Source organism: Simochromis diagramma, unplaced genomic scaffold, assembly GCF_900408965.1.
Source record: "Simochromis diagramma unplaced genomic scaffold, fSimDia1.1 OVJJ01000585.1, whole genome shotgun sequence".
Classification (NCBI taxonomy): domain Eukaryota; kingdom Metazoa; phylum Chordata; class Actinopteri; order Cichliformes; family Cichlidae; genus Simochromis; species Simochromis diagramma.
In genome coordinates, this window is record NW_024387398.1 from 7,282,120 (window position 1) to 7,426,298 (window position 144,179).

Here is a 144,179-nt window from a genome sequence, read left to right on the forward strand (position 1 = left end):
TCTGATGTGGCAAACAGATTACTATGTTTACCGTGTGGCTCAGTGTTACCCTATGCTGAACTTTTCATGAAATAGTGACTTAAAATTATGTGTACATAGACATAAATCGTCATTTTTTGTTAGTCAATGAGATTTTGAAACCAACATTTATGATATTTTACATTTCATTAAATTTTTTCAACGTGGAAGATATGTTCAAGTTTTATGCTGTTTTAACAGGTCTATGAAGAAGCACTTCTGCTCACTAACATGACCAAACTTCTACACAAGAATTAAAATGTTACTTCTCATAACGATGAGACTGTGTTGGCATCAGAAAACCAGAAAAGCTACACTCTACATATAAACATCTATAAGATGTTTAAAAAAAAAAGCTTTATAGCAGTTATAGATTGAAAATCTCAAATCTTAGCAAGAAGCACAAATAGATACTAATTATTACTTCACATTATTGTAGATTTGAGGATTTTAATCCTGGAACTTTCAAACTGGGAAAAAACTGTTTCTGCAGAAATTAGAAATGTCTACTTAAATGATTAAACAAAGCAGGGTTTGGTTTTACAGATACCAGTGGAGAGTTTTGATGGAGGAAAAAACGTAGTTTGCTAAATGTATACATGACAATTTTATCCTTTATCTGTATCTTTATTCAGTTCATTTATATTACAAGAAATTAAATGATAAAAAAGAAAACAAATGACGAACTGAAAGGGTGTAGGTTGAAGCTATAGCTTATGCAACATTCAGTTCAATTCAATTTTATCTATTTAGCTTTGGCGACAGTTGGAAGGAAAAACTCCCTTTTAACAGGAAGAAGCCTCCGGCAGAACCCGGCTCAGGGAGCGGCGGCCATCTGCTGCGACCGGTTGGTGTGAGACACAGAAGACAGAATAAAAGACATGCTGTGGGAGAAAGCCAGAGATTAATAACAAGTATGATTCAGTGCAGAGAGGTCTATTAACACATAGTGAGTGAGAAAACTGACTGAAGAAGAAATACTCAATGCATCATGGGAATCCCCCAGCAGCCTAGACCTATTGCAGCATAACTGAGGGAGGATTCGGGGTCATCTACATTGATATAAAAAAAAAACCACACAGAAAACATTAAATCAACTGTCTTCACACCCAACATTTACCACAATCCTGAGTAGTTATGTCAGTATCTTGGTTAGGTCTTGTTTGCAGATTAGCATTAGCTAGTTTTCCCATCCAGGAGGTGTAGCTTTCCATTGAACAGTGTTTCATAACCATTGACAGGAGCTTCTTTTTAATCTCCTAGTAAAGTATGTTGGATAAGTCAACCTGTAAGACTCTGCCAATGATGTGCTTTAAGTGCCAGCTATCCTATACAGCATCATCGTTAATCCTTCACACTTACATTTAATAATATTAAGTGAAGCACACGGACAGATCTTAAACTCTTAACCAAAAAAAGGGAGCAGCACATTTAAATCTTTGTCATGTTTAAAGTTGTCCTTCAACCATGTTCAGGGCAAATGCAAAATCTCTAACCCAGCACTTCTAAAGGACGTCCAAAAAAACAGGGCCCAGTGCGAGTGTGAAATGGAATAAGGGGTCTAATGAACAGCAGCACACTCCACTCGCTGTGATTTGTCACTGTCCGCCTCACTCCTCTGCAGCCTCAGTCAGTGTACAGTTTCATATCAGTTTCAAAGGAATCCAGAAGCAGTCGTCTTCATTTTTCTTATCTCCACTCAGGATCATCTGCACAGCAAAGCAATTTGCAGTGTTTGTATAGGAAAGCCACCTCACTGCATGATCCCCATCTGAACCTATCAAAGGTCAGATTGTTATTTAAATGACTTCAGTTAATTTAAATTGGTTGCTTTTTGTAACCTCCATCTGCTCCCTGGAAATACTGCATAATAACAGGCACAGCCAAGGTGGCAAGGTATTTGAAGTTTTAAATAAATCACACAGATTTTAGCTACAGACTACAGAAGTCAACTAAAATGCATTTGAATTGGTACTTCTCATGGCTTTGTGTTGGTTTCAGCATTTTCTCAAAACCAGTCAAATATCAGTGACCCCTCTAGTGCAAAAAAATATGTGATAGTTCATTAAGCATATAAATGTCTGATTATCTTGCCATTTTTTGCATTATACACACACATGCAATCCCTTTGTTGTCTTACAAATAACCGAAGCAATTAATGAATGAAATTTATGGCTTCTGTGCCAGTGCTGTGTTATTTTGGCATTCCTATTTGCGGTTTGTGAGATGAAAAGGCAGAGAACTGGCCAATTCCCCTCTGGACTCCCATAAAAATATTCTGGTTTTTCCATATTTCCATTAACATAACTCGGCTATAAACAGGCCTGTGTCCTGAGGAATAAACAGTTTTTAGTTTCCCTGCTTATTTCTTGATGGGGGTGGGGGTTAAAAACTTGCACTGTCTCACTGGAGCTCGGGGGTACTGATCAAAGACTTTTTAATGATGCAGCATTGACCCCTGTAGGTCAGCTGTGGTATTGCATGTAGGATGGTAGATATTCCCTGCAATATTTATTGTCTTTAAGTGGTCTTGCTTTATTTGGCTGAGAGGTATCGGCTGTGTAGATTTGTGGCAGATTTTAATTGTCACCTGAACGTCTGTATGTTGCTGTTTTTACTAAGAATCAAAAACAGAATGCAAAAAGACTCTTATGGTGCTATCCTGGACATTTGTCTATAATTGTGTAAAAGCATCATTGTACATATACTAGCAATCTTGCATCATGGTAATTATAGTTTAAAGCAGTGCGGATCTCTAAATGAGAAAGGAATGAAGTGACACTGTCCTGTTTGTTTGTGGTGTGTTCAAATACAAACCAATACAAAAACATTAGGCCCAAAAAATGACAGTTGACATTTTCATTTTACAGTTAGGGACATGAGGTTGTGGACACTGGTTACATTTTTTGCCTCTGTATGCTACCATGGTGCATTTTAAATCGGGCAGTTAGGATTGGCGTGCAGACTTTCAGCTTTATTTCACGGTGTTGGACAAACGTACTCTATCAACTGTCTAGGTATTGCAGCCATTTTTTACACAGTCTCCCATTTTCAGTGCCCCATATGTAATTGGGCTATTGACCAATAAGCAGTTTCTTGGCCAGTTGAGGTCATACTCAATAAAAATTTAACAAATGAAAGATGTGGAGTGGATTCCAACTGCTGTTGAGTGAAAAATTCATTACGAGGTCCAAAGTTACACTAATATGCAAAAACTTTAAGAGTGATGGTGTACAGATGCTAAATTTTAAATGTACATATACAGTGGCTTGCAAAAGTATTCGGCCCCCTTGAACTTTTCCACATTTTGTCACATTACAGCCAGATCTGGACTTTGACTGGGCCATTCTAACACATGGATATGTTTTGTTTTGAACCGTTCCATTGTTGCCCTGGCTTTATGTTTAGGGTCGTTGTCCTGCTGGAAGGTGAACCTCCGCCCCAGTCTCAAGTCTTTTGCAGACTCCAAGAGGTTTTCTTCCAAGATTGCCCTGTATTTGGCTCCATCCATCTTCCCATCAACTCTGACCAGCTTCCCTGCTGAAGAGAAGCACCCCCAGAGCATGATGCTGCCACCACCATATTTGACAGTGGGGATGGTGTGTTCAGAGTGATGTGCAGTGTTAGTTTTCTGCCACACATAGTGTTTTGCATTTTGGCCAAAAAGTTCCATTTTGGTCTCATCTGACCAGAGCACCTTCTTCCACATGTTTGCTGTGTTCCCCACATGGCTTGTGGCAAACGTACAAACGGGACTTTTTATGGTTTTCTGTTAACAATGGCTTTCTTCTTGCCACTCTTCCATAAAGGCCAACTTTGTGCAGTGCATGACTAATAGTTGTCCTATGGACAGATTCCCTCATCTGAGCTGTAGATCTCTGCAGCTCGTCCAGAGTCACCATGGGCCTCTTGGCTACATTTCTGATCAGCGCTCTCCTTGTTTGGCCTGTGAGTTTAGGTGGACGGCCTTGTCTTGGTAGGTTTACAGTTGTGCCAAATGTTTGGAATCATGTATGATTTTCATTCCACTTCTCACGTGTACACCACTTTGTGTTCGTCTTTCATGTGGAATTCCAATAAAATTGATTCGTGTTTGTGGCTGTAATGTGACAAAATGTGGAAAAGTTCAAGGGGGCCGAATACTTTTGCAAGCCACTGTAAAAAGCTAAAATCCACTAGAGGTAACACTATATAAAAAGCTTATGTAAACCCCAATAATGTTTCATCTGTCTAACACTAATGATATGAAGAGGAAGTCCAAGTAGTAACCCAAAGTTACTATTCCTATAGCAGAATTCAAATACAGATGTAGAATTTAGAATAGGTTCATTATTTTTTATTCATTTTTACCTAACTCATATCGCTGTAAACATATACTTATCCGTGCCTAATGGCTGGGTCCCACTAGAGTAAAAATAGGATGGCAACCTCCTTGCAACTAGGAAAAAATCATGGTTGTTTGGTGATTGTATGACATTTTTTTCATTCTGCAACCAATTGCAAGTATTTGCGATGGCAATTTTCAAGTTATATATAAGTAAAGGGTAAATGGACTGGCTCTTATATAACCCTTTTCTACTCTACCGGACCACTCAAAGTACTCTATACAACTTGCCTCACTCATCTGTTCACACCCCTTCATACAAGCGCTTTTTCTCTATATAGGTGCTTTCCATCTAGCATTCGCATTCACTCGTACTGTGATGGATACAAAAGAAAGCAAAAGCAAGGTTGCCAAGCACCTAAATCTAGTTAAATCATTTTCCCACAGCAACAACATTTAGAGTTGTCGTTTCACATAATTTAGGTTCTGGTTGGAGTCTGAACGTAAGCAATTAATATGAATTTTGATTGTGTCACAGGCACCAGCTACTGTTTTTCTAGTATTACCCGAGCTTCAACCACCCCCATGCATTTCCACCAGAAAGATTGGTGCCTTTCCCAAAAACCTGGCACCAGCTTGAAATTAGGTTGCAGCCTTTGACGTCAATGGCTACTGCATGACATTCACAGATTTCATCCTGAGATGCAGTCATTAGATTCTGTCTGCTATGGTTTTCTTCCCACAGAACTTATCCAAACTTCTGTTATTAGATTGGTCCTCAAGAAGCACTAAAGCAGATCTGCATCAGTCAAGTACCGACAAAGTGGTTCTATCTTAGCAGCTAAAGATCTAGTTGATAGAGGGCAAAAACAGAGCTAAAAGAGTGTGGATGTTAGACTTGCATTCACCAGTTTGCCAGAAACGTAACTAAAACTGAGCCAATATATTGCTCCATAACAACTAGATGCATGAATAAGCTACTGTTTGCCAAGTTTTGTTCAGAGTTTTGATTTTTATGACCCCCAAGTGGCAAATTTTTTTTCTCTTATAGGTTAAAAAGACAAAATAAGGATATGTAGTTGGTTTCCAGCATAAGGTGCAACCTAAGAGTATGAGTGAAGAACAAGAGGTAAGTGGAGTAGTGGTAGCTTCTTTTGTTTCATGAAAAGACTAACAAAAAGGTGCATTACTGAGGTCTGCCACTGATGTTATGTGATAAAGTTTAGCTCTTAGGTAGGCTGACCATATTTTCATTTCAAAAAAAGAGAACACTTGGCCCAGTCATGAAGAACTTTAATAATACTGTTTGCTTAAAGAAAATTTTAACATATTTGAACGATGCCTTCTATGTGCGGATAATGAATGGTAAAATAAAAAATGTCATATAGGCTTTTACAAGTCAACAATTGCAAAAAAGAGGACAGCTGGTCACTCTATCTTAGGTAAATTTCCTATAGTTATTTAGCACGGTGAAAACCACACATGCAATATAAATATAAATTTTCTTAAACTCCAGCATATATCATTAACCCACGCTTTCCCCATCTGACTAAATCTGGTATGAAAATATTGAAAAAACCTCCTGCATACTTCATCGGTGAGGTACACTGCAGTTTACAGTCCTTCACCCCACAACGAGACATTTTGGTTTATTTGGCAAATGCTGGTGAAAATGACATCTCATTTCTCACTACCCATTTATTTCCTCTTCCTGATATTTCTTCTTGACAAGCAAATGAGGGAGATGGAAAATGGGATGAAGTGAGCATGTGAGGAAACAGCAGGCCCTCACATTAGACTCAGCAACAAGGAGTTACTGGGAAAACTAGCAGAAAACCAGGACGACAATTTAAAACCCAGAAGCAAGTTAAACAACTATAGACATGCAATAGATTGGCTGTCAGCATTAATGCTTGGCCGTTTCACACACTTGTTATTAGAAAAGAAGGCAGTGTTGTTTTGCTGGCTCTGGCTTCCCCGAGGCATACAATAACCTTTTTGTAGCTTGCTTTTTAAAAGCCTATTCAACTCCAGCCCCTGTTGCCTGCAACCGAAAGCAATGATTTGCTTGTTTAAAAAAAAAAGTACTATTCTACTTCCCTCTTCAACCTGGTTTCTCTACATTTTAGCAAGGATGAGACACGACTGACCCTAAGGACTGCAATCAAGTGTCGGTGAATGAAAAGATGATGATTAGCATTCCATTATCTGTCCTAATTTTTAATTTAACTCATGTTCAAACTCGATTGCGCTTTTTGCGTCAGTTCATCCAGGTCACATCCCGTTTCTGTACCCTTCAAGGGAGACATGACGCAGTGCGTGAATGGCTGCTTTGGATTACAGCAGCCCTTCATCTTCTCACTGATGCCTGCGTTTGATCTTTATGACCGGGCTTTGACTTTACAATATGTTGATAGATTTTATGAGAGTAGGCACTGTAGTTGCACTGAGCTTTTTTAAGAGTGAAGGAAACAGCCTTTGAACGTCTGAAGTAATCTTATTGAGGGGATTTCACTTTTCTGACATCTGCCTGCCTGAGCTAAATGTTTGGCTAACAACAGCGCCAAGTATAATTTCATTTCACTTTTATTTTATCTTTCTCCCAGACTTATTTTGCATGCAGCTATCTACAAGGCATCAGAAAAAAAATTAAACACTCCATAAGCGCTCACCATTTTATGTCTAATTATGATCACAAAAGTGCAGATGCCAGATTTTTGTATTAATGAACTAGTAGAACTGGTGGTTAGATCCCTGCATGGCTTAACTTGCCCCGCGCATGTGGTGATTTCCCCAAGCAGAGCATTGGCCCTCAAATAGTTTATAAGGCTCTACTTTATGTTGGAAAACATTCAGGAGAGAACTGCTTACTAAACAGTATAGCTGGATTTCATTAAGATATGACGAAGAGCGACCTGTATTCATGTGTTGTGTCTTGTCTATTTCTTTCCTTTAATGTCACCATAGTACAAATGTTGAGCACAAAGACACAATTTGCTGTTTGACTGAGGGAGCTAAAGGAGATCCTGAAGATTTTTATTTTTTGGAATGCCAATATTTTTCCAAGTCTGATCAATTGTTTGATTTAGCTTTGTCTTAATCGTTTCTCTTTGGATTCAGTACATTCAGAAAAAAATCTACTTAATCCATGTAGACCTTACCACAGAGTTCATTAAATTGGAAAAAAAAAAAAATCTGGATAAGCCATATGGAATAATCATCACCTTTCAAATCAATTATGCCTAACCAGTTTTGTTATTTATGGTTTACTTTACTCAAACATAATTAACATTTCAAATATCATTGACTAAAAATTCCAATATTGGAAGAGGGATAGATTTATCTCATATAAGGTAATATATACTCATTGCCTTTAATATTCCAGTTGGCCCATTGTAAGCATTGGAAAAACCCTAGGTGGCGTACCCCAGATGTTGGATTCAAACCCAGGACTTTCTTGCTTTAAACTGGACGGATGGATCAATGGATGGATAGATGAAAAATGGTCAGATTTATTAAAACTAGGCACATGTATGTGTTGGTTTTGGATAAAAAAAAAAGTATGTAATTAATTTCTGCTGCCCTTTTTTTCCCCCTTATGGTGCCACCACATCAGATTAATCTGCATATTAGAGCCCAATGCTCTTCCTGACACAACTGTCCCCATTTATGATGACTTGAGACTGACACTTGAGAAGACTAGCTCACTTGTTTTGGTTAAAATATTAATACATACTGCAGTTTAACCATGTCTGACAAATTCATGCAAATGGATCTTTCATTTGACCAAAGCAGCCGACAGCCACAAGGCAAAAACCTTAAGATAAATAACATAAGCAGATGAGTGTGCTGCCATAAAGAAAATTCGGAGAATATCTTCAAAAGAACCCAGTCATATCTTCTTTTTAATCTTAATATGATATGATGGCAGGATACAAAGTTAAGCAGCCAGCTTTAGAGAATGTTGAACAGGCCGCTACAGAAGTCACCTCAGCTTTCACTTTGCTACTGTATTTGCATGTGGTTCACTTTAACTTCAAAATTAGGCCTCGGATCAGTGACGGCGCATAAGAAACCCATCAGTCAGTATAAGGGAATTAGCTCAAACATAACAACAACTTGATATTTCTATCAAAAGCATCCTGCAAGCTCCTGGCTTAGCTGGTGTAATCAGGTTAGCTAAACATCTCCCGTGAGGAAGTAATCTACTTTGATGCTGCCCGTCTGCTACCGAAACATTAAATTTCTGTCAGGCTATACAGTCTGAGCAGCAACCGCCAGTCCAGCCCACTCTATAATTCAATTACATATGTTGACTCATGTCCTACTTAGCGTCCAGGCAGTCAACGGCCTGATTACGGAAGCCACAAATTGTCAAATACCAAACCTGAATAAACATTTATGTCTCTCAAAACCAGGAGGGTTGTAATTATGCTCTGTAACGTTATTTCAGAGGACATATGAAGTGTGGTGCAAGAGTTCAGCAACAAACTTCATTTCTCAGATCATCTGCATGGAAATTTGAACAGCTGATGCAGTTCCAATTCTCAGTGAACTCATTGGACCCTGAACTCTTCCCAGAAGCTATAAACATTTAGGAAATAGAACAACATCAATCCCTGCAAACACAGTGTTTGTTTGTAGGATTGGTTACAAAAATTATTTTGTATTTTTTTTTAAAGTATCTGGAATAAGCTGGATTTTTTTTTTCAATTTCAACTGACATTTTCTACCATCTATGTCATGCAGTTACTGAATGTACAGTGTGAACACTGATAGATATCCGAAGTGACCATAAAACTTTTATATACAGCACAGCACATGTGATGTATGCAAGTTAGCCACAATATTAGAACCACTAACTGAAGTATAGGAAATCATTTAATTGCAGTTTATCTGCGCAATCCCACCAAAGCTGGAGCGACCAAATCCCAACAAACTAAATATAGAGCAGAGTATCTTTTTCTGGAAGAATATGGGAAATTCCTTATGATGACAGGTAAACACACACAAACTATTTAGACAGATCAATCATGCTTTATTCCATCAGAATTTTTTTTTTTCTTAATTGTTCCCTAAATAACTGCAATTAGTATTAGTGGAGGTTAGACTTTTTTTGATTGTCTTAAGCAATAGTCTTTGTACACGTGTGTACTCCCTTTTTCTATAACAGTAATTGTTAAACTGCTAACTGTTACTACTAATGTTAAAGGATTCACTCGGCTTCAACATCACTCTGGGTTCTTGGCTAGCTGTCGGTGCAGATGCTTGCAAAGAATTGAAGTTGCGTTAGCAGCATAATGCAATTGTTTCTATCCAGGATGCAGTTTGCACTTCACAATCGGGCTCTCATCTTTTTGTGCAATAAAAATAAAGTAACACTAGCGTCTATGTCCCCGCTGTAGACTGTTACACTATTTCCTCCTCTGGCACAGGGACTGGACAAGCTGATTGCAGAGCAAAGGCAAGCAGACTAACTATTCCAAGAGAACTTAATCAGTTCCCGATTCCCATCCGTAGGCCCCACCCCACAACCCACGGCAAAGTCCCCACTTACACAGGTGCTGTTTCCATGCTTGTGAGCCATTTTGGTAGCAACTGGTGTACGTGTTCACAGTAATGGTTGCTTTTAATGTCGAGATTGCTCAGTGTATATACATTGGTGGCAATCTTCTTCTCTTAAACTATGCATACGGGCCACATAAATTGACTGATTTTTATATAGTGCTTTTCTACTTTAACTGAGCACTCAAAAGGCTTTAAATGACATGTCTCATTCATCCAGTCATACAAACACTAAGTGCTTTCTAACATCGGAGAACAACTAGGGGTTCAGGATCTTCCCCAGGGATGCTTTACAATGCAGACTGGAGCAGCCAGGAATCAAACCACCAGCCTTCCAATTAATAGATGATCTGCTCTGACTCCTGAGCTACAGCCAGTCCCAGTACAGGGAGACATACATGCGAGTTTGGTCTGAAGGGAAATAGACCATAAAAATAAGAAATAAAAATAAGAAATGCAATTTCAATATTTTGCCTCACTGTTTCTCCATTCAGTCTGTCAACTCTGCTCCCTCTAACCAGGAAAACACAAGGGCTTGTCTCCTTGGTGTAACCATGTTACTTTTGTGTGCTGACATTAATGGTTTGGAAAACCACTCTCATGACACAATTCATTCTTAAAAACTTCAAAAATTGTGCTCTCCTTCTCTGCAGTTTTCACACTTTGAAAAGCAAACCACTGAGCCAGACAGGATGGCTCACTGGCGCCTTTGGCGAGCTGGTTCTGACCCGTGGGCCGTATGTTTGACACCCACCAGACTGATGGAGCAATTATGGCGTGACTGAATGTAATGTAACATAAACTTACACAGCAAAAACTCTATTTGTGCAGTTTTTATACAAACAGCAACAGCCTGCCTCCTGAATGACCACATTTCCAGTCACATATCTGCCAGTAATTACAAAATAAGTATTAATGTTCTGGTTCATGAATGTAAAATAATATGCTGTTCATGTTGTCATTAATTTACTTATTTGTAACCTTTAATTTATCCAAATGCTGTTTAACCATTCTATAATTATTACCAGTCTATAATATCTGAATTATATTTCTCTAAACAGAGTCATTGAAGATGGAAAATTTTGCTTTAATATTCTTATTTTTGGAGCATTTTTGATGTATTGGTTTCCACAGTGAATTAATTCAAGTGTTGCAACCCTCTTTCTTAAATATTAAAATCAATTTGTGTACTTATTTTATATATTTTTCAGGAGTGGCTTTGTCCCGTATTCACTATAGTGTTACAGTTTGTTCGGAAGTACCATAATCTGGCCACTAGATGGAGCGACTCACCTATGACTTGGACGCTTGCTGTACCTTACATTATATGCAAATATCTGACTTGATCGTATGATTCAGTGAAGAAAAAAACTTACTAATAAAGCTCTAATAAACTCTTAATTATAACATCTTTCGAAAGAATGTGGCCTTAATATATATAATATAAATAAGAATTATTTTTTGTATGTTAATAGTTCTTCTGCAGTTCAAACGCAATATGTTATTTAATAATGATTCATCTGAATTGTCATTTTAATTCAAGCAGCTACTTCCAAAGCAGCTTGTGAAATTTCGACATTTCTTTAAGTTCGTGCAGACTTTATTGTGTTTTGTGCACCATCTTTATATTTGAAATCGTTTATACATTCTGAAAATGTTGTCTGGCATGTCAAAGAGGACTTTACAGCGCCCTGAATGGTTTTAAAATGATTACTTGGAAGAATTTCACCTCGTTTTATGCAAAGAATTTGTTAAACTATGCCTTTACTGTATACATTTATATTCTATATAAATAGTTTCTGTGGTGATCACTGTCTCCTTTTTTCTGCAGAAAAGATAATATGTCTCATATTATTTGACAATTAAGATCTCTTGGGGCATCCTTACCTGTCGTGTTTGATTGACGTCCTCTTCCACGAGCGGGGACAGCGAGCTGTACTGCACAATAGAGGAGGAAAGGCTGTGGGCGGGCAGGCAGGAGCACCGCTATCCAATGGGACTGGGGATGGGAGGGAGTTTGGCGAACTCCGGCTTTGTTCTAACTTACTGGGACTCCAGCACAATATGACTGAAGCGTCTGCACCGTTATTCCACGGGACGGTGCGTAGGCTCGCTCGCCTGCATACACTTAACACCGCTGACTTGCGCTCCAACTTTGGATAAACTTTTTTTTACGCATCTCCAAGGAGTCGGGAACTTTTATTTTCTTTTGTCTTTCATGGGATTGTCTGATTTCTTCTTGAAAATGCTATTTAAAGAGTTGAAATGAGACTTTCCTGAGCTGCAGAAATCATTCTCTCCGTTTAGAGGATCTTGTTGCAATTAAACGGCGCGGTGCGCAGGATAAAATAACACTTCTGGAGCACTTTGGTACACTGACTAAGCGTGGAAAGAGTTTCTCGTTGAGTTTTGTCTGCACATTTTCTGGAATACAATGATTTGGTGACTCGTCCAAACTCAGTAAAGTTGATGCATCATAGGCATGAACTCTGTCTGAGAAAGGTGGACTGGCTAACTGACCATGGCGCTCACAGGTATGGGCTCAGGCCGGCTTCATTTGATTCTACTGATGTTATGGACTCTGTCGCGGTACTCAGCATCCAGCCAAGTCCGTCAAGAGTTTCAAGTCCTAGAGGAACAGCCCATTGGCACCTATGTGGGCACGATAGGGACCAAGCCCAGCTTCACGTACCGCTTCAGCGAAAATCACAAACTTTTTGCTATTAACGCCACCACGGGAGTCATTTCCACTTCATCTGTGATTGACAGAGAGGTTTTGCAAAGTGATGTCATCAACGTTGTGGTGCTGTCCAGCCATCCCACCTACCCTACTGAGGTCAGGATAGTAGTTTTGGATATTAACGATAACTCCCCGGTGTTTCCAGACGCGTCAATTGTCGTGTCTTTTAAGGAGGACGCCAGCAGCGGCAGGCAAGTGATCCTGGACACTGCTACAGATTCCGACATAGGAAGTAACGGAGTCGATCACACCACGTACAGAATAGTGAAAGGCAACGAGCAGAGGAAATTCCGCTTGGATATTACAGTCAATCCTAGTGGAGAGGGGGCATTCTTGCACCTTGTTTCAACCGGAGGCTTGGACAGGGAAGTTACTCCCTTCTACCAGCTCCTGATTGAAGTCGAGGACAAAGGAGAGCCGAAAAAGTTTGGCTACATGCAAGTAAACGTCACTATTCAAGACATAAATGACAACCCCCCGATTTTTGAGCAGGACCAGTATCAAACCAGTGTTTTTGAGGATGCAGCTGTAGGTTCAAGCATCCTGCAGATTACAGCATCAGATCAGGATGAGGGAGCAAATGCCGAGATCAGGTACTTTTTAGATGATGGGACACCTTTCCAAATTGACCCCAAAGCAGGTACTATTATAATAAAAGAAGGTTTGGATTATGAGAGTAAAAAAGAATATTCTCTTACTATTCATGCTGTAGATAATGGGGTGCCCTCTCTGTCAGGCAGAACAGAAGCCACTATCAAACTTTTGGATGTGAATGATAATGACCCTGTCGTGAAATTCCGTTATTTTCCCACTACTTCTAAATTTGCCTCTGTAGATGAAAACGCACAGATTGGCACAGTTGTGGCTTTGCTTACCGTTTCAGATGCAGACTCCTCTACAGCTAATGGTAACATATCTGTTTCAATCTTAGGAGGCAACGAGCAGAGGCACTTTGAAGTGCACAAATCTCCTGTGCCCAATTTAAGTCTGATCAAAGTGGCCAGTGTGTTAGACAGAGAGAGAATTTCCTCATACAACTTGACTGTGTCTGTGTCAGACAACGGTAAACCTATGGCTAGGTCTTCTTTTGCTAGTCTGGTTATTTTTGTGAATGATATCAATGATCACCCACCCATATTTCAGGAGACGGTGTACAGAGTAGATATCAGTGAAGATATACCAAAAGGCAGCTACATTAAAGGGGTTTCTGCAACAGATGGTGACTCTGGGCAGAATGCCAACCTGCGCTACTCCCTTGTGTCTGGAAATGCTTTGGGCTGGTTCTCCATCAGTGAAAACAGTGGTCTGGTAACCAGTGCTGCTTTGCTGGATAGAGAAATAGCATCTGAAATTGTGCTCAATATTAGTGCCAAAGACCAGGGGCTGCAGCCCAAAATGTCTTACACTAAACTGATAGTCAACATCACAGATGTGAATGACCAAGTGCCTACATTTACACAGAGCACCTATCATGTTTCACTGGTGGAGCACGCTCCGGCCGGCACAGAACTGGTGGTGCTGTCTGCCTCAGATGACGACCTTGGGGCCAATGGAACTATCCGGTTTTCATTTGATGCAGAGACGCCAGCCAGCGTCCAGGAGCTGTTTCGCCTGGATGTCGTGTCAGGGCGATTAAGCACAGGCGTGGAGCTTGACAGGGAGGATCAGGCCTCCTACTTACTCCACATCCAGGCAGCAGATGCAGGCAGCCCCCCTTTGCACTCTGTAGGAAAAGTCAATATCACCCTTTGGGATATCAATGACAATAGGCCAGTTTTCTATCCTGTACAGTATTTTGCAAATGTGAAAGAGAACGAGCCCTCTGGTTCTTATGTAACCACGGTTTCAGCCACAGACCCCGATTTGGGTAGGAACGGCACAGTCAAATATATAATTACAGCTGGAGACTCTTCCAAATTCCGCATTAATAGCAATACAGGCAAAATTACCACACTGGTGCCCCTGGATAGAGAGGAGAAAACTGCTTACCAGTTGCAGGTGACAGCAGCAGATGGTAGTGGCCTGCGCTCACACACACCGGCCATTGTGACTGTAACTGTAATAGACACACAGGATAATCCACCAGTGTTCAGCCAGAAAGTGTACAGCTTTGTCATGTTTGAAAATGTAGGTGTTGGGACAGTTATAGGGACAGTGTCAGCAACCACAGTTGATTTAAATACAAACATTTCATATCTGATCACCTCAGGAGACCAGAGAGGGCTTTTTGCTGTCAACAGTGCAGGTCAGATCACAGCATCGAGCCAGATAGACAGAGAGGAGCAGGGCTTTTATCAACTCAAAGTTGTAGCCAGAGCTGGGGAGATCACAGGAGAGGCCTTTGTTAACATAACTGTAAAGGACTTAAATGATAATGCTCCTCATTTTATTCACGCTGTGGAGCATGTGAGCGCAGTGGAAAACTGGAGCACAGGTCATGTAATATTCCAGGCCAAAGCTTCAGATCCTGATGAAGGTGCAAATGGCATGGTGGTCTACAGCCTCAAACAAAACCCCAAAGGACTGTTTCATATTCATGAGAAGCATGGCCTCATCACGCTGACCGGGCCGCTGGAGATCACGACAAGTTCCTATGAGATTGAAGTCATTGCATCAGACATGGGAGTCCCTCAGCACACCTCCAGCCTCATCCTCATCGTCAGCGTATACGACGTCAACGACAACTCACCTGTATTTGACCAGCTCTCATACGAGGTCATCATCCTGGAATCTGAGCCTGTCAACAGCCGTTTTTTTAAAGTGGAGGCCACTGACAAAGACTCTGGTCTCAATGGCGAGATTATGTATGACATCGCTGGTGGGAACACAGGTGATGTGTTTGGCATTTTTCCAGACGGGCAGTTGTACATCAAAGCGGAGCTGGACAGAGAAATCCAGGACAGATATAACTTGGTGGTTACAGCCAAAGACAGGGCTGTGGAGCCGCTGAGTGCCACTGTAAATGTAACCGTGATTCTAGATGACGTAAATGATAATCGTCCTCTCTTTAACAGCACCAATTATGTGTTTCATTTTGAGGAAGAACAGAAGAGAGGGTCGCTTGTTGGGCAGGTTTTTGCTGAGGATAAGGACTTTGGCCCAAACAGTGAGGTCAGATACACATTTGAGACTCCACAGCCCAACTTTGAGCTGAATGCCATCACAGGGGAGTTGACGAGCACTTTGCAGTTGGACCGGGAGTCACTCATGAGACAAAGAGGCGCCGCTGTGTTCAGTTTTGTGGTTGTCTCGTCAGACCAGGGTCTCCCCAAACCCCTTAGAGACCAGGCCAAAGTGCAAGTTTACATACAAGACATCAACGACAACCCGCCTAAGTTCACCAAAGACATATTCCAGGCCTCCATCTCTGAATCAGCTCAAAACATGACACAGCTGCTACGGGTCTCTGCCTCAGATGTGGATGAGAACAAAAATGGACTGGTCCGCTATCACATCGCTGAAGGCAACGAGGAAGGCCAGTTCACAATCGATAGTAGCTCTGGACAGGTGACTTTGGTTGGAAAGCTTGACTATGAATCCACATCTTCATATTCACTAAAAATCATAGCTGTCGATGCTGGGGCTGTGCCCTTATCCTCCTCTTGTATGCTTAGCATTAGCATCTTGGATGAAAATGATAACTCCCCCATCTTCCCTAAATCCTCACTGTCGGTTGACGTCCTGGAGAACATGAGACTAGGGGAACTGGTGGCCTCTGTGACCGGCACCGATGCAGATTCGGGTCAGAATGCAGACATAACGTACAGCATCACAGCCACAAACAACCATGGCACTTTCAGCATCAGCCCTAACACTGGCAGCATTTTTTTGGTTAAAAAGCTGGATTTTGAAACGCAGTCATTTTACAAACTCAACATCACTGCAAAGGACAATGGCAGACCTCCCCGCTCCTCATCCATTCCTGTGGTTATTCGTGTCAGGGACTTTAATGACAACCCTCCCGTATTTACCCCTGGAGACATTTTCAAATCCATCCCTGAAAATCTTCCTATCTCTGCCTCAGTTATGACCATTACAGCTCAGGACACAGATGCAGACATAAACGGCCAGCTGCAGTACTCGATTATTCAGCAGATTCCACGGGGAAACCACTTCAGCATTGACCCAAGCACTGGGCTTATATACACCAGCAAGGAAATTGACAGAGAGTTCTCAAATCTCTTTGAGTTGACAATCAAAGCCACTGACCAAGCAGTTCCAGTTGAATTTCGTCGCTATGCCCTGAAAAATGTAACAATATGGGTCACGGACCTTAATGATAATGTTCCCACTTTTGTGTCCCAGAATGCACTTGTGGCTGAGCCTAACATAGTCATCGGCTCCATCTTGACCACAGTGGTGGCCTTTGACCCGGACGATGGTGCGAATGGGGAGGTGGAGTATGAGCTTGTGGAAGGTGACTCGGACACTTTCATCATGGACAGGTACAGTGGGGATATTCGCCTGGCGTCCCAGCTGGTTCCATCCCGACTCATGTACACCCTCACAGTGTCAGCCACGGACCACGGCACTGACCGCAAGACCTCCAGAACTGAGCTGACCATCATCCTTCAAGGAGTGGATGGACCTGTTTTCTCCCAGCCCAAATACATCACCATCCTCAAAGAGGGCCAGCCACCGGGCACCAACGTCATCTCCCTGGATGCCTCGAGTCCTAGAGGCTCTGCAACCAAAGTGGAGTATTTCATTGTGGCGGTGCGCAGCGGCGGAAAAGCTGTGGGTCGCCTTTTCACCATCGGCCGACACACAGGAGTGATACAGACAGCTGCAGAGCTGGATCGAGAACAGGGGTCTGACCTCTACCTGGTGGATGTGTACGCCATTGAGGCAGACGCCAGCCAGCCGAGAACACAGCGTGCTGAGGTAAGGATACTGCTGACTTTTCTATTCTCTGCAGGTACTGGAAAGCCACCTTATATTTTGCACTATTGGTCTACTTGATCTGTTTGGCAGGAAAAGGGCATGAACTCACCCACTGGCACTTGTTAGAGACATTTGGATTAAATAAATGTAATAAGCAAAGTTGGAGGGTGGGTGACTGTCCAAGTCACACATAAAACAGAGCCACCAATTGCATTTGGGTGTGCATTCATTTTTTCTTTGCATTATATTAAATCATAATTTTGTTGGACACGACTAAGAAAACCTTGTTCTTTGGCATGATAACTTTATTGTTCTCGTTTCCAAAGCATTCTAGCCATAACAATTCATCTTGAGTGTGGCTCCTCTAATATTTGAGTCTCGGAAAGGAAATGAGCATTGCATGTCTTCTGCGCAAGCTCCTCTAGCGCTTTCCTGAACTGAAATATTCTTATCAGCAGGTTATGAACTGCACAAATCAAAGAAAGACCACTTTTTAATTTCCCCACAGTTGACATAATTCATTCAAGGCTGCTCAATTTCAAGACCCACAATGGTTTCTTTTGTGTGTGAAGCAGAAATGAAAAGGAGAGCCATTCATACGGTGTTCCAGTACAGGTATGCATCATCAGCGCTGGTATTACTTTGAGCCTTTGGGCCTAAGGCTGTTTTGGCACTGGGGTGGTCTTTGGGTGCCTTTATACCACCAGGAACTGCTCCACAGGCAATAAGTGACCATTAAAATTAGTTGACCTCTTAAGACTTTGTAAAAGGATCAGGACAGAGAGAATGAAACTTAAGCTGTCCATTGAGTTTCTTTGCATTATGCGATGCACTGTTTTTAGGTTTTCTCTGAAGGAGATGGAGTTTATTCTCTCAAGTGTCATGTGGAAACCCTAAGGCCAGTTTCGGTGACTAATACCTAGCCGCTAGTCAAATTAAAAGCAAATGTGATTCTATATATGTTTTTGAAATTTTAGCCAGGGCTTAAAATACCATGTTGTTACAGACTCGATGACACACATACCTCATATATTTAAAAAAAAAAAGTGTTTCGTGTTAGTGTATTTCTGAGGATGCCTGATGCAAAATGATTTAGGAGTTTAGGATTAGCAGTTCAAGATTGATGCCTTTTCAACCAAGATGCATATTGAAACTGAAATCCAATACAGCAATCTGTTATTTGGAGACAAACTCACATATTATTGAAATCAAGGATTACTTGGCAAAATCGTGTTAGCAGAGTTAACTTAAAAGTTTGCCCAGGCCAAATGGGAATATCAAATGTTCTCTCACTTTGCCTGCAGCAAAGATGGCAATCTACTTTCCTGCAGACTCTGCTGTCGGGCTAATGAGAGAATATAGTGCTTCACTGCTTCATTCCCAAACGTTAAACTCTAGATTGGTTTCATGCTAAGTTTGAACTTTCTCACCCCTTGGAGAGATGACTTTACCATACCACCTGGCCGAGTAGTCAATCTCTCCCGTTTGAGAAGCGTGAGATCTAATAACGTAGTGGAATTCAAATGACCGTCCACATTTGGATACACGGGCTGGTTTTTGTGCTGCAAGGCAATAAGCAGTCGGTTTTATGACCACATTTTTTTAACAGCACAGATGAACAGGTTCTGTTCAGACTGTTTGGGTCTCCTCTGTCAATGGGACCTCAATGCACAGTGTGGTACAACAGTGTAAACCTTCTGACTTAGACTAATGTTTTTCCAGTGCAGTGTTTATACACCAGATACCCGGTAGCAACTTGGGGAGTATTTCCATCCAAGAGGTTATGACCCTTTCACATTCTCCATTTCCCATTTTCCCCATTGATTGGATGCATGAGAGAAAGCTGGCATTTTCTCCTGCACTGTGCACCACGTGTGATGTTTTGGAAACACTTAAACACAGAGAATCTAGTTGGACATGCTTTATCAGTGGCTGCAATCTCAAACAGCTCGGGATGTTTGTCAGTAATTGTTGGTTGGTGCCTTCTGGCAAACATCTGGGTCATATGTAATATCCAGTGAGGTCTTCATTTAACCAAACAGCGATTCTACTTAAAGTTTGTTAATCGTATTTTTGCTGTTGTCATTTTGCATTTGAAAATGTTTTTCCTATGACTTCATTACCCAGAGATCTGAGTTTCTTTCTCCTGTTTCCTACTTTGGGTAAATATGCTGGGGAAAACATGTCTTGGCGGCAGCTTTATCTATTGTTGATGAATTCATTGAGTGTTTAGAAGGATGTTTTTCATTTGAGTCAAAGTTTTGATTCATCACATCCTGGAATGTACGTGTTTACAGGCGAAGAAATATGTTGGTTCCACTTTGGGCCATCGGCAACATGACAGGAGGTGTTTATAAGCTAGACGAAACACCTGCGATCAGGGTTTATATGTTAACCGCCAAAAGTAAAATGGTCATTACATGCAAATGTCACCTGCCATGTGACAGTGGGGCTGCAGCAGACTATTGTTTATTATTGTTCTTTAGAATGGCAAAAGCATCCATCAAAATGACCCAGAAACTGTGTCTTGTATATTAAAATCATATTTCGGCATTACTCAGAGTCATAGCCTTTGATCAGTAAACGCTAAGTGACTGAACAGTTTGCTGGTTCTTAGAGGAGAAATGAAACTGTAGTTGCAAAAGCAACTCTGTCTATCTCCACTGTCTGTATTGCACTTTCTGGGTAAAATATGTCTTTGTACCCTTTAAATGAACTTAAGCATCCTAGACATGTCACACAGCTTCCATTTGTGTTGGCAGTTTTTGCAGACTTTTCATTGCCACCTTTCAAAATCTATTTTTTCTTCTTTTTCAAGTTGCATATTTGGTTGGAGCATTCCTTTGCATAAAGGAGTGAATGCTGTTGTAGAAACCAGAGGTCTTACTGGTCTCTGTTTCTTATCCTCTCTGCACACTCTCCCTTCATCAGCCTCCTCCTCACATTCAGATGCATCAGCCCCTATACAATGTAGTGCTACAACTGTTTTCTTAACTCACTGTGAATCAAAATGAAGTGCTGGTTTTTGGACAGACCCTCAAGTGCCACGTCAGGCCTTGCCCCCTCCTCCTAAAGGCATTGTTCCCCCCTTAAAAGTAAACACAGTCGCAGTGTTGAACAGGCCTTCCTTTGTTTTACTTTCGCGGATAAAGTGTTGCGCTGCCCCGGCCGCGATTCGAGAGGCTTTTATTATTTTTTTGTCTGTGCCAGCGTCTTTCCTTGGCAGATTTAGGCATGTGTATGGATGCCCCTGTCAGCCAGCTTTCCTCCCCTGTCTGCACCACTGAGCGACGCACAGTCAATCTGTTTGGGCTCATGAAACTGAGGAAAGAAAAGAGTGTTTTGGGAGGGTTGTGGACATGTCAGACGGTATTATTGGGAGTTGTGGGAATAAAGGAAGAGGTGGGGTGACGGGAAGCGTTATTAGGAGGGTGTTCGAAGTGCCAGACACAGGGACCCTTGCAAGGACATGGGAAGTGAGAGGCACAGTTGTGGTCCAGGATCATGTTCCAAGCAGGTTCAAGAAAGAGGGATCAGTCTGCTAGCAGGTTTTGGACATCATAGTCGGGGAATGCAGTCAGATACTAGGCTCAAATTAGTGTTGGTCTATTGTTATGGATAGTTTGAACTCCATTACTGTAGATTCATCATCCCTCCTCGTTAAAGCTGTATATCTTCATGTCTTTACATCTCATTTGTATCTGCGTGCCTGTTTTGTGTCTCTGAGAAACTGCTTGTAGTCTCACTGTCAGATTCATAAATCTCAATGGTAGCAAAATGTCAAAGTCCTTTCGCTTTCTCCATATTTCATGATGCTGAAGCTCCTCTAATGTGAATTCTGAGGGAAATGTGATCAGAGGCATCGTTGGGGTTGTAGAGAAGACAAAAAAAGCCTCCCTGAAATACAAAACCTGTAAAGCCATCCAGGTCAGCGAGGCAGGAGAACAAGGTCACGTACATGATGATGTGATATGCATGCTGGTTCTTCTTTGTGCATTCGTGTCGTTTTGTGAGCGTAATAAAGGCTGAAATATTGATGACTACAGTTTCCACAGAAAAGAGGGAATATTATTACCGATAACTCCAGCTGTGCATTTAAATTTCCTGCATCAAAAAAAATAGGAAAAAATGCTTTCATTAGATTTGAGTCATATGCAAGTTTAGTATGAAAATTTCATGTTTCTCAGAAGGCACATTTTACAAGAACTGGATGAAAAATGATGCAGAACAAACTGCATCCTTGTGTATTGTAATTCATGCTTTAATTGCGATATTTTGCTTGTGCACATGTGCTTGAGAGAGGGTGGTAATACACTATTCTAGCCATTACCCGGGTTGTAATTCACCCCGTAATCTGGCTGGACAAGCGATTTAAAATGGTGACCGAAGAGGTGACGCATCTGCTCAGCTCTCCTGGTAGGTGGTCTCTTCGGGTTTTGGGTGAACCTGTGAGTGAACTGGTGTTGGGGAGTGCCGGTTGTCTCAGAGCGTCTATTCGTTTTAACGAGACGCAATCGCTATAAAAGCTGAATAAACATTCACTCATGCGTAGACGCCTGCAAGCAAATGCTGCCAGAAACACACACACACACACACACACACACACACACACACACACACACACACACACACACACACACACACACTGACCACAATCTCACACAGACTCATGAGCAGAAATATGAAATGGTAGCAACAGTCAAAATAATTGTTTCATTTTAATTAGTATGATTATGTTACTGTCAAATAAGATCATTGAGAGCTCTTTTCTGCGGATTCAAAGTCAAACTCATGTCGGCCTTTTATTGTATTGAACTGTCTGTTTGCGTTTGCCTTTTATTTTGTGCTTTGCTGAAATTTTGCTTGTTTTACGTTCTTACAGATGCTTGTATTAGTGATGAAGATCAAAAATACTGTGCTATACGTTTTTTTCTGAAGAGCTCTTGTACGCTAGAGTAGTTGCTACAGCAGGCCTCCTCAACATATGACTTTTTTCTCATAACACAGCTCATAACACACACTTATGAAACTCGGGCCTGAAAGGTCAAGACCTGGATCATATTGTTCTGCTGTGCCATGTTCTATAAAGTTAAGCCAACCATCGCATTAGTAATGAAACGGCTAAAGTAACCCTTTTTTTGGCACAGAAACTGGTAAATCCCACAACTCACTTTCAGTTTTTCACCTGTTAAAATGAATAAGGAGTCAGATTCTTTAATCGTGGTATAATCATAAATGAATCTCCATGTGTTGTGTAGCAGTTAGGCTTGAAACTTTCCTTTATGATATAGTTGAATAGTTAGAGTTAGAGCTGGATCAGGTAACTCTGAACCATCCATTAGAAAGGCGGCTGTGGGTTCAGGCTCCTGGGGGACGTCCCATGATGCACTGAGCATTTATTCTCCACTTTGTCTTTTCACTCACGTTGTGTATGTATGCCACTACTGCAGCTGTCCCCAACCCCCGGGCCTCGGACCGGTACCGGTCTGTGAGTTGTTTGGTACCGGGCCGCGAGAGTTGAGGCTCAGGTGTGAAATGTGTGGTTTTCAGGGTTTTTATCGGTTTTTAGCGTTATTTTGTTATCGTTTTTATCGTTAACTCGGTTTTCCTGGGTCTTTTCATGTGTGTTATGAATAACTCTTCTTTTTTTCAGTACCGGTACTAGTTTTATTTTGTTGTATTTTTCCGCGACACCTTAAAGGCCGGTCCGTGAAAAATATTGTCGGGCATAAACCGGTCCGTGGCGCAAAAAAGGTTGGGGACCGCTGCACTACTGCATGTCATTACCTTTTTTTAAAAAATTAATAGTTGTGTTTTGTCCTTGTCTCTCTACGCTTGTTTTTTTTTTTTTCACTTTGTCCTTCCCCTCACCTTCCAACCATTAAGAGGAGATGGCTGCCACTCCCTGAACAGGGTTGTGATCTCTTCCTGTTAAAAGGGAGTTTTTCGTCCCTACCATGCCAAGTGCTTTCACATAGGGGAATGTTTGATTGTCTCTAATACTTTAAGGTTTTCCTTGGAATATAAAGTGCTTTTCCTAGTTCATAAAAGTTCTTAAATGTTAAATATTGTGCAAAAACAGATAATTAAAATAAAGTTCAATCAAGAAGTCAGGAACAGAGTCATATTATGTATCTGACCTGCAGTTCAACTCAGTCTTTTGGTATTTGGGAATTTGCAATGGTGCTTTGGACACATGTCGAATCCAGTAAAATAAACTGACATCCAAGTAAACGACATCACTGTTAAGATTTCACTGGCATTGTCTGAACTTTCTAACACTCATTGTATTGTCTTCTGCGGGAAACTGAATTGTGCTGGTGTGGTAACCCTGCCCTGTTCTACTCTAAACAGGTTAAAACAAAAATTATTTACATATTCTATTTAAAAGAAAAAATGGCTAACCGCTAAATTATGTTCGTGAAAGGAATGTACGTGTGTATTAAAAGAAAAATCTTTAACTCTGCAGTTAACTGTCCGCAACTTTAAAAAAAACAACCAAAATAAGTTTTTCCCCCTGCTCTGCCTCATGAAAAGTCAATGCAGGACCTTCGGTTAGAATAATAAATGAATGCGGCCAGAGCTGTGCATGCTCTGCAGAGTTTTGCATCATTGCGTTTATTTTCACTTCAGAGATTCATTTCTCTTGTTGTGTGACTTTGATTGTCATGCCTCATTTGGGAGGGGGTCATTCCTCTGTCTTAAGCACACATGCTCGGACCAAATGTGCGACTGAAATAGTATTAATCTCCGCTGAGAATGCCTTTCTCCTTTGGTCTGCAGGATCTGGCGTGATCAAAAGGGAGACCTTTATTGTTTGGTACTGTAGCAGGTGGGATTTCTTCAAGTGCAATCAGAAAGGTCGATGTGAAGCTGTGATCTAAAGTTTCCAACCTTTCCAGTCACTCAACCGCAAAAAAGTTTGATTGGGAGTAGCTGAAGTGGGAATGATCAGGTAGAGCTATGATTTGGTTTGTACATTTTGCCTGAGCAAGTGCTACATAAGGATATAAATCTTTGAGAGTATGACTACATCCCTGTGATTTCTTCATCACTCCTCTCTGCTCTGCTCTGACTGTGAAGGGACCATAAAATATACCCAAGTCTCTCCAGCTGAAAAAAAAATGTTCCACTACTTTCACTTGTAAAACGAATGGAGTTTGAGAGAGAGAGAGAGAGAGAGAGAGGCAGAGTGGTGGGTTGATTTTGGCACATATTCTCAGTGGTAATAATGGATCCCAGCTACAGAATGATTTGTTCTTCCACGTGACTTACCGAGCTCTCTAGCATCAACAAACACTCCACATGCAGAAATACACACAGCAAATTTCCATTGTTTTCAGAGCTCAGACTTGACTGTGGTGCCTGGTTGACCTGTTCGTCTGCTTTGTGTCCCAGAAAAAACAAAAAAGAGCTACTTGCTGCTCTTTTTGCTCATCTCACTTCCCTCTCCCTCACGTCCATCAGTGGCACCCCTTGAGTGACATTTGGTGCTTTTGGCTCACTCACAGATCCTCACATCTTCAGGGACATCAAACAAAAAGGACACAGAGAAGACTTCTGCTGTGCATGCAGAGTTCTCACGTGCACAGCAGAAATGCATAGCCCTCATCTCCCCTGCTTGCGGTAAGATGAGTGACCCGCAGGCAGGAAGGGGTATCTACCACAGCCTGGGCAGATAATTTAGGATCTAGAGATGGAGGGAGGTGAAAGGAGGAGGGGTAAGGGGAGTTAAGGTTGGAGCTGGGAGAAAGGGAGGGAGGAGTGGAGTAGGACTTTAGTGTCAGGAGAAGGAGACAAGCAAAAGATAGACTGGCACCAGAGAGCAAGAGCTTGTGTTATTGTTATCTCCCATCTTATTTTACGAGTTTTCCATCAAGAGAGTAACTGTAGCTCATGCTCTGCGTGCGCCACACTTTTAACTTTATTAAGAGGTTAACCATACCGTGATTTAGAGTCTAAGCAGAACTTATTTTTTTATGTTTTGTAGCTGTGTTGTTGTGATAATATTACTTTTCAAGCTTGCAAAATCTTTGCAAGCTTTGTCTTGCTCAGTCTGCTGTGCAGGTCTTAACTCAAAAAATAAGCCAAGCTGCGGTTGATTTGCAGCTGTTTTCAATTTTAGAATTGAAATATTTCAGCTCTCAAAATGTCCCTGCATGACTTTTCCGGCACTCAATTTCTGTGCAAGTTGTTAGATTTTTAGAATCATGCAATGGAGTGTTAGTCGTAATTCTGTTCGTGCTCTTCATTTGACAGCTTTTTGGACGTTTCTTGGACTTTGAAAATCCGCTGACCTATCTAATGTGATCTAATGGGTTTTTCCCCCATATTATAGCTGATTTTAATGTTTTGTTTCTTTTTGTTTTCTAATCCTTTCTTTTTCTCCTCTTAGAATTGTGTACTGTGAATATTATGGAGTGCTATTGAGGTCATTACAGACTCACGCTGTGCAGCCAGACATTGTTTAAAACCACATCATAAATCAATATATCAGCCTTAATTTGATAGTGTATTTTTTTTAATAGCTTCAGCTGAGGAACCGAAAGAAAAGCCTACGGCTGAGTGTTTAAAGGGTTGGTTCACCTAAAAAACAGAAATGTTATCGTTATTTGATGAACAAGTTAAAAATAAGCCTAGAGAGAGATTAAAAAGATATTTATGTTTAAGGTTCTACTTAACTGACAGGTGCCTCTTATCGGGTGTTTCTGGGCAGATTGATTGCTTCTGAACCACCTTACAAACAATCAGAAAACTCAAGCTGCTTAAATTCCCCGTATACATCCTCCTCCCTTGGGTTGTTTTGCTCAAACGCTGTGGTTGTTTGAGCACGTAGTCGAGTGCAACGTCCCGGGAAAATTGCTCGTGGTCACCAGGACAATAACTGGAGAGTATGAGCTTCACTTTGTAGGATTATTATCTCATTGAAGGAGATTCTTGGATCCGAGTTGTCTCCGTGCTGGCGCTGGTGCGCTGTATTTCCAAAGCAATAATCTTAAAGCATCTTTGATGGTGAAATCTCACAGAGTATGCTGGGTGCACGCTTCGCCTTCAAACGTTTCCGTCTTGCACGGCATACTGTGTGGCTCTGCATGGCAGCTAGCAAATGCTGGCCCTCGATAGCAAACAAAACACAGTGTTTACACAAATTTCGAACAACTGATCTGCTGTCAGAAACAGAGCAGCAAGAACTCCTGGCTTGAAATAGCTAACCATTTTGGTGAGCGCGGCCCTGCTCTCCCCTCCTTGGTTGGTCAGTTTAATTGAAACCAGCTGGTGAGGGTTCTGGGTAGCGATGCGCGGGGGTCGACTCAGCGTGACTCAGGCTTTTACCTGAGCTGCCCCCCTTTTGCTTTGTTGTCAGAAAAAAGTTATGTTTTAAGTTTGTGATATCTCATGCAGCAGACTAAAGGAAAGTCTGACTGTTTTCAGCTCCTAAACGAGAGGGAAAAAGCTGTGGTTCTGGTTTCGATTACATTCGTTGACATTGTGCTATTTTCGCTTTTTTTTTTCTTTTCTTTTTTTTGCCCACTCTGTGATTTTCCTATGCAAATGGATGAAGTGGCCTAATTTCAGCAGGTTCTTTTGTGTCGAGGTGTAATTTAACAAACTGCTGCTCTCAAAGTTGACTTTATGGTCTTTCCTTTCAAACACTGTTGTTGACTTTGTATACATTTCTTAGTTATATGTGTGTTAAAGTGCAGATACGTGCCTGATTGCTCACATGCACGCCTCCGTATGCATGCCTTTAACCTACTGTTCTTGCGTACTTTTTACCAAATTTTTCTGAAGTTATCCTGCTCGCTGTCTCTGGCACTGACACGTAGTTCACTGAGATGGGAAAAAAACCCTAAACAGCCCACTGAACAATGAATCATCCGAAACATCGTCTAAACTTGGCTGGCCGGCTGTTGACAGACAGATCGTAATGAAGTTTCCCTCCCACGACACTAAGATCTAACGGTATTACATAGAGGTTGATCAGATATTACATTATGTTTCTATCTGCTCCAGGGGGCTTCTGCTATTGAGGGCTTCACTTACAGTGAGGCGTGCAGACTGAGCGCAGATGCCTGTGGGTGTATGAGAGCAAAATAGCAACAACTCAACACTTACAATTCAAGTCAATCGAAATCTGCTCACGTTCTTCTTAAATAGCCAAAAAGATCTATTATTCTTCTCATTGAGTCTTTTTTTTTTTAACATTTGAGTCTCTTTGTAATCATTGTAAATGCCATACTGAGGTAATCAAAACAAATATTTATTCTAGGAAAATGTGAAGCAACTGAAGTGAGCTGGAAACAGTGCCAGCTTGCTCTCTGCGTTGTCAGTTTCGTTTCACTAGATGAAGGACTTTAAAAAGAACTGCACCCTTTTTGCACGTTAGCATTTTGGCGCACGTTTTCATGCATCTAACTGATGAATTATCAAATTATCAAGGCTATGAATAAGCTTGGACTTGACTCCTGGAGTGTTTGTTTAATGATCAGTCATACTGGAGTACCAGCGTCTCACCTGGAAATACCATCAACGACCTGCCCAGCACCCTGCTTCACACCCAGTGTCAGCTGACATTGGCTCCGGGGCCCTGGTTGGATAAGCTGTTAATGTATGGATGTATGTAATGTAATGGAATTAATGTAAAAGTATAATTGAATCAAGGAAACTGACATTTCTGAGAGCATCAATATATCCAGTGTGTACCTGACAGCTTACTTAATGGACTCTGAAATCACATAACTAAGCTGTTCAAAGGTGCAGTGCTTTTTTAGAGATATCTACTATTAAAGACACTTACATTAGTTTTCATTTTATTGAAATATGTCTCTTGTCAGATATTAAAGTTTATTGAAATGCAATATACAAGTGATGTCTGCATTCTTCAGGCGCGCCAGCTAGCTCAGTGCGAATCTGTCCTCCTGCAGATTTACACATGATCCTGCACAGGTTTCGTGCCATTCGATGCAGCTATTTGATAAAGACTCAGTGATCCGATGAAATGCGACACTCTCAGGATCCTTCCCAGTCACTCTTGTGACCTTTGACCTCACTTGGCAGAACTGAAACGGAAGCACAGCAACATCTCTTGGCAGCTAAACAGCCAGCTATGTGTCTGTCACAGTGTCTGTGTGAGTGGATATACTCTTATAGAACGTGCGATTGTGTTTCATCAGGCCGAAAAAACACTTGTGCGTATGTGTGTGAGAGCATGTTAACATGTGACAGAGTCCTGCAGCGTGGTAGACTGGCAGCCTGAGCGTGAACTCTGCATGCTTTCTTTATGTCTCTGACGTCTGACAAGGCTGAGGCGCTGTTGGTAATGATGTGGTTATTACTTCCCATCATGCATCACTGCAGGCCGGGCCGTAAAACAGTGCGGTATATTCACTGTGTCCCTCACCGACTGCCTACTGTGGCCAGCACTTTGTGGCTGTTTTATGAAGCGTTTTCCACTTAGGGATACACTCATGGGACCTCGTTCACCAAACTGCTCTTCAATGTGATATCATCATGTTGTGTAAAAGATACAATTATAATTTTATTTGCTTTTGTCATGTCTTTGAGACAGTATTTTTAAAATTTGATAGCTGGGAGATATTCTACATTAATAATAAAAAAGATACATTTCACATATGAAAAGTTTGAATATTTTGTTGATGTGTTGTCTAAAGTCAAATGGCAATGCAGTCTTCAAAGGCTATTTGCTAACACTATAAATGGTTGCTTATAATAGGGAACAGACACCCGACAAAGAACTGTCAACTGATTTTGCATTTTTCCTCACTTATGTCCCTCAATTTTATAAATCCATAATCAATAATGAGAAAGAGAAGTATCACAGGAAAAGTCTAATTTTCAGGGCTTCCGTTACCTTTTTTCCACCTGCGTAGTGCTCCTGCCCAATCTTGAAACTTTTCCACAGGTTTTGACAAAAAACAAAAGACTGGTGCCAGTGCCAGAAAACTAGCACTCGGCATGCCACCACAGCAATTACTGGGCCCAAAGTTGTAACCACTTACATTAGTGGCTCTGGGAGGAGCTACTGCAAGAATTTAAACAGTAATTCATAGATGTAGACTCCAGATATCCATCTTCTGTGATTTTATTCCCACAAAAACTACTCCAATTTCTCCCGTATAACACTACATAACATTAGGTGCTTAAATCGGACAAAATGTGGGCTTGTCGAAGGTAGAGCTGGCACCACCACTGGTGGAAATTAGGCGTATTGTTAAATTGACTTACATGTAGTCATATCAAGGGATACACTATGGAGGACAGCTTCAAGAGCTGAGTGCAACTAGAGCAACTTATTCACTGAAGCTAGGATTATCTTGTTATTCTTATGACAACATATTCATGCCTTAAGAAATGTTCAAAGAAGATTGTAATGACACATTTTTTTATATTTAATGGCTTTATAGTTTTTACAGTGTTTTCTTTGTCTCGCTTGAATTCGGGGTATTCTCTTTTGGGAATTATACTCTCGCCGTGGAATGCAATCAGTAAAAGGGGATGGGCATCGGATTTCAAATTGTCTTTGAAACTCAAGATTTATTCACAGGCTGCATACATAACCCCCGCTGCTGAGTTGCACGAGCTCTCTACTTAGGCTGTGAGGAAACCGTGGTTGCCCCGGGCCTGGAGAAATGCCAGCTGTGGTCATATGGAACCAGTTTGATTCTCTAACTGTCAAATTCTCTGCGTTTCCCCCAGCGTATAACTTCATATAGAGGATGCATGGACATGGTGCTGTTTGGCATTAACAAAACAGCGACGTCAGTTTCTCACGAGAGTTAAGATTGTATCCAGCTTACCTTAATGACCAAGTATGGGGTGCATTTGAGAGTGATAACATGATCATTTTAATTTTTTTAAACCTTAAACTCACTGCACATTGCTCGGGATAATCTTTGGAAGGAAATAAATTTTAGAGTTCACAGTGGTGAAATCCGTTAAATTTGCACAATCTTGAGTGCAGTATCCTAAATTTATGCTAAAAAAAAAGGCAAAAGAAGGACCAGCATCCCTTCTGCGCCATTTAAAATCTTCTTCAAAAAAGTATTTGTGTCTCCCTCATTAATCTTCCTCGTCTCGCAAAATTAAATTCATATCATTATGACACAAATTAGCCCCCTACAATGATTACCCTATTGTTGTGTTGTTTACATTGTTATTTTTCCGCTGCTCTGCATACATCAGTTCGCTCTGGTTTTAATTAATTCTTGCACAGAAATGAACATGGGAGCAGTCCCGGGGTGATTCATTTAGGGTGTATATGATTAGGACCGACCTCGAAGATCAGAGGTTCTTTTTATTCTGTGGCATTGATGCTAATTCATTTACCAAAACCCCCACAAGTCTCCTCCTTCTCGCAATCCTTTCCTGTTGTGTTGAGGTTTTATTCTTTCCGATCATAAGAGCCCCAATTCCACTGCGCTGTTTGTGTTGGATGGAAATGAGGTCTGTCCATTTCTTTAGGGATGGGTAGATCAATGGATGGATGGATGGGGGTGGAGGGTAGAGAAGCTAGTGTGCAAGCTGTCTCTCCAGGTCTCCATTGAGATGAGATTACATCGTTGGTTGGTGGCTGCAAAATGCAGCACTCTGCTGGCAGACACCAAGCAGGACTCACAGGAGTCTTTTCAAATCTCACCATTGTTAGCGAGGGATTATTCTTTGGGTTGTTATCCCATTATGCTGTAATGGTAGCAATTTTCTGCTTAGGAATTTGGCTTTTTCTAGGGGGAAATACATGCCAGAATGTTTTTAAATCAAGCATTTATCATGTGCAATTTGTAAAACCTGTTAAATTGTATTTCCACAAAGAGTGACATTTTAAACAACTCTGAGTTCTCTGCTGGATTTATTGGGGAAATATTTGTTTACACTGATATCTTGCATTTCAGCATTTTCTTTTAGTTTAGCTGAAACCTTATATTGTCTTACAGAAATACTGTAAAACGGGACAACGGTCAGGTTGTTTTTAAAGTTCCTCTCTGCACAATGCTGAAGTCAAATTCTTGAAATATTTTGGGTATTAATTTTTTTCCCGACATTAGGGAATTGTCCTTTCTTTAATATGGGATGGGACATCAACAAGGCTTTTCAAAGTAATGCTCTTAACAGGTCATTAAGCTTTTTTTGAGTTTTTCTGTAAGTTTGCCCAAACACTAAAACCTTGTGTCTTTCACGTCTGATTAGTGACACTTTAATAAAGTCGTTTAAAGTTCAGCGGACTGAATTTTCCACCTTTTCTAGTGTTTCTATGGTCACAGGGAAACGACCTGCATTCAGGCCTGTACGCAATCTTTTAAATGCAAATCCTTTAAAAGTAACTGTGTAATTCTGTCTATGGGGACTCTCCCAACTTGGCTGTGAGAGAAAGTGTTCTTTTTATATAAGGCAACCACGGCTGTTTTTCTTTCTGTCTTCTTGATCTGACAGCAATTGACTAAGCCAGTCCTTAAGGCGTGACAAAAGCTTGGCAAAATCTTTACATTTCTTTTCCTCCTCTCTCCCCCCTCTCTCCCTCGCTCTCTCTTTTCTAACTTTTCGTGGATGGGCCAAGGTAGACAAAGCCTGTCTTCTCTTCCACTTGATTGGGTCAGAAGGCTGAGGTTAAATGTTTGGTTCAAAATTGTCTTAGCATTCCCAGCGTCATGTTTTTTCTTTCCTCTTTTTTTAATGGCGCTCGGGGAAGCTCGGAATACTATGTCGAATCGGCCACAATCAAATCATTTACGGTGAGCTCACAACGAAGGAATTAATGCATTTTATATGAGGATGCCGAGTCTGAGGTGAAGTCCCCTCAGCAACATGTGAGAAAACGCTCTCTCTCTCTCTCTCTCTCTCTGTTTTACTTATTGAAATTATAGCTGTCACCCATTTCACAAGGAGGAGAGCTAAGGGGAAGCAGGTCATTGACTTGATTTTCATGGGAAGGCTGATTCGGCCATTCAGGGTCTGATAGGTCCAGTATTGACAGCCCTTTGCGCGAGGGGAGGGGAGCATGCCGCCTTCATTGTACCCACGGTTTGCTGAGGAAAAACAAGAGAACGCCTGGGAGACAAAGACCTCAATGGGAACAGTAGCCCCTGTGTCCCCTTGCTTCTGACTGCTGCTGCTGGGAGGCTTGTGTCTTCCATTCTGGCCTCAAGTGCTACTCCCACCCTCTCTCAAACACCCCGCCACCCACTTCTCCCGCTCTTTTTTCATCCTGTCAAGTGGCTGCAGAGGTGTTGCCGTTTTATCCTCTGACCCTTGACACCCTCCCTCTGAGTCGTATCGTCTCTGGGTGCAGAGGTTGTTTGTCATCTTCATTGGACGAAGAGTACTCTTCAGATCTATTTGTTGCCGACCGTGCTAGGAGCATTACTAGGGTTCTCAAGTGGGGCTTTTGCTGTAACTGGTCACAGGTGTAGGCCCAAAAAAACGAGACCATATCTCACCCTTATTACTTAAAATGTTGTACTGCACTTTCTCAGATCCTCAGTGCTGCACCAAGTTTGTGGTGCACCAGAGGAATGATTGTCGATATAGCAAAGAACACAAATACATGCAGAGGTTTTGTGTCACTCCTTCTTGCTTCTTACCTTTCATTAACCTATTTCTTTTCTAAATAATGTATGCAGTCAGTGGGTGTTGGCAGCAGTTGTCCAGCTGTTGTCATTTGTATTCACTTCAAATCCTGCTCTCAAGCCCTTGCTCTTGTATTAACAAGTTTGTGTCAACCAGAGAGCCTTGGCCAGCCATCAGAGTGTAGTACATTGGTCTAGGTTTAAGGTTATCGGGTCAGTCTTATCGAGCCCTCTCTTTGAAGTAATCCCTGGCTCTGCTTCCCTTCTGATAAATACTGTATGTGGGCTTTGTCTGGGCAGGCGTCCAGCATGTGTGAAGGATGGAATATTTGCTGGTAGTGCTTACTTAGAAGTGTTCCAAAGCCCCAGCTAATATATTACCAAGGTTTGCCAGATATAATTTTAAACCTGACTTGGAGCTTAAGAACGCAGTTGTTGGGTGAAAACACATTTGAGCTCCTCTGAATTGTTTCTACAGATGCAGAACTCAAGCTAATCAAAACAGTTTTTATTTTCCATCAGTCTGATATAATCCTAGGTTTCGTCATTGTCACTCATACTTACTTATCTCATGCTTTTTCACAGCTAAATCTATAATCTCTCACACCAATTAAAAGAACACACTCAACAGAAGGAGTTATGCGATTACAGAAAAAGATGTGGGTCAGAAGCTAGCTTTTACCAGGGTTTCATGAGCAGGGAAATGAAATACGATTGCACTTTAACCCTTCCCGACTTGGCATCCAACCTTTAGAGCACTTTCTGACCTCTAACCTTTGGGCTAACCCAGGAAATTGTCCCGACTCCCTTTGACAGCGAGTAAGTACCATCTTTCCGACGTTTGTTGAAAAGAGTATAATGGGAACACAATGGAGAGTAAAATCATGCTGTGGTGACAGTTGGAGATCACAGCCCATGAATTTTTGGTTTAAGACATCAAAATGATGATAAGCCAACTGGTAACCATTAGGCCTGTATCCTTCAATGAATTTCGAGAACACACACATCTTGGCTCCCTTCAGATTTTTCCTTTCTTTTGGTTACCGCAGTGGATCGGCATGGTAGACTTTGTAGGGGGACTCTATCTTCCACACATCCCACACACCCTCCTGCTCCCTTTCCCCCTCAATCTAATACTGGCTTCTTTTGAAGTGAGGATTTTCTGGAGAAGTGCTTCAAAGCCCCTCCCCGCCACCCCACACCCAAATCTGTCTATTGAAGTATGAGGGCCCCAGCTTTCATATGGGGATATGGTCCTTCGATTTTGGGTCGTGAGCTCTTTATCGTAATTTACTGTATCAGGGAGTGCTTCTCTCCTGGTATGTGGAGATTGAAAGGAATGGTCATGTGCTGAACTGATTAAGAAGTTAGCAGTGACCCGAGGTTAAACCCTTTGAGTGGAAGGGGGGCTGGGGGTGAGAATACAAAAGACGAGTTGGAGTGGGCATAGTGGGTGGAAAGAGGTGGTAAAAGATGGAAAAATTATCCCAGTTCCAACTATACCACTCAAGAAGTGAAACTTTGCAGGAACTAAGGTCAAGGATTCTTTTCACTCGCTACTCCCAGTGCCTACACCCTTAAAGAATTTGAGATAATGCCATTAAAACTAACCTTTCTATTGTCACAGTGACTTGTTTTGGTAAGGACACATTTTCCTTATCATGTTCCATTAACTTGACATTACCTCACTCTTGTCTCTCCCCTCTCTGTAGCCTCACTCCTTTTCACGATTCAAGGCACCACCAGACTGTTTTTGTAGCTGGCTTGTCTCTTTGGAGGACCGGAGTAAACTGAATGGTGACAGCTTTGCCTGCCAGGCGAGTTGTGTGGCGCAGTGTCTGTATTGAGTCTAGGCTTGAGTTTTTTTTCTTCTCCCTCTGCCTCTCCCCTTTCTGTGTTTGATGAGAATCAGACAGATTTAGCCGAGGTTTGAGCAAGCACAGAGGCCGGCCGGCTCTCCGCGCACCACTGCTGCCATGCTAATAGTGGCACAGCCTGGGACCGCAGAGATTATCTGTTACCAGGCAGAGATGTCACAAACCCAGGGGGTATTTGTTGCCTTCAAAGAGACGCCTGGTCAATCTTTCCCCTCGTTAGTTATCACACTGATTCAAATGAAAACAAAAAAGGGCAAAAACAGGGGAAAGAAGTCGTGAACTGTGACACATCTCATCAGCCAGCATTTCTAGTCTTTCTTTTTCCATCCCATTATACAGTCTATTGACTATCCTAGAAGTTTTTATTGCAGGATTTCCGCTTTTCACTTTGACAAATAATTGAGGGCTGATGTCCTTCCTGGCAACGGATTTACATTAAAATGCTCTGACCCGTTTTGATGGTTAACTTAACCCAGCTGAGCAAAGCTCGCTCCAGCAATCAGATGTAACGGCATATTGCGTTTAATTTGGAAAAAGTGTGTTAAGGAATCTTTTCTTTGAGCCTAAGTTGCCTTAAAGGGAGGGCGGATCGGAAACTTTCTATGCCAAATCGGTGGTCAAAGTCACAGTTTCTCTGCTTCAGCAGCGTGACAGTAGCCTTATCGAACTTTAACAGCTCTCCCACAGAAGTGAAGATGTCTCAATGCTGTCTTTGTAGCAAACTCTGTCAGTCAGTGCTCAGTGAAGACCGTGCAAAATTGAGCTAAGTGGAATTAATGAGCGAATTTTACCCTGGAGACCTGAGCTGTCGTTGTCTTTGTTTGTTAAAATGAACGTTTTCATTGCAGTCATCTCACCCTTGCATTGGACTTGCCAGGATTGCTTGGGTCCAACAGGTAATTCCCAGACATTTCCCCTTGTTTGGCTAAGGGAAAAAAAGGAGCATCCACCCGTACTACCCATCCATGTATGTAAAAGTCATTAGCCATCGGGAGAGGGAAAAAATAGAGAAGAATTGAGGTTGATGTGTGCAAGAGTGTCCTTAATGCTCATTACTTCATTCAGAAAAGATTTGTCACATCTTGGGAAATGTTTTAAAAATGGAGACGTTAAGAAAAAAGGAGAGAAGTGGCTTGTCAAGTTAGGGTACATTTTCTACATTTGTCTCAATGCATTTAGCTTTCAGTAATGGAACAAAGTTTACTCAAATATTAGATGTCAGTTGCCAGGATTTCCATTTAACTCTGCATATGTCTGAAAAAGAAGCAGTACTTTTAATTCTGCTAAAACGTGAACTTCCTTAAATGAAGCCGTCTTGAAGTTTGGTTTACATAAAGCTTTGACAGTTTGGCATAATGGAAAGTTCAGTATGTCTCATTGGGTTCATGTCCATGATACTCATATCTCATATCTCTATTCTTTTTTTTTTCAGCATGCACTATACATACTCATTTTTGATGATGCAACGTGTGTGTGGCAGTTTCAAAGCAAACAAATTGAGCTATCGGGACAACAAAAGTGACAAAGAAGGACAAAAAAGCCTGATTTCCAAAGATTTGTTCTGGCCAGATCTTCCTGTAGTAGTAAATCACATCCTCGTTTTCTTCTGGGTTGCATTATGGTGTGTAATTTAATTAATTCTTACAGTATTTGATCATTTCTGGGTCTATAAGGAGATAGCCATGTCATGCATCACTACTACAAAGCATTTTCTCTACAAGAAGAAATTAAAAATCCAAAGATATCTACTTTATTTTCATCTAACATAAAGAAAAGCAATAAACTGTAACAATTTCAAAGCTGTAAGTAAAAGACATTTGGAAATTTTGCAGTAAAATTGGTGATTAATTGGTAATAATTGAATTTCTATGAATGTGTAAGTGTTTGTGAATGTGTATTGGCGTGGGGCTTTGTGGGTCTTAGTGGGGATCCTCTCGGGCCCCATGGGAAAATGATAAAAGCCTTGTGGGCACTGAATCACCGGCCTTTGAGGATTTCCACAGGCCTGAAAGGCAACTGTGATAATTCAGGGACAATCCTATCCCGGTGGTCTTCCCACTGGCATCCCTTAATAACTATATTAGCAATTAAGAGAGGACGCTGAGCCGCACTCGGAGCCTATAGATTGTCCCGTTTTCCCTCATCTCGGTCGGCTGTGGCAAGGCTTAATGGGCTGTGAGAAGACATCATCCATGTACTCTTTAACCCTCATCCATTATGGTCTCACCATAATAGATAACAGACTTAAGATAATGTCACTTGACGATATAACACTATATGCGGTGTTTATTTTCAGTTGCCGTCCCTCGACGGTTGCTCAACATTATAAATGAGCAGATTGTAGAGCAGCTGAGGGTGACTTAAATTTAGAGTTTGAGGTTACAGATATGGGAATTTCTCCCCTGATTTCAACACCTTCAAGGAGGGTGAGTGATGTGGGGCCCAGGCAGGATCTCATGATGGATTCTGGGTAGCATTCTTCTAGACAGGCATTAATGTAATGTAATTTTACCTAATTCACCAAGAGGATAACCCAGCTTTCATTCCATAATCGTAGTAAACCTCACATGTGCACATTTCTCGGGGATGATTTGCAAACCTCCCCTCACAGCCCAGTGATCTGTCAGCTTACCTCTTTATGAATCTCCCCTGAGGGTTCATAGCATGTTTGCATAGAGCTGTTGTTGGATGAAGCCCACATGTAAGATACATAACTGGGTGCTATCATATTCAGTGCATACTTAAAATTTGAGCAAGCCTTAAAATGTTACAAATGTTTCCTAATAAATCTGTATTATATGTCTTGTGTGAGAGACCAGTGATTTATGCCCCACTATTACCTTACTGGTTTGTGTCATTTAGCTAATTTTTTAGTCTTTGGTTTAGTTTCCAAAATTGTGCTTGTCACTACCGTTTATTTTTGGGTCGATGTACATATGTAGGTAATATTTTGGTACTTCATTATGTTACCCACCCACCACAGAAATGAGGCTTTAAATATTGTTACATACTTTGTTTTTTTTTACATTTAGGTTCATTTTGATGGTAGTGTCTTTTCTTGCAGGTTTTGTTAATCTAAGGGAAACTACAAGACAAGCTCAAGCATTTTTCTGTCCAAACTACTGACTCAAGTTCATAATTGTGGCAAACTATAAATAATCCATAAACTGCAGTACTTACCAGTATATACATTGCCTCATACAGAATTGTTGTACTGTATTTGAAAAAGAGTTATCTAGTAAAACAACAAAGGAAAAACTCAAAAAATACAAACATAATTTTATCTAACGAGAAGTTATTCTACATTTTGCATGCTCTGAGATTTACTGATCGGGTCCAGACCCTAAGGCTTGGAAACAGTTTTGAGTTGATTATTTACGGCATTTTATCGTATTAAATTTCTTTCCTTCCTTTATCTTTCAGTCCATCTAGATAAAATATGTGTTTTTTATATTCCTAAATCAATACTATGACTTTAATTTTAATTGCAAAATGGCCAAGAATAATAAGTAAGCACATTTCTCAGCTGATGGATCCGTGTGAGTCACAACCATTTCTGTGTGAAGAACTAAAGAGCTTGTGTGTAGAGCTCAGGTTGTATCATAGCGCCTGGAAGAGAATAGATGCTGTGAATTATTTGCTAACAAAAAAAGCTAAATTTGCCATCAAAGTTTAAATAAGTTTCTCTGTAAGCAATTCTTTTTTGGTTTTTATTAATTCTTTTTTCTGGCATTTGCTACCTCGATTTGCCTCCTCTTACCGCACAGCGTTTCTGAAACCCTGTGGTCAGCGAACGTTAAGAAGTTATGGATAAGCATACTGATTCTGCTGATGAGCAACACTACCCCCCCAGCCCCCCATCCTTCCTCTATTCTGTCCTAATAGGAAACAGGGGAGATTCATCCTCCAATCTGCTGTCCACCCTCGGAGGCCCATGATTGGGGATGTGTATGGTGGGGAGAAACCAGGGATGACAAATAAAGGCTGAACTCTTGAATGGCAAGGTTCTGCTTCCCGTGGCTCTGTTTGCAGCGTGGACCCCGGAGGCCATAGCCCCTCCGCCCGGGGGGTTGTCAGTTACTGATGGCACTGTTGTTGGTTCCAGTGTGAAGGGGGCCGAAGAAGCCCCACCACAATCCCACTTGTTAAATAGCATGAATTAATGAAGTGGCAGAGCTGGGAACTTCCTACCCCTGAGCGACTTGGGGAAAAAAAGAGGGCCACTTCCTTAGCATTTCTATGGGCCCCCAACTTCTTTTCATCCTGTCGGCTTTTTTCCTCCCCAAAACCCTCACCCCCACCCCACCCTTCTACACCCTCAAAAAGTTTGTTTTTTTTTTGAAGTCCTTTAATCCTCGGGATTTATTCCGGGTTGGTAACAGCAACTGATAAGCGGCTTCAATAAGCAAAAAATAAAATGGCTTTTGCAGAGTCGTATATGTAAATGCAAATGTGAACAGTGGTCATGGCTAACGGCACGGAAAGTCGAGATGAAAGAAAGTTGCAGATGTGAATGTTTGTGTTTCTGCTTCTTCTTTTTTTTTAACTCCCTCACTGAAACGCATCCTGCAACTATTTTTTTCTTGTAGCTCATTTTACATTTCATGTTCCAACTTTGTCTCAAACTTTGTCTCTTCTCACACCAACTGCGCTTCTTTAAATATCCTTTCATAAGACTGCAAAGAATAGAAATTGCCTCAGCAGCAGGACACCATTCCCATGGAGCACCGGTCTCTATTTTTATTGCCAGCCTGCCTTCTTAATATATGTAATTTATGAAAGTTTCTCAGACTTAGTTTCTGGTTTATTAGCCTTGTGTTACTTGTGATGTCAGTTTCTACACACCTGATTTACAGACAGGCAAAGACAGAGTAACACTTTTATAGAACTGTAAACTGCTCTGGTGATGCTGATGAATAGCAGTACTACAGTGCCTTTAGTGTTGTGCATGACCACAGGGGCAAAATCCCCTACAATTACAGATTCAGAACAATATTTATCAACTCTTAAGTAGAAAACTCCAAAGAAAAATCCCACCTTTTTAGATATGCGTCAGGCTGTTCTAGATGAGACTGCTATTCTTAATGGTCCGTGAGGCTCATACTTGTTGATTTAATGCACACTTGAAATGTAAAGGTTCACACAGAGCAAGTGTAGGATTGCTTTGAGAGGCGACACACATGGATCCAAACACGCGGACATCTCTTGTTCTTTCATTTTGAGAGTCAATTTTATGGAGATAGATTGGCCTTTAGGCCACGGCTGCACTGAGACCTGGCTCGTCTCAAAGTTCTCTCCGGCAGTCCCCAGTGAATCACTCGGACTCAGGCCGAGGCTGCTTTGCAGATAACACAGATCACTTTGAGGTAAAGGTTGGTTGGCCGCCAGTTCCCTAATGGGAGCATGTTTATACTTTGAGTTTTTATCTGGTGTTAAGAGTGCTCTGCCATACAAAGGCTGGAATTCCTCTCATAAATGCTTGGTACCACAGCGCAAATCATGTGAATAAAAAAATGAAAGGGCTCATTCGTCAAGGTGGGTGGAAAGGTAGATGGATGCCTATTGTTCACATATTGAAGGGGCTTCGATGTGCGATGATATCTCCTCCTCTGCCCAGACATTTACGGAGGGTCCACAGCCTCAGAGCCTTGGTTTGTTTCCTTTTTTAGGGGCAAAATACTTTAAAAACTGTGATCCTGAGCTTTGATAGGGAGTTTTCCACAATACCTTTCTTCCAAGTGAGCACCACTTTGGGACGGCAGCTGCTGCAGGCAGAGTAACTGATGTAGACATGTCTGGCTGCACCAATTTCGAAGGCGGCCATTTAGTGTTGTTATTATTGAGTGATTATAGTTGGCTGTTTTGGTAATACACAATTATTGTTAATTCATTGAATGTTATTTCAAGCGTATTCAGTCTATTTTCAGCTTCATGTAGAAGAAACAACTTCCATGGTTGGCAAATAAACATTAACACTCTTGTGCACAAAGCCAAATGACTCTCTTGTGTGAACAAAATGCAGTTCGGCCAAAATTAGAATCTGAGTCACTTCACTTACTAAATGAAATAAGCACAAGAGAAATTTGTTCTGGCAACACTGGTGCATGAACACATAGCCATGAATATAATTCCCTGGACTGGACTCCACTACTTATTTATAAGTCCAAAGTTTTAGGATATGAAGGAGCTTTAGTACTAGTGCTAGTTAGCTTTACCGGCTAGTTTAGGTAGCTTTTAAATGTAGCCATTAAAATTCAGAATAGACTTAAAAAAGAGCTGGCAGTGTATTCAGTTTAACTACTTGGATTGTTTTATACACAGAAGAAATAGTTTTTAGTTGTACTTGGTAGATATGTAGTGCTAAAATATCAGATTTAAGTGAGCCTAGTAGTAGTTAGCCTATATTTATTAGCATAAATATATTAGCATCTCTTTTTGAAAGTTTCTCTTACTGTAGCAGTCATGTGTCAAGCTAACATTAGCGTGTTAGTTAAGCTTCTTTAACTATGTAAGGTGACAAGTACTGGGTGTGACTATTTTCCAATAATTTATCTCAAAAACTTTCTCTACAACCAATTTAAATGTAACATTTGAGTTAAGTAGTTTTGAAGCACTAATGCACCAGGCTTCCTAAATTCTATTCCTATAAAACAAAACGCAGGCAGTGTTCTGTTCAAATAAACCTTGCCAGGCACGACACCAAATGTGCTCAATTCCCTGACCGGCTTGTTAGCTATGATATCACGACAGCACCCCAGGTTGAAATAATGAGCAGGTCATAGACTTTTTACCATTGACAAAACACTGAGAAGTGACCAGCTTCGCTCTGGGCTCAAAGGTCTCCCCGTCTGGTCCGCGCAACGTGCCCATTATCTCCGTGCTGTAGTTCCCTGTGAAGGAACCCCCTGCAGTCGCTGTCTGACTCTCATCCCCCACCGCCACAAAGACGCGAGGATCTGCAGGTAGCGATGCTGAACTGGCTCCTGTTTTTTCAATTAGGGCCTCTGTGTGCACCCCTTTGAGAAGTTTATGAAATTAACCAATTAGGACCTGCAGGGTAGTGAGATAGAGACAAGAAAAGAGAAAGAAAGAACCTTCTCTTTTGCTCCCTCTCTCTTTTCTCACACACACTGCCCACTCTCCCAAAGCCCAGCATGGATTAATCACTCTGTCTGGGCGAATGAATGGCCGTTCACATCGCCGAGGCCTGTTATTTACAATTAAGTAGTTAGACAATAAAAATTACGCCACAGAGTCTGCTCAGTCCTCAATGGCTTGCTGTGAAGTACTTTGTCATTTTATTTTTTTACCCTTTCTCATAGTTTTCTCAACTGTTCACACCCCCTTTATCATCTCTGATTGGTTCTGTTTTTCTGCTACTTTCTTTTTTACTCTTTCCTCTCTCCATCTACATTTAGCTATTTTTAATTCTTTTTCTTTGTTCTCTCCTATTTTTCTGAGAAGAAGCAGAACCAGATAATGAGGCGAGGAAGGGTCCCGGCCCATTAGTTTCCGATGGAGGATGGCATCAGATTTGTATGCCTCTCATGTTTTTATGGAGTCGAATCACTTGAGTCAAATCGCTCAGAAGTAAACATATTGATATGCTGACTCATGTAACCGTAGACACGTCAGAACATATCTGCACCGCAAATACTCGGCATGTGTTTACTTCTCTGTACCCCTGTGTATATATTACCAGCAATTGTGCAGTGCTGGCTGCATATTTTTAAACAAAGTTTCAAGTAATTTCTTTCACTGAGAAATAAATACAGATAAATTGCTACTTCTGAGTGTAAAGGAAACAAGAAAGAAAAGCAAGGATGTTGGGAGCTTCAGATGAGTGGAAACAAATTCAAAGCGCTGCACTTATCCACAAATTCTTCAGAATGGGTTCAATACCGCAGAAAATGTGAATTTTTTTGGATATTTTAATGTCTATTATACGACGGATTTTGTTAGTGTTTGAATTTCTGAAAGGCAAAAAAGAGAGATTAATGAGAGATTTTATTGTTCATCCTGGCTGCTGTGCCATCATTACTTCTATTGTATGCATGTGTTTTTGGTAGATCTGCATCCGTTTGCAGCACTGCTCTTCACTAAAATTTTCTGAATTCCATACAAGCAAATGACCATATAAAAGTCATTAATAATGCATATGCAAGTTGACATTCATTGAAAAATGTGAAGCAAAAACAATAAGCTGACTCAGAAACAGCGAGTCACGGCACATTCAATTCTACCCGTGCATTCACATACATACGACCATATGTCCACTCACACGGAGTTATGCAGACAACAGTGGCGGTCAGAAGACAAACGGCGACTTGTGTCCAGCATTACGGTCACTCATATCCCCCCAGAGAGTCAGCGTTTACTACAAAACAAATAACAGGAAGCGGCGCTGGCAGTGCTCCGAGAATTCCAACAATCCCCACCCTTGTGTTTCGTTCCTTCCCTTCTGCTGCTGACTTAACTTTATGACCTCCTTCAGCCTCGTGTCACCTCGGTCAAATCTGGCCCAGAGTGGTTTGACACTAGGCAGTGGCACTGGGTATTGTTTCAGTCACATTGTGACTCAGAGGCCGTTTGTTTGTCCAGTCACAGTATAATTTAGAAGCAATGACCAAAAATGGAAAAGAAGTGGACGGAGTGTGTTTACGTGTACATACATTGTTCTTCATAGAAATGGCGCTTAAAAAAAAACAAAGCAAAACAAAAGAGAGAAACTATCTGAACTCTGGCTTGTTGCAAGCTTTGTGTGTTTCGGGCTCAGCTGCTCTTCGTCAGGGTATCGTTTTCCTCTACTATGCTGTATTTATTCTAACTGCAGAAGTAGAGTTTAACTTGGATATGCTCACTTCCATCTTAGATCTCGCTCACTTGAGGCAACTTTTTTTCCCCCCATGTAGTGTTCCTCCAAGTAATTTGTAAAAGTAGTCCACTAAAAGCTTTTCTGCCTTTGAAGCTCATGTTCTGAAATGGATAAAGACGCCATTTGAAAACTGTCACATTTCCTCTGATTAAATTACTCCTGAGATCACAGTAAATGGATGAGTTAGTGGTTACTCTGTCTACTATAAACAGCCCTGTGATTGATAACTGAGCCAGCTGTTGTCCCAAAACTTTCAAATAATATTTTCTTAGAAAGCAAGTGCAGCATTTAAGCTGTTATTCTGCGCTGTTAATCTTCACACGTATAGTATGTCGTATTTGAGCATATAGCTTCCAGTGGCGAATACAGTGGGCTAGGTTGTAAATCCCACATACTTGTAGTCAAGCTGATTAAGAGACATAGGAGCCACAGTTGGTTACATTTTGAATTAAATCTGGCTCAGCCCTGTTTATCTTCTAAATCTGGATGCTGGAGAACCTTTAATTACTGTCAATAGTGGTTTAATTATTCCATTTGTTCTCATGTCTTATGTCATGGGCAGCATATATACATTTGTGTCACTCTTGTGGAACACATGAAAAATGATCTTGATGTAGTACCCATAAATTTGACATCCCCCCTTACTCACCAAATAGAGCCTGATCATCCTCAGAAAAGCTAATCATTATTTACTCCGTATTTATCCTGCTTTGTATTTCATTTGAACAAAAAACAGGCCTTTCCTGCCAGAGTTTTTAATCATAATGTAAGAGTATGGGTTTGAGAGTCTTGATGTTTCATCTTTAAGCATGAACCAACTTTGGACAATGTCATCAAGATAGAAATAAACAGCCTGGCCGAGTGAAGGCGGGAGGTTTGGAAAACTGATTACAGGCCTTCGATTTCTAACCCACATTTGCCCAAAGAATCAACATATTTACTGTATAGCATTTCAGGAATAGATGAGAAGAGAGAGCAAACACACACACACACACAATAAAAATAAAACGAAAGAGTGTTTAACAGAAAATAGCATCACTCGATAGGATTGCCAGCTACAGAGCATTTGCCAATAACAACATTGAGGGGAGTCTGTTGCAAAAAGGAGTGCACTCCTTTTGGGATAGATTACATTTACAACCTCTGTTGTAAGAAAGAAGAAAGGAAAAATATAACCACTGTCAGTCTTTTGGAAGCTATGGCAGCATGTTGCAAACACTCTGCTTTTATCTGCTCCTGAAAGCAGCGATACCACATTTAGAGTGTTTGGGGGTACGTTTTACCCTCTGTGCATTCGCTTTACTTTTGCCTTGGTTTGACTTATTGGGGATATATGACGTCTGTAATCGCTGTTTGTTTTCATGCGTGTGTGTGCGTGCCTGCTGGTGTGTGAGTGTAGGTGAGATAATGCGGCATACATCAGCTGGGGCTTAGATTAAGTTTAGAGCATGTTGAATGATTCACTTCTGGGTTATCTTAATTCTTTAAGATAATGTGGACAGTTCTCAGACTCCCACACTCTCGCTGCTCCACTGTCCTCGCTGCCTTGGATCCTACCTGTAATGCAAATTAATGGGAGCAATGGGAATTTGCCATTTATGCAGATAATTGGGCTCAGAAAGCAGCAACATTTGGACAGCAACTTGATCCGTTCAATCAATTAAATTTTCCAGATTGAGCCAGAAAGCTCACATATTACGCAGCACTCATCAGGCAAGAATTACGTTCACATTTGGGTTTGATTCCCATGCATATGCTACATTGGCCTCAAATGGCTCCTAGTCAGGGCTCCAGCCAATGATCTATTCTCCAAAGACAAATGGCAAAACTGTATACCACTTATTTTCTTAACCCTAGCCAAAGTATAATGAACATCTGCAAAAATTACACATCTTAATAAGATTTTCCAAACAGTTCTCCATGGTTTGTTTGACGTCACTTCACCTCGTTTTCATCCCGTTTTTACCTCGAAATTCACAGTTCCTTTAAGAAGCAGGCGTTCCCACTCTCAGTGACAGACACCATTCATTAGTCGCCCATATTTGTCCATGCTGTTCAGCCTTCTCTAAACAAAGGAATTGAAGCAAACACCCAGGAGTGTCTAATGGTCTCTCCAGCTGTTGATACACTAATTGCGGAGGCCTCAGCTCTCAGCGTATCTATCTTAGAGGCTGTGATGGATCTTTGAGAACAGTTGCAGATCAAATTGGTCGCCAATGAGACGACACATGCGGGGTTAGCATATATCGCTCCCCATTTTTGATAAATCATTTCCTTTCAAAAACACAGCTGCCTAGTCAAATTTGGGCCCGTTTTTTCCCCTTTTGCGCTGACGCCCCAAGAATAATGAAGAGGTTTTTATAAATGTTACTGTCCAGCACACCTGAAATTGCTCACAAGCGCTGTATGGGATGGATTATCCATGTGTGCCTCTGCAACACCGTTTGACCATTCTCAACCATAACTCATCAAGAAGTTGACATGCCCTGAAACCCTAAAATTATTTTGTAATAGAGATGTGAAAATGTGCAGAAATGTGTCAGAAAATGACTTGTTTTGTTGTTGTTTTTTTAATTATTGAACACTACACTTACAAAAGATGAGAAAATACAGGATAGCAAGTATAAGTATGTTGAAAAATCATACATTTGGGGATCTTTGACTCTTTGTTTCTTTGTCCTCGTACTTGAATTCCCACATACTTGGTCCCCTCTGGTATGCAGTAATAGCCACAGAGTGTAAAGCACAGCACTTGATGCCATTCGTCATTGTTTGAGAGGTTAATCCCAAGCACCTCACAGTGCCACGAGACCTTTATAAACTTGGCAGTGTGCATGATATACTCTAATCTCACAGTTATGTCTGACCACAGTTACAGAGTGATACAGTGAGGCTGGAACCCATGCTTATTCATCAACACTGGCAGGCATCAGGCATTCCACACTGAAATATTGTGTAGTGGGCAAAATAGGAACCAAAGCAGAAAATAATCCAGAAGGGTGGAGCAAGAAGATGTAATGATATTCCATGACTGTGGTCCCAGCTTCGACAACCAGCCTCTGCAATACTGGATGGCAAGAAGCAACCTTTTAAAAGCAACCATGCTACATCACTGGTGGTAGAGTAAGTCACAAGTTTGTCAACCAGCAGAAAGTGGTTTGTGGCTTCTTTGTAAGCTTTCTCACCACGTTGTTTTCATTCGCTGTTTTGTTTCTTTTTCATTGTACTTTTTCGCTGCTTGGTTTGGTTTAGGCACCCAAAAGTTCTTCATTAGATTAAGGCAATACAATCCATTGGTTGTGTTTGGAAAAAGATTCTGATTTGGGTTAAATCATGCCACCCTACACCATAAACATGTTGAAAAATGATGCTCGCAAGTGCTTTTGAGTCTAATGCAAAGGGGTCCTTTATATTCGGAGCGAGACCCATCTCACTATCTCCAAAAACTTAGTGCTTCGTGTCACTGACACCAAAGGACATCTTGTGTGCATCTGTTTAGTCCCAAATGCCCTGGGGTTAGGAACAGGCTGGTTTTACACATGAGTGGGTATCCTACTGAGTGTATAGAATAGTCCAGCTATATTATAGCTTTCACTCTTCTATACTTTCACACATTCAGAATTCAGTGAGGGGTGGATGAATCTCCCACTGTTTCATTGATGTGAAAAAAAGACAAAAACATTCAATATATTCTGTAGGTGGTGCTGTTGCTGGAGTAACAGAAAACTATTTAGGATTTTGCCTGTCAACAGTACACTCACGAAGAGATGTTGTGGCTCTTACATTTATCTATTGAGTGAAGATGGGATGGATGGTGAAATGCAGATAAAACTGGGAGAAATGTGTCTGTAAAAGAAACGTACTGAGTGAGAAAGTCTGTTTGTCTACGGTCAGCAGATAAGTAGAGGGTGAATTAGACACAGTTTTGCTATGAAACCGATAGGCGTGCACTTCGCATCTGCTAATGCTATCAAATAACCCTTCGTCTGCTCGCTGCTCACACCTAACAATTCTCTCGTTAAATTTCCATTCCTGGATCAGTCCAAACAGACATTTCTCACATTGATCTTTGTCCGGTTTGGAGCCTTAGTTTAGCAGAAAACAAACAAACCAGTAAGTTGCTGGTGTGAGATTATGTCAAAATCTTCTCACGGTGCGACAAAACCCTGAGTCCATTTGGTGTTTGTTTCACGTGAGCATGTTTGGCTTTCAAGTAATGAGCCCGATCTTTAAAGGTACTCAGCAGGCCGGGGAGTGCCTTTGACAATTCCATTCCCCGCCTGGCTGACCTTAATCTGGATTAGTTGATTTTCTTTCCTTGGATTAACAGCTTGTGGTTCAATTAAACATCACGCAGCCCAATGAGTTTGAATCATGGCTTTACACAGTGCTGCAGGGAGCTTTAAGCGTAACTGAAAAAGCTCCAAGCTCAGTGTTTCCTCCGTGGGAATCCAGACCTCCACTGTCCGGCCAAACCATCTGGCTTGGAGAGGTTTTTTTGGTCTACCAAGTCTAAGGGATGCAGTGCTATGTAAAGGCATTCCTAGACGACGTGGAGACATACAGAGCAGCAGTAGCTAAAGAGTTAGAAGGACTAGTTAGAAAGGGAGTTAATGAGAACATACCTTAGAAGTATTCTTGCTTGAGTTGAACCATTATGGACAAAGACTTCTTTTTTTTAGCAAGCTTTAGGTTCAACCAAACCATGTTAGCCTACAGAACACTGTGTAGAGTTTGCATGTTCTTCCTGTGGTTGTGTAGGTTTTCTAACTTCCTCCCACAGCTAGGACATTTATGGTAAGGCTTGAATAAGAAACACTTGCTCAATGTCAAGCTTTTAAGTGTCCTTGAGAAATCAACTCATTCAAGCTACATCAGCTTCAATAAAACTTCCTAGGTACCAACAGTAGATGGCTGTGTTAGCACTGAGCAGCTGAATGTGTGTAGATTTATGAGCGTGAAGCAGACTGTACTTCAACGTCTGCACAGCAAAGCCTCCCTGGGTAGAAAGATGAGAATTCAATGGTCCACTGATGAACCAAGCTTGGTGTCAGATGGAAATTATATCACGCTAATAGAAAATAAACCTCTCGCTGTGTGACAGTCTGGTGTGCTGAATTTCACACAGTGAAGCCATACAGTAGTGTTTATTGTCTTAGAAGTATTCTTAGAAGTATTGTTCTCAACTTTTGAGCTATTGTTCTGTCAGGTAGGAATAAACAGTTGGGGTCCAGAGCTGGATTTACTTGAAACCTTAGCTGCGTGTCAGAGGAACCTCAAATGCAAGAGGAGCTCTCGTGTGCTGTGAAAAAATAGAAAGTGGAATCAAGAATAGAGTGATGTGCATGTGAGCATAGTGGATGGTTTGGAGATACACAGTAAGACTTAGTTTGACTGATAGTGGACGTGGTTAATATATCTTCTGGCATTTTCACAATAGCTTACAACAGCTGAGATTTTCTGCCTTACTTTGGATGTCAGATCCTATTTATGGTTTAGTTTACAATTAAATTATTTTTCAAATGCCAAAATCATCAGCTTAAGAATTATTTGCACATCTGTAACAGGACATGTACTAAAAAATTAACTTTTATTAGGGAAACTTGGCTTAAAGTCTACGTTGTTTAGGAAAAGACTCCTCCAATAAATTAAGCATATATAGTTTAGAGGTGCTGATTTACCCTTAATGTCTTTATAAATGCTGTTGTTTGCATACACCCACTCTTGTATACAAATGGATGTTTCTGTTATTGAGCCTACCCTAATTAGATGGACAAAATAATCAAGATTAGCCAATTTAAAGGTCGCATGAGAAGGTATTACTTCCTCAATTTGGTCTTTTTCCTGTTCAAACAGGATGCGCAGGCAGGATATAGCACAATGAAGGATCAATCTTGAGTCCAAAACAGTCTAAAATGGGAGGTTATGATGTTTTAGCGTATGTCTAGAAGTGGAGGATGAGATCACCGCTATAGAGTAAGTGGTTACTTTTATTCGAGGCGCCGAAAGGTCATAGCAGTGTTATTGCAGAACGGTTTGTACTCTAATAATGTCTGCAACTTTTTTTGAGGAAGAACATCCCCCATATCCGCATCGGATATTTAGTGCATCGCCTCAGCTTATTGGTATAACACTACGCTGTAGAACAAACCCTGCAGGACAGCTGAGAGACAGACTGAAATAAAGTGTGTGTGTGTGTGTGTGTGTGTGTGTGTGTGTGAAGAAGAGGCTAAGAGGAGGGGAGCGTAAAGGGAAAAAAGGCGCAGAGAGGGGAAACAAGAGGCCCGATTGACTTTAGGGCCTCACTTGTCTTTTTCTGCCTTCTCAATTGCTGCCCTCATTCTCTTTTTCCACTTTCTAAGCCCCCCCTTTTCTCTCAGTCCCGTCAAGCCAAGTGGCTGATTTCATCCATGCATGCCATGCCACGGCTATGGAGGGGGTTGGATGGGTGGAGGTGGAGGTGGTGACTGCAACTGTCGGTGACTAGATCATATGTGACACGGTAAGCCTTTTTACCCCGCCTCGGCCCTTCTTAAATCCTCTTCTCTGCACTGAGTGACAACAACCAGACGTTCTCCGGCTTAGACGTTGGGAGCTCTTTTCCCTTCTGCGTTTCATGACGTGCAACTGTCAGTCCGGCATTTCGACTTTTTGACATGCACCGCCTGTTGCATGGTAGTGATACTGGCGCAGTTTCCGATCACACGCTTTGCCCAAATCCGCAATGAAGTCATGAAAGGGGTACTGACAGTTTGTGGGTAAACTCTGGCTTCGTTATGGGCTCATCTGTGACATCCTGTTCGAGTTTCCCAAACAAAAAAAACCCCATATCTGATGTATAACATTGTACATGCCCAGGATCAAATCTTGCCCACTGTGTATTTGTGTTTTCCAAAGCCACTCAGTCTAAACATATCTCATAAAGATTATGGTTCCGAGGGCAATCCGCCTTTCCCTTTGTTTAAAATGTTGTATAAATGTTGAATTAATATGCCACTTCTCAGGCTCTGTTTGTGTGCTTGCCTGGGTGAGGAGTGAGTTCTGGACACGCTGTATATGTTATGTTTCATCTCCACATTGCTTGCCACAGATATTGATAATGACATTTGAATTTTGTTGTTGCTGTCTTTGCTAGACTAAACAATTTCCCCACTAGTAAACATCAACGTTTTTTTTCTTGTTCACCGTTGTATGAAGTCCTTTGTTTGAATGCTTGCTGATTGCTGGTTTCACTTCCCAAGTAAAAAGAAGAGAAGAACAGCATTGCTCTTTTGTTGTCTGAGTATTTATTTCTGTCAAATTCCCAAATACCCACAAGTCCTGTTGTCTGGGCAGTCTGTCTCTTTTTTGAGGTAAAAGTCTGGAGGATTTATTTAAAGCAGCAAGTGATAGAAATGAACAACAGAAGTCATGCGCTCTCCCTATCCTTTTTGTCTTTCCCCCGATCGACAAAATGCTTGTCAGAGCCGCAAGAAAGGTCAACTAACAAATGACACCCTTGTACTAAACTGAGCTTTTGACCCCAGAGTAACCAAGAGCTCCCACAATGCAACTTCTCAGAGGAATTAATAATAACCTCCTGACCTCGTGCTCTGACCCTCTAAACCCTAGAGAAAACCTAAAGGTGTTATGGATAATAGTAGAGACAGCTAAAACTGACGAGGAGAGTGAGAAAAAGAGTCCCAGAGTATGAGGTGCTTCCTCTCACATGGGGCGTGTATGGGGCCTTTATGAGTTGACAATTAATAGCCTCTGTAGGCGTCCTGAAAGCAGAATTGAGACGAATTGTCTCTTGGCTATTCAGCTGCGTTCAAGCGTGCCGCCAGACAAAGAAAAAGAAAGAAAAAGAAAAGAAGAAAGCAATGGCTGTGAAGGCAGATTACCCATAAGGCTGTTTTTGAGACATTTCCTTTTTGTTTTCCAGACATAGGCCCTATGGGAAGACCCCATGCACTCAGACGCACACACCACCCAGAAAAGTGACCATTTCGAAAGCCAGGCATCTGCTAAAAAGGCGCCACTTTAACATAGTGATCTTTCAGCGGCTCTTCTTATTGTGAGCCGTAGCTTCAGAACTGGTGAGAGAAAACAGATCATATCGAGGCTGACGTTTGTTTGTTCGTGCCTGGCGTCTAAAGGCAGAAATTATATTCACTCGTTTCGGTAGCCGCAGAGCGACATGCTATACGTCAGTTGCTTTAACTTTACAGACGGCGAAGGCAGTGATGTTAAGGCCGGGCTGTAAATCAAGAGGAGAGTGCCTCAAATTATGTTGAACTTTAAAGGAATGAGAAGCAAGGCTCTCGCTGCATGGAGAAAGTTTTGGAGCTCATTGGTTAAAAAAGCCCCAAAAACCCAGAGGATGAAACTGGGAATTGCCACAAACAGTGGGAGATAATGAAATATGCAGGCAACATGGGAAGGCCGTTAAAGGCTTTCTTTTTTTTTTGTTTTTTAATCCACTAATGATGTCTTAGAGCTCTAGAATTCGTCTTTGGCCACAGGATTTCTTCCCATGCTGCTTTGTCGTGGGGGCTGAAGCGCATACAAATGGCTTGTTAATTAAGATGGATGGTACTTCTAAAAGGCCCATCTTCATCATAATAATAGGGAGTTAAACATGTGAGGCCTTGTAAGACCTCTATGTAGTGTGGAAGCGGAGGTATGTGTCCGGAATAAAGGGGGGAAGGGTGGCCATCACGCATGTATGAATGAGCATGTCACGGCCTCCTGTGTGATCGGTGCAGAGTCTGCATTTTCATCCGTGTTTGTATCTGTGAGTGAGAAGAAGAAAAGAGAGCCAGAGCTGTCTCCAGGCCCTCCAGCCCGTTTCCATGAATGGCTTCAGCAGGGGGAAACTGTCCCTCATTGTCAAGTTATTTGGCAGAAGACTTTTTTTACACCACCTCATGTTAAATTCATCAACATTTCTCCGTCAATTTTTTTTCCTTTTACCCCTCAGAATGTCTTCAGATCAGGTTTTCTTGCCAAGCTGTTTCCTGCTGAGGCCTAAATGACCGAGGCAGATGTATAATACACCAAAATTACATTTCATGGCAGTGAAGCAGGAATAGGAATAAGGTATTTATAGGATCAGGAATAACACGGTCGAATATGTGACGTGGAGCTGTGATTTTAAGAGCTTTATTAGTGTGGTCACTGGGCAACTGGTGGTCACTATTTTTTTAATGTTATTACATGATCTGGTCAGTAGAATCAGAATAGAGGGCAAAGGGGCCACTGTTATGGCTTTTAGCAGTCGATTTTACAGTGAGGCTGAGGCTTAAGTGGGATGAGTTACTGTGTGATATTTTTGTGTTGAAATTGTGCCTTTTTTACAATAATCGACAGGACATGATACATTTAGCTTAATTTGGTATACAGATGACTTTTCCAGGAATTTGCATACTTTAGCTTTAAGACCGAGAGCAGGTGGAAACACTGATATAATCAACGTATATACATTAAGAAAGGTGTTTGTTTTTTTTAGGTCGTTTCCCGTTTTTTGGTCTTTTTTGATAGAATGCAGATGTTATGCAGCTAACAGAAGTCCTAGGTGGATGGATAAACTTGCTTGTAGTTACAATACGTAACTCCCCATAAAACCACAAATTGCCGTTTTTACATTTCAGTTTGTGTTTCCATTTTATGGTCAGCTCAGCTAACCGCTGCCCGGTTCAGGCTCCATGCGTAACACACAGACGTGAGAGCAGTGTGTATCTTATCCAATGCTCGGTAAGAAGGAAAATCAGATTTCCCAGAGTGTTATACACTGAAAATTCCCCATATTTATCTTCAACTTACTAAATGGCGTTACATTTAAGCATCACACAAGAATAGAAACATCTAAGACCATCAAAATGTGAAACCTAAACGTCCGCCCATTGTTCCAAATTATCACTTAAGCTACCATGTTATTTTTCATTTAATCAGCAGGACCTTGGGTGGCAGTCAGGCTTCCTCCTGGAGCACAGGTCAGCCACAAGTTGACTACTAGAGCTCCCCCACATTCACACACACACAAATATATCCACTCTACCTACCCCCACTCTGCTGCTCCTCTGCACTAATGTTTTCAGGGCTTTTTCACATAAACAGGGGCTGCAGGGGGTGCCTGCAGCTTTTCACACAACAATCCAAGTCCTGTTTTGGATTAAAGCCGGTTTCTACACCACCGCTCACATAAACACGCACAAAACCATATGTGTACTTATGTTCCTGACCCTTCCACTCATGTACTTTTTTGTGTTTCGTTCAGTTGATTTTTTTTTTAATCTTTTGTAACTTTACTTGCAAAACAGTTATAATACTATTAAATATAGACCCTCTAAGTCAGTGGAGGGATACATCTCAAAATGCTCTGTTACTAACAAACAGGTAGATGAAACGTCTGGGAGGGAAATTTCCTTTCATCTTCTTCCAACACGTCACCATGATGGAAATCAGATCTAATGGACAGATAATCTGATCAGTCCTAAACATCATTAGCGTAGGCTAATTGTTTAATTATCCTCAGAAGTAGCAGACTGCATTGGGGATGAAGGGGGAGAGTGTCATCGCAGATTTGATTTATTAATAATTAGGTCAAATCCAAACAGAGATCCTTCGTTAATGTGTTTTTTCATTCTCTCAGCTCCTGTAAATCTTATGCATTTATCAGTGGGTGACAGTAACGATGAAACTGATGCCATAATGGTCTTTAAAGCCTCGCACAGACCTTCCAGAAGTCTTGGAAACCAACGCTGGCTTTAGAGAAAGATGCCTGATATCTACTGTATGTCACTCAGATTGAGCATTTATCTGTAAAAATCCCACTACTGCGAGGTCTGTGATTACGTGCATTACTTGGAACAATTTTCCAACGGCTCCAGACATATTGAAGCAAATTTGCGTTATTAGAGAAAAATATTACTTGGTCCTTTTTTTGAGCACCGCATTGAAATAATAGTTTGTTCATCTAAAGTAAAAAATGTACAAGAGCCTTTACTGAAGAACCTTCCCATTAGGTGTGTTAAGTAGTTTATGTAGTAGTTTGTAGGCCCTGTTTTTGATGTTCTAAGTGATCCATTTGGCACAGACTCTGACTTCATTACTGTTAAAGAATTTAATCTGTGGCAAAGCATCTGACTTTACTGCAGCTACAGTACGGGATGAAACATGAAGCTTTGTTTTTCCATTATTTTAAATCAGTTTATGGATTACAAGCTCATCCACAGGCTGGGAAATATTCTCAAATCTCTTACCCTTTGCAAAAATGTGCTGTCATTAGCATTTTTAAACAAAGCAGTATGTTAACCCTTAAGAAGTAAACAGTAGGACTAGATGCATTATTTTGCTCTGAAACATAGTGCAAAGTATCCAGAAATGATACTGAGGCTGATGAAAAAGTCACTGGTCACAAGTCCTTTTCTATTAAGCTTTAGGCATGTTGAGCCATTTCTACAATAATTAATGGCTTTTTTACAGAAATCAGTCCCAGAAATGGTTAAAAATCTGAACATAGTTGTGTTTTTGATCTATTTTAGGGGTAACAAAGTGCTGTGTTTCTCATTTGCTCTGCTTTCCATGGTCTGCACGGTTTGAATGCCGTGATTGGAAGTAATTGTAGCGAGAGCGAGTGAGAGTGATAAGGCCATAGACTCACGCAGAGTCAGTGGCACCAACACCGAGACAGGCGGCCATTATGGTCTCCTTCCATTTTTAAGAACTCCTTCAAAAAGACAGACAACTGATAAAAACAAAATACATTTCTTCTCTTATATCTTCAAAGCATACTTCTCACAAATAGGCTAATTATTTTGTTTTTTAACTTTCATCTCACCAGAAGGAGAAAATGCTTGTTTTGATGTTCTTCTAACCTTTTAATCCATGGATACAGAACGCGCTGCAGTTAATAGGCTATGGTAATTTCAGCGATGGCTTTGAATTGTACTCCAGCTTCAAGGAGAGCGAAATCTTGTCTCTACTCTGATCTTGCGCAAGGTCTAATTAAACTTTCCATCTAACTCTCCCAGGTAGGAATAATGGAGAAAGAGTTATGGCTGTTTATAGTGAAGAAGAACCCCTGTATGCGCTGCTCGCAGCCGGATACAAGACCATTAAAAATAGCAATCCATCACAATTTTTTTTCACTCTGCTGTGTGCAAAGATGGCCCAGAGCCTGGGTGAAACAATACGCTGGCCCACATGACCTGGAAGGTTATTTGTTCTGTTGGATTATACAGTATATTCCGCTCGAAACACTTGGAGGGAACCTCATTTGGCAAGAGTTCGCAGGGGGCTTGAAGAGGCCTGCTGTAGACAAACAATCTTTTAACAGTTGGTGAAGTGGTCCACCGAGAGCAGAGTGATCCCTTTTATTAAAACCACTTGTCCAACATCGTCTCTCCCCTTGTTGGTTGCTTATGGCCGAGGTGCTCTCTGATCATTTGCAGACTCTCCTGGGTTTTTTTGTGTTGTTTTGTCTCTCATTTTATTCCTTAGTGTTGCTCTTTTTTCTTTTTTTCATGGGACTGCAGAAAATTTTAGGGGGGACTTGAGGGGGATATGATCGTATCCTGACTTTTCCCTTACACTGTGCGTTGAGGTTTGGCTGACATCCAGCTTTGTCTGCTTTTTCCCGGGCACGTTCCCATCTCCAGCAAATTCCTGTCTCCAGGGCGCGCATGCACTTTGCCGAGCTTGATGACTGCGGTTGGAAGATGAATTACTCTGCAGGCCTTTGTTTGACAGATGGAGCCAGTTGTGATTGTACACGTGTTAAAGAAGCCGTACAGAAGAGCTCCATTTGACCTTGTCTTAATTATTTAGTTGTGTTTCCTTTTGTTGTTAGAAGACTGAACCACTTTTACCAATATCCTTGACCCACAGAACTCATGACTTCTTTAGCTCCATAAATCTGGAGCCAAGAGTCTACGATGTTCTGTCTAAACAGCTGAAATAACCACAAGAAGAGCTAGAGGAGGAAGTGAAGATGAAGTGAAATAATGATGGTCTTTGTCTGTGTGTCTCTAGAGCTGCGGGAAATGTATCATGTTGAATGTGGCCTTCTATCATTCAGGTCCTCTTTACAGTTTCTCTTTATACATAGCAGGGAATTCATCAGATGCACATGGATCATGCCATACGGTTTTCAGATTAAGTAAGGCAAACACAGACACGGGCCTGGGCTTTTTCTAGATGGTCGGTAATCCATTTCAGTTCAGAGATGACAGATTCCTTCATACAATACAGTGCCCCTTATATAGTGCAGGAAGTGTGGAGACTCCATGATTTTCCAGTATGTTGCGAGTTAGTTCGAAGTTCCTGGAAGTTTGATGCTTTGTCGAATCAGTTGTGGGAATTGTTTCAGATGTCCTTACTGACCTGCCTGGGTGTGGTTCCTCAAAGGTTTCCCAGTTAGTGGTTGGAAGGGATGTAACCTCTCAGAATATGAGAAGGCTCACTGATGACTCTTCTGCTCCTTTTTGGAAACGCAACACTTGAAGTATTTTTCAGCTTCTGTTGAAATACTCAGCTAACCGCCACGAGCTGTACCAACCTTCAACTCTTTATAGTTCTTGCATTACACCAGCTAAAGTGTTAGATAAACAGAACCTCAGATGTCCATCACGTCGCTCTAAAGAGACAAACATCGATGGAATTCATTTTGGTTATTTATTTCTTACACGTCATCATAATCAAAGGCTTTTAGTGTCAACTCTTTTATGGCTTTGCAAAAATCTCTTTGTCCAATTTAACAGTTTCGACTCTGCCAAAAAAGCCTGAATAACTTTAACAGCGTATGATTCTGGCTCAGACTCTGTGATGAAGTGGAGTATTTTGGATTGCTTTGTGATCCCAGTTTTTAACACATTAGGCCCAAGTTGATCTTCGTGCACATCAGTGAAAAGCGGATGATGCAAAGTGGAATCGTTCAATCTCAGAGGCCGAGTATAATGAGCACGGGAAGTCGGTGCTTCCCCCAACCCTTGACCCCAAGTCGTCAACAGCATCTAATGAGACATTTAATCATTTTGAAATGATTATTTCCAGCAGGAGGCGCACCCAGCTCCAGCAATTTTTTCTACTTTTTTTAACGATCAGATGATCTCAACATTTACAGGCCAACTGTTGCATCAGTTGCACTCAGAGGTCACATTTTTTTCAGCGAGGTTGGAAGAAACGTTTGTGCTAATGATGTGAAGTTCACCCTTTTCACTCAGAGGTTCGTGGCGTTCAGTGGAGCAAGCATGCACTGCATTACTCATTTTTAATGCACACCATTGCTCACTTAATTATCAGACTCTCTACTAGTTATTAAAAACAACTGAGTCGCTAACTGACAAAATGTGTGTGCAGTGTACATGGGACCGGACTCAAATAATACATCTTTTGCTTCCACATTAAATCTCCCCCCTGCCTGTGTCTGACTGTCTGCAGTGGACCTGGCAAGAGAGCAAGTATGAGATTTTTTAAGTGGGAAACATATGAAAACCTGTGCAACTTCCACTTTTTAGATGTGGTGAAAATGGCATTCAAGGACGCAGGTGATAGATATATTTTTTTTTCCAGCTGTAACCACAACTGGTTCCTTCTCATTGTGGAAAATAAAATGTGGTGGAATCGAAGACGTGTTCTGGTATATGCTGTTACGCTTGAACTGAATTCCTTTACTTTGATATTGCTTTTAATCTACGAGCAAGTATTTCTAAAGATGGATAAATGTGGAGTGTTGGTACCTGGAGGCAGCCTCTCGTGTTGAGAAACTGAAGCAATATGGAAATGCCAGAAGCTGCAGTTCCTTGTATTTCCACTTTATGTCACACTCCAAAAGTCAATCGACCCCCACTATGTTAAAATTCCCAAATGTACAGCAGAAATAAGCATGTCTACAACCTTATGCCAAAAGCAGTTTGGGTTTCTATGGCTGTTTTATCTCTTTATAGTAACTGTATAGGGGTTGAAGTTTTTTCTTATAAATGACTGATTAGAATTTATTAAGACCCAAAGTTAGGGCCTTTTTAGCTGCTGGGTGTTTGTTAGGCTTCACCTATTAGGCAGCTATATGGTAAGATTCATTTACAAGCCATCCAAGTTGTTGATTTTATGCATTTTTGATATATTGCTTTGCAATAGTTTTTAGATTTAGTGTAAAGTGGTCATGAGCAATAGTTTTCTAGACTTTTCTGAAAGAAAACACTTGCAGTGGAACACTGCCAGTCATGGATTTGCCTCGCCACAGTGCGGACCTCAACATTATTGAAACAGTGTGCTATCATGTTGACAGAGAACAGGACAAAAAACACCCAAAAAAAGGCTTTGAATATCCTACTTAAGGACTACTTAAAGAAATTACAAGAAAGTTTAGGCTGTGTTGAAGAATAAAGGTGGTCACTCCAAATATTGACTTTAAAGCTCATCAGAATTGTACAAACTCTGTTTCCATGTATGTACCCACATGCTTCAATAAATCTCTGCACCTTTTTCCCATTTTCGTAGCAAAATGTGAAGAAATGAGGTGTGGCTCAAGATTTTTGCACAATACTGTGCAGATTTTATTTGTGATGATTTTTAAAGTTTCAGTTCATCATCTTTAATCGTCCCCAGTGTTCTGTATTGGTAGAAAGAGTAATGTTATATTGTAACAGGGACATTTGTACTAGAAATACACATTGCTTTTGAAATACTGAAATATATCATTTTAAAGCTCTAAGAAAAGCAAATTTGACAGTTCATTCACTCGATCTGTGTTGGACTCGCAATCAAAACAGAGGTCGGTGAGAAAAACGTCTCTTGTGGTTTAAGGTGAACTTACTCTTTAAATTTGAACTTTATGCGCAAGAAAAGAGATTTGATTACATAACATGAGCTCAGACATCTAAATTTTTCCACCTGTCATTTCTGCATGCATCATACAAGCTCTGGGAATTTTAGATGAATTTATCACTCCTGAGCTCTGGTCTCAGGCTCTCGGACAAATACTTTCCATCACTTACGGTCTTATAATCGACAGCGCTCAGGAACCGCTTGACACCTGAATCATTCATACCTCCCCATAAATAATAAAACTCTGGCAGCCAGTTAGCAGCACCTGCAACTTGAAACAGTAGTTCGTGAAACACAATCTTTGCCTTGTAAACTAATGTGTTTCACCTGCCTGGGCCACGGCGTCTGGGTTAACCGCCTGCTCGCCATGAGCAGCAGACAGGTAGAGGGAACAAAACCTCTCTTCCTGCCTCTCTCAGCCTCCCTCTCCTGACCTCGCTTCCTCTTCCTCCGATGAATTTTTCACCAGAGCGCTTTGATATGTTGCTGTCCCGTGGGAGCCCGGGTAATGCAAACTGGAAGCAAAAGGCGTAATTATTTCTCAAAACTGCACTTCTACCCTAATTAGTTCACTCCTCAGAAGTGGGCCTTGCATTATTTACACATCAAGGGGACACACAGGGTTGGAGATAAATATTCATTGTTTGTTGACTTTGCCCCGGTCCCTCGGCTCGGGCGCAAGTTGAGTCGAGAGCCGCTGTCATTGTGGTTGTTTATGAGACTTCTGTATTGCCGGTGCCCGGGACATAATCTGTCTTGTTCTTCTGTAATTATCTCCACTCATGCAGACAGACAGACACCAACTCAGAGTGGGTTTAATAAGTGGACAGCATCCTGGCATCCAGGCAGTGTTAAGCGACTGGAATCATTCTAATTGTGACCTTGCTCAGACTTGCCCTCGCGGTGTCACATTAGTGAACAGCAGAAGAGTATTTTATTCAGTCAGGCTGTGACACTATTTCAGCCATATCCCCCATCAGGCTTTTTGTTCTGGGTCAACTTTAATTAAACTTTTCCCAAAAGGCGTCAGTGGCAGCTGTTATGAAGCGCTTCCTGTTTCTGTTGGTTGCAAAGCAGATTTGTGGGACATGTGAAGGCCGCTTTTCCTGTAAATAGCCCAGTATGAATAGACCGCTGTGTTTAAGCCCCCCACCTCTGTGGTCATACGGCCTTGAGGCCTGTTGTCTGCTCTATAAATGCCCACTGGGAAACTCTTGTTACCTCAAAAAAAAAAAAAAAATGCTGCACCCACTGTAGACTTTTAACAACTGTTCTTTTCCCACTTCTTTATATCATCTCAGTAATGCCTCGCTGCGTGCGCGTGTGTGTTACAGTGATGCCTGGCACAAGAATTACCATAATCACTGTCAACATTAATGGAGATCCTATCACTGGAGAATTTAAACACGGCTTTTCCATATTTATAGAAGCAATAAACAGAGAATGCGCAGCAAAATGTCTGTTATGATTCAAAAGCGAGCCATGTTTACTGGCTTTGAAATGCATATTTGGGTTAGTAGATGAGGTGGAAGGGATGGCAATTTAAGTTGTGGGATGCGAGTGGAAATGTAATATCACCACGCTAGACGCAGAACATCTGAAGCCATAAATGTGTCACTCTCACTGTCTCCAGGGTTTCCACTTTCCCCCTCAGACGGACAAACGGGGTCATGTGACTGCTCATACTGTGCTCCTATACCATAGATGGTTGAAAGCAAAGCAGTAAACTTATTTAGATGCACAAACCACTGAAAATCCATAATGTGCATGTCTGTTGCTTCTACCTTGTTGGATTTCATTCAGTTTTTTTTGTAAGAAGACCTGGCTCACGGTTAGCATTCTGAATTATCGATGGAGTACCGATTGCTTCTTTATCATCTGCGTTAAGCTTTATCAGTGCGCGTGCTGGCTAAGTTGAGCATAAAAGATCATCAATTCAAGAGTTCCTTTACTATGAACAAACAACTTGTCCAATCAAAAGCACAACAACAAACATTCTTGAAAGGGACGTCCACACATGGAGTATTAGCTGCAAGCCGGGATGGTGGCAGAGGGTTCTCCACGTGTGGTCACAGAACGTTTGTGCTCCACATGGTCTTGAGTGAATGAGCAAAAGGCAAAGGACGCTTTGATTCACTTGAAATCGTATAATTTCTATAAACAACTGATCTAATCATAGGTTTCACTCTTCCCACTGTCGCATCTGTATTAGATTTAATTTATTAGAACAAGTATTTCAGTGTGGGGGGGCAACGTTTTTCCACATGGGGGGTCCGTGGTCTACTGTAATGTGTGTTTATTTTGGTTTGTAAGACTTGAAAGTGAAAATCCCTGCGCTGCAGTTAGTTTGCTCTACTGTTACATTTGCTGCGCGTCTCTGCGGAAAAGAGCCTCAAGTCAATTTGTAAATGATACAGTTTCCATGAGCTCCAGTGACAGTGGGGTATATGAGGTCTACCATAGACCCACAATGCACTTCTCTAGATATGTTGGTTTACAGAAGCTTATCGTGGGTTGGTGTCGCACCTAAAGCAGCACCAACTTTCAGAAATTCACTTTTTCTTTGAACTATATTTATCATCACATTTTTATAGAGCATTCACTCTCGAGCAGTTATATAGTTCTGTCTGTTTAAGATGTGACTTGTTCTGTTGGTAGATCGAAAAATACACGAACTTTGGATGGGAGAAAAATTCAGGCTTTCTTGTTTGCAAGCTTTCACGGCAAGACTCGCAGCTGATAATTTCACACTTTTTCCTCTCTATACCCCGTGGAGCCAGAAAATGATAAATTTCCCTGCTAGTGCAGCTTCTTCATCTTCTGAAACCCGAGACGACTCAGACGTGTTTTTTTTTCTTTACAGCGATCTCAACAGCTGTTGCAGACAGACTGTAGCAGGTTGGCAGTACTTTAATGGAAAGTGTGCTGTTTATTCTTCCTCCACAGGTGGAGATCACGCTGCAGGATGTCAACGACAACCCGCCCGTTTTCCCTAATGACATTCTTGACGTGACCATTGAGGAAAACGTTGGAGATGGCTTCAAGATAATGCAGCTAACAGCCACGGATGCGGACGAGGTAATGGCTCGGTGTCTTTGTGCTTTTCTTTGCCCGTTTTCCACTTCACCGCTTTCGGAATAGATATCCTGGAAGCGATTTGAATTAAAAACGTGCTCTAAATTTTTGTTCCTACAGTGTCAAAACCACTAACAATTCAAATGTTTTTTTAACATCGTTGTCAGTTGACCATTTTCATACTAAAATGGCAAATATTCAAGGCAAAAAGAAATGGAAACAGTCTAGACTGCATGTCCCTGATTGATTATGATTGTGAGTTCATTATTATTCTGATAAGGGTAGTATTTATTTTTACAGCAGTTCTTAATTTTACAGTCGCTGTCATTGGCAATAAAAGTCATAACCTGGTATATGGAAAATCTCAGCAGTATATTACCTCAGGATTAAAAAAACATTATTGTCAATTTTCTGGGTTTTTGCTGTGATTTAAAGATGTTGCCTTTAGCTGTGGGAAATTGTATTTTTTACTATCATCTATAGATATTGCTAATTATTTGATTAAATTTCATAAAAATAGGGAATTGCCTGTTGTAGGGTACAGCGTTAGTTGAGTTCAAGGTCAGATGTGCACGTGCTCGCGACTCCACACAGTGACACAAAGCAGCCAAGACAGTTTGGGAAAGCACCATCCTTGCCTGCCTCAACTCTTACGCACTACCACAAAAGCATAAATCACTGCTTTGTAGCAATTAATGTGCTTTCCCCTAAGACACACGCACATTTAGAGTCTGCTCATTTTCACCCTTAAATGTTGATGTTATCTGAGATGTCTTGAGTCCGCTGGTGTCGCAGAAACATCGATTGATTCTTCGTCCTGTCATCCTGATAGTCCCTCCGCGGTCCCCGTAGTTCACATTACATCAGCAGTATCACTCTGAATTAGTCAAAGGCTCCATCTTTGGCTGCTTTCGGCAGGATACGGACATTAAATCCTGCCGCGAGCAAAAAGCAGGCCCTGCCGGCATCTCAAAGGTCTGCGGTCCCTCACCAAAGCCAAAGGACACAGTTGAAGTGAGTGGAAAGACTCGGGCCATAGAGGGGCGAGAGATTAGAACGCAGGAATATGGACTCAGATTTAATGTTAACTTATGAGGCCACACGTTTTTATTGCACAGCTGTTACCTCACTCCCATCTCTTTGCTCTGAATGTGAGAAAAGTCATACAAAGTCCCACTTTATGCCATTTCTCTTTTGTCAGAATACTATATTGACTGTAAATCTCGGACCTGGAGGCAAGTCAGTCTTTTCAGTAGGGGGATTTAAGGACGTTATTTGATTATTTTCTTTTTTCAGTTCCAAACTATTCACAGTTTTGATCTTGAAAGGCTTAGCATATGGTATTGAAATCAAATTGTGCAGTTGTTCACTTTTTCCACATATCTGAAGTTAAGAGAAGCCTGACCTGTGGTGCTTAAGCTGAAATCGAAGGCTTTTCGGTAATTTGTAGAAAATTAAGAGTTCATTCTTACAAGCACGCATATGCATATGAGCCGTGCTTGAATTACCCACCTAAAGAACTTGAATTCAAGAGAAGTCACATTTCGCTTCCAAGCAGGGATTCAAATGAAAAAAAGAAGCACTTAAAGAGAATGTAGAGGAGCCTTTTTAGGAATTACAGATTCTAGTGATGTTTACTCCAAACTTCAGCGCTGCCATGAATAGGCTGCTAAATAGAAGCCTGTGCTTCATTCCAGCTCTCACTCAGAGCCAGATATGAGGCCAGCCAAGCTTTTGCCCACATCCTTACGCAGGAAACTTAAGTTGCGCTGACACTAAGCGTACGGAACGCATTGGAGCTCTTGTTGAGAAAGCCACATGTGTGAGCCAGCGCAGAGTAGCCAAGAGTGCAAGCTGTTGGCCAGCTGACGGGCTGAATTCAGACATCATAATGATCCCATCCAATTTAACAGCGCTACATGTGGGATTCATGTGTGAGGGTATTAAAATGCTGTTTCTACCCATCCGCTTTTCACTGTGCCCATTTCCACCCCAAAAAAGGAGGAGGGGATTGCAGTGGGGTTGAAAGGAAATCAATATAAAACGCTGCTCTTTTGTGTAATGCAAGTTAGGCCTCTCTGAGAATGTTTCTCACCTCATTTAAAAGAAATATGCAGCCATTTGTGCTTTTGGAGAGACTGTGAGCATTTTATTAGAATTCTGACCTTATGTGGAAAATATGTCACAGGTAAAAAAAAAAAAGAAAAAAACTTTATTAATGAAGAAAAATGCAACAATGGGGGTTTTAGGAGAGATCCCCGCAAGGAAGCACAGGCTCCAAGTGAACCGTAATGCATTCCAGAGGCCTGAAAACCCACAACAAGGAGATTTCTGGCTATTTTGCACGCTTGTAGAATGGATTTACACACCAGCAGCACAGACTGTTGGGTCATCCTTACCTCTCTGTATCTGTAGCTGTTAGTGACAACACATTGCTTGTTTTCCAAGAGTCTATGTTATGATTGGCTTGCTGTCTTGGTGCTGTTGCATACAGGAAGCTTGCTATCCCCACTGGCGCTGTCTGCTTCGCACCTCTCGCTTCTCATAGGAACCGCGTGCTCCCAAAAGCCACTCATCTACTAAATGAGTTTCCTTCTGCCCCTGCCTGGTGCGCTTCGCTCCCTGGAATGCTGCTGTTTAATTGGCCAGCCTTCGTTTTTTTTTTTTTCCTTTTCCTCCGAACAACCCTCCGTGTCTTTGGAGAGCCGTAAAGTAGTCAGACTCTTGAGTGGAGGTCAAGAGGGCGAACAGTGTCGATGTGAGTGTGTTTGAGTGCGTGTAAAGATTTTACGAAAAGAGAAAGACATGGGATTGTTCAGGAGAATCAAACAGTTTTAAAAGAGAATAAACCTATTTTTAAATGCATGTGTTTATAGTTTTTGTTGGTATGTGTGTGTGTTGGACTGAAGCCTAGATGGACCCCCATCTCGGCCTCTCCCACCTTCCTTGCTCTGCCTTTGAACCCTATCAGAAAATTAATTGGCAAACCATGGTGTTGGGTTCCGGACTGCGGCCCAGGTGGCTAATGAGATTGCCAGATCTGGAGCCACTGATTGATGACAGCAGGGTCCTTCGATGAGCAGAACCTCACTCCGTCCTCCTCAACTCCCCCATTTTTTATTGGGCCTGGATCTCAGACCAAGTCTGGTAATGCAATGAGAGACGAGGTCAATAAGACGTCAATAAGAGTTTTTATCTATCATAAAAAACAGGCCATGGGAAAGAGATAAGAGCAAGTAAGAGAAGTTAGCCCTGTGATTATATTGACTCTGCGTGTTAACTGTCTGCTTTTAGGCCTTGTGCCTAAAAGCAGACAGTTAAAAAATAAAAAGTTAGACAAGGGAAGAGAATATTTTATAGTTTCTTGTGTTTTTCTTCTGTCAGACATGGCCAAACAGTAAAATCTCCTCTACATTCACTTAAAGTTTTTAACCTTTCAGAGTTCACTGATTTAATGACAGGATCACTTTAAAGAATCCTACAGTAAAACATTACATTTGCATTTGACTATGTACTATATGTATAAATAGTTTGTTCAATCCCACATGCATTTTAACAGTGAGCCATTTAAACTGTGATTACCTTTCAAAAGTTCCAGAATTCTTAAATCAATTGAGGGATACAATCAATAAGATGTGGCTCTGTGGTGTAGAGGGGAACACACACATCAAATCCGGTTTGATTCCAGGAGGAGAGATGGACTCATGTATTCCTAGTGCCAGTCCCAAACCCTGGATAAATGGGAGGGTTGCCTCAGGGAGTGCATCTGGCATAAAATCTGTGCCAAATTAAGCATGCAGATCCATTCCCTGTGGTTTCCCCTTGAGAAATAAGGGAGCAGCTATTTTCTTACACATGCAATTATATGCATTATAATACTGTAATTGAAACCACTGAGTTAATGAAATAAACAGTTATAAATAAATATTGTTCATATTAACAAATGCAAGTTCACTATCTGTTCAATAGATTTGGAAACGTTAAAAACCAAAACAGTGATCTGATCGACTTGAAATTCTTTATTTTTACAAAAATATTTGTCTGAAGACTGCTTTACTGCCAAAGAGAGGTTGAATCTGTAAAACACGGAGGAGCTTTATACCACAACGGCCAACTAACACATCATTCTCCAGCTGATTTTACCATGAAGCACCGCTGCGTACATACAGTTTATTTCAACACAGCTTATTCACTTAGGCAGTAAATGTGTCAATACGCATATAAAAACCAGCTTAATGCAGCACTTCTACCCTATAAGCCTTTCCATTGTTCCAAGGGGATCAAAAAGCATCACACAAACATCAGGCATAGCTGAAAGAGTCTCTTTTAGCTTAGCTCTTAACCAACTGTAACCGGAGCCCTCGCTTCATCTCGCTGAGCAGCAGTAGCTTTTTGATGTTGCTTTTGCTTTTTTGGCAGAAGACACAGAGTGAGACAGTTGTCTGATCTCCTATTGTCCCCAGCACAAATGTAAACGTCAAGCTCTGTCGTCAGCCTCATTCACATGTCATAGTGCATTCAGTCCCCGTCTCTGATTCCAAAGCCTCTCGCTATAGTGATCGCATGTGTTATGGCGCTTGTACTTGTCCGATGTAATAGATGATCTATTAGTTGCATTTATAGACGAACACTATACCCCCCAAAAGTTCAAAGAGGAAGCGCAAGTCTCTCGTGAATATCACCACTCAGCTCTTGTGTTTCTTCGTATTTTTTTCTGACTCGTTTGACCTTTAATCGTAAAAAAGGCCATTTAGGTTTATCAGCTTTCCAAAAATCTATTATTCCGTGTCATTCATGCTTATAAAGGGGTCCTCTGTGTTGTTCAGCAATGTTGCCTTCGTCCAAGAAAACCTGTTCCTTCTCTCTACACTGCTAGACATTTTCTCTTAACATAAAATCTTAGTGGTAAAGCAACAACATTAAGGTCCTGATAAGATGGGTGGATTTCTCGTTAGCATGCTCAAAGCTTGTTTGTTTGTGAAGGTCAGTGAGATGTAATCCCTTCAATTCAGTTTTTTCCCACTTGTGCTTTATTTGGTGTCACTATCTTGATCTGTGATCTTCTTCATGGCCTTTTTGAAATCACAAGCCTCCACTTTATAGACTGTCTCTGTGGGAAAAGGCCATGTTAGGGGTTTCATTCATGATAGACAAGCAGATATTTTGTCCTAGAGACATGGCATGCTAACATGTAATAAACAATCTAATTTCCTAGTAGATAGATTTGCTTTGATGCCTGATGGTCTTCCTCCTGTATCTGAAGAACTTCAATTTCAATCATGGTTCAGCACAACAAATCAAACTGTTTTTATAAATCCTCACTTGCAAGTAATGAGTTTGGGTTTACTAGGAACCCAACAAGGAAAAATCATATTGGAGTGAAATAGATGACTCTATCCTAACTTGTTGTTTGGTGTTATCGCATTCTTTTTAACCTCAGGGTCCCAATGCTCTTGTGACGTACACGATCATCAGTGGGGCAGATGACAGCTTCCGTATCGACCCTGAATCCGGAGATCTCATCGCCACCAAGAAACTAGACCGGGAGAGACGTTCAAAATATTCCCTCCTGGTGCGTGCAGACGATGGAAAGCAGTCATCTGACATGACGCTGAACATCACCGTCAAGGACGTGAACGACCACACGCCAAAGTTCTCCCGTGCAACGTACTCATTTGATATCCCTGAAGACATGGTGCCCGGTAAGATGTCTTTAAAGATTCAAGATTGCAAAGGCAGACAAGCAATGTTTGATCTCATTCAAAAGCCCTTCAGACTAGACTTCTCTGTTAAGCTCATCAGTTACAAATTATTGGGGGTAAATTCTTTGTAGTATTTTTTTTTCCTGTGCATCTTCCTTCAGGGGGAAATCATGAGTTTAATGGGTCAAAGTGACAGTAACTGATATTTGATTTATATGGAAATCTATCAGCAACAAGCAGGATTTACTACAGTACTGACAGTTCTCTGGCCTCGCGTCCTCACTCCTTTCTCCACTTAACTCTCAAGAAAAAGACGCATAACTTTGGTAATCAAAGATTAATGAGGGTGTCATTTAGAAATGTTTCATGTAAAGCTCTAATAAAACACTTAATGATTAGCTGTGTGCTCAGCCTCAGCTGTAAGCTGAAAACATCAGCGACTGCTTTTAGTCCAAAGCAGAACAGGCCAAGACATTAAAAAATCATCAGTTATTTTAGCAACTGGCGCAGCAATAACTGAGTCACTGGTATTAATAAACCTCTCTCTAACCCCCTGCAGTTAGTTTTTTTCGAAAGGGCCATAAAGAACTTCTCGCCTCTGTGTTACAACCCGTGTCTCACAGGCTCCATCGTGGCAGCAATCCTGGCCAGCGACTCTGACTCAGGGGTGAATGGAGAGGTCACCTACTCGCTGGAGGAAGACGACGAGGACGAGACGTTTCTCCTGAACCCCGTGACGGGATTTTTCAACGTGACACGTCTGCTAGACTACGAGACTCAGCAGTACTATATTCTGACAGCGAAGGCTCAGGATGGTGGAGGGCAGGCCAGCACAGTCAGAGTGTACTTCAATGTGTTGGATGTAAATGACAACGCGCCTGTTTTTAACACTACCGCGTACAGCACGTCTGTCTCTGAGATTTTGCCGCCTGGATCCAGTATCATCACCGTGGGAGCCACTGATGCTGATGATGGTATGTATATATAAGAATTTACATAGGATATAGTAATGTGCTAACACCTGACTAGTACTTTTGAGCTCATCCAACCACAGGACCAGCATATCAGTCTGAGCAGGTTCACATGAGCACAAATGTGAATGAGTCTGGAGATGTTATGATGAGCGCTGCAGTATGTTGCCAGCGTGACTGGTTTGGTAGTGGGTCAGTGAAGGTGCACTGCAGACCTCCACATGCTAGCCAACAGTACCCTGACTTTTGTTAGGTAGTAGGACAAAGTCCCAGTGTCAGACATTATACTGGTGCAGTGGGTTCCTCCTGGTGCAGGATAATATCTGGTGGCCAGAGTATGTAGGCAGTGGTGAAGGATGATGAAGGCATTGATCCCAGTGACTGGCCCTCACGTTCCCCAGACCTGAATCCAACAGGCACCTGAGGACACATTACTGAGCAACATTATGACAGAACTTGGATGAACCTGCGATTTCAATATTTAACCTTGACTTTGGCTGTGATTTTGAGTCTAGGTCTCAAAGGGTTGATGATTTTTTTCTCCCCTGATTGTTGGTATGTCGTTCAATATTTGGAAAAAATTGATAAGATTTACATCAGTAAAGATTCTTTCGTTTGTCAAATCAAGGTGTGATTTAAGTATTAATTTTACATATACTTGTATATATAGTGTAGTGTATATATAAACACATACGCTGCTCACGTCATTGTGTGTAACTATATTAAATATGACAAAAGGGCAGGGATACCTCAGTAGGTAGAGTGGTGGTCCCCTTCTAAAATAAGCAATGTGGAATTTTCCCATATATAGTGTTTATAATTATATATATTTTTTTAATTACTTGTAAGCTTAGTTTCATATTAAAAATCACCTATCAGACAAAATGAGAAATACTAGTGCAGCTGTGGCACTGATTTCACTCTATGCAACAGTTCAGATGACTTAAAACTGATCTGCCACTAAATGTTTTGAACACTGCTACATTTGGAACTATTTGGCACTTGTTGAAGATAAATATGTCTGAAGATGAGCCTTTTTTAACTGTACTTGAAAACACAGTCATCAAGTTAAGTCCTGGAAGTATTCCGGTGATGTCAGTGTACTTAAAAACGCTGCTCAGTGGGCATGTTTAAAGCAGTAATGTACTCTCATTGTATAAATCAAGTGTGAGCTAGCCTTAGTAGATTAATTTAATAGAGGCCTGTCACTTTGTTATGACAGCTGGTTACACAGAAGCTCTCAAGCCTACATTTTATTTTTCGTTTTTATTTTGAGTCGCACATAATTGATTTGATGAAATACAACATCTTCACCATGTGATTAAGCGGCTGGAGTTATTTCTGCGTTTCAGGTGGTGGGTTTCATGTCTGTGAAGAAGCGTGTGGTATTTGAACGGCCACCGCTACTCTCCTCTGCTGTAATTATCGCTTCACCCGGGCCTAATGTGGTTATTGTGACCTACATTCCTGGGAAATATGCTGCCTAGTTCTCAACCAAAGTCTGGCTTCTTTCTCCACTGTCCACATAATCTGACCACGTCGTCCTCTCAGATATATAGCTGCCGCTCTGCACTGTCAAAACAAAACACCGCCATTGTTAGCGCTTCCTAAGCCCTGACCCCTGACCCCCAGACTTTGGCTCTAGACAGCGTAGCCAAAACTCAGAAGTAGCACTCAAGCTTTTGATAAGAGATTACTTGTACACTGTAAATGCACACAAGAGTGTGGGAAGGTGGCGGCGTTTTCCACATGAATACCCCGTTGAGTTGAATTACAGATGCTCAATTTAAGCTTGTTTTAACCCCCACTTCCAGGGCAGTTGTACAGATTAGGCCAGATTTCAAGGTTGGATAGTTTAGTGCATCCATCCATTCATTCACAGACATTGTAGTTATGTCGCTTAAAATAAATATTTCAGTTCAGAGGGATTTTCCAAAACTATCAGTTGAGGAAGTGGTTACAGTGGTATTTCTTTCTGATAGCAATCTGTCATTTTACATGAATAGATTGTCTACTCGGATGATAAGAGTAGCACAGAGCTGTTGCACATGCACAATTTGTGGAAATGGAAGTTGATAATGTATATAAGTGCCTGATTCAAAAACATGGAGAATATCTAACAGTTATATCTAGAACAATGGATGTCAGTCAGAGTTATCAGTATTTGACCTCCACCATGCTGTCTTTTCTGTTCAAGGCCACATCAAATAATTTCATTTAAACTCAATTTAAAAAACCAGAGTGTAAAATGAGGTCTTTTAATTTGAAAGAAGTAACTGCATGGAAGATGATATTTAGGTATTTTCAGTTATCATATTGGTTTGGTGCAGACAATCTAACAGATTAATCTAACTTTCTTCCTGATATTGTTTTTATCTTCTAAAGACCTGCATCTTGCCATGTTTTTCAGGCCAGAATGCACAGCTCCTCTACAAAATCGCATCTGGGGATCCCCAGGGCCACTTTGTCATCACCAAAGATGGGGTCCTCCAAACTAAGAAGTCTTTGGACAGGGAAACCCAGTCTTTCTATAACCTGGTAGTCACAGTAAATGACCTAGCCCCACCTCCCATTACCCGCTTCACCAGCACTGCCCAAGTGTCGATCATTCTTCTGGATGTCAATGACTGCTCACCGACCTTCACTTCTCAGAAGATGACTTACATCCAGGAGAACACTCCGGTGGACACAGTCGTGTTCACGACCCAAGCCACAGATGCTGACAGTGGGCCCAACAGCTACGTGGAGTACTCCCTCAGAGGCCCGTTCGGTAACAAGTTCAGCATTGGTACAATAGACGGAGATGTCCGGTTGATTGGGGAACTTGATAGAGAGGAGCTTTCCAACTACACGCTCACAGTAGTAGCTACAGATAAGGGCGAACCGCCTCTCTCTTCGACAATGGATGTGACTATGGTGGTTTTGGACGTCAACGACAATACCCCGAGCTTCTCGCAGAATATCTATGACATCGAGATCGAGGAGAACATCTTGACGGGGACCGATGTCATCCAGGTGTTTGCTAGCGATGCTGACGAAGGCACCAATGGGCAGATCCGTTTCTCTATCTCTGGGGGAAACACCAACTCTGATTTCCGGATCGATTCTGTCACGGGGGTGATCTCAGTGGCCAAACAGCTGGACCGAGAGGCACGTTCATCCTATTCATTGGTGGTCCAAGCTGCAGACCGTGGCAGCAGCCCCAGGGTGGACCGAGCAACAGTCAACATTGTTTTACTGGATGTTAATGACTGCTCACCTGTTTTTGAGCTCTCTCCTTACACTGTCAATGTTCAAGAGAACCTTGAGAACCTACCGAAAAACATTCTGCAGGTTAGTTTTTGGGCTTTATTTATTTTTATATGCCAAGACATTAAGTGAAATTCGCAGAAAGGTCTTCCAGGGTGAAAAAAGGTTCTAACAAGCTTAATGCCTCAACCAAATTCGTAGTAGTTAAACTAACTTAATAAGTGCAGGTGTGTGAGTGCTATTAGGGCACTAAACCACTAAGTTTGGTGATCTTATTTTGCTAAATGCTGCAGCAAATACTTGGGTGAAATGATAAAGAAATGATATACAACTATCATTTGTTCTGCTCAATTAGGGCTTTATAGGATTTCAGCGAAATATGAAACTCAGCGAAATTGCATGACGAGACGATTAACATTCTAACCACCCTGATGACTAAATGAGCCATACATAAAAAATGGACTGGAAATGCAGATTTCCGGTGACAGAGCAAATTGCACTTTCACTCGTGTACCCAGTGAGGAAATGAGGATACAGTTATGGGCCCAGGCGCAGTGGGTTTACCCACAAAATGTAGCTATACCTAACTGATACATGCACAGGAAAGCCCACAATGCATCTGGGCACACCAGTGAGTAGTTGCAGCAAAGTACGATTGGCAAATAGTTTTATACTTTAGAAACCATTAAATAGATGTCTGTCTGCAATTCCCACAGCAGCCCACAGTGTGTGACTCTGGTTTTCTTCTTGGTGGATTCCCTTTGAAAGTCTGATTAGACAAAGTGAATAAGTAATGATCTTCCTTCCCTCAGCAATTACCTTCATGGTGCCGCTGAACACCGTGAAGGTAATTAAGCCTCAACTGTGAGATTCAGTGAGGTCCGTGGTTATGCTGGGTTACTTGCAGACAGGGTTAAATTGATGCAGCTTTGTAAATCAAGCTCCCTGGGATTAGAAAAAAGGAAAATTGAAGTTTGTTAACAGCTTTTTTTGATTTTAAGAATATAAGATCTTGTAAACCATGTAAACTGGTCTATTTGCTCAACACACTGAAATGTCAAGATTATTTATACAGACCAAGAAACTATTATCTTCACTGATGGAAGTGCGCACACACAAAACCTGTACCTGAACCTAATTTTACAGAACTTACAGAAATAGATAACTTTTACCATTATCCTGTACAAGACATATAGGTTGAGAGGAATTATTCATCACTAACCTCATTCAGTTAATTTAGCTGCATATAAATCTCAGTCAACATGTTTTATTGCTTTTCGTTCATAAGAAGAAGGTGTTGTATCTTATTTTAAAAGGGACACTGTTTTACTTTAAGTATTTATATTTTACCGTTGTATTTTTCTTTCATTTGCATTCTGATAATGTGCCCAAAGCCTGGAATAAGAAGCTATTTAATAGCTTTAATTATGTGGTTAAAATTAACTCATCTCATAAAGCTGCAAAATTGAAAAGTTAACACATAATAAAACACATAATAAACACATAATGAAAAATTAACAATAATTACAATCTTTTCTTACATAAAAGAAGAAATATCAAATTAAAATAAAAAATGTTACAAAATAAAAAAAAGTGTGTTTACTGAAGTAAAAGAGTATTATTAGTAAAGTTTAGTTCAAAATACTGACTAATGAGGCTCTGTGTGTGTTGCATCATTACTAATAGAGTAAGTTTAATGATCCAAATGCAATTACAGACTTATATACTGACTAATCTGTTAGCATATGGCTCATCTTTTTCCCCTTCTGCACCTCACGTTTACATATCTTATATAAATCCTACATTTAAGATGTTTCAGCCTGCCCACAGACCACTGTCTCTGCAAGCTACTTCACAACCCACCCTATCAATTTCATGTCTGTTTTGTCTCAGTTCTTACTTAGTTCAATTTTATCTAATGTTCTCATGATAGTAGTAACAGCAAATCAAATCTAAAAAATAAATGTAGTAAAAAGCATCATGCGATTTCTCACCGTAATTGGAATTATGGCTGGAATTTGTATAAAAAACTAACACAAACTTAAATTACTTTAGAATGATCCATTTTGTACTTTTCACCTTTTGCTTTTTGTATTTTTTTTAACATTTTTTTTCCGTTTGTTGTAAATAAACATTTTTTTTTTATGATTTCCAGGTTATTGCTAGAGACGATGACCAAGGTGCAAATGGTCAGCTAAGCTACATGCTCAGCGGCGGGAACGATGAAGGCGCGTTCACCCTGTCCTCCAGCGGTCAGCTGAGCCTGACCGAGACGCTTGACCGGGAAGTGCAGGAGAAATACATCCTTCTGATCACAGCCACCGACTCAGGTATGACTGCATTAAAGGTTTCGAGCTGCGAAGGCAGCCGATAGCATCTTGAAATGTTTGGCGCTTTTTAAGCAAAAGATTATTTTATGCAGGCTCAGCCGCCTTATGTTTCAGTATTCCAGAATCAATTGTTTACATCTGAACTCATTCCACGTGTAACGTGTTCAAGTTATCATCCATGATCTGGTTTATCTAGTGAGCTCTAAGCATTGCATATGTCCCTATATGGACATTGTTGAATTTAAGCAAAGCACAGGCAATATTTTGTAATCAGCCTGCAAAACACAGCTGAAAAAGAATATTGTCATGAAGTAACAGCAATGTCAACAAACAGCATTTTGATTTCATAGTCTGCTCCGAGGTCTTTTTGTGTGGCACAATAACCCAAACAATCTGGAGTTTTTAGCTTGCAAACTAGTGGGTGTTTTTTTTTTTTTTTTTTTGACCTAATCCACAGAAGTCTTTTCAGCGGGTTCAATTGAATAGCATCCTCTGTTTATTTGGATACCGCGGTAGAGCTTGTTATAGCCAGATAAAAGGTTAACTTGTTATTGCGTAGAGGCCAGTTAATGTGCAGTTAAAGGAGTACATGCATATCCCCGTTGCAGCCAAATCACATGGTATCCCAGTTAAATATATGTTTCCCTGAGCTCCTCTGGTGCGGCCGTCATGGTCTCAGGGTGGTTCCGTTTCATTCCTGGATTGACCATGTGACCGTTCATAATGCTGTGTATTTTTGACTTTATGCAGAGACTTTGGTGAGAATTGGCTCGGTGTTGCCTGGAGTATCTTGTTTTGAAAAACACTTAAGCGGTATATTCATTACCTCATCATTTAATCATTGAAATATTAGAATATTTATTATAAAATTGTCTATAAATCAAGTAAAATCAAGTCCCTGCTCAAACATCTTTTTTTTTTTGTTTGTTTGTTTTTGTTTTGTCAAAGTAAGCTGTTGTGAGATCTGTGCCACATGGAGAAAGTTGCTTAACAAAGCGAACATGCTAATTAAGATTTGATCTCATTTGTACCCTTCACGCTGCGTCCATATTTAAAACCCTGACAACAATTCCAAAATATTTTGACAGGACATCTCAGTACAATGCCAAGGCAGAAAGAGGGATTTGGGGTAGAATATCTAAATATCAAAAACACCATAATCATAGTACAGTCCAAATTACCCAGCAGCATTTTCTCACATGTTTGAGGCCTCAGTCAGTGGAGGGAAATGTTTCTCCCAGGCGCTATCTGTCAGGAAATGTTTGAAGGTGGATGGGGCAGACATGTCTCCAAGTCTGCCGTCTAACGTGACCCATTTGCAACCGCACGCATTCATCTTTACATGTTAAAGCCCGCTTTTGTCTGTCGTAACATAAAGAACATAGAGAAAAATAAATCCAGAGGATTTCTTATGCAAAGGCGTCCTATTCTTTCAGAAAACGTCTCGACTGTCTGTTTGCTGAAAAACTGGTGTCATGGTTGTTATGTAAAATCCAAGGGAAAATCTCCCTGCAGCCATTGTGCCCTAAAAACGTGATTATGACTAAGAGAAACTGCTACATCCCAAACTTCTTCTTTCTTTCTAACTCAGCTTTTTTCTTTATACATTCTATAAATAGATCCTAGTCTTTTTCCACACTGATTTCTAGAGCTGTGTCCCTGTGCATTTTTGCTTTAGTGGTCCCTTTTCATGTGAACTCATTAAGAGAACTCCTGTATTCTCCCTCTGTTGTGCTAACGGCGAAATCTGTCATGAAATGGTTGGAAACAAAGGTGCCCACTGGGTGCTTCTCATAATGTGTTCTGGCTCGTGAGAAGAACACAATTTGGTAAACTTCTGCAATTATTTGAAAGTCTGTGCTCAGCCCCCACAACTTGTGGCATCCATACAAGCTGCGTAAAGGTGTTTTACAAGGCATCATGTAGAGAGGAAATCTGACACAGAATATTTCTTCTCCTTTTTTTAAGTCTCCCTTCCTTGTTTATGGGAATTTGTTTTGTTTCTGCATTTTTGAGTTTACTAGTTGTGCAGATACATGAAGATATTTGGGGTTTGGAGTACGCAGACCCGGACTGTTGTTTTTACTCAGCCAACATCTGGGATCAGCTGCAGGCAAGTCAGATTTTCAAGCCACTGCTTAGTAATGTACAAGTTTTGCCTGCTCGGAAGAATGCACAACAGTGAGATCTCCCACAGAGTCGCAAATGCTTTTGCAAAACAATGTTGCTGTTATGGCTTTAAGTAGGCATCTGTGGTTGTGGAGAACATATTTTCATGCACACGGCAGTTTGTCAGGTTTGAGGTGCTCTGATCAGCTTTAAAGTTAACCCTAATGCTTTTGATTAATATAATGTATTTTCTTATATTGTTTTTCCTGAATCCATGAATTTTTGAGACAGTAATATAGCCAGAAGCTTCTTTTTTCATACAGGAGTTTCTTGCTGTCTGCCTTGCTTTGTTAATCTCTTGGATCTTTTTAAAAGTAGGTATTCCCACTTGAACTTCCTCTTTTTCAATGTTTTTGGAAACCCTTTCAACTAATAAAAGTTATAAAAACTGACCTAATTTGATTTACATTAGCGATTAACTGATTTGTTGCGTGCTTATGCTTGTGTCTGCAGATTAGTAGACACGCAATGATTATTTGTTCATACATATGTTTTTTGTGCATTTGTGTGTTGCCTTCGAGTTTGTGCAAGTCTGCGTGTGGTGGTGAGAGCATCCTCGGGGCGCATTGACATGCAGAGCGTTTGACCACATTTATTAAAGAGAAGGCACAGTAAATCCCTTGGCCCATGCCTATTATGGCGGATACGAGCGCATAGAAATCCCATGTCTTTCACATCCCTCCAGCACATCGCTCCATAGTGCCGCGCTGTTTGTATATGGTCTTTTGGCTGGTGGGTGAGGGGAGAGTTTTGGGGGGCTAAACGACCGCTTAGCAGATAAAGAATTTTAATGACCATGCCTATTTAAAAGCAGAATCCTTTATGCTCTTAAATGGCTCCCATGAATCTGGCGTGTAAACCCTTCTGTATTCTTGAGTTTTCTTTCCCCTGGACTTGTTTGGTTGAATAATGATCTGTCAATCTCCAGCCTGTCGTCAGGTTTTGAGCAAAAAACAACAGAGAAAATTTAATGCCAGCATATATCCATCAGTCTTTGTCATATTAGGCAAACATGGACGGAGCAAACAAAGTCCTGCGCGTACGCTGATAACGTGGCGTTAAAACGTGGTCGAGACATCGCTAGATCACTGTCCAACACTTGCCATAAAAAATCTTTAATAGGGTCCATTTCTGATGGTTTCACCCAGTCTGCAGTCTAGTGGCAACAAAGGACTTGGCCAAATAAAATATCAGATTCCTCAAATGAACTTTAACAGAGCAGTAACATTCTGGATCAGCTCTTAAAAAACTCTGCAGTAACAATGTGGTCTTGCAGAGTTTTTTCCTATCGCCTGTTTTCTCTTTTCCACTCTCTGGTACACACTAACAGTTGCAGGATCTGAATGTTTATGTAAATAGCTTTGGTAAGTTGTGGAGGAGGGAGAAGGCGTGTATTAAAAAGGTGGTGTGGGCTGAATGATTGGTGCTTCGGCCTGGCAAGATCCACTTTTTAATGATGTTTATTCACCGAGGAGCCTGGCTACCACATCACTTTCTCACAAAAATAAACCCATCAGAACTATATGTGGCCATTGCTAACGCACTTTTTTTTTTGCTTACTGAAAATCTGTGTAATATGTATGTGAATATAAGTGCATGCTTTCGCTCTTAAACACTTTTCCAAAGTCATATTTCAGCTTTATGTGGCCCATGTATGAACATTATAGAGTTGTGTTATGAGCAAGTTATTCTGGCAGTATAAGTTTTCCACCTCTCACACTATGTTATGATCTGCTGGTATTGCTGTGTCACCATAAAATGGAAAGCAGTCACTGAATGGTGCACAGACCCAGTGCTAGATTGGGATTTCCAAATATTCTTCAACACAGCAAATAAAAGCACCACAGTAATAAAAACACAAAAGGCAAATCACTTCATTAAATTTCACCACGGGCCCTAAACTATGAAAAAAAGCTCCGCTCTGTGTCTGTCGATAGGGTTTTTTTTTTTTTTTTTGCATGCTTGCAAACCGCCAACCCGTATCTGTAACATATGTGGAAGAAATTATGCAAAAGCATTCAGACGCAGCACTCCATAAATAACCAGGGAGCTGTATAAAATTCTAGGTTTAATTTGATGGATGCCACTGACATTGCCATATTATTAGGAATATTCTAGCTTCCTTTATGCTGGGTAGCAGCTTTGAGTGTTCTGCTGAGATATCCCTTTCACTCTGTTGCTTGTTAACTGTGAGAAAACCTCTGTTTACTCTGTTATGTTTGGCAAACTGTGCAGTGGGACAGCTTGCACCCTGCTCTCGGCTCCACGAGGTCTTTCATGGGTGCCGGACAGGGTTGCATTAAAAGAAGCTTTGTCGCAAAGCAACAGGTTCTCAGAGGCAGAAAAATGTCAATTTTGGCTTGTTGGCAGCCAATTCTCACCCCCCCTGAGTAATGATGTGTTTTATTTACGCTGTCCCTTAAGAGCACAATCTAGCCGCAGTCCATAAACCGTAATTAACCGTTTAGCCTTAAGCTTCAGGCTACAGATGGGCTGTCTCATAAATTTACACATTCATTCGTCTTCCCAAAGTCAACCTGTCCTCAACTTCCCACTTTAATGAACCTGGCTGTTTGGACATCCCAGCTTTGTCCTTCCTCATTTCTTTTTTCGATAAAACATCAGGCAGTCATATATTAAAGGAAGAGATTATCTCTTGTGCCAGCACAGACACTCAAACCTTCTTCTTAGCACGGCTTAAGCTGAGCAACTCGGGGTGACTCGCAGCTTTTCCCAGGAGGTGAGCGCTGCTGTCTCCTTCAAAACCCCCCGTGAGGCTCTCACAGCGCCGTGCACCCTCATAGCAGCTGCGGCGGTCAGAAAACACGTAGCTTAATCATCATTAACACGTGTATTTGTACCCCCTCTAGTTCAGAAAGTATGGCCACAGCACCTTCTTAAAGGTTAATGTGATTTGTCCAGCGGTAATGTACACTAATAAGGTGCTTAGACCCTGCCATATGTTTTTGCTAGACAATGCTTTCTGAATTGAGAGGCTTATGGGGAAACCTCTCTGTGGATCTCTTCGATGGAGGAGGCTACAACAGATGGTCAGTTGGTCTACTTTAGTCAGAAAGCTTGTTATTTTGGACACTCCTTCCTTGGGGTTATTCTAGGCTTTTCCAGTTTCCCCCAGTTGTGATTCGAACTGAAAGAAAGCTCTTAGATGTGATCTCAGATGCAGCAGTGAAATATTAGTGGGAAGGTTTAAGTGTCAGTCCCATTGCCAGTTTAACAAACACTTTAAGTTCTTTTAGGGTTATTGTGAAATATAAAACAGAGGACTCTGTTTTAGTTGTCACTGATCCAGCTGTGTCATTCCTAGATCTGAAGGGGATGCGCTGCATTTAATTAAATGGTAATGGTGCATCTAGATTCAATTAAAGCAGGGAGGAATCGGCTCGAGCACTTTGAGCGCCCCTTTGTGTGCACTGACGCCTATGTCTTTTTCCTTTATCCTGTAGTGCAGCGGTCCCCAACCCCCGGGCCTCGGACCGGTCCGCGAGTCGTTTGGTACCGGGCCGCGAGAGTTGAGGCTCAGGTGTGAAATGTATGGTTTTCAGGGTTTTTATCGGTTTTCAGCGTTATTTTGTTATCGTTTTTATCGTTTACTCGGTTTTCCTTGGTCTTTTCACGTGTGTTATGAATAAATCTTCTTTTTTTCGGTACCGGTGCTAGTTTTATTTTGTTGTATTTATCCGCGACACCTTAAAGGCCGGTCCATGAAAATATTGTCGGGCATAAACCGGTCCGTGGCGCAAAAAAGGTTGGGCACCGCTGCTGTAGTGTAATGGCTGCTCACGGATAAAAACCTTTTATCTGAACACCATCGGTCTGATGTCTTGCATTGGAGAAAACCCTTGAACAGAAGGCAGAGTTATCACATCAGAACTTAGTGGCTCTGGTACAAAAACACCTCATGGAAACATGGTGCCAGAGAGTTCACTATTTTCTTTACTGATTGAGGCAGCACACTCCTCTCGGCTCAAACCTCGATTCCTTCTGTGCAACAATAAATAATACTAGCGGCAGTAGCTTTGAAAGCAATTTTCTTTGACATTTGAATGAGATTTTAATGAGACAGTGCGTAATAATGCGAGGTTTTACTCACCAGAAGTGTAGTGTCGGGGGGGGGCAGGTTTGCTTTCCTAAATGACTTGAGATTAACCCCTGAAATAGGATTACGCTCATGGCACAAACATCGGCAAGAGGTAAGGTAGTGCCTTGATTACCTTATCTGTCTTATGGCTCTTAAGGCATACTGGTGCTATGAATGCAAACAAAACTGATCACGCTTTCCTAATATCAACTTGAATATGCTAAATATGCTGGTACATATGTTGTTGAATATTGTCTTGGATAGTTTTTGTTTCATGGAGGCTAATAGCATTAGATTACCTTTACAATGTCTTTAATGTCTGTGGTTAATGCAGCCCTATAAAAGTTGAAAATTTACCTTAAGAACTACTGCTCACATAAAAGAAAGGGTCTGGGGACAGGACTTGCCAATGGAAAAAATATTTGTCTAACCGCAGTGCATGGCTGCCACTGGTAGGCAGCTGACTTCCCGCTGCAAGTTTCCACCAGTTCTCTTTCCATGGTAAAATGATGTCATTTGTCGTCCAGCGGTGGGCCAAATTGTGCTCTGCCAGATCCAGGCAAATTTCCTCGCCATATCCCTGCCGTGCACGAGGTGACACCCGCCTTGTCTGCAGTAATCTAAATCATTGACCCTGACACTCTTCCCTGTGCTTTGCCAGATTCCAGCGAAGACTGTTTGGAGGAGATGCTGGCATTTCTCAGCACTCTTGGAGAGCATTCCTCTCCTGTTGAGTCACTCCCTCCACAGAAAGAAGAACTGGATGGAGATTATTTTGTACGTTTAAAAAAAATCCTCTGGGATTGATTTCTTACTATTACAGGTACAGGATGCAGAGGAAATTTAAGAATCGGAAACAGATGATGACTTACTCGACTGCAGCGCTGACCCTGTTATTTAGTCTGCCGTCATATGAATCTCAACAATGTCTCACACCAGCCATAACTATTTGAAACAACTGTCATCTACATACATTTGCATACCTGCCAAGATATAGTGTTCCTTTACTAAATCTGTCATCCCACGCAATGTAACAAGATAGATCTGAACTATTTACACATCGAACAGGAGGCTTGGAGGGGGTAACAGCTGCCAGGGGGTTATGTGATATCAGTTAGCCCCATGAGGCCAAGAAGGCACGTTCAGAAACTGCATGGAGTTGCATGATGCTGTGAGAAGTGATACACCAAGAAAGATGTGAAAAATCCTCAATTTGAGCCCATGCCTATCATCTGCTGGGTCAACGCAGGTTCAGCTTTGGACAGAGGAGCGTTAGAGGGGGTGGGGTGTCTCTGTTCTGTGCTTGCTAAGGATTAGCTGGTGTAACAGTGTCCTGGGCCCCAGAGTCCCTGATGTGTTGGGTGACAGAGTCTTTGAAGGCCCCAACAGAGAAGGCTGACCGTTCACAGGCAGTAAACAGGTTGTGACATCACATCCTGTGCAAAAATGAAATGCCTAAAAGGAGGGCGGTGTGCTCCACATAGACATAGATGCACACAGTCGGCGCTAGCGTTATAAGTTGGCTGGCTTCCTCTCTTAGTGAGGGGAACAATGCTATTGAAATGCGACTGCTGCGCTCGGTCGGTATCAGTTAAGTTCAGAAAAATACTGCAGCGCGCTTGATATTCAAAAACAAATCATTCCTGCATTGACTCAAGTCTCTTGGTGTGAGCTAATGGCTTTGTTAGACAAAGCCACTTAGCTCTCAGAGCCTCTTATCAGCCATCAGCAGCTCCAGCCTGTACAGAACATCTTTGATCAACAGCAGTCTTAGCGAGTTGCTGACTGTCAAACACACTTTACTTACCACCTGCGGCTCCTTGCTGGTTAATTTAAAGTGATACAGACGCCTTGCTGACTTGGATCGCTCCTCAATTAAGAGGATCACCTGAGGAGGAGCGAAAGCTGCTCTAATCTATTGCTATAACAACCTCCTGAATGATGATTCGTGTCAAATGAAACTTGCTGAGACAAACGATACCTCGGGTCCAAGTATAGGCGGATTAGAAAGCTACAGTAAAGCATGATGTTAATTAAATAATCTTGCTGACACATGTTGTGGTTATTACATAATAAGTCTGCGATGAAGCTATATAGAGGGGATTGGTTTACATTTTATGCTCAGATTATGTTTCCGCCACTGTTAATTCTTTGTATTTGGCACCAAATTTGTGGTCAGATGTCCCGTGTAACTAGCTGCAGAGAATGTTGTTTATAAGCGGATTTTTCATAATCACAAATATTTGTAAAGGTGGAAATACAAAATTCAACATTGCCTATGTATGGGTATAAACACGGGAGTCAGTATAGCTAGAGCAGCAGAGGACTCTTCAGTGATTCGCTTTGGTAATGAGTCACTAAAGATTAGTGTTGTATGGTTTCTGGGTCTCTTTTGGGATGAAATGTGTTTACTGTCACCTCTTTTTGTGTCATTTATTTTGCTTCTGGAATTCAGCTCTGTTTATTCTGAATGCCAATGTTAGCCACTTCTGTTCTGACCAGAAAACCTGGGTGCATTACAAGCCTGAGGCCAAATGTCTGTTTATTATCATAAAGCCAGGCAGTGAAGTGATGTTACGGTAAACTATCACAAATCTCGTTTTTTGAGGAATCCCCAGCCCTCCTGAAAGAAGTGGCTGCGGTATCCAAGCCCCACAGTAATGTTCAAATTTGTTGATGTTCACAGGGAAAGATCTCTTTTGTGCTCTCTGCCCGCAAGGACCCAGAACTCAGTGTCAGCAATTCCCAGCTGTAGAGCCTGTGGAGGATTTTCTTTGTGCTCAAACACACAAACACACACACTCTTAAGTAGTTTGAGCATAGTTTGCAGGGAGCTCCGATTTGCATGTAATACACAGGTCTCTAAATTATATTGCTTTTCATACTGATAAGGTAGTAGCAATTGATTCAGTTTTATTTATATAGCGTGAAATCACAACAACAGTTGCCTCAAGGCTCTTCATATTGTAAACTAAAAACCCCACAATAATACAGAGAAAACAGAGAAACCCCAACAATCAGATGACACCCTGTGAGCAATCGCTTTGGTGACAGTGGGAAGGGAAAAACTCCCTTTTAACAGGAATAAACCTCTGACACAACCTTTTAGTGGCGTATAAATATGACTGAAAAACATCATTGTGTCAACAGCACTCGCGTATAATCTCGGGAGACTGCAGCAGCAAAGATGTTTCATCTGACTTCCAAATGAGAAGAACTGGTGCAAAATATAACAGCATGTTGGCCTGATTTCCTCATATTTATAACTAATCCATGCTGGCTGCGCAATAAAGCCATAGAATCCCTCTAGCTTTCTTTCTGACCCTCCACCCCTCGGCACCCACTTTTCTCTGATTCTTTATTTAAGAGCATTAAGAGAGAATCTTGGTGGCCACCATCCAAATGTTTTTTATTATCTCTTATTAATCCAGGCCTCCACGGTACACAAGTTCAAGCATCTGATGTTTTGAGCAGCTGAGTACACAGGGACATGAGACACAAGATCGGGATCGTGTATGTTTTTATTTGGTTGTATTATAGTTGACATATTCACACAGATTCCTGAAGAGAGCTACAGGAGGGAACAACTACATGTAAGAGGTGGGAAAAATAGCTCCTACGGCTTTCACATCTCAGCTTTTTTCAGTCCTCAGGTGCTCTCTGTCCTTGTATTATTCATACTGTAAACCATATGGAAATCATTAAGAACTCAAAATAGCATCAAGCTTTTAAGGATGTCTCCAGATCCCATATTGTGACTTTCAGTAACAAGCCTGAAAACTCGCGCTTATGTTTGGAATATAGATTAGCCAGTTCGCTGTGCCTTTTAGGGATGGATTATAAAGGGCAGCTCAAGCAAGGCAGATGCCTGAATGTCTTTTTTCTGTTCAGGTTTTTCTGCATTGCGGCTCGTTTTCATCTGCTATTGATTTAAATCCATCCCCCCGGGTCGCAGCAAACCGTGTTTCGTCACCTGCTCTGGGAAAAAAAAACGGTCGGATTTTTGCTGAAAATAGCACTTCTTCTCGCTCTAATATCTCGCACAGTGCCGCGCACCTTAAAATAGATACCTCTCTGTGGAGATTAAATCGGTGAGCGTCCAAGACCCCAGGAAGGACGCCTGAAAGATTTGGTTTCAGAGACATTGAGCCCCTTTGATGTGTTTTTCGCTGATGTGCGTTGATGTGACAGTACAACCCGTGGAAAGTGCATACCCATGACTACAGACATTTTCTTGAATTAAATGCAGCAGGAACAGTGTGGTCGAGCCTTTGCAGGAATGTGAATTGCTTCAGTGTGGATCTTGCTGCAAATAACAAGTCATGTACAATAAATCATGTGTCCAAAGTCAGAAGGGGACTTAATGGCACTCACGTGTCCCCACAAAAACAGAGTTTGTAATTCTGTCACTTGGAGTAATCTCCATATTCGGTTTGCTGAAAGGTTAATGAGTTGTTTCTGTCCCAACAAGTGAGTCAGTTTCTCCTTCACTTCTCTTTAAGGTGATCACTCAAGGAGAAGTAAACTGCTACTGTCAGTCATGTTTTTTTTTTTCTTTCTTCCATCTCCAGGCACTCCATCACTGAGTGGGACAGGGACGGTAACGGTTATGGTGGATGACGTTAACGATAATGTCCCCGTTTTCACTTCTTCTATCTTTCACACCACCATCATGGAGGATGCCCCAACTGGGACAGATGTGCTTTTGGTCAACAGCTCTGATGCAGACGTGGGAGTTAATGGTGTTATAAGGTATTCTTTTTGATTTTCAGTTGTTTATTCCAACCAGACTCCAACTTATTGCAGTCAGTGGGACCCCTGGTATGCTGTAGATATTCTGATCATTCAAAGTGGGAAATGGCTCTTTTGAACAGGATTCATAAAATGAAACCACTCAAACATATTCAGATAGTTGAAGTTTGAAATTCCCTGAACTGACTTGGAAAATCCGAGTTTTCCCAAAGATCTTTTTCTAAAGAACATGAAATATCAAATAGAGTAAAATAAAAACATTAGTGTCCATACGTCACTGAAGCCACTTCTTATAAGATGTCACTCTATATGGTCCCAGGAACTACTGAGTTCCACAGTCAGGCCAGCTTCAGTTTGATTTCATGCTCTGATTTTACACCCTGGTGTGAAAATACCCTTTTGGGGCCATACAGTAAAACTCTTTAACTCACTTCCAGCTCTGTAAAATTCCAGACCAATGTTGCAATGGATGATAGAAATTTAGTCACGGAGTTTAGCGTCATAGTCAAAACCCAAAGTCATTGTTTTGGGGTGCGATTTTCAAGCTTTTTCACGCTCACAAGCCCCTCCAGGGGGAAGCTTGTAAGAGTTTCTGGCCAGTCTCTCTCAGGCCGGACACTGACTCAAGTCCAGCCCCCTCTTTTTCTTCGGCAGCCCCACTGGGTACACATTGGGGGGTACCGCAGCGTGCTCCAGTTTCCCAAAACATAGTAATGAGGATGTTAATTGTCTATGACAGAACGAGATGTACCCATCAGGGGTTCGGGGCCCAGAACTGGTTACAAATAGTTATTAGTTTTGATTTTCACAGCCCGTTAAATGTAAGTCCCGAGCTTGGACTTGTCTCTGGACTATGTTCTGACCACAAGCATCTGTGGACAGTTTACATTGTTTTCAATGTCCAAATAAGCTTTGCACCAGCACTGCATTCACACATTGTTCTGCAATTTGTCATCCCATCTCTGGAGGGGGATGCTTTTTCAAGAAACCTTTTCAAAATATGCACTGGTGTGTACATGTATGTGTCAGCTTACATTTATGTCTGGGTCCTGCTGGAGACTCGGGAGATACAGGGTGAAACCTGATATTTGTTTGAAAGCAAAAGATTTTAGCCCCCTGAGTGTTGACCTGATATTATGTATGTTTTGTTGGCTTTCTATACCATGTATTTTTATAACTATTAAAATTCTTGTCATTTTTGGATTACACAATAATAAATATAACAATGAGGAAGATAAATCAAATGCATGATTCTGGAGAATGCAGCCTAGACCCCACAGAGCATTAAAGCAAATGGACACTTTAGTTAAATATGTCACTGATTTGATGTGACCGCAGTGTAGTGTGGGGACCATCTCTGACCATATTCCCCCCTCACTGTGCTAATGTGAACCTGGAAACAGTGCCCTCTATAGGCAACTTTGTCGCACTGAACAAGGTGCTTCAGTCAGTGCAGAGTAGCAGACTACATAACTACAGTCTATATATATGCAAGTATTTGATGTCAGAATCAGAATACTTTAATAATCCCCAGGAAATTATGTGTGGATGAATTTAAAATTGCTGTTTCAATAAAGAATAATAAAAGATATTCAATAACACCAAATGAATAATATTGATTTGTATTAGAGATGACTGCAAAAATTCCTGATACAGCATCATTATCATCATCAAATTGGTATGCAGTCTTTGTTTTTGTTTTTCACTAAAACATGTCCCTCTGTGTTTATCCTATAGCTACAGCCTGACCGGAGGACACGGTCAGTTCTCCATCAACCCAGCTACAGGACAGATTATCACCAGCTCCCTGCTGGACCGAGAAGACAGGGCCAATTACCAGCTGCTGGTAGTGGCAACAGATGGAGGCCAGCCCGAGGGCTTGTCCAGCTCTGCTACTGTGTCCGTGACAGTGGCCGACATTAATGACAACCCCCCACGTTTCCACCACCACCCCTATGTCACCCACATCCCCGCATCTACTGCACCAGGTGAGCACATGCATTAAAAGGTGCTAAATAAAAGTTGTGGTGTGCACCTTTTCTCTCTGTCATTGTACTGTGTTATTAGGCATAGCTTAATATTTTAACTATGTCAGAAAATGCTAAAATGAACTAAAATGCTAAAATAAACTCTATTTTTTAATGTCTACATAAGTAATTAGTCTGCTAAATCACTGTGCCAAAGACTCATTCATTCACATTTATGTCTTCAGGGTCCTTGGTCTTTGCCGTTACTGTCACTGATGAGGACTCTGGTTCAAACGCCCAGCTACACTACTCCCTGATGGGCCGCAATGCTGAGAAATTCAAGATCGACCCAGTCAGAGGTGCCATCACTGCCAATGAGAGGCTAACTGGAAATTCAGAAGTTACACTTACAGTTCGAGTAAAAGACGGCGGAGCTAATCCCAAAACAGATACGACTACCGTGACTGTTCGCTTTGTTACTGGAGGAAACTTCCCTGTCATTAAGTTGAGGGAGCGTGCATTCACATTCCCTGAAAGCCAGCCAAGCAACCACATTGTTACAACTGTGACCGGGTCTTCTATGAGAGGCGGGCCGCTGTCATATTACATTGCCAGTGGGAACCTGGATAATGCTTTTCATATCGACCAGCTGTCAGGCAAGTTGTCTATCAGACATCCACTGGATTATGAAAACATACAGAAGTATGTCCTCTGGATTGAGGCCAGAGATCAGGGCTTCCCACCTTACTCCTCTTATGAGAAATTGGAAATAGCTGTGCTGGATGTGAATGACAATCACCCAGTATTTGATAAGGATCCCTTCCATGCTGAGATACTGGAGAATCTTCCACCCAAGGGGGTGCTTATGGTCTCTGCCGTTGATCTGGACAGTGGGCCAAATGGACAGCTGGAATATGCCATCATTGAGGGCAACAAAGAGAACAGTTTCAGCATCAATCGAGCCACCGGTGAAATACGAACCACCAGGCCACTGGACCGGGAGAAGGTGGCTCTGTACACTTTGAAAGTCAAAGCCACTGACCGCGGTTTGCCACCCAAAAACACAATAGTCAAAGTACTAATCAACGCACTGGATGTGAATGACAATGCCCCCAGGTTTTCCAAGATCTTCAGTGCTACAGTGGCTGAAAATGCCCCTGTGGGTTACACTGTCACCAGAGTCACCACCACTGACGAGGATGCCGGTTCAAATGCCATTAGCCGATATTCAATTACAGATACCAGCCTTCCATTCAATATTAATCCAAACACAGGAGACATAACAATTAGCAGGCCACTCAATAGAGAAGACACTAATCACTACATTGTCAAAGTGTCTGCCCATGACAGCGGCTGGACAGTAAGCACAGATGTCACCGTATTCATAACTGATATTAATGATAATGCCCCCAGATTTAGTCGACCGTCTTACTATCTGGACTATCCTGAGCTCACAGAGGTGGGCTCTCTGGTCACACGGGTGTCCGCCACTGATCCCGACGAGGATTTCAATGGCAAAATTTTCTATTTCATCCGATCCCAGTCAGAGTATTTTAGAATTAATGCCAGCACTGGAGAGATATTTGTAAAGCAGCAGTTAAAATATCAGAACTCAACAGGTGCTAGCAGTATAAATATAAACCGCCACAGCTTCATTGTGACAGCCTCGGACCGAGCACTCAAGCCTTTGATGAGTGAGACAACAGTTATTGTGAACATTGTAGACAGCAATGATAATCCCCCTGAGTTTAATTCCCCCAGCTACTTTACACCTGTCACTAAAAGTGTAAAAGTTGGCACCCGACTGCTCAGGGTTGTAGCTCAGGACAAGAAAGATTTTGGCCTTAATTCCGAGGTAGAGTACCTAATGACAGGTGGAAATAGCTCTAGTAAATTCAAACTAGATAAAACAAGTGGATGGATTACTGTTGCCTCTTCGCTTACATCAGATATGAATAAAATTTTCCAGATTAAAATCACTGCAAGCGACAAAGGAAATCCTCCGTTGTCTGCACAGACGACAGTGAGTATAGCAGTTACGGAGGAAAACCACCACACACCCGAGTTCTCGCAAAGCCAAATCTCAGCTACTGTACCTGAAAGCCTTGCTGTGGGAACAGCAATAAGGACCCTGTCTGCAAGAGACAAAGACAAAGAGATGAATGGCCTTATCACGTACAATATTACTTCAGGCAACGACAAGGGTCTGTTTGCACTTAACAGTAGAACTGGAGTGTTATCCTTAGCTCACCCTCTGGACTTTGAAGAAAAGCAACAGCACGAGCTTAGGGTTTCAGCCACTGACGGTGGTTGGATTGCAAAAACAAGCTACGTCTCAGTCACAGTACACGTGACTGATGTGAACGACAACCCTCCTGTGTTTGATCCTGATGAGTACTTCCCCATTGTGCAGGAGAACGTTCCCAGTGGCACCACCGTGATCAAACTGAATGGTACAGACCTTGATTCGGGAGCTAACGCGGTCATGGCTTATGTGATTCAATCGTCAGACAGTGACCTCTTTGTTATTGACCCGAACACGGGCATCATCACCACCCAGGGCTTCCTGGATTATGAGGCTAAGCAGGTCTACCATTTAACAGTCAAGGCCTTCAATGTCCCAGACGAAGAGCGCTGCAGCTTCGCCAACGTCAACATTCAGCTAAAGGGAGCCAACGAATACGTGCCGCGCTTTGTCTCCAAACAGTACTACTTTGAAATCTCAGAAGCTGCTCCAAAAGGAACAGTGGTAGGGGAAGTATTTGCCAGTGATCGAGACCAAGGAGAAGATGGAGTAGTTTACTACCTCATTTTTGGTAGGAGCAGAAAGAAGGGCTTTGGCATCAACAAGAGGACGGGCCAGATTTATGTCACAGGTACTCTGGATCGTGAGAAAGAGGAGAAGGTTTCACTGAAAGTGTTAGCCAAGAACGCAGGAAGCATCCGTGGGGCAGATATTGATGAGGTGTTTGTGAATATCACTATTCTTGATGCAAACGATCCGCCTGTTTTTACTAATGAACTTTATGATGTCCAGGTCAGTGAAGGTCTCTCACCCGGTGGTCTGGTGACTTTTGTGAGTGCTGAAGACTCGGACTCTGTCCCAAGCTGGAGCAGATTTTCCTACTCCATAGCTCCTGAGTCTGATAAAAATATTTTTACAATCAACGCAAAAACTGGCCAAGTGTCTGTGGCTGCAGAGCTAGACAGAGAGACAATTCCTGTGTATAATCTGACGATTCTCGCTGTGGATACTGGCACACCTCCCGCAACCGGAAGCACCACGGTGATTGTGAATCTTGAAGATATCAATGATAACGGCCCGACTTTAGCTAAAACCTACGCTGAGGTCATGGAGAACCAGAGAGCTGGCACTGCAGTCACAACACTGACAGCCTCTGACCCAGATCTACCACCCAACCAAGGCCCCTTTCTATATAGCCTCCTCAATTCTGGCTCTGCCAAAAGCTACTTCAGTCTCAGTCCAGCTGGAGTCTTAACCACAAGTCGGGAGATTGACAGAGAGCAGATTAGTGATTTCTACCTCTCTGTTGTGATCAAGGATTCTGGCGTGCCGCAAATGTCCTCCACGGGAACAGTTCACGTGAAAATAAATGATCAGAATGACAACCCTTCAGAGCCCAGGTCCATGGAAATCTTGGTCCACTACTTTGGAAACATGTTTCCTGGTGGTTCTTTGGGAGACGTTAGACCCCAAGACCCGGATATTCAGGACAGGTTCCACTGTTCCCTTATACCTCCATCTTCAGGTCTGTTTAGTATCCCAACTGGAACGTGCAACCTCAACTCTAAAGCTCGCTCAACAGATGGAACGTTTGACCTAACCATCCGCAGCAGCGACGGTGTCCACGGTTCAGTTAGTAACACAGCCAAAGTCCTCTTCGTGGGCTTCAACAATGCTACGGTGGATAACAGCATACTCATCCGACTCCACTCTGACGGAGTCAAAAGCTTCCTCACCAACCACTACCTCAGCTTCCTACGCATTGCCAACTCTCAGCTAGCAGGACTAGGCACAGGGGTGCTGATTTATGGAGCGTTTGAGCTCAACAATCAGACTTTCGTGATGGCAGCTGTGAAACGTGGCCACGGACAATATGTCAACCCGAGCGGCGTGGCCACATTCTTCCAGAGTATCAAAGACATTTTATATAGACAGAGCGGGGTGCAAATAGATGCGGTGGACCATGATCCTTGCACACGCAACCCGTGCCAGAATGGAGGCAGCTGCAAGAGGCGTCTCAGTGTCGGGCCTGATATTAAGACAGAAGAAAGCGTCCCAGTGATCCTTGTTTCCAACCACCCCCTGCAGCCCTACGCCTGCAGCTGCAGGCCAGGATACACAGGAGCTCTGTGTGAGACGGACATCGATGAGTGCCAGCCATCGCCCTGCCACAATGGCGGCACCTGCCATAATCTGGTGGGGGATTTCTCCTGCACCTGTCCAGAAGGTTTCACCGGCAAGGCCTGTGAGAGGGATGTCAATGAATGCCTTTCCAATCCCTGCAAGAACGGGGCGCTGTGCCAGAATTTCCCAGGCGGTTTCAACTGTCTCTGTAAATCCGGCTTTGCAGGTACTACACACGCAGGAGTCACATTTTATGTCTGACCTTAAAGCCACTCGTGTTAGGCTTGGAAAAAAGCACGTGGGGACACGCACACATGCGCGCATTAAAACTCCCACAATACTGGAGTCACACAGATGACTTTAGGTCCAATGAAAATATTTGCTTCTGAATGTTTCCAGAAGGTGTTGTAGCCATAGCATACAAGCATCACTGCCAAAAACAGTTTGATTTTTGGATTGCTGTTTGAGGGGCGGGGGGTATCAGCTGTGATGCATATCAGCCCGCCATGTTTGCTTTAATAAAGAGGATGATGCGAAGCTGACCGTATTCAGGACTTGAGTCTAGGCTCCACACGCAGTTCACCACTATCGCATTTCATTGTGTGTGTTCATGTGCATGCAACTCTGGCCACACACAGATACATTTCTGATCCAACTGTATACACAGGGATTTCTTAATCAAGGATTTCTCATTTAGCAGGGGTTTGAGCTGCATGACAAATGAGCAGCTTTATAACAGATCCAATCAGGCCTTTTAATTTGGAAATGTAATGAATATGCTTCATTATTACCCTTGATAAAAAGGGAGTGGATTTTAAGTGGAATTACATTCAAGGTCATTTGGACCTTGTATGTTGTTCAGCCTCTGACTGTAGCATCTGAAAGGCATTTTCAAAGCGGGCTGTAGCAGGCAATTTGCCTCAAGTCAAGTCATTACTGTCCTTTTTTATTATGATGATAAAAAATGAGCACAATTCTTTAGGTTTCATCAAGATAAATGACCCTCCTGCAGAAACGCACCTATTGACTTACAGTAGTTTGCATGCCCTCCTGGTGAACTCTCAACTTCCTGTTTCCACAACTGGTGTTTGGCAGCAGAATCTGTCTCCATTAAGCAACTTGTCTCAAGATTTACAGCATAAAATGCATTTTCAAAAGTTCATTGTCAATCTTTTTCTATTTAACCACTCATGAACCGTTTGTTCTCTCGAAGCCAGTGTATTATTTGTATTATCAGTGTCGCATTCCTTATTGTGATGTTTAAACTTCATTTATATGTTTGCTTGTATGTATGGTGGCCATTTGTGTACATTCCAACTATTTGCCTTTCTGCCCTGCAAAAAAAAATCCCACACAAACAAAACAAAAACAAAACCAAAAAAAAAACAGCCTCGTCCAAACATAATTTGCAATGAGTTTGAAAATCTGATTATTCCTAGTGAGAGGAATCTGCCAGTTGAATGAGATCATTTCGTTTTTTTCCTATAAAAGTTTCAAGATGTTGTTTTTGGTCAAATGATATCATCTTGGGCAAGCAATGCTATTTCCAAAATAGCTTTGTGAAACTGCACTGAAACAGGTGAACTTACAGTTTTCACTTTTATCGTATTGTTGTTTGAGCTTGAATGAGATTTAAAGGTGTAGTACGTAGTTAAATGGATCTTTTTTTTGCAGTGCATTTCTCAGCTGTGAGGCGATGAAAGGCGTGCATGACTTGGCCTGTGGGGAAAGTGAACTGTGTTCCCTTTGGGGTTTTCCTGTGTTGTCTGCCACCCCATCCATTTTAATTTGTGTTGTTCTGTGAACCCAGGCAAAACGTGTGATTCCATCATCAATCACTGTGAGTGTAACCCGTGTTTTAATGGCGGGTCCTGTCAGAATCGAGTGGATGGATATTACTGTCATTGTCCATTTGGTAAGTAATAGTAGGAAACTTTCAGGGTATTACAGAGTCCCGCTAAATTGAAAAGCAAGATGGACAAATTCAGATGTGCACTCTCCCAGCAGCTATTTCATTCTTAACCCTTGATTTCTTAAACAAATGTGGAAACTGTCATTTCATTTTTTGTCTCCATTTTTCATGTGTTGTATTGCTGTCCTCAGTAGTAGTCTCCAGTTGATGTAAGAAAAAAAAAGTTTTCAACTTTTTGAAGAGTCTTTTGCAAGACTGTGATCACACAGCTACGATATCTGCTTTGTTACTTCTATATACAAAGCAGATAATGCTGCTTGATAAAGATTCTGTTTTATCTGTAGATATTTTTATCACAGCAGCACTGTGAATCATTCATTGGCTTCCTCCATGATTCCACTTTCGGTCTGTTTTTTTCCTCAGGGGTTTTCGGCAAGCACTGCGAGTTGAACAGCTATGGCTTTGAGGAGCTCTCCTACATGGAGTTTCCGTCTCTGGATCCCAACAATAACTACATATATATCAAGTTTGCTACCCTGAAGAGCAACGCGCTGCTTTTATACAACCACGATAACCAGACCGGAGACAAGGCGGAGTTCCTGGCTTTGGAGATCTTCGAGGGACAGATGCGCTTCTCTTTTAACTTGGGAAGTGGAACTTATAAATTGATGACCATGATAAAAGTTTCAGATGGGCAGTTCCACACAGTCATTGCCAGGAGAGCTGGGATGGTAAGAATTCCTGTTTTTTTACGATAGAAAATATCTCATACTCTAAATGTTTCTCATCATTCGCTCTTGCTTTAAGTGGCATATTAGTTTTTATGGGTCTAGCAGCAAAAACATTTAGGAAAATCAGAAAATGCTGCATAGTTGCAAAGGGACTGCACATTCAATAGCATTTATGTCCTGAGCTTTTATAGCTGAAGCTGACTCCAAATTTGGCCTTATATTCTTTTTTGCACCATCAGATGATAATTAAACTTCCCCAAACCACGGGTAGCTCAGCTTATGGTTTTCATGGTTTGTAATTATATTTTATTGCTAGTTGTGATTTACAATACCAGGATCCAAAATGGCCATGAAGGTTGAAATCCTGTCTCCTGTGCTCTGAATGAGAGGCTTCTCCCTGCCAGCAATGCAGTGGCAAGGCAGGAGGAGGAAAAAAAATCCAGCTAGGCCCTGTCAAGCCTTCTATAATGTAGCTCTCCTGCTGGACTTCAAATCTGTCATTTCCCACCGTGCACTGGGAGTTTCATAGGAAGCTGGTAAAATCGTTAAATTGTCAGTTTTGAGATGGTGCAGAGTGACGGGTGTAAAGGAATACAGCACACGTTGAAAGCTGTGATTCTGTCTGCAAATGGTACCCGGTGAATATTATGCGAAGGTGGTCGTGTTGGGGCTGTTGAAGAATGAGAGAGAAATGTGAGTGTGTCACGCCTGAAGTGCCAGCTCCCTTGAGCGGTGTAAAGTGAACCTGATCACCGTGTTTGCAAAAGGTGCTACGGGTCATTTCGGTGGCCAGGCTTGAGGTCTGTTCTGCGTTCCTGCGCCTAAATTCTGAGCCAATCCCGAAAGCAGACGCAAACCACGGACACGGTCATGCACTGCTTCACCATGAAGGCTCCAAGTAATCAGAGGGAGCAGAGAGTTCACAGATACTGCAGCCATCTCAGTTACTGTCATCTCTGCAGGAATCAGTTTTAATTGTCAAATACCATAACTGTTAGGCAAATTGTCTCAGTCCAACGAGTTACAGTGTACGAAGACGTCAGTTTTAAACCACAGTAATGGAAAATGTTAATAGTTAAAGGTTCAGTGGAGAGTTTAAGGAAGGATGTAACTGTTTCCAGCTTTAAAGCATCTAAGGCATTGGTGTCAAAATTCAAACAGCCATATTGCCTTGTTCCAAGTGAGTTTATCTTAATGTCGCGTCCTTTAATATATAATCTACAGTACAAAAGCATTTGAATGCAACATCAAAGTGATTTTCATAAAGTTTGACATGTTTCTCTTTGCTTCTGTATTCGTGGTTAACACTGCAGCTATTGGTCCAAGTGCCATAAACAAAGAAAAAGTCATTTCTAATGTAAAATGTGAAATTTCTCAACTGTTACTCATTAGCTCCCAAACAGAACCATATCCGTGTCAGATTTAGCTTATTTTTTTTAACCTAATGAAGGCCAACTGGATTAGAGCTGTTTTTGAGAACAACTACTTCTTTCGGCTGCTCCCTTTAGGCGTTGCCACAGTGGGTGATTTGCCTCCATCTCACCCTATCCCTGGCATATCTTTGTGTCTCAACAGCCTTGTGCACGTCCTCCTTCTCTACATCCATTAAACGTCTCTGTGGTCTTTCTGTCTTCCTCCTGCCTGGCAGCTCCAACTACAACATACTTGTCCTCGTGTTGCCGTGCCGGACCATCTGCTCTGCAGTCTGAAAAGCTGATCAATTTCATTTTGCAGAGTTTGTAGTAATCTTTGAGGGCATGAAAAAAAGAGGAGTAGTGGTTGAAACTATAAACAGAAATCTCCATGGAGATTTGAGAATACAAAAAAGGAAAAACCTCGGATGAGTCATTCTTGTCAAAGATGCAGTGTTTCTGTACTCTTAGATCACATTTTGGTGGTGAGTAGAAGAATAATAAGCATTATTTGGATTAAATTATACATTAATACCAATTACAGTGATATCGTGTGAGAACAAACTCAAATCTTCTGACAATGATGTTTCAAATTCAGTTTGACAGTTTAGGACTGCCGCTGATTAACACCAGCAGCAAATCATTAAGTTTTGGATTAGGTGAGTTATTTGTCCTAGAAACAAGCACAAAACAAATGTTACTCAGCTCATGTACCACAACAGAGAGTAAGGTTGTGGTCCCACCCCCCCACCCCCCACCCCATTGTATTAGTCATGGGGAAAACAATGATCTCCTGTGGTGCTTTCTTCAAATTTCCTCCAGTGCTAGCCAAGCTGAAAAATACACTCCTCATTTTTTGGGGGATGCATTTTCTCTTCATTTCTAAGGTTTCTTTTGAGAAATTATTCCTCCTGCACAGCTCGTGACAGTTGACAGTGAATGCAGAAGCATGACTGCAGTCCCTTTGATCACAGGAAAAACATTAATAAAATGTTTATGTGGTTCTGATGTTCTTTATGGCGCCTCTGAGTCACAAATGCGTTCTGTTGTTCTTCGACTCGTTCTTGTCTCTGTAGTTTTTTCTCATTTGATTATGTGTGTTCGTGTGTCTGACTCGGGTGTGACACGAGTGTACTAAATGAAGTGTGTGTGTGTGTGTGTGTGTGCCCGGTGGGTTGTGGATGATTTGTGTCAGAGATGCAAGCCAGTGTGGTCCGTATTTACTTAAGCTCCACGAGAGGTGGAGCGTGATTGCCCTGGTTTTTCAACACGTTCACACACTTTTCCGGGCAGTTTCCTCACCAGCCCATTTTTATTTTTTTTTTCTAGCAGGGTCGTTTCTTCTCTGAGCACAGAGGGAGAAAAGAGAATAATCCACATCTGGCCAAAAGCTTTTGTCCCATTAACGGGAAATGGGAAACGCTTGCTGTAATGTATGGCATTTCTGTGCCCCTCTCCCATCGAACACTCATGAAATAAAGAAAAATAATGTGACTGCATGGCTTGTGGTGAACAAAGCTCACATTAACCACTGAACAAGACTTAGGAACACAAATGTTCAGGAACATATACTGTAACTCATCTGAATGAAGTAACCCTCAGCTTATGGTGCCAGAACTCATGAGTAAAAGATATGCCAACGGTGCTTGAGAAAATATTTATTTATATTCACACATTCTGATGGGTTTTAGGGTTTAGAAATTTGCCTTTAAATACTTCAGGCAGGGAATCGGGAAGGAAATACAATTGGTTTGAGGATTTTGTTCTCTTGTGACAATAAACTTTGAACAATAAGCATATAGCACCCATCAGGTTGCTCTGTCCCTCTGTCGTTCACTGTCACAATATGGGGTTTAATTAAACAGCTGTTGCCATCTTTAGAAGAAAGAAAAAGCTTAACATTTTTGGAAATACTTATTCACCATCTGGTATAACAGAGAGAAAATTAATACCGCTTTCATATATAAGTTGGATATGATTTTACCAGCACACAGCTTAGCTTAGCACAAAATGGAAAATCTTTTGAGTACTGAACTTCAAAGATGATGCTAGCTGGATATTATAACCCTCTGACAGAATAAGTCTGTACCAGGTTTTGTGCTAAGCTAAACAGCTTACGGCTATAGAGGTCGTGCTGACACGTGAAGCCAGTCATGGCGACAATTTAGGATCAAGTGACAGAAGCCTAAAGACTGGTCTGCAACCACCTGGCAACCACTGGTTATGAGGTGAATATGAGTATTCCTTGACCACTTGTCGGTGGTTGTTGGATGCTGAAGGCAAGATTTTAGCTGAATTTTCCACAGGTTGTAGACTTTTGTTTTGTTTTATTTTAATGAAGATATAGTCCAAAATATATTGAATTGCTCCATTAATAACATAAAATTAGTTTAGTTACTCAAATATTTTATTTAACCTGCAAAGAAAATGGTTTAGCACTGGTGCCCTATTTTGAGCATATTTTTTAGCATGTGTCCCTTTTTTTACATGGGACTGTCTTTAAACTGACCACTAACAAAAGGAGTATAGATACATTTGCTAAAAAACAATTTGAAATGCATCCTGTGTTTAAGCCCCAAATGAAAACCGGGGGGGTTCCACATTCTGGAAAAAACACTCTTAACAAAGAAAAAGTGACTGATAGACTGATATTGACTGAGTGTTTTATGGCCCACCCCCACCACAAATAACAGTGAGTGACACATGTTGTTGGTGTTTATGTCAACCACACTCTTCCAGAAACATTTTTTTACTTAAATGTAATTTCCTCCCTGAACAATAATTGTGTGAGTCAGTGTAGCTTCACAGCTGTTTCTCTTAAAGAGAATCACACGTGACAGCAGTATGTGTGTTCTTGTCATCATGCAGGCTGCATCCCTGACCGTGGACCTGTGTGGTGATGACCAGGAACCAGGCTACTGTGCTGTGAGCAACGTGGCAGTGCACACTGACTGGTAAGAAAGCAGCAACACACACACAAAAACACATATATGCATGTATTGCCCAGTGCGCTGAACAGCTGTTTCTATGATCCGTAGAAACTGTGAATGGGAAAGCGCTGTTGACAGTTTCACTTCTGAGGACTGGAAAACTTGATGAATAATTTTTCACAACTGTAAAAATAATGGAAAGTCATACATAACCAAAAGGTTTTGTATACCTGGTGTGAGCATACTTGTCTAATATTTTACAGCTGTTGCGTTGCACTCTGCAGTGAATCAACACTACATAATCAAGAGGTTTAATTAACCACATATTGTCCTTCTCGTCAATGGAAATGTTGGAAAACACGATCCGTGTTTTCCAACATTTTATGGCTTTAAAATGTTGCTGTATGTGCAGCAGCTTGCACAGATGTTCTGTATCCTTGAACTTTTCAACTTTTCTAGAGGTTACCTTAGAAGACTCATTACTCTGCCACCTCCTTAGTACAAATTCCATTTAATGTCCAAGTGTGTCCTTGAGGCTCTACTCAGGCACTCGTGTAAACCAAACTGTGTATTTCGAGGACTGAGAAGACATCTAACGCAACATCCAAGGTCTCGACTGTATTCCTCTGACATTCTCAATACACTTGTCAAAGTTTACATCTGAAAATGAGAAAACAGCTTACGTTTCAGCTGCCATTTCTCAGGATAAACTTAGCATGGTTTATTTCCCTTTGCTTAATTTAGACATTTTGTGAGTTAAATGAACCACAAGATGATTCATAAGAACAAAGTGAACTTTGTTAGGAAGCTTCATAAAAGTAAGCAGCAATTTAGAGATTAATTGCAGAGGTTCAACCTTTAGTTTCACAGTGATGCTTCCAGTTCTACTAAGTGCTAATCTTTAAAGTAGAGAGCAAAGAATGAAACTTTACTTTTGTTCAAACAAATATTTCTATATTTTTTTCTAAATTTTTATGGCTTTTCTGGTTAAAGTGTTGACCTTTAATTCTTTTTATTATAGTGAAAATTCCTTAATGCTGTAGACAAAGCATTGTGACCTTTACTCCTGTGTTACTGTCTAAGTCTTCCGTTGTATGCAAATTGCTTAAAATGCCTTTCTCTTACATATTTCTACACAAATAACTCAAAGTCAGAATGAAGTCATCTGTTGCAAATATGTGATATATGATGTAAACCGTCATTAAATTACTGGATGACCAGTGCTGCTGCACAGAGCCAGGCCCTGTGGGGCGAAAACTTGAGACTATGCATGTTTTCCTGTGTGTTTTTCGCTGTGTGTGTGTGTGTGTGTGTGTGTATTTTATATGTATGTATGCGTGAGAGACAGATTTGGCAGATGAGGAAAGGCCACAGAGATCAGCAAAGGTTTATTTTGCAAGGGTCTTGGGACCATATTGTTGTGAAACTCGCTGACCCACATTGTTTTTCTGTGTAAGCTTGTGAAAATGTGTGTGTGTGTGCTTTGAATACTTGAATGCATTTTTTAGCTTTTGGGTTTCTGCTCATATGTTCCTTTCTGTCGTGATCCATTTTAAGTCTTTGTGCACTCCTGTTCATCTATCTGTGTGCGTGTTTGTAGGATCCTCGACGTGCAGCCCAACAGGCTCTCTGTGGGAGGCGTCAGGTCAATAGAACCCATCCTTCATCGGCGCGGTCAGGTCGCCACCCACGACTTTGTCGGCTGCATCATGGAGTTTGCCGTCAACGGCCGCCCGCTGGAGCCCAGTCAGGCGCTGGCATCGCATGGCATCCTTGACAGGTCCGCATCCCAACCTCTCCCCCTTTACTCCCGCTCCCAGCCTCTCTCCATCTCCTTTTTCTTCTTCCCATCTGTCCGTCTTCTCTAACCTCCTTGACTCTCGCTGTGGGACATCTGTTCACACTTTCAAACCCTCTCGGGAGTTTTTAAAAAGATGTCTTCTTTTTTTTTTGAAGTACAAATGGAAGATTTTTGACGGGGGAAACCAATTGCAGAATTCCAGAGAATTTTTTTCCTCACTGTCTTCCTCGTGAATAGCGAAGCGAGGACAGATCTTTTAATATGCTAATTCTCTGAGGTTCTTTATGGGGTTTTTTGTATTGCCGCACGGGAAGAGAAATCACAGCTCATCTGCTCCTGTTTTTGGAGTTTCCTTTTTCCGCGGACCCCCCGCCTGTGTGGCTGACTTGTCAAATTCACTGTCTGATTGTCAGTTTGTGTGTTATTGTGTCCGTAGATGTCCGAGACTGGAAGGAGCCTGCACCACCAGCTCCTGCAGACATGGGGGCACCTGTGTGGACCACTGGTCTTGGCAACAATGCCAGTGTGTGGATGGCTTCACTGGCAAATTCTGTGAGAAATGTAAGTATATGTCTTTGAAGTCTCTCTTTTTGCTGAGTTTGCACTTACTTAGGAATATTCTGCCATGATTATTTATGAATTATCCCTCCTGAGTCATCATACTGCACCATGTAGCTTAATATAGACCACATCGGCGGGTTCTGAGCTTCATTTCAAAGCATTTGTGTACTTTATAGGAGATAAATTCGACTTGCATCAGAGACCTAAAAAAATGCAGAAAACCCTTTGAGACACATGAGAACTGACAGAAACTTATAGCTACTGTGTAAGGTGCAACATTGTGTTTTGCGGTGTTACCGGTAATTATTACCAGATTTTTTTCAAAGACTTTGATATTGTTACTGGAAACAAACAAGATCATTACTGCGAGCTTTTCCCTGTTTGCCATCAGGTTTGATTTTGTGGGAAATCTGCTGGTTTGCTTACTGGCACGAAAAAAAGGATGAGAGACATTTTCTTCTAGCACACATGGAGCAGAGCAGGCTTTCTTAGTGCCATATGTATTGTTTGCTGGAAAGAGAAAAGAAAAAAAATAAACAACAACAAGAAATGCCGTGAATAAAATATGTCATGTAGACTCTAGGGCTCTGGTTAATTTAATTTAAAGAACAGATTGTGTAAAGATTTACATTTTTGAACCCTGTGAATGTGGGACAGAAACATTCATCCTCAGATAATAAGTGGCACGACAGACTTGTGCTACAGTCCTATTAGAGAAAACAGTGGTTGGAGTTTGCGGCACAACCAAAATTATTGTGATTTGGTGCATTGAACATGCAATTTTGCAACTTTGTGGAAATTTTTTGGAGATAATATGCCAATTAACTGTGATAAATTAGCAAGAAAAGTCCCATCTACTTCCACAATAACTGCTTACATTCAGGGTCAAAATCTTACAAATAGTGATAGTTACTGCAGAACGGTGACTTTGCTACAAAATGACATAGGTGCTCAGCAACATTGCTCTTATTTGGGAATAGAACCAGAATACAACCAGCCAAGTTGAGTCCCCTGTTGCAAAGAGACCCATCGCAGAGAACTTGCACCCATTAGCACAGACTGACTGAGACTGATTGCAACATGTTGGGAATCTGTCTGGATCAGTAAATTAGATGGCAGTTGTCTCAGATGGAATGTAGTTCAAGTCAGACTACAGTTGTCTAGACACAGGTTGCCTCCCACACCTGTCCAGCTGTGCTCGTGCAGAGGTTGAAGGTGTTGCAGGCTCAATCTCTCGGCAGGAACTGGTCACTGCAACTACTTGCAGTCAGTCTCTGACAGTAAGAAAACTCACCAACACCAATTTTTCTGAGTCTCAGTGACTGTTGATAAATCTTATAATTTGTTAAAATTCTGTTTCATTTTCATCTGTGCTCTTATTTCTAAGCACATTTTAAATAGAAAACTTAAAAGTGACTTTTGAGCCTTTTTTCCTTTTTCCAAAATATACAAATATCCTCATAAATACACTGCTTTCATGAAATAATCACATCAGTGTTTTATTAACATTCATATGGCTATTTATCCTGGATAACATACTAATCTTTTAATAGTGTATTAGCAAGAGGGCTCATATTCATTATAGTAATAATGAAATATGCCAAAAGGCTTGTTGCTTCTTGAAATGAAATGATGCAATTAGCAATGCCTCAGGTTTATAGTTAACATGCACACAAAATTCACGTGCCATCCCACTAAGTAATAATGAGATGGCTTGCAGTTTTCATTTCAGTTATTTTCCTACTTAATCTCTATTAGAAATCATTATCTTGCTCAGCGATACACTGGCTGTTCTGAAAACTGACTCGATGATGTTATGGGAAGATATCAGTAATCGCTGGTAAGAATGGAAGGACCGATTCGTGGTTATGGCAGTCGGATTAGGAAAATCATTTGCACCTGACCGTCCGCCAGGAGCAGAGTGGAAATGGAAGTTTAAAAGCCGCCTGCGAAACTCGTGTGAAGTCACAAGATATTTTCTGTCTTTCTCACACAGACATGACAGCCGACACCGCTCTGTCTCTGGATGGTACTGGCCGCCTGGACTACACCCTGAAGCAGGGCCCAAAACGTGACATCTTGCTGAGACGGTCTCTGCAGGGAGCGACCTCTGACCCCATGGGTCCCAGCAACTTGAAGGTCAAGTTCAGGACACGCAGCAAGACCGGCACTCTGCTGCATGTGCAAGAGAGCAGCAACTACACTACTGTTAAGGTGAGGAAGGTTGCCTTGTGTGTGAGTTTAATGAGTTGGCAATGAAGAGTAAATTTCACAATAAAAGCTTTCCAAATCATGCTTGTGAACAGGAAATAAGTAGCTATGCTTAGAAAGGGAGGCTATTCACTAAAATTTAAAGCCCCGGATCAACTCAGGTCTAGTAAAATGAAGCTTCTGTCTTTGATGTTTCATAGATTATTTATGAAGTTACTATGTAGATGATATTTTAAGCACCTACGTACCAGCTTCTTTTGGTATGACAGAGCTGTAGACCAGGCAGTATCTTGCATCACTAACAGTATTTACGCCACAGCTCCTGATACACTGTTAAGACACCTTGAACATTTGTATCCTAAACATGTCTAGGTAATATATATTTCTGTGTGTGCTACGTTCCACTTTCATTCTAGGAAATCTACCCCGTCTTTCTCGCCCACTTTCTTTTACTCCAGTCTGTCTTTTCTCTCTTCTCGTCCTGTTCAGTACACCCTCCTCCCTTTGCCTGACCCTGGGCAGCTGCCCAAAGAGGCCTGAGCGTTCATTCATCCTCTTCAGTTTCCATGTAGACACCCTGCAGTCTCAGCACCATCAACCCGTTCCCACTTCAGCATCGGGCTTTGTCTCTTATGATTTTGTTTTCCGCCACTGAACGGCTTCTGGTGCTCATCAAATCACCACTGCGGCTTCCTAAATAGTCCAGAAAAGTATTATAAGTGCTTTGAAACCTAAAAACAAAAGAGCAGTAGGGGAATACATACTGTGGGTGTACATATGTTGAGAGAGAACTATATAAACTGAGAAATGAAAAACAAGATGTTTAATAGATAAACTCCTTGATTGGTTTTCCAGCTTGAGAGCTCTTAGTATTCTTTGGCTGGGGAGACTTCCACTTTTCCCTTTTTACATCAATTCTTCCGGAAGCGACTTATCACTGCTGATTTTGGGGGAGGTGGGTAGGATTACTTTTCCATCGAAGTCGGGAGAACACATGAGATTACCATACACAGTGTAAGCCACAAATTTGCTGTGCGTGCCAAAGCGAGCTTGATTAATTTCTTTTTAAAGCACAATCGTCGTCCCTCTTCAGTAAAGAGCCTTCTCTTGTGGCCGTTGGAATATATGCGCTTTCCCTAAATTTGTCGTGCTTGAGCTTCTGATCATCTTCTGGCTGAGTGACTGTAGCTACACACACAAGTTGTGAGAACATGATTGACTGCAGTGTGTCCCAGTGGGAGAAAGATTTATAGTATGAGCATCCAGCTGCATTTTTGTTTTCGATCTCCGACCAGAGTCTGAAAGCACTGCGGTGGTAGTTTTGTGGGGACTGAGACAAGACTTCCTCTCATCGGTCATGATTGATACTGACACGATAACTTATTGCATTAATCTAAAAAACTGCAGTTTTAACCACTGTTTATCTCGACTTTCTTCAAAGACTATTTTTATTTTATGCTTGACATCAGAAATAATGGCAGTTTGCAGATTCACATGATTGTTAATGTCTTTTATATACTGTTTATATGCATGTTTTTACCAAAGCCAGCTAGATCCGGTTTACTCTGATCACTCTGAGCTGTGAGCGAATAACTAAAATCTAAAATTTGCTTCTCTTAGCTGAGGAACGGCAACATCCACTACATCTCAGACGCTGGCGTTGCGGGGAAGGTGGAGCGCACCGTGGTAGACGCAGTGGTTTCAGACGGCCAGTGGCACACGCTACAGTTGGTCAAGAACGGCTCAGCCACTGTGCTCCAGGTGGACAACGGCCAACCCAGGGTCATCCAACATCCCACACAGGATTTTGGAGGTCTCAGCGTTTTAACCTTTTCGCTTGGTGGGATTGGGCCGGGGCCAGCTCAGCAGAAAACTGGAGCAGGTAAGCCTGGACAGTGTAGCTGTTACCTGTCATTGATTGGGGGGAAGAGTAAAAATGATGGACATGTGGACATATGGGCATTTGGGGTGTACATTTTCCTGCATCTAATCTTTACCAGCTTTCAGTTTGGATTTGGGAGACAGACACTCTCTAAGATTAAGATTAAGATTAAGCTTAAAACATTTTCCTTTTGGTAAAGCTTATAGTTAAGGCTGGAACAGGCCTTCCTTAGTTCCTTAGTTATGCTGCAATAGACTTAGGATGCTGGGGGCTTCCCATGATGCACTGAGTATTTCTTCTTCACTTACTTACGCCACTTTGCATTTAATCATTAGTTATTATTCATCTCTGGCCCTTTTCCACAGTATGCTTTTTGTCCTGTCTCCCTCCCCTCACCCACAACCAAGTCTCAGCAGATGGCCACCCACCCCTGAGCTTGGTTTTGTCTGAGGTTTTTTCCTCATAAAAGGGAGTTTTTCCTTCCCACTGTCGCCAAGGGGCTTTCTCTCTATTCTTGTAGGGTCTTTACCTTACAATATAAAGTGCCTCAAAACAACTGTTGCTGTGATTTTCCACTATTTAATTCCAGAATTTAGTTGGAATTGGCAGGAAAACTGAAACTTTTGGAAAAAAGCTCCATGCAAAATAAAACCTTTTCTTCACAATGACATACCCTGTCTGCGACCAGACACCTAAAATAACTTCAGAATTCCAGGGTTTGAAAAGGACCAAGATGATTGCCAGAAGTTGATCGAGAGAAAGCATGTTGTTCCTTGTAACAGAAGGTTTTGGTTAACAGTAGTCACTCACACATAGTATTTTTTGCTCTCTACATGTTGGAACAATCAATATAGCTTAACTAGCCAAAGTTAGTGGACTAAGAAGTAGAGAGGCTATATGTAACATATATATTATCTATATAGAATAAATAGTTAAAGGTTAAAAATGGAAGACATACAATAAGTTTTCTTCCATATAAGTTTTATTTATCAATATACAGGGTTTGCTGCCTATAATCACTAGTTAAACAACACATACTGCTGCCACTGTCAGAAAACTACACTACACGCTGTTGCTACGACTTGACGCTGCAGAACTGGTGGCAGAGTGGGACGGTGAAACACACCATCCGTTTGCCAGATTTGCTTGTAACTGGCTGCAAAGAGCTCACTTTAATGTACTGTGACTGTAGTGTTGCAGAGTTGAACCCCCAAATTACAGGATAAATTTGAATGGGAAAAGTTAGAGAGGGGAGTTTGCCCTTCCTTAATTCCACTACAGATCCTGACACAAGACTGTTGGTTTGTCTAAAGAAATCGCATTTAGTCAGAACAGCTCCTGTGCCTCCTCTTCCTCCTCCTCCTCCTTCTCATTAAAAAGGCTTTTCTAAAAAAAACTCATCACATTTAGTCAAGAAAATCAAATTTTAGATACATGACGGTCCAAGTGGAATACAATTAACAATAGTTTCACACACATGTTAATGATTTTGAAAAACTCATTCACTTTTTACCCAGCGTAAATTACACATCTAGCAGTGTTTTTACATGTTATGGAAAGCTTTTCTGCAGACTAAAGGTGTGTGCATGGACATATAGCACAAGTATGCGACAGCACACGTGAGCTCGTGAATCTTTATGAATTCAGTACTCATTTTTTTTCCTCCTGCATATGAATTAATAGTCTGCTCTTTCAATTGCTGACCATATTTGGTGGCGATCCAACAAGACTCTGAGTAACTGGCCTGAAATCTATTTCTATTTGACACTGCGAAGATTTAAAGTTATGAATTTACGGTAGTTAAATAAATGTTTCTTTATCAGAGTATCATTTATGGACAAAATAACTAATTATAATTTAATCTGACTTCGCCTTGGAGCGTCTGTCTGTGAAGCCTCATCGACTCTTTTCTTAGTTTAGATTTAAATCACAGATCAGATGTCCTCGAGCATGAGTTAAGAACAGTTTGGAAAAGGTGAAAGAGAGGGTTTCCAGGAGGAGGTAATGCAGCACAGTAAATTTCTGGGTTTCAGGGGAGGGAAAAACTAACCTAATACTATGGACTAATATGGTAAAAATGAGCAATTTGGATGATTTGTCAACCTCTTTTACACAAAGACTGGGGCATATTTCAAAACAAACATATCCTCAGCACGCAGATCTGTGGCAGACTGTTTGTGAACCCACCCCCTAACTCAGTGTGTATCTGAGCATTTGTGTAGCGCTGTGTACTCGCTTTCTGAGGGCTAATGAAAAGACACAAATGGATTTAATCTGCACTGGGATAAATTCAATAAAAATGTAATTGCACCGGTGAGGCAGCACTGTTAGGCAACACACAAAGCAAGAGATTAAATTAGACACAGAGACGTTCATCCAACCCAGATGGATGTCTTGAAGCTATAATGCCTCTGACGATGGATTCTCTGTTAGAAAATATTTCATATTTCTTCTCTTAAATTGACCAGTGATTTATTCTGCCAGTTTTTAGAATATGATTTTTCTATTTTTTCATTGGAGGAGGTGCTTTCCATGATGAAAATCTTTTTATCCTAAGCTTGAACCAATTACCCATCTAAACAAAATTCCTTCAGCTCTTATTATAGTTGCCAGTTCCTGGTATTTATGAGGAAGCAATCCAGCTTCAGCAGACGTTTTGAAAAAAAACATTCGGTCTGGTGGCAGTCAGAAGCAATTCCCCTTCAGGCCAGTGTAATGTCCCTGTTAGCTGCTGTTGGCTGTTTCTTGTTATCTGAGCCCTTTCTTTTCTTCTTTTTGTCCACAGGTTTTGACGGCTGCTTGGCCTACGTGAAGTACAACAGAGAGAACCTGCCATTTATGGGAGAGCACAGCCTCGTCACTTTAACCAAGACCAGTTCATCCGTCAAAATAGGCTGCAGAGGTCCCGACCTGTGTGAGAGCAATCCATGCTGGGATGGCCTCATGTGCGTCAACCAGTGGTACACATACCAGTGTGTCCCGCCTGGCGACTGTGCCTCTAATCCCTGCCAGAACCAAGGCAGCTGCGTGCCGGACCCCCACTCTGGTTTCACTTGTGTATGCTCCGAGCTCTACACAGGCAAGACTTGTGAGACCCTGGTGGCCTGTCTGGGAGTCGAGTGCCCTCAGGGTACCGTGTGCAACACAGCGAATAATGGTGGATTTGTCTGCAGCCCCAGTCCCACATCAGAGACAATGGTCCTTCCCATCTGGGCGGTGCCAGCTATTGTTGGCAGCTGTGCCACTGTCCTTGCCTTGGTGGTGCTCAGCCTGATCCTGTGCAACCATTGCAAGGACCGCAACAAGACCAAAGTGCCAAAGGAACCCAAGGAAAAGAAACCCAAGGAGAAGAAGAAGAAGAAAAAGAAGAAGGGTAGCGAGAATGTAGCATTCGACGACCCAGATAACATCCCACCATATGGAGATGACATGACGGTACGGAAGCAACCGGAAGGGAACCCCAAACCAGACATCATTGAGAGGGAAAACCCTTACCTGATCTATGATGAAACAGACATTCCTCACAACAACGAGACGGTCCCCAGTGCTCCTTGTGCCCCCTGCAATGCCCCAGAGGCAGATATTGAACATTATGATATAGACAATGCCAGCAGTATCGCTCCTTCGGATGCTGACATCATCCAACACTACAAGCAGTTTCGCAGTCACACGCCCAAGTTTTCCATCCAGAGACACAGCCCGCTGGGCTTCGCCAGGCAATCTCCCTTACCTCTCGGAGCAACAAGCTACACCTACCAGCCTCAGTACACCCAAGCACTGAGATCCACCCCCCTCAGCCATTCCCACTCAGCCTGTCCTACTCCAAACCCTCTCTCCAGACACTCTCCAGCCCCGTTCACAAAGCCCTCCTCCTTCTACCGAAACACTCCCACCAGAGAACTCAACCTGGCTCGTCGTGAGGGCAGCCCGCTGGATCTGCACAATGATATGTGCCAACCGCCACCCATGTTCAACTACGCCACCCGGTTGGGGAGGCGCAGCAAGAGTCCACAAACCATGGCCGGCCACGGCCACACCTCGAGGCCCGGCAGTCGGCTGAAGCAGCCGATCGAGCAGATCCCGTTGGAGACGGGGCCTCCTGTGGGGCTGTCCATCGAGGAAGTGGAGCGGCTTAACACTCCACGTCCACGCAACCCCAGCATCTGTAGCGCTGACCACGGGCGCTCCAGTTCAGAGGAGGACTGCCGCAGGCCGCTGTCAAGGGTTCGTAACCCCGCTGATGGCATTCCTGCCCCAGAGTCCTCTTCAGAAAGTGACTCACATGACTCCTTCACCTGCTCAGAGATGGAGTATGACCGGGAGAAGCCTGTGTCCTATAGCTCCCGGGTCCCCAAGCTCTCGCAAGTCAACGAGTCAGACGCTGACGACGAGGACTATGGCGGGAGGCTTAAACAGAGGCGTTACTCGAGTCGGAGGGCAGAAGGAGGGCCTGGCGTTGCCCAGATGCCCTCTACTGACCAGCACTACACCCTACCCCACAAACTGGGTCAGCAAGCCGGTGGCTTCAACTGGGACAATCTGTTGAACTGGGGCCCTGGCTTTGGGCATTATGTAGATGTGTTCAAGGACTTAGCCTTGCTTCCCGAGAATGCGGCAGCAAAAGACATTGAAATGAACAGTGGAGATGGCTCAGTGACCATTCTTAATGAAGGAGAAGCTGAGCAATATGTATGAGACTATTTATTACAATGTTGTACAATATGGTGTCGTTCTCCAATTTAAAAAAAAAAGAAGAAGAAGACTGTACATTTCCAGAGAACATTGGACTTCATGTTTTTTGCATAACTCAAAATAATAAGACGACTTTTAATGCAGTAAGGCAGAAAAATGGCACCTGTAAAAGAACAGATTTCATCATGAGCCACCTTGGAATGGTTTACCAGTCTTTTCTAGGTTCAGACTGTACATTCGTGCATTCATCTCTCTGAGGCCTCATTACAACATATCCACTAACACTGAAGAAAGAAGTCCATGTCTGAATTCAATTTGGTGACTGCAAAACTCCATTCACATTATCTTGATTAAACACTTCTGTTCTTTATTACCAATACTGCTTCTCCTTTCCAGAACCTTCTGTCACATTCGCAGCAGAGAGATAAGAGGGTAGATAATTTAAAAACTCACAGGAAGAGAATTCCATAGAGCAAGAGAAATCTCCCAGTTTCTGTCTTTTTAGGGTCATTTTTCTAATTTACTTAAAAGGAAGCATGTGTGTTTGATCTAACTGCACCTGTAGGTGACGGGACACAGCCCTCAGTGTAAAAGTATGAACATTGCTTTGCTCGCACGGTATTGCAGACCCCACCGATGTTATGATCCCTCTGTCTGTCCATCTGCCTGCCCTGGTGTGTTTTCTTAGAGACGACTGGCTAAACGCTCCAAAAGTGAGATTTAATCAAGCCCCCTGCCTTACAGACATTTAAGGATTTCAGTACGGGACAGAACTATTCTGGTTTTTGGGCCCAAGTTCAGGAAGAGAGGAGATTTTTCAGGAGGGATGATGGTGAGGGTGTCGTTAGTCACAAAACCACATTGTCAGACAAGCCAAGTGTTTTCAGGCAACGATGATGATGATGATGTATGAATCCTGTAAACATGACCCCAACTAAAACACTATGAACTTGTGTACATTTTTTTTAAAATTCATGAGCAATCATGGAGTCATTTGTCTTGATGTTGGCGTCCCTGTTCATTATTTTGACATGTATGGTTTCTACATTTTTGTACTGTTTATTAACTTAAATTACTTAAGCTGTGTTTTTATGAATATTTTCATATGCTGAAATGTATGTTCTTACTTTCGGGGAAAGTAAGATTGAAGACTTATTTTTTACATTTGTTACAAATGTAACATCAGTATTTTCCACTTTTGATAAAACTATAACATGCTGTATGCTTTGTACCTGTAAAAAGCCAATAACAGAATAAAAAAAGTATTTATTTAAATGTGCTTTGTTTCTCTTTTTCCCCTCCTTTCATTTAGATGCATGTATGCGTTGGCAGTTTTTAAAAATAGCCACCTTCATGCTCAGATTACACCCCTTCCCAAATCATTCGGGTGGTAAGTTATTCTGTATTTTTGCCTCAGTCTGTGCAGTTTTTCATTTGTGCAGAGTCTCAACTAAACATTTGAAAAGGCAATTCAGGACCTGAACGAAACTGAGCCACCTCACTCGCAGCCAAACAAAACATCAAGCGGACTCCACGACGCAGGGCCCTATATTGCTTTCAACAATTATTTACATCTGTCTTATTGAGCAGAAAGGCTTTTTTTTTTTGTCATAGCTCAGTGATTCGGCATGCAGCATGCTTATCTGCTCCATCATCGAGGGGAGAGAGGCCACGAGAGAAAAGGCAGGGAGCCATGAACCCCGTGAAGAGTGACAGCCTGAATCTGGGTAATATACCACGAGGGGCTCGGTCTTGCAGAGAAATCTGTTGACCAAAGCCTCTTTGAAAAGGCTGTACCACTCCAATGCTGAGATAATAAAACAATGATAATGAGGAGTTGGGTGGGTAGCGGGACGAGTGAGTGGGAGATGAATTCAAATAAACCTCACAGTGTCTTCTCTGGTGTGACGGTGGGGGCTCTGAGACATCGGGCAGAGGCAACTTCAGGAGCAAAGTCCCCCCACCATCCTCTCTATAGGTAAGCAGAAGAAGCTTGTATACCTAAAGGGAACATTGTTCTACAGTGCACAAGGACGTAAAACACTCATGAAAACTGACATGAATCTGTCTTCCTGATTTTCTTGGGGGTTGGTTTTGTGACGTGATGTGTGCGCGTGTCTTTTTGGGAGGGGTGTCCTGCTGTTTTTGGATGTTTTCCAGATGGATCCTTGACTTTGGTGAACAGCAGAGGCTTATGATGTGTTTAAGGATTAATTGTGGCATATGTCCTGAGTGCAAAAACTGCATGTTACATTATAGGACGTGGCCCTTAAGAAAATACAGCATCTGTTACTCCTGTCAGCTCACCTGCCTGTTATTTCAGTAAGCATTAAGCTATTTGTGTTAGTAATGACACAATTATAGAATACGCTACCATGATTGCAACTCTCATTTTGGAAAGACATGCAGCAAAGAAATCACGTGTGTGCAAGTCAGCCATAATGCATTTTGCAGAGCTTCACATGAACTCGAACGAAGGTGTGAAGGAGGCGTTGTTGGATTTCCCAGGGAGCTCCCCTCCTTTTTTTTTTCTCACACATGTCATCAAAACATGATTCCCATTAAAATGATTTCCATGTTGACTCAAGAGTTTCACTTATGTTTATAAAAGGACATGGCACTGAGCTCTGAGTAACTTTCTTAGAGCAGCGTCTCACCCCCACAACAAAATCCTCCCGAAGCTTGTTTATAAAGATTGATTATTTTGAGCTTCAGTCTCCTGATGCAGCAACAGTGCCTCCAAAGGTTTGCATTAAAGGGCTCATGATAATTAAAAGCACATTCACTGCGGGATCAAAAAACACATGTCACTCCTTTTCTCATTAGTCGATGCTAATGGACCGTGAGTGTGGATGTGTGCTGGACAGACGCTGAGGGTGAACAACCCAACATCAAAACAACTTTAAAAAAAACCCAATGAAGCTATATCTCAGAGGGAATGTGTCCTTCAATAGATGTAAGTGAATTATTATGTTCGGTTGGCATATCCTGGCTTTCTCCTTGCTTTAATTCCCCCTCTATGCTATTTAAACTAAGACAAAATTGATGCAGAATATCTCCTAAAATGTGAGAAATCTCCAAATCAAGCATGTTTACCAGGAAAATTAAAGAAGATAGACTAAAGAAATTAAGGGGGAAAGTGTCTTTGGAAGGTGTTGGCCCACTTGAGGCTGATTTCAAAATGTTTTTGGTCTTTATTGAGGTTTCTCATGTGACATCATGCACACATTGCTCAAGAGTCGGCTGCCATATTGGACAAAATGCAACCGCAGTTATATCATGTATTTGAAAAAGTGTGTATTCCCTGATTAGCTGGCAGTAGTTGCTGGACATGGCTGGCTTTTGCTGAGTGAAACTGGTTGCAAAGAAGGCACTGCACCAAAAACCTCCCTATGAATCTTTGGTTGCTCACAGATTGCCATGATTGCCTGTAGTTTTCATGTTTGTCTGCAAATGCTTGCTAAGTACAACTGTATTAGTAAAATTTGAAAACATATCATCCGAATGAGAAATGGAGAAGGGTCAACTTCAAAGTAAAAAGTTGCAAAACTTCTAGTTGCAGCTTTTAAAACACATTGACTGCATTACTGAGGCACCGTCTCCATTTCCAGTTTGCATCACAGTGTTAAGAGTTTCACTGCAGCTTGGAGAGTTCCTGAACTTTGTTTTGCAGACAAGTCTGTCAGTCTGTTTTCCCTTCCAACCAGCAGCGCAGCAATATGCCAGCGACCAAAGTAATCACAGGGAAGTTTTTGCCGCCTGGTTGAGGAATATATGTTTGTTGCAAGGGAGTCACTGACCGGTCTGTAGATCTGCATGACTTGGACTGTTGGCAATTATTTTCCCAGTGACTGCTATCAACCTCCAGCAACCCTTCACAACTAGTTTAGAAAGCCTCCCTCATGACTGGTTGTTGCCAGATGGTTGCAGACCAGTCTCTAGGCCAGTGTGACTTGGTCCAAGGTCCTTGGACCCTGTCAAACTTCCAAAATATTGTACAAGTTAATGTGTTTAGTGGTCACAAATCTGGTCAAAATGCAACATTTTCACTCCTTACTTTTCTACGTTTGCTAAAATTTAAAAACTTCTAGGTTAAAATGCAAAAACAAATTTCATTTATCTATGTTTAACGTAACTGTGTCAGTTCTTTTATTTATTATTTTTTAGAAAAAATGCAAATACTCAATAGTAGCACATTCATAAAGGATTAAACCTTTGATATGAACCTCATTAGGTGTAAAGGCAGCGTTATCTCGACAGGCCAAAGACAGAAATGTTACAAACACCACTGATGGGACAGATTTTTCTGACTGACTGGTCACGTTGCACCACAGGCGTGTGTGGCTGTGCTGAGCAGGACGATGATTTGTGCATTGTTTATTTACAGTTTAAGTATCAGACATGGTTCAATACATTTGATTTTGACGTACTTTTGAAATATATGCAGAGACAGGGAAGTTAAGATAGCAAACATCAGAAATGTTTGGAAAAGCCGGATGTTCTCGATTTTGTCATTGCACAGCTGGGATTCTCAGGCCGTGTCTTTCGATGGCTTTTCTCATGCTGCATCACATTTGGTGCTTTCATGATGATGGTGATGACTGCCGTCCAACAAATCCATCTCCTTTAAATGTTCAGTTCATGTTGAGATGTGATGACTGCAGAGCCTGTCACATGATTTCATACTCATCAATCACGTCTCTGAGCCTTCCTGAGCCAAATTGTGAAATGAAACCTCTCCAATTAGGACAAAAACATATTAATCAGAGGACTTGCAGTGATTTACACAGATTTTTCAGACACAAAAGGACAAAATCTCACTAAAGGCACTGTATCGCTTTCCTGAAAGGTTCAAAGTTTTTAATTAAGGGAAATTTCTACTGCTGAACTTTTGCAAGCATTTTTACTTAAAGAAACACCTAAATAGCCTCACTGTTGTCAAAATCACCCCCCTGAGTCACAAAGCACATTGTAAAGGTAGTGTTGCAGGCTGAGTAAAGCTCTGACTGATAATTAAATGGATCTGTTACATTAATATTGACAATATCGCCATTTAAAATAATCTAAAAGGTGGTTGTTATTATGTGCATTGATGGTTCTATTGAGCGGTTTTGCTGGGCATGAATATATATATAAGAAATGAATGACAATTAGTGGTTAGATTATTCACATCCTCCTCTGTTCAGTATCCTCAGTACCCATCGGACAACTCACTACATCTCCCCTTGTTAGTCAGGTCTTTGTTCTGCAGCAGGATGGACAAATCACCAGTGCGTCTTCTGAAGGCTTACACGTGAAACAACACTGATGCTCCTCAAGTTATGCCCCAATCTTTGGGGCTCTCTCGTTTCTCATTTCACATCTGCATCAAAGCTGCGAGGCTCGCCTTCGATAAGTGTTCTTTAATGCTGTGTGTACTGCAGCCAGCTGATGCCTTTCAACACACATGAAAGCTTCTGCGAGGAGTCTGAGTTGTTGGGAAATGAAAGGGAAAGATAGATGTTTGTGTGTGGTTGTGTGAGGAAGATGATGACTGTCCCATCTTTGGAAAAGCTCCTTTCTTCCTCGGTAAAACCCTGCGGTTTTACTCCAGCACCGAGGGCCCTGGATTAAACTCGGCTCTGGTTGCCACCAGCTTGAGAACATTTATAGAAGTGTGTGATGGATGCTAAACAGACGATATTGTCACCAGGAGACCCCTGGCTCGAGTGTCACTGCACTGTCAGGGAGCCACTCTGTCAGGCTCTGCAGAAGCAGCACATCTGTTTGTGATCCCAAGTGTGATATTCTGCTGCTTCAGCAATTTTTGACTTTTGTTTTGTTTTGTATTTCAGGAAGATGCTGCTGAGTTAAGTGCCGGTTAACTCACTGCATGTTTGGCAACCATCAGAGTCATACATATAACTCTGTATACACTGTTTGAGTACACACTGTAATCCCACCAGTTTCTGTGCTCTTAAAAAGCATATGTTGGTATATTTTACACCAACTTTGGTTGGAATAAAACACAACTATTTAGAACATTATTGCACAAGACAGAATCAGCCTTAAGTATGAGTACAAATGTTTTTCAACATCATAAAACTGATTTATTTTGTTAAACAGTAACAGTTAATTTTTCCCCTCTATTATGAATTGTTTGCTCATTTGCTATAAAAATGTTGAAAATGATGGTAGGAAAAAGTGCGGAAAAATGAAAACCTTCAAATAATGGAAAGTACTTTCATCGCAACTGAGAAAACTCTGATAACGAGGATCATGTGATGGGGTTGTAAGCTCCAGAATAAGCAATCAGTGGACTTTGAGTTTAGATGAGCTGCTTGAGATGTGATACAGTTCCGAAAACACACGAATCAAATAAAAATCTGAATCTGTAATAAATCATGGCAGTAATTGGAGGTCCAGCACTGAAATGAGTCACAAGGTTACAACTTGGTCCTCACTAATTTTGGCTTAAAAGCAACATTTGATGCTTGAACTAAAATTCAGCAATGGCGGAAATGAGTTATTTTCTTAACACATGAAGCAAATGTGCGTTAAAACCCTTAGATTTAGTTAGGACTCTGATATTTAGTTAAATAATGTCAAACTAACTGCAACTAAACTATAGCAACTCTTACCTGAGTTTAAATGTAATGGTTCTTATTCACCCTTTTACTCTGATCTACACTACAAGCTTCATTCACAACATTTTTTCCTATGCTTTTCTATGTAACATTTAAAAAAATTTTCATAATCTGATTAATGCATCAACAGCATCTTGGGACCCATCAGATTGATCTTTTTCTCATTTATTTGTTATACTTCCTGTTACAGTGCAGAACTTTCACTCAAGGGCACAAGAGAATAATGCTTACCTTGTCACTTCTGCTTCCCATCAGCCGTTGTTTCCTCCCCTCACCCCCAACTGGTCACAACAGTTGGTTGCCCCAACGGTTGTGAAAAGGGAGTTTTTCTTTCCCACTGTCACCATGTGTTGGCCCACAGGGGGTCATCTGATTGCTGCAGTTTTCTCTGTTTTCTTGTTGTTTCTTTATCTTACAATATAAAGTGACTTGAGGTGTCTATTGTTTGGCACTATATAAATATAATTTACTATAATTATGTCATTTTAAATTTATGTAAATATGAAATTAATTAAATGGACTGCACACACTGCCAGAATGTAGTCATTAAACTCCAACCTCCACCTCTGCCTCACTGTTTGTTCCATTTCCACAAATACAGTGGCTTGCAAAGTTTTTCGGCCCCCTTGAACTTTTCCACATTTTGTCACATTACAGCCACAAACATGATTCCAAACATTTTTTACAAATAAATAACTGCAAAGTGGGGTGTGCGTAATTATTCAGCCCCCTGAGTCAATACTTTGTAGAACCACCTTTTGCTGCAATTACAGCTGCCAGTCTTTTAGGGTCTGTCTCTACCAGCTTTGCACATCTAGAGACTGAAATCCTTGCCCATTCTTTGCAAAACAGCTCCAGCTCAGTCAGATTAGATGGACAGCGTTTGTGAACAGCAGTTTTCAGATCTTGCCACAGATTCTCGATTGGATTTAGATCTGGACTTTGACTGGGTCATTCAAACACATGGATATGTTTTGTTTTGAACCGGTGAACCTCCGCCCCAGTCTCAAGTCTTTTGCAGACTCCAAGAGGTTTTCTTCCAAGATTGCCCTGTATTTGGCTCCATCCATCTTCCCATCAACTCTGACCAGCTTCCCTGTCCCTGCTGAAGAGAAGCACCCCCAGAGCATGATGCTGCCACCACCATATTTGACAGTGGGGATGGTGTGTTCAGAGAGATGTGCAGTGTTAGTTTTCCGCCACACATAGCGTTTTGCATTTTGGCCAAAAAGTTCCATTTTGGTCTCATCTGACCAGAGCACTTTCTTCCACATGTTTGCTGTGTCCCCCACATGGCTTATGGGAAACTGTAAACGGGACTTCTTATGGCTTTCTGTTAACAATGGCTTTCTTCTTGCCACTCTTCCATAAAGGCCAACTTTGTGCAGTGCACGACTAATAGTTGTCCTATGGACAGATTCCCCCACCTGAGCTGTAGATCTCTGCAGCTCGTCCAGAGTCACCATGGGCCTCTTGGCTGCATTTCTGATCAGCGCTCTCCTTGTTCGGCCTGTGAGTTTAGGTGGATGGCCTTGTCTTGGTAGGTTTACAGTTGTGCCATACTCCTTCCATTTCTGAATGATCGCTTGAGCAGTGCTCTGTGGGATGTTCAAGGCTTGGGAAATCTTTTTGTAGCCTAAGCCTGCTTTAAATTTCTCAATAACTTTATCTCTGACCTGTCTGGTGTGTTCTTTGGACTTCATGGTGTTGTTGCTCCCAATATTCTCTTAGACAACCTCTGAGGCCGTCACAGAGCAGCTGTATTTGTACTGACATTAGATTACACACAGGTGCACTCATCAGGCAATGTCTATGGGCAACTGACTGCACTTAGACCAAAGGGGGCTGAATAATTACGCACACCACACTTTGCAGTTATTTATTTGTAAAAAATGTTTGGAATCATGTATGATTTTCGTTCCACTTCTCACGTGTACACCACTTTGTGTTGGTCTTTCACGTGGAATTCCAATAAAATTGATTCATGTATGTGGCTGTAATGTGACAAAATGTGTTCAAGGGGGCCGAATACTTTTGCAAGCCACTGTATGTTGTTTATTCTCATCTCAATGATCTCAGGCACTCTCCTTTTCTCATTTGACTTATACTACAGCACAAAGTTGATATTTCTTCTATCTTATTCTGTATAAATGTTACCTCCATTAACCCTGGCATACTTGATCTGAAAAACTTTAAAGCAGCACACTAAAAGATAAAGCTTTACTTTGTCATTGATGAAGGCTTTGAAGCAAAGCAACAGTTTGCATCATGTTTATAGTTTTCATACTGTCATCTTTACTATTTCTGTTTATCTACTGTTTACAGAGTGAAGCTTGAGAATGCCCACATATTCTAAAACAAATTTCATAAATGTAGAAAAATTTCAGGAAATGCATTACAGTCAGGCTCTGGTTTTTAGAATTTATCATCATTTGGGGTTATTTATTTTGTTGTGCGGCTTTTCTCTGTTCTTCTGCAAAGCAGTGTGGGATTTTTGTTTTGAAAAACAAAGGTTGCTATCATACTCATGAAACAGTCAAGTTTTCGTTTCTTGACTCATACAGCAAAGGCGAGCAGCGATGACACATGGCAGTACGTATGACCAGGTCCGCGAGGGTGGATTTTCTCATATAGTCTTCTTCAGAGTTTTTAAACTCTGCGGCTGCAGCGCTTTAATCACACTCAATTTGTTTGGACCACAGCTCCGGCTCCATGGGAGGGGTCTGCCACGAATTAATCATGCTTACACACAAAAACACTGCATACATGATGGTCAACAAGCAAATCTTACAAGCACGGCCAAAACTCAAGGATCGGTATATAACACGACACGCACAGAGGTCTCCATGTGGCCAAGTATGCCTGGTGTGGGTGGACCGGCTATCTAAATGTTTACTTCTCTTTTAGCCACTGATAACAGCCACTTTGAATGCCTCAGCTGCACTTTAATGGGAGAATAAAAGGGAAAAAGGCTTCATTTTTATATAATGTCAAAGAGTTCATTTCAAAGCTTCAGGGCCAGCAATTATATCTAAAGCTTTAATGGTTACAGTGCAGTTATCTCAATCATGATTAGCCTTAGATTGAGGAAGTGGATTATTTAATTACACTTCAGCAACTACTAGGAAATGAAACTGAGTGCTTCAGTTTCAAGTTTATTGACACCAAATAAAATTAGTGCCATAAGATCCTCCGTTATTGAGTGTGCTTCTCTTTGTTCTGCAGCTTACCTCAGAGCTGTGTGTGTGTGTGTGTGTGTGTGTGTGCGCGCTGCAGATTCGGTCAGGACAGTAGTATTTCTTTTATTGTGCTGAGTAAAGGAGAAGCTTGCTGAGAACAGAAAACAATGCTACTTCTGCTGCCAGGATCTTAATTCAGCAAAACAAACATCCGTGATGAACTGAGGGAGGTTGTTGCTGCTTGGTCCAAACCACAATCACAAACCATCAGCAGAAGAGTGGAGGCAAAAAATGTTTATTTTCTGTAGCAGGGTAGTACAGGGATACCTCTCCTCAGATTTACATTACACAAAAACCATTCTACTGCCATGTCGCACACGTCGTAAATAAGACTGTGTAGTTGTCATGCAGACTTTTCTGCCTTGGAGAAATTGAGAAGGACATTGTTAATATATTTATATGTGAATGCTGCTTTCTGGATGATGAACACAGGGATTTATGACTCCTGAGTCTCGCGCTATGCTTTGTATGTTTGTGTTATATGCTTTTATGCTTCTGGCTACAAGGAAAAATTTCCCCACAGGGACAATAAAGATGAATTGAAATCGAGAGGATCAGAGCGCAGAAAGGAGCAGCAGCTTTGAGCTTTCAGTTTCTTGCTGAGGGTACCCAGCGGAGTTTTCACGGTAAACAAACAACGTTCAGGGTTTCACACCAAAACACGTTGCGCCCATCCTTCACGAAGAACAAACGTGCTGAATGCACTGACGAAACCTTTAAAAAGGAGGTTTTATGTTATTAAATCCTGAAAATTCTAAGCTGATTTGCAGCAACTGCGTTTTCTTTTTCTGCTCAACTGCGAAGCAACACTCTCTACCTTAAAAACTAGTCTTACAACTTTACTTTCTGGTACAGCTTATAGTTACTGCTCAGTCAGATGACCCCAAGCTCTCCCTTAGTAATGCTTCAATAAGCTTGAGCTGCTGTGGCCGTCCAATGTTGAGTGTTTGTCCTTCACACATCTCTTTTTACTCTCTGTGTATTTTATGCCACTACTGCATTTATTTAAGAAGTTATTAAACTCTGGCTCTTCTCCCATAGTTTGCCTTTTGTCCCGTCTTCTTCTGCTCTCATCTTCAACCGTTCCAGGCGGATGTTCGCCTCTCCCTGAGCCTGATTCTGCCGGAGGTTTATTTCCTGTTAAAAGAGAGTTTTTCCTTCCCACTGTCGCCAAGTGTTTGCTCATAAGAGTTCATCTAGTCTACTTTATATTTACGCTTTATACTATTGTTTCATTTCTGGCAATGTGGTTGGCAATATCTATATGCAGGTAAAACCTGTGGAAAGTCAATTTATTGCCATAATAAGAGCCGATTCCAAGAGCAGATTAAATGGCCTTCATGCTGAAAGTCAAAAAGCTTGAGGTTGTGGTTTTGGAAGTAGTGTGTAAATACATTTCTTAGGACAGAATTAAACTTGAATTGAAGAGTTCCAGTATTTTCTGTAACCTTTGTAACTTTTTTATTGAGTGGATTATGTTGCTAAACTGAACAAGTTTGGTAAGTGCTTTAGTTGTTTTATTTCTCTAAGAGCTTGTGAATTCTGTGCGACTTTCTATGGTTTTGTTGTTATTGAAATGAAGCCTTTTATGAGTTTGTGGAGCTGGAATTTAGCATTTTCTCCTTGTAAATATGTTCTCATTCAATTGCTTGTGGGTTTGGTTCCTGGTTTTTTGATTGGGTTTGGAGACCAAGTGACCACAGAGAAAAATTGGACAGTTCTAAAACACTTATTATGTACTGTTGATATGTTTCTCCTCAGGCATTCCATGATTTTTCTTTTTCCCAAATGGAGCTGCATGGGGCCCGTGGGAAGTCAGAATCGATGCAGCACTGAAAATTGTCCTTTCAAAAAATATCTCCTCCTTTTAAACATAGTTTTTTCTCTTTGTTGTGGCCAAGTCCTGCCCATAAGAAGTCAGATAATGTTTAGGTCTCTCTCTGTAATGGCAACCTTATACACACACCAGACACTTTATTAGATACACCTTGCTTGCACCAGTTTGGGGCTCTCTTTACCTTCAAAGCTGCTCTAATTCCTAATTCCTTTCCGTGCAGATTTCACCTGTTTCCTGATGTTTCTGTTGCTGTTGCCCCTCTGCTTCAGCCTTCAGCATGTTAAACTTCTTTGCTGTGGCAAGTGTTTAGTCGAATTGCTGACTTCCTATTAGCTCAAACCAGTCTGCTCATTCTCCTCTGACCTCCAGCATCAACAAGACATTTTCACCCAAAGAACTGCTGCTCACTCGACCTCTGAAACCAGCCATGTTTTTTTAGGCAGTGTTTTTTTTTTAAGTCATCATATATTGTTCAATGACAAATAAAAGAACCTTGAACCTCGAGAACAACAATCAATCCCCATTCAGAGTTACTTAAATCACCTTTCTTCCCCATTCTGATGCTCAGTCTGAACTTCAACTTGACTATGTCTACGTGCCTAAAAGCATCAAATCCATTGAAAAATTGTCATGTAATTTAGCCAGGGCATAATTGTGATTATCCTATAATAAGTCCACTATTTTCTAGTGAATCCCTTGCTTTTGATGCAGTGCATCACTCAGGTTCCTGGTAAATGTTAATTAGCCAGCAATAACTAACATTGCAGACATCATAAAAATGGGTCAAGCTGGTGTTAGCTTTAGGCTAAAGCCTTATCTTTCTAGTTTTTTACTATCATAAAAGCATTAAGGATCAATCTTGACTTTGATTTAATAATAACAGTAAGTTAGAATAAAACTTCATCAAATGAGTACAAAGTCAGCTTGAACCCAAAGTAAAAATTTCTCAAACATGCCACCCATTGATTTTAATTGTTTAAACTGAGATTGTCTCTCCCCCTTAACCAGACACAGTTTCGCATCGTGGTTATTTCTCAGGCTGGGCTCAGCGACCCACACTAATGTGACGCTGAAGTCTTCTCTCAGCGACAGCACATTATGAACCACAGAAACAGCTGCTCTGCACTGTATGCAATTACCACATTTTCTCTGCAGCCTGCTGTTGTGATGTTTATGAAAGCCGAGTGTTTCTGCGTGCACGCTGCTGCGAGAGTGTGAATGTGTGTGAAGCACGTACGTAAACTCTCTCTCGCACACACAGGTGCATGAATGCACATGCAGTAAACAGCTCTCATGCTGTTTACACAGAGACAGCTGTAACTGCTCTTTTTGACCTTCCTCTTACTTCATCTGCACTCATTTCCAGCCTGTAGCACAGGATGATTATTAGTTATGAGGTCTGTAAGTGAAACAAAAAATCCTAAATGTCCCAATCCACAGCACCAGTAGAGATAATCTATTTCATAAATTTGAAACTGACTATGTTGGGAGGATCGGGAGTTGACAGAATGACGTTATTAGGATAGAACTACAGATTGAATTTATCTGACTTGCTAATTTGGAATTCCTCGCAGAAAATGGAACAACATGTGAACAAGCGGCTCATTAAAGCAATTAGCACAATATGGGCCTTTTAACGGCACATCAGTTAGTGCAATCTAAAACAGATCCCCATTTCTGCCAACACCTGATGGAATTTTGGAGTTGAATAGTTTGCAATAGCCCCCACTTTGCCTGTCTTTCACGCTCCTGACAGACTGGCATCTATATGCAGAGCGAAACAAAAGTCACGTACAAACAAATGCCACTTTTTAGGTATGGAGGAATGTGCTCACACTTGGCAGCTGATAGGAGCCCATAAATTTCCACAGAAAAGAAAAAAATGCTCATTGCCTCATTGTCCCTCCTTTGCTCATTGGCTACTTTAGTGGCCTGCTTCCCTTTGGATTTTCCCATGCCCTGCTATCTTTTCTCAAGTCTTAATCTTTTCATTCTGTCAGGCCCACTCTCGGCAGCCTCCGCGCCATTTCCAAAGGTCTGGGCTTCATGCTAATTGTCTCTCAATGGCACGGTTACCTCCCACCTACATAATGCACCTTGTTTCCTCCACTCGGTCCGGGCTGCACCATTTTTGCTCATTCAAATTCAGGAGGGAGAGGGACTGTAAAAGCACTGCCTCGGGCTATGGCGGAGCAACGCAAAGAAAATACACACGCACACACTCACACACAAAAAATTGATTTGCTTCCCTGTTTTTAGAGGGAAACTTCTGTGGGTGGGCTAACCGGCAGGACATTTTGAAGGATGAGTTGCATGTGATTGCTGTTGTGTTAGACAAAACGTAATTTTTCAACTACAAGTTCTCTGTTCCAACATTTATCACACAGTTCATCATGTTCCTGCGGCGGTGCTACCGAAGCATGCAGGTTATTTTTGAATTAGCTTCACTTTCAATTCAAGTGCTTGTAACGCATCTGCCAGCAATTTGATCTATAGTCCTCGGATGCAGCGGAAAGGCACAGAGAGGTAAAGGTTACGAAAATCATAGTTACAACATGAATGCTGATCCCCTCTCTTGGGTTAAACGGGAGTACTGTCGTGAAAGGCACACATAAATTGTGCTAATTGTGTCCACGTAGACCTAAATTGGCTGTTTTTCTTTCAATGGAGAGATCTCGGCCACTCAGGACTAAGACGACAGCCATGCACCATTAACATCTATTGAAGTGCGCCCGCTTTGATCTTCTCTCTCAGAAGGAGAGCAATGGGGGAACACAGGGGGAGAAAAATAAGGAGAAAAAACATCATCAACAATTCAAATGCACCCAATTATTGGACCATAAATAAAAGCCTAATTAGCATAAATTGTTTCCACATTGTTGCTATTTTTACATCATTTCTTCTTCCAAATTTCAGGCTTGTGTATTGTGTGCGCAGGCTTCTGCGTTAGTGCTTGAGTTATGATGGAGATGCTTAATTTCATAGTGAAATTGCTGCGCTAATTAAAACTGGTGGATAAATATTTGCTCACTGCACAGCACCCACATGTGTTTTTATTTGGAAGCACAAAAAAGCGAGCTGACCCCGACTGTCACCGCAGCAACATTTGATCCGTATCGCAAAACTGTCAATGCAGCATCTGCGACGCATCGAACCGATGACTTCAGTTTGCATCTGATGTCACGATCATCAACGTCAGCAGTTATGTAGCCATCAAAGGTGGCGGGTGGGTTGCGTGTAGTTGTCAGATAAGTTCAGGCTCAGTTGATTTTGAGTTTTCTAAAATTAGGAGCAGAGCGAGGGAAAGTACTGAAACACAGCAGCCAGAATTAGATTCACACGTTGCCCTGAAAGGTTTTTGTTTCCCAGCGTGATGGTGCTCATAAAGGGCGGCCTGTCTGCTCTGTCTGGTTTGGGTTATGAAGTCACTTTTCAATACAGAAACAAGACGGTGAGGATCAGGTTGGATAAAAGTTCTTTCCCAGCGTCTCCTCAAACATTGTTTTTGGTCAAATAGGCCAGGATCTCCAGAAATGGAAACAGTATCTCACCATTCCTCTCCCCTTTTAACCCTTAAGGGACACTTAGTCGGAATCAATCTCTCTGTGAATTTAAGGCACGGCCTGCTGGGAATTAAACCTGCCTTTTACTGGTCACAAATAGGTCTTTTTGACCAGTACAAAATGATTATAATGAGGTTTAAAGATGGCGTTCCCATGCAATGTAAAAACTAGCTCTCCTTTGCAGCCTCGGGGTTAAAAACCTCAACACCCAGTGATACTCCACTGTCTTCTCCCACACAGTTTCAACACGTCTGGCCAGCGGCTCGGCCTGCCATTTGACTTCAAGACATCTTTTGTTCTCTTGTGGTTTCTAGTTCAGTTTTTATTACATACTCCAATTCATCTAATTCCAATTTATAATTTCCATTCTCAGGCGTAGAAGGTTACAATAATAAGCCGCAGCTTCTCTCAAGTTCGAATGTTTTCCTTGGTCACCGTTGATGTCATTGAGCCATTAAAATGCCAAAAAGTGACTTAATTGTAATTTCCATCCAAGTCGTGGAAGGAAAGCGCACTGATTTCCAATAAGTGTCCCTATAGATTAATGCATGTGGTTGTTTTTGGGGTGGTGCAGGTTGTGTGGTCAGAAAATAAAAGTAAGGGTCTTTTTTTGTTATCCAGTTTGGTTTTGTTAAGAAGTGGTGTCTTGAGGTCATTTCAGGCCCAAGTGGACACAAAATAGGGAAGTTCTTTTTTTTCTTCAGTTTGTCTGACTTTAACTGAAACTCATATACTATACATAGGTCTATAAACAATTTCTTCCATCTGTTTTGCAGCTGGGATAAAATGAAATAAAAAAATCAACCAGTATTATACATTAAAGTATTTTGTTTTATTTTTATACTCAGAAAACACATAAGCACAGATCCCTGAGCTTCCCATTAACTCTGTGGAGCATTTTAGTGTCTTTGAGTTTATTATTTTGGTGACTGGTTTCCACAAAAAAGACCCAATAAACTCACCGAACTACACCTGCTCAGCAACAAAAGCTTCAAATTTTGATAAATGCCTTTCTATTCAATTTGAGCACTCAAAGCACAGACAAGGCACACACAGTACCTTTATCTATACCTACCAAAGCAAAAATATGGGCATTGAGTGCAATTTCCTAAAACTGATTATCAGTATCAGGCAAGAAATACATGGACTTTTTCTTTGTGTTGATAGCCACCTTTGAAAACTGACATAATAAATGCCACAATGAAATTTTTTGTAACTTAAAAAAAGTGTCATTCTGCAATATATTCAGTAAAAAAAAAATACATTGCCTCTGTCTTCTCCCTGTGTGTGATTAAAAAAAAGATGGCAAGATTGATTGAGACTGAAATCTGACAAATACCGAAAACATTGGACAAAATGGATAGCCCATAAGACCCATTCAACCCCATAAGGCATGGACCCCTCTTCGTTGGGACATTTTTTTTATTCAAACTGCTTCTGGTTTTTGACCCTTTGAGGCGAATGGCTGGGCCCTGAGAGAATGGGGCCCTGCTATTTCCCGCTCTGGGTTCAAATATGTTAAGACTGCGGATGGAACTGGACCTATCGGGGAGAGGGCCAGACATCGGGCCCTGTCTGCCTCTCTTTGTGTGGATGTAAGGGGCGGGTGGATGGTGTTTTTGGGACGGGATCGATAGGACGGTACTTTGGGCATACCCCAGCTGATAGAGTCCCCCCTCTCTTTACATATGTGTATAATTAGTTTTTTCTTCACCCCACAGATTATGTGTGTTTCATTCTATTTAGTTAGTTTCTTTTGTGTTCCTTTCTCTTATTTTTGTTTGTATGTACTATAAATTTGGAAAAAGTACAAAAGAAAAAGTTTTTTTTTTTATAAAAAGAAAAAAGATGGCAAAAAAGTTGTACTTGTCTGCCTCCCTTTTCATTGTGAGTGGGAGTTTGTGTGTAGGTCAAATGTGTGTGTGTGCCTAAGCACCAGACCACCTCTCCGTGTTGATCAATCAAAGAAAACCAAACACTGCTCTCCCTTCGCATCAGACACCGTGAAATCAGGCACGAAGAGGAGAAGCTTCTCTGCACCAACAGATGCTGAGGTTCCGCCTGCTTTTCAAAGCTCCTATCGTGGCTGACCCGCCACTGAACCTCACGGCTCTGTCTCATAGTCACTGCCAATGTAAGCAGATGCCTCTTCGGAGTTTGAGCTCGGTCTCTTATTTATGCATGGGATGATAATGCTACCCTACATGTGATACTTCAAGAGAGGGAAGAGTCAATAACTAATGGAATTCGTGCTTGACCAGCACTCCTCTTCCCTCTCGGCGTACCACCCAGGTTTTCTGCTGATATGCTCACCTCTGCTGAGCATCGTCTTCGAGCCCACACAGTTTGCCACAGCAGCTTTAGCTCAATTACTGCTGGTCCTGCTGGATTGAGCCCTTTATATCCCCAGCTGGGAAAGCTCACTCGTCTAAACTCTGAGAGCTTTTGGAAATATCTATAAAATGACATCCAGAATAAAACCCTCCCTCCCTGCCTCTCCCTCTGCCTACGTACATGGCTCCATAATACAGGGTTTTAGAATTTGAAAGAAGCCATCAGCCTCCGTTAAGTCCTGCAGGTAGATACTTTGCAGGCAAAAAAGTTCAGAAAAATCTAAAGTTTGACTTCAGAGTGACATTAAAGTTAAAGGACACGTGTATGGTTTGAGGCTTTACTGCCTCATTTTGATATGACAAAATGCCCTCTATTCTATACATCTTATATATGGTAGGATCTCTTGAAATAAGAGGCATAGCGCAATATTCAGGTGATATTATCTCATTTAATTACCTGTGGCTTTAGATCGTTATGTTTTTGTGGTTTCTGTTTTATTATAGAATCTGCAGTACGGCTCCAAAATCCAGAATCCATATTCATCTTTGTGATCTGTAAAGTGATTCAAAGAGTAAACGCTACATGATTTTGACTGAAACTGAGTGGATTTTAACTCTGATAAGTCAGTGGATATTAGTATATACAGTACATGTTCCTATCGAACACCATTTGTTTATTTAGTTGGCTGTCAAACAAAAAATAATAGTAGAGCAATATTGTACTGTAATACTATAAATGCACAATTTCTTCTGGTTGCATGTGTATTTCTTATCCTACATAAACGTGCAGTGCTCTGGTCTAAAACTGCCAAAAGGATTTTTAGTGTTAAACTGGCTTTGCTCCTTGTGGTTCTGATTCTTTTGTTTGCAGACATTGTAATTGATTGACTTCTGCATAGAAAATTATTGATGCCTCCAAATAAATACAACCCCATGAGTTTGAGTACTGTAACAGTACTGCAACACTGAAATGGCAGTAACTACCGTGTGACAAACTACAGGGAATTTCCAGCAGTAATTCAGTGTTCTTTGTGAATACTGTAAACACTGATGTCTTTGAATTAAAATAAATAAAAGTGTAAAGAATTGTACATATTTGTAGTGGAATGTAGTATTTTGTTCTTTTGCTGAAAGACTAGTGTAATTTCAGTAAAAGTGTGTTTAGGCTCACCCGTGGCTGAAAACTGTGTTAAAGTTGACTGTTTACAGTAAAAAATTGTAATGTTTGTCTAGCGTTCATGTTAAAATGTTGTTTGACATTGTGTCAGCAACAAACTGATGTCACTGATTGCAGTGGGCACATGTAAAATGAAATTTAATCCTGGAAAACCTAGTTAATTTACTGTAATTTAACAGACTTACAGTGTACATACTCCAGTTTGTTATATTTACTTTTTTTTTTTAACAATAAGATAAATACACAATATGAGTAACTATGCCAAGCGAGAGGTAATTTTCCGTGTCCTGAACTTTTAGCTGCTAAAAAAAAGCTTCTGAGCTGCAGCAGAAGGAAAAGGTTTAAGTTCGCTACTAGTTTGGATTTCTGATGATCCCAGCAGAGGCAGGCATGCTGCAAAATGGCAACAAATCAAAAAACACAATGACTTTTGGAGTTGGTTGCGCACTGGCATGAATACTTAATGCACTGTGCATGTGTGCAGAGCCAGAGGTAATTTCCATTTTCAATTCCAACAATAGTTACATCTAAAAAGCAACAAACAGCACCTTCTTTCTTTTACAGCAGCTGAACGTATATGTTCAGTGACTGATTTTAAATTACGCACACAAATACGCAGCTGTAGTAACGGAGAAATTATCTCCCACTATATAAAATATATGTCAAATAGGCTCTTGAGCCCACTGTGAGCAAAGCATAAAAGGCAAAATGTGAGAGTTCAACAGGTCAGCTAAGAGGAGGCTTTGCCTGAATATTTCCAGGCGATTAAATTTGGTGGTGAGCGTCTTGTGAAGACCCTCCAAACTCTGCACCTGGTTCGTATTCCATTCTTACAGTCTGCTTTCTTTGGACCCTGCATCTTCCTCTTATTTGATTTCAGCTCTTTGAGATATAAAATACATGCTGATACTTAAAAACTGTCTTTGGGGATGAGGAGGTGAGGTGAAGAGACAGGCCTTTTGAGAAAAAAACATTTATTGAGATTTGGCAGCATGCTGCAGACTGAGACAGAAAGCTATACAGTCTATAGAGCAATAATTATAGGATCTATTAATGCTTTTTTTTTGTACCCACCATTTGAACAAGTAAATCTTGGATTGTGTTCAGGCATTTTTACAAGACAGTTCAAAGTACTTATGGCACCAAATTTTCTTCACATGCTTCCTGTTGCTGCTGAACAGTGTCAGCAAACACATCATCTGATCAGATGGATGCTGTAAATGTAGAAGCCTACACAGACCTCAGTTCACATCTGTGCAGCAGTAAGGATGCTCTACATTTAAGTTTTTATTACTTAGTGAACGGAGGAGGCTCCAAGGTTAACAGATAGCAGTAAATTCCTGCGCTTCATGCCATTATCTTGAGTAAGGGCACGTATAATGGATCATGAAGGGTTTACTGGTACTCCAAAGTCCTTTCTGGCTACAAGTATGGAAAGCTACTTCTGCTGGCAAAAACAAAATAATTCATCAGAGACATGTAGATAGTCAAGTAATCAAAGCTGGAGACAGATGCTGGTGTCAGCATTACTGGTTTAAGTTGTGCAGAACAAGGAACTGACTGAGCTATTTTATAGCCATAATCTGCATTGATCCAATGTATGACACTGTGATGTCATACATTGTGTTTTTGATGACCATTTCTAACACTGTGACACCGCCATGTTTGGTTATAGCGCTAACAGTGATGTGCAAGGGATGGAAGTGATTCGGAACTTGAGGAATGGCACGACTGTTTGGGTAGTGACTGCATTATATCTCTTTTACACTAAGATATAATATCAGCGTCACTGCATGTAGAAGACTTATATATCCAGAGATTGTCGAAATAAAGTCAAGAGGAAAAAGCTGACTGAATTAAGTAAGAAGTTTGAACTTCTTTGTGGAACCAGGGAAGTTGCCCCCTGCTGGTCAGCATTAAAAAATACAGGTTTCAGATCTGTCTATCTTTCATATTAAGTTAAAGGTTTTGATGAATGTGCTTTATACAGCCAGAAGTCAGACTCTATTTATTTTAAACTTGGATCCCTCCCCCCCTCCTGCTCTCATTAGCCATGCTTGTGCCCATGTAAGAAGCACAGGTGACACATATTGTCTTAAAGATGGTTCACCTCCCTCAGAGGTCCTAGTAAACAATGGGTTGTCAGCCACGCTGGAACTGCTTCAGCTATAATGAATACAGTCATTCTTTTTTTATTTAGTCATCCCGTAGTTTTCCATCCCTTCCAATGCAGACTACTTAAACTCTCAGTGACCTGACTTCTGGTTTGGCCTTACACCAGTATGCTAACCTGCGGCCTCAGCTATGTAATCAGCTAACCCATAGTTTGGTGTTTACTTCTGGACATTTTGTGGAGGAATAATCTGTTTATACTGATGGTGGACTCACCTGCTACCCCTTAGGGGAAAAAACAGCCTTTCTGGTGGATTTGTTAGTAGGTTTGAGCTGCATATGCTTCCCTAATCTGCTGAGAGGCTACTGGTACACTTCATTAAGGTAAGCTGCCTGGTCTGTGCTGTTGTTGAAGTTGTTGTTCGGTGACAGGCTGTAGACTGATGCTACTAAAACTTAATTAAGGTCAGATGGATGCCCCCTGCTGTTGCCATTGCTTGTTTGCGGAGCTGCCAGATTTAACTGGTAAAAGCAGATACTGGCAGTGCCTGTTTGCTATATACCACTGGAGGCACTGACAACTGTCAGTGTATTACTTTTCTGCTGAATAAAACTTTAAAAATATGGCAAATCTACCGCGGGATCTGCAGTTCCATATGATTTCTTAGACAGTAAATGTAATCGGAAGGTGTAAGTCACAATAAATTTAAACTGATGTGCTTCATGCGTGTTTTTTCGGGTGAGAGTTCTGGCTTTGGCTGCCTCTCAGTGTGTGGCTGGAAACCAAATGGTACAAAAAGTACCCAAACTCAAAGATAACAATCCACCCAAATTAATTTTCACCAACCCATTTATAGGAAAACATTTCCCAGGTGGGCAGAAATCCAGTCTGGCAGTCCTGATTATGTCTTACTTCATACTGATTTAATGGAGCTGATTTTATTTTCCTTGCTGCTTGCAGCCTGTATTGGGATGCTTGCACGATACACATTTAGTAAAATGCGTAAGCCCACATTTAAGTGTTGTCTTTTAGCGTTATATGATATTGCAATTGCACTTTGGTGGTATTCCTGATTGCTCTTCATGAGTCTGGTCCAAATGTGATGGATGCTTTGCTGTAGATTTAAACTTTAACACGGATGTCTTGCATCATAAAACCTTTCCCAGTGATGCCGGCCTTTTAACACAAGCTAACACAAACAGCAGGTCCATTCAGCTCTGTGGCAGAAATATTGGCTGTAGTTTTGTGTCACTTTGCATGACTGCTGTGTGGTAGTTAAAACATTTACATTCAATCTGACCCATCATCACCATCATTCAGCATACTGTACATAAGTAAACAGCTGCATGGGTTTTTTGCTATAAATGGCTGATATAATCAAAAAAGTCATTACTTTTTACTTTTAGATAGCAGTTTACTTTATGATGGCTGAAGGGGTTTTGTTTTTGGAAATAACCACATAGTAACTGCAGCTGTCTAGCTCTATATTTTACCATGGTTTGGTGTTTAAACGTTAATTATTACCAAGACAGTCTCTTCTCTGCTGAGTTTGATGAATGCTTGCATACATATTTACAGCAAATATAGTTGAGGAGCAGTAACGGACTTTAAACATGCTTTTTGGCATTTGGGTCTCTGCATACGTTTGCATTTGAGGTGGATTCTGGCTGGATTCAAAAGAGTAAAATATGCACAGAGAAAAACAAAAAAGCCATATTTGTCATACTTCACATTCCTGCATTTTGTGGCTTCATGATAGTAAAGATGTTTTCCTGACTTATCCATTCCTCAGATTGTATCTGTGCAGACCAGAAGGAATGTAACACTGTAGGTTCATAGGCATTTGAAGCCTTTTAAAAATATATATAAATTACTATGTTGTATAGCTTTTTTGCCTTGTGTAGACAGCTATTTTACTGAGATGTTCTTCACCTATCACAGTACATATGTGGGATTTTGGCACCATCATCCTCAGAATAAAGCATGCTTTCAAACTCTTTCCTTTAAAATAACTCATATCGTAAGATAATTAAGTGCTAACTATTTATTTTGCTCCACTTTCCCACCGTTTAGATTAGACTTTAATTGTCAACTGCCACCCACAACAAACTATCTGCTCTGTTATCTCAGCCGCTCTTACTCATCACTCCGCAGGCACTATCAGCTGTCTGCGAAAGTAATTAGATCATCTCCAAAAACACGGTATCAAGCAGAGAGGCTCAGCCTTCCACTCAGAGACGAGAGAGATGTTAAAAGACGTGTGCAGTTAGAGGTCGACCACAACTGTGATCCACAGAGATGCGGTCCAGTAATTGAGGATACTTTGGCTGACACTCAGTCCCTGAGATGATTTACAGCGTTCTGATGGTTTTCCCAACTCCAGGGCCTTGGCGTCACAGACAAAAGGAGTCTGTGCTGCCAGTCGTTCAGATGGATGAGACGTGAATGAAGCTGAAAAGGAGTGAAAGCCTGGAGTCTAAATCTGTAATCCACGCTGTGTGCAGCTCATTGATGAGGTGCAGCAATGAAATGCTTCCTCTGTAGTGTCTCTGACAGCATAGGCTGTTTGTGATATCCAGAGCCAGGAGTTTTTCCCAAATGAAAAACTTTCCAATACCAATTATAGTCTCAAGTGACTTTAAAGAGCCCAGAACCTTTTCTGGTCGAGGACCTCTGGCCACTGGCTTGATTTTATTTTATTTTTTGAGTAGTTCAACATCAGTTTTTATCGACCCGAGAAAGCACTTTGTTTGCTGTGTCTAAGCAGGAGCCCTGTACACTTATCTGAGCAGTGGTAGGAGGCAGTGCACCAACAGAGCTCTGTGCGTTTGTGTGTGTGAGAGAGAGACGGAGAGTGGTTAGTGTTGGTCTGTATGTGTGTGATTTTTCTTTGAGTTTTGGGCTGGATAAGAGAGGCAGGACATTAGAGAGCAGCCAAGAGGGCCTGGGTTTTCCTGGCACACAATAGCAGGAAGTGCTGCCACGCTATAAATGGAAGCTAAAATAGTGGCAAAACTCAGTCAGCAAGGCCTTTCTGCCACCAGCCAATAGGATTTATGGGCTCATACTACTTTTTTTTTTTCCCAACTTCCACGCTGTGATAATGGAATAGAAAGGAGAACCAGGAAAGTTGTAGACTCAGGCCAGAGTGAGTTGTTATTCAACAAATAACTTTTGAAAGTTGACACTGGTGGATATGGTTTTGAATTGGACCTGCTAATGCTTAATTGGAGCCAAATTTCAGAATAAGCCTGACCACTTACTCCCATAAACTTTGTAAAGACGTTCTGGAGATTCATTGTTTCCTCCTGAAATGTGTTTTCTGGATGATGGAAAAGTTTTTTTTGGTTTTGTTTTATTTATTTATTTTTTAAGTCAAATTATTTATTTTTTAAGGCAGATTAACAACTTCCTGGCTTCATTTGTAGCTTTACAAAGCTGGCAAAAAATTAAAAAAAAATCCAATAAACTCAAATCTTATCTCTAGCTGCAGTGTAATTCTGAGTAATTTGGCACAAATCACAGTGGAGGTTATTAAAAAGATCACATCCCCCGCCAAGTTCCTTTTAAATTACTAAATCTGAAAAGATTTATAAGCTCATCTCTCTTTGGCAGCTCAGCACAGTGAAGCTCCTTGAAGAAATTAGTTTTGAGCAGATACTAGCAATCACTAAAGGTTCCTGTCGTGTTACAGCATGGAAATATTTAAAGGGGTGGTCAAAATTAGGCTGGTGACCAGTTCAGGGTGTTAACTGCCTCTCATCCAGTGTCAGCTGAGACTACAATGGTAAATGGCCTGTATTTGTATAGCGCTTTACTAGTCCCTAAGGACCCCAAAGCGCTTTACACATTCAGTCATCCACCTATTCACACCCTGGTGACGGCAAACTACATTGTAGCCACAGCCACCCTGGGGCGCACTGACAGAGGCGAGGCTGCCGGACACTGGCGCCACCGGGCCCTCTGACCACCACCAGTAGGCAACGGGTGAAGTATTTTGCCCAAGGACACAACGACCGAGACTGTCGGAGCCGGGGCTCGAACCGGCAACCTTCCGATTACAAGACGAACTGCCAACTCTTGAGCCACGATCGCCCCCGAAGTGGTTTAAAACAATTCTCACTAAGTTTAGGCACACAACTAAACTGTATTTTAAGAAATGTAGCATAGTTCCTTGAGCCCTGGTTTAGTACCATTTTGGCCCATGATAGGATTCAAAGGTATGGATAAATACAGTGAGATGAGAAACTGTTTTTGCATATTTATCACACTTACATGATTATCAAAACATGTTTTAATATTAGACAAAGATAACCCAAGTAAATACAAAAGGCCATTTTTAAATGAATTTCTGTATTAATGGGGAAAAATGTATTCAAACTACCTACCTGGCCCTGAGTGAAAAAGTAATTGCCCCCTAAAACTAATAACTGGTTGTGACACTCTTGGCAGCAAGAACTACAATCAAGTGTTTGCAAAACCTGGCAACGACTCTTTTACATCACTGTGGAGGAATTTTGGCTCACTCTTCGTTGTAGAATTGTTTTAATTCATCCACATTGGTGGGTTTTCTAGCGTGAACGACCTGTTTAAGGTCATGCCAAAGCATTTCATTCGATTTCGGTCGGGGCTTTGAGTAGGCCACAAACCCCCCCAAAAAATAACTACATTCATTTTTTTGTTTTTTGTTTTTTAAGCCATTCAGAGCCATTTTTCCACAGTCTCCTTCCTATTGTTGAATCATAACTGTGACTTTAGTTGTACATTTCTTTAGATGCTCTTCTGGGTTCTTTCGTGACATCCTGGATGAGTCGTCAGTGCCTCTCCTGGGAAAGTTCACTATTGTTCCAAGTTTTTTTCATTTCTGGATAATTGTTCTCACCGTGGTTTGCTGGCGTCCCAAAGCCTGAGAAATGGCTTTGTAACCCCTTCCAGGCTGATATATGTCACTGACTTTATTTCTCAACTGTTTCTTTAGATCATATCATGATGTGTTGGTTTCTGAGATCTTTTAGCCTACTTGACTTTAAAGCTTAGGGTAAGGTTTAGGGTAATTATCTTAGTGGTCTCCAGAAGATAAGGCGCTAGAAAATATATTTTGTTACCTTTGGACAGATATAGGCTATAATTTTCTCCTTTCTTTCAGTCTTTCTGTTGAGATAAGGTTACTGTATTCTCGGGACACTTTATTGAATATATAGACATGAGGTGGGGATTTTACAGAATGTCCAAAAACTGTGGTCACTACTATTTCCAGAGGATATTGGCAGACGGGTTGCTGTTTTACCCAGTTTTTATAACTCATAGCAAATACTCCTGAAATATAAATTAGCCTAATGCTGAACTATGAGGAATCTGCTTGGGCCCTAGGACCAGTTACTCTACAGCAGAGAACTCAGTGGACCTAAAATGTTGGATACAAGAATGTGGGCTTAGACACTAAAAGGATTAAGTATGCAGCACTATTTTATAGAGATCTGCAGATTAACTCAGTCCCAACAAAACATAAAAGGTCTCTGAGGGAAAAGTGGGTCACTGCAGCTGCAAAGAAGATACTATAAGTAAGAAAACTAGTCACAAGGTGAAGTTAAATTTAAAAGATGGCACAGACCGGATGACAAAATGACAAAAACAAGAAGCCACTGGCTGCCTGGCCTCACTGTAATGTTTGTAGACATTCAGTTTACTTCTTCTTAGGCATGCTGATAAAGAAAGTTTAAAATTCATCACTTCTGGAAAAGACATTACATCCCTCCCTGTCTTGTGCTGTGTGGCTCTTTCCCAGGAGTCCATGAAAAACTTCACAACCTCCCCTAAATGTCAAGGGTAAGCTTAGTGAGAAGAGCAGGCAGGAGGCAAGAGGGCAGTCAGCTAGGGAGCGCATAGCTGAACATTTTCTATCCCAAGTATCTCAGCAAAAATGTGTAGTCATCAGTTTGAGGAAACAGAGATTTCCCTTATTGATGTGCTATGAAATATAAGAACCTTATGTGATATAACATTACATGTGAGTCAGATATGCTCCGTGCAGAATATATGGAACACCTTGTCCATTTAACATTTATTTTTAGCTGCAGATTTTCTGTAAGTCAAAAAGTGTGTGGGCAGAGATCCTTCTTTGGACGGCAATCTTTAGAAGTAAATCATGTGGATTAAACTCCTACCCTCCGTGAAGCCGACAGCAGGGATAATGGATCGTTTACAGCGCACTCTCTGGCTTCAAACTTGGACCTTGTTTTTGACACCGAACACAGTATTTCCTTCACATTCCTCTCCAATGCTCCCCTTCAGTCTTTATGTCAATGATAAATCATTGTTATTTCCTCAATTTCATACATTTCATACAATTTCACATTTCCATAATGTTCAATTGTGCATTTGTGATAACAGATTATCCTAGCTTTCCATAAGAGTTTCACACATGCACTGTACAAAAGCTGCTTTTCCATTCCACTGCTTTAGGAGCATATTTTGTCGAACTGTTGTATGACAACCATGCAATTGTGCATTAGGGCTACATGCTAAAGTCAGTTCTTCTCACGTTACAGGAAGACACTAACTTTTGAGAGAATCTGTATGCTAACAGTTCTGCCAGCTGATGAGAATTAAGACGTGGGCATGACAGATAAGGTTAAGAAGCAAGGAGAAGGCTGCGTTCTTTTTTTTCTGGCATTCTTTATATTCAGGGGCGATCGTGGCTCAAGAGTTGGATGTTCATCTTGTAATCGGAAGGTTGCCGGTTCGAGCCCCGGCTCGGACAGTCTCGGTCGTTGTGTCCTTGGGCAAGACACTTCACCTACCGCCTACTGGTGATGGCCAGAGGGGCCGATGGCGCGATATGGCAGCCTCGCTTCTGTCAGTGCGCCCCAGGGCAGCTGTGGTTGCAACTGTAACTTGCCTTCACCAGTGTATGAATGTGAGAGTGAATGAATAGTGGTATTGTAAAGCGCTTTGAGGGGTCCCAAAGAGCACTATATAAATGCAATCCATCGTTATTATTATTATCAGATAAATATTTCAAGCCGCTGTGTATTGCTGGAATGTGAACTTCTTCTTTCACTGGATAAAGTTTTTAATTTTGCTCTTTGGATATAAAAAGAGTATTTGAATCATGTTAGAAGATTTCAAGAAATACAAACTTTTTCAGATGGTTATGTTGTGGCAGAAACTCAAAGCGTGCATTTACCAAAGAGCAACGATCTGCTGTCTAAGCTGAAACCTCTCGACAGTTTCTGTCTGTGGTAAATCTCACCAGTAGCTGAGCTGAGCCAAGGGTGGGTGTGGGTTTGTGGGTCAGCCTGCCAAGCAGCGGCTCAGCTGGCATGTCAGCCCGCTCTGAGATAATGTCAGCACATCTGAATGGTAATAGTAACCAAGGACCTAACACAGCAGAAATTCTGATAACATTAAAATGTCAGTAGCTTTTTGTAAAAATCCATGCACCATGAAATCGATCAGGACACGTCAGCGGAGCAGGACAGAAGGAAATGCCACGAAAGATCATCTTCGGAATCAGAGTTTCTATTAATCTCTGGCACTTTTTTACACCAGTAACATTGTTATGTATTTATTTGAGGCCGCATTCCCAAACTAACATAGACAATTCATAGAACAACAACCAAAAGTCCAGCATTCACTGTCCTCTTGTCTGTCCACTGTCTTTGTAACAGGCTAAATGTACCATTTTATTCACAAGCCACCTGCTCATTTTATCCTAATTTATCCTTCTGTGACAAACCTGTTGTTTGATATCTACAACAAAGCCTAGAGCAATACCTTTGCCAAGATATATACTAGTCTGTGGTGTGTTTCCATTGCCCCACAGTTTCACCACCAGAAAACAAGTTTGTCTGTTTCCTTTGAGTCCATTTAAAAGGTTTCAGCAGTAGTAGAATCCAGAAATGCATAGGAGGAAACAACCAATCAGTTGTGGCAGGCTGTTCCAAGTCAGGTTACAGTATAAGGTTTCAGAAGGCTTTGACTGAAAACCCAAGGTACGACTTGTGGTGTAAATCTAATGCAGAAGTCAGCCTTGCTGGAGCTTTCTATCAAGTAGTTTGTGGCTGCTGTTGCTTTAAACATGACGATACCGGTGATAGTGAAAAATAATAGTGAAGTTAGAGGTGGCAATAAAAATAGAGCAGGAAGATTCATTTATAACTGAATTCAGACAGGACAAGAAACTGTTGAGATTAAAAATTTCTTTTCCAGAGTATCCAAGGCAAAATTTCCCTAACATGTTTTTTTAATGGTGGGAGATACCGGAGCTCTCAGAGAAACCATGCATACTCCCAGGTTTGAACTTAAACCCTCTTACTGGGAGGCAACAGTGTAAACCACTGAGACATCTGCCTTCTGCTAAAGATGCTGAAAGCTCAGGGAGATGTCAGAATGGGGAAATTAATTTTTTTCTCTCTTTTATTTATTTATTTTTTTTTACTACCGAGAATAAACTGAGAAATATTTTATAGAAACGTTTTGACATGTGTAGCCTTAAACAAGTAAGTACTGGTTTTAAACTTGAGAATAATCTCCGCATGTATTTTCCCATGAAAATGTGGAGAGACAGAGCCATAACCGGGGTTTAGAAGACTAGGTTGTTTTTTTGTTTTTATGTATCATATTTCAAGTGCACTACCTGTGCTCCAGTGACAAGAAAAAAAAACTATAGGTGCTATAGTTTTGATACAGTTAAGTTTATTTTCTATATCTCCCTTTTTATAAGGAGCAACTGTGTATTCAGAATTATGAAAGAGCAGAGTGTTGTGTGTATAAAGCAAAATAAATACAGAGCTATTCCTTTGCTTCCAGTAAAATGGGACTGTGGGAAAGAGTTCTTCTGATTCACTTCTTGTGCCTAAACCAACCATCATAAACTTCATAATCATTCCTCGTGAACTATGTGTCAGCCTAACCCCTTAATCACAACCCAATCAGAGGCACCGTGGGGCAAGCCATAACTTCATAGAATTCCCAAAGAGTCTTTTCAAAGTAAAAGCCATCTAGAGAATCCCACATTTATGTGTGCTGATTTATACTGTCTTATTTTGGAGGAGGGAAAAAAACTAGACCTATATGAGCTCATGGCTGGTTACGGTCATGTATATACAGGCCTGTGAACATTTAAATTTCCTATTCTGCACAAAGACCCTGACAAATGAAATTACACATAGTGAGACATAACAGAATGGGCTTTACATAAACAAATGAAGCTTTGGTGTAAGTCCTGTTTAAATTAGCCTTAAACCAACTGTTTTTGATTATAAAAACTTAATGTTCCAAAGCCATAAGGATGGTACTAATTTAACAGGTCAAATTAGTTAAATGAGAAACGACGCTTAACATTACGTACAGCAAAGACTGGACTGAATCTGCAGATGCGATAAAATCGCAGGTGTAGTCTCCGAGTTCACTTTCCTGAGATTCGCTCGCATCTGGGATCCACACATCTTGCCACTATTCAAACAAGCTGATTGGATATCTACACAAAGCATGACACCGTGATTGGTAATGTTGCTAATGCACTGCGAGGAATCTTGGACAGGTTGTGGAATGATAATCATTATGCCTGCTGTGACTCATTCAGGATAAACATTAGCTTAGCTGGTAGATATTTCTGGCCATGTGCACCTGTTTGCATGTCACAAGCTAATTCATAACTCTTTGAGCGCCGCTTTATGTAAGGAACACATTTCAGTCTTAAACATGTCCATATGGACAAATATTCTTGTTGGGAAGAGTTTGGTGGATTATTTTTTTACTCTCCGTGCTAAATTATCTCCATACCACTGAGGCTGCGAGAGGCTGTGGATCTAACACGAGCCATAAATTTGCACAACAGCTTGCATGAAGGATGGACATTCAAGTAAGGACTTAATAACTTGATTACTGCAACACCACATGCTGCTCAGATACATCTCTAGTGTTTCACAGCCAGGCCCTGTAAATCTTCTGTTTAATCAGCTTGCAAGGTGCTCAGGACATCAAAAGCTACTGCAGTTATTCTACCATGTGTGAACACCCGACTCCACACCGTACATTACTGGGCTTGTGCTCGTATAAATGACGACTGAGCTCATGCTGTTTTGTAACTCTTTGTTTGATTTTGTGCCAAACATTTCTATCATAAATCTTGTCCTTAGTCCAGATCCAGTTCTAAATACTGTTTTCACAAAGATGCAATTTAAATCATTGAAAAATAATTTTAGACAGAGCCTCAGATACAGTACAGGCATTAGGGCTGAACGATATATCGCATTTGCGATAATATCGCGACATGATCAAGTGCAATTTTCTAACCGCAAAGGCTGCGATTATACTCTGTTTACGTGACATGCACGAATAAAACATGTGATATGATCAAACGAGATTGTCTAACCACAGAGGCTGCACTCTGGTCACGTGACACGGCAAAGTTTTGAAACAGTCTACCGAGAGTGAACTAGCAAGCAAAGCTGTAGCCTACACAATGGCCTCAGGTTCAACAGAACCAGAGCCTGCGGGGATGCTAGTACCAAAGAGGAACTGCACATAAGCCGTGTGGGAATATTTTGGGTTTAAAAGAGATGATGTCGCACAGAGTCAGGTACTGTGTAAAACCTGTCTTGGTAGAGATTCTACATCTCGGGGAAACACTACGAATTTGTACCAGCACCTTAAGACTCAGCACAAAACAGAGTATGATAGATGTATGGCTAAAAAATCTAGTAGTGTGCAGAATAAACCTAGTAACGTTACTCGGCAAGGATCACTGACCGAACTGTTTGAAGGTGTTACGCCATATGAACGCACTTCAAAACGGCACGTGGAAATCACCAAAGCAGTAACCCACTGCATCGCGAAAGACATGATGCCCGTCAATATGGTGACCAAGCCTGGGTTCAATAATTTGGTAACTACACTGGATAAGAGGTACAGAATGCCCTCCCGCACGTATTTCAGTCAGACTGCAATACCCGAGCTACATATGCAATGTAGGCGGAGGGTTGCAGCGGAGTTAAAGGCTGTTGAGTTTTTTGCGGTGACAACAGACATGTGGTCAAGCCGTACAGCAGAGCCCTATCAAAGTCTGACGGTGCATTACATTACCGAAGACCTCCACCTCGAAGCTCGCAGCCTACAAACGGCCTACTTCCCCGAAGACCACACAGGGGAAAACATTGCTGCTGGCCTGAGAGAGGGGCTTGCGTGTTGGGATCTCCCTGAAGACAACCTTGTCTGCATAACGACGGACAACGCGTCAAATATGGTGAAAGCAGCACAGCTGAACGAATGGACCAGGCTCCAGTGTTTCGGACACAGATTAAATCTTGCTATTGGTAAGTTACTGCCGTGAGAGAGAGAGAGAGAGTGTGTGCGTGCGTGTGCATGCATGTATGCGCGAGCCTGTGTATCACTCTCTCCCACAAACACACCACACTATTATTTATCTTGTTCTTTACTGCTGTTAATTCTAGATATGTTATGTCAACCCCACACTGATGTACCCACCTCTTCTTATGTATTTTCTTTTTTCTTTTTGTCTTATGGTCTTATGTTCTTGTATGTCATGATGTATGTAACAATAGCTTTGGCAACACTGTTCCCATAGTCATGCTAATAAAGCAACTTTGAATTTGAGAGAGAGAGAGAAATGGTGAAACCTTGCATCATAACTGCAATTGTATGTCTAACACTAATTTTACTTTTTACTTTATTTTTTTTTCCCTCCAGAAAATGCAATCAAAGATGGTAGAGTATCAAGAGCAATTGGGCTGTGCAAGAAGTTGGTGGGGCACTTCTCGCACAGTTGGAAGAAAAAGGCAGCACTCACTGAGGCACAGAAGGAGCTTAAGCTTCCTGAGCACTCTCTCATTACTGAGTGCCCTACAAGATGGGGGTCCAAAGAGAAAATGATTGCCAGAGTGCTGGAACAGATGAAAGCCATATCGCAGGTATTGACAGGTGACCGACATGCACGCTCCCTCATCCCAACCTGGCAGGATGCTGAAGTGTTGGAGTCCATTCATAAGGCACTGCATCCTCTCTCCGAATTTACTGATGCTCTTTCTGGAGAAGAGAATGTGAGCATCTCCTACCTCAAGCCAGTTCTCCATCTTCTGGCAACATCAGTCTTGGCTGAAGATGCTGAGGACACTGATCTGACTAGATCAATTAAAACCAAGGTCCTGGCATACCTCAACGACAAGTATAGTGACCTCAACACCCAGGAGCTTTTGGATGTTGCGTCGTTCATGGACCCTAGGTTCAAAACGCAATACATCAGCAAAGACAACCTTCCTGCCATTAAGGCCCGACTGAAGACAGAAATGGTGGAATCGGCTAGACGTACACATAATCAGGTAAATCCTTGAAAATTATATTTCCACAAACACATAATATTTATATATAAGCTAACTGCAAAACTAATGTCTCTCTTCCCATCTGGCAGGAGAAGAGGTCTCGCACTGAAACTGCTCAAAATTCTCCAAGTGCACAGGCCCCTGGGGGAAAGGCAAAGAAGACTCTTGGTAGTCTTTTTAAAACCAGTGCGGCCTCTTCAGCTTTGCCTCTGCCACTTGAAGATGTCGTGGAGGCAGAGTTGAATAGTTACCTGTTGACCCCTGTCATTGACGGAGAGGATGATCCCTTAGCCTGGTGGAAGGTGCACAACATTCACTTTCCACGACTGTGCAAGATGGCCCGCAAATATCTGTGTGTGCCAGCCACAAGTGCCCCCTCAGAGCGTCTGTTCAGCACTGGAGGGAATATAGTGACCTGCACTCGCTCATCCTTAAAGCCAGCAAAAGTAGATATGCTGGTCTTC

The 144,179-nt window shown here is 41.5% G+C and overlaps 1 protein-coding gene across 2 annotated transcripts; it reads left to right on the forward strand.

The window, feature by feature from the left end:
• Window positions 1–11,950: 11,950 nt before the first annotated feature.
• Window positions 11,951–110,635, forward strand: LOC120720430 (protocadherin Fat 4). 2 transcript variants are annotated; one of them, XM_040010106.1, is made up of 17 exons: window positions 11,951–17,531; window positions 62,618–62,749; window positions 68,187–68,448; window positions 69,072–69,422; window positions 71,830–72,752; window positions 74,824–74,998; window positions 85,838–86,018; window positions 87,756–88,006; window positions 88,231–92,580; window positions 94,165–94,269; window positions 94,690–94,997; window positions 99,278–99,363; window positions 100,940–101,119; window positions 101,577–101,701; window positions 103,698–103,915; window positions 105,533–105,794; window positions 108,580–110,635. In XM_040010106.1, the coding sequence occupies exons 1-17, from the start codon at window positions 12,429–12,431 to the stop codon at window positions 110,487–110,489; spliced, it is 14,922 nt and encodes a 4,973-aa protein (XP_039866040.1). In that variant the 5' UTR covers window positions 11,951–12,428; the 3' UTR covers window positions 110,490–110,635. The 2 variants fall into 2 exon arrangements, with proteins under 2 accessions (XP_039866040.1, XP_039866041.1); XM_040010107.1 differs by lacking the exon at window positions 94,165–94,269.
• Window positions 110,636–144,179: the final 33,544 nt, after the last annotated feature.

What these genes read in the sequence shown, in the direction of transcription:
- LOC120720430 (XM_040010106.1), top strand. Translation starts at nt 12,429, where the DNA reads ATGGCGCTCACAGGTATGGGCTCAGGCCGGCTTCATTTGATTCTACTG. An exon ending in TTGCCAGGAGAGCTGGGATG is followed by an intron (nt 94,998 to 99,277) that starts GTAAGAATTCCT and finishes GTCATCATGCAG; the next exon opens with GCTGCATCCCTGACCGTGGA. An exon ending in TCGCATGGCATCCTTGACAG is followed by an intron (nt 101,120 to 101,576) that starts GTCCGCATCCCA and finishes TTGTGTCCGTAG; the next exon opens with ATGTCCGAGACTGGAAGGAG.